This window comes from Gopherus evgoodei, chromosome 9 (assembly GCF_007399415.2).
Source record: "Gopherus evgoodei ecotype Sinaloan lineage chromosome 9, rGopEvg1_v1.p, whole genome shotgun sequence".
Classification (NCBI taxonomy): Eukaryota; Metazoa; Chordata; order Testudines; family Testudinidae; genus Gopherus; species Gopherus evgoodei.
This window is the reverse complement of record NC_044330.1, coordinates 89,776,767-89,901,991: the sequence shown is the minus strand read 5'-3', so window position 1 is coordinate 89,901,991 and position 125,225 is coordinate 89,776,767. Positions and strand designations below refer to the sequence as shown.

The window sequence follows — 125,225 nt, the reverse complement described above, 5'->3', positions numbered from 1 at the left end:
TGCCTCAGGTAGCAGAATCCTGACAACGCTAGAGGCCCTTGCCGGCGCTCCCCTGCCCGAGGGGCGCGCCAGAGGCCCTTGCCGGCGCTCCCCTGCCCAAGGGGCGTGCCAGAGGCCCTTGCCGGCGCTCCCCTGCCCAAGGGGCGTGCCAGAGGCCCTTGCCGGCGCTCCCCTGCCCGAGGGGCGCGCCAGAGGCTCTTGCCGGCGCTCCCCTGCCCGAGGGGTGCGCCAGAGGCTCTTGCCGGCGCTCCCCTGCCCGAGGGGCGCGCCAGAGGCCCTTGCCGGCGCTCCCCTGCCCGAGGGGCGCGCCAGAGGCCCTTGCCGGCGCTCCCCTGCCCGAGGGGTGCGCCAGAGGCTCTTGCCGGCGCTCCCCTGCCCGAGGGGCGCGCCAGAGGCCCTTGCCGGCGCTCCCCTGCCCGAGGGGCGCGCCAGAGGCCCTTGCCGGCGCTCCTTTCCCCACTAATTCCCTAGTGACAGACAGCGTGGCTCAGGCCGGCCAGTGAGGCAGTAGCTCCCCACCGTCCCCTAGCGGCTCGGTGGGCCAACTGACACAGTCACAGTTACCCAAGATGGGGAGAAGGCCCCTGTGTTGCAGAGATTCTGGAGTACTTTATTCCTTTCTAGTTATCCAGTTAGGAAAGGGGGATATCAACATTCTAGAAAGCAGGTGGTTCATGATCCAGTCTTTCATGAGCAGATTTTGTGCTTAATTAACAAATTAATTTTACAACAGATAGTTTGCCTGTGGGATGATTAAATTAGCAACCATTTTCAAAATGAGAGGGGTGCAATATAATAGAGATGAGACATTTCCAGAATGAAATGTCAGCCTTCGCTATCATTTCCATTTCCTAAAGAGATGATGAGTCAAGCTTGTTAGGCAAAGATTATGCACTGTAGTCATTTGGTCAGCAGTCATGGTTCATCTCACCAGGCTCGCTCCAAAATGCTGCATGGACATACCCATAGAGGCCCTGATTGAGATGGATGCCCCCTGGTGCTCGATGTTCCACAAACACACAGTAGGAAATACCATTCTATTTAAATAAACACGACGGACAAAGGGTGAGAGAAAGGAACTGTTATTCACATTTTACAGATGGGGATTTGAGGAATAGAGAGGATAAGTGACTTGCCCAAGGTCGCAAAGGGAATCTGCGGCAGAGCTGAGAATTGTACCCAGATCTCCTGAGTAGAGCTGGCCAAAACAGAATTTCCAGTTCACTGAAAAACTCAACATTTCCAAATCTAGTTTCACTCCAAGTCACGACGCCCCTGGAGGGGCTGCTCCAGAATGACACACCCTGAAAACCCAAGGTCCCCAACAGCCCATCAAGAAACCAGATCATTGACAAAAGTTCATCTAACCTGAGATATTTCCACAAAACACCTTTTTTGACAAATCAGCATTTTCTAACAAAACTTTATTTTTCAGGAAAATTCCTAACTAGCTCTACTCCTCAGTCCCAGACTGGTGTCTCATCCACAACACAACTCTTCCTCTCTCAGTGCAAATGTCCCCCAGTCTGGGCACCTGGTGTGTCACAAACCAGCCTTGCAAGATAGTTCAGAGTCCTTGCTCACTCTTCCTTTAGCTTCTCTGATTAGACTGTCAACACTGCTGCCAATTAGAGAGAACAGGTTATTTTTTCTTCTACATAATGCAAATAGCTTCACACTAGAAACTGGACTGAGATAAGCAAATACTTTTTCCACAGAGCACTGAAGTGCCATCAGACAGTAACAACCTGGACTGGATCTGCACCTATGAACTAGGTATAAGGGTATGCGACAGAATTAGAGCGGATATGCAAAAAAGTTATGACAACTATAGAAGCTGCTATGTAGGAATCTAAGAATATATGGACTTAGAGAATATGTATAACTAATTGTTACTCCCACTTGGATTTGCCAGCTCCTGGAGCTCCGGACTAAGTCTCTAGGGGCCTTATCAGGAGGGCTACATTTAAGATGTCCCAAGGCCTCTGACTCTATTTCCTAGCATGCTTAGAATCAGAGCTGGGGACAGAAAGAATTAGAAATCTCCACTGAAGTCAACAGGGAGGCTTCTGCTTGAGGTGATCTGGACGAGCAGTCCTTTGCACCAGTGACAAGGCAGGGCTGCAGAAGTCCCAGGGAAGATACAACCTGACTTTACACAAAAACAAGAGAGTTTAGTTTCAGTTGTCTGGACGTTGGAACAGGGACAGCTTAGCTCAGGGAGTCCTACCTAACTCCCGTGCCCCCTGAAGGAAGTTCTTGCACTGTTCTGAGACTCTGGTACATGGATCAGGCAGTTCCAGCATGTCAGTGGCCAGCATCCAGAGAGAGAGAGATCCAACCCTGCACCAGCTACCATGAGCCAGATGAAACCCAAGAGGATTCCAGACCAGGAGAACCAGTGAGCTGGCTGGAGTCAGGAGAGGACCCTGCCCCACTTTGGGATCAAGAAGTAAGATGGCTTTTATTTAACTTGGTCAATGCCACTGCACTGTAACACTTCATCTCAGGACATGCAACCTCAGCTGTACCATCCACCTTGGGAAGGTGCCTGGGTGGGAGTTGGGGTTTGTGAGTGTGAGAACGTTAGGAGATGGGGAATTGGCTTATTTATAAATGTTTATTAACCATTAATTAACCTTTACCCTTTCCTTCCCCAGATCCTATTTTCCTGTTCATAAGAAAGTCATCCCCCTCTAGTATGCTGTTATGTGTGGTGCATCATTCCTTTGATGGGGTTTGTCTTATTACCGTATTGTCCCCCATGTACTGGACTTCATACTCTTTGCCAGCTAGTAGTAGGAGTAGTATTTGATTTTTCTCAAGAGACAGCATCCTCGGGTATATGGCACATGAGGAGTCATCTTGGGGGGAGGCACATGGCATCAAGAAAAAAACCCAAGACCTGGACTACATGAGGAGAGGGGCAAAGATCCTCCAAACAGTGGGCTACAAACAAGTAAAAAGTGTCTTCATTCATCCAAAGGAGGGTCACTTGTCAGCAGCTGCCTAGAGAGTGTAGAAGGCTCTGTAGGGCTCTGTTGGGCTTTTCCAGTTCCAGGGAATAGTAAGCCTTAGAGAAGAGCTAGATATGTGTAGAGTCTGGTTTATTGTTTTTAAGATGTTTCCTCTCAAATGCTTTTATTCTAAATAAATGCTTTGCATGAAGGAGGCTGTTTGGTCACTGATTGCCACTATCATTGTCTGTGGGAGAACCAAACTGCAGAGTCCGGATGTAAGTCAGACCTGCTGAGGTGATCACAGGTGATACTCAGGGGACTGCAACCCTGCAGCACATCTGAGAGTCAGAGAACCATGTTATTCCATCCTGAGAGAGGAGGTGATGGCCTGAGATCTATAGTGAGTAGGAAGGGAGTAGGAGATCAGAGAGAGTAGGAAGGGTCAGAAGTGCAGTTCATCTGGTAACTGTGACCGGATCTTTTTCTAGTTATTAGTCACAATGCTGTGACAAGGGAATCTCAAAACTCAAATGGGTCAGAGTTTGATTAAGATCTATTTAGGTACATATACAGCACTCATTACTATAGTATCTAAGGGCCTGATCTTACAAACAGTTACCACTAAGCCCAGGGACTATTCATGAGTGAAATCATTATGTTTGGTAATAAATATTTGAAGGATTGGGTTCAAGGAGACCAAACTGTCAGGTTAAACTATTCGAGGAGGAGGAGGAGGAGGAGTACTGAAGACCTTATTTTATCTAAACCAGTTTGCTCCATCAGATCTCTAACATAATAAACTGTGTGGAAAACTGGGAGCATTCCATGTTTTTCTGGGATGGGTGGCAGTCCTGGCTAGGCAAAATAGTGGGTTGCGGCCTAGACAGTACTTTTTGATGGACAAGTATTATATTTAACCCCAGTCTTAGCTTCCCTCCCTTTGCAATACACATCCTTGTCCCAGCCTCCACTATCCTGGTATGCACAATTATCTCTTCATACTTCTCCCCAGGAGACTGAGCCCTGAGAATTTCATCCAGTCCTTTGGTAGTTGAGCTGCCAGCTCTGCAGTGCTTATTGGGACAGTCACATGGTCTTTCACTCATGCTCAAGGTTTCCTTTTGGCTCCTAGGACCAGTCTCTGTGTTTTTGTCTGCTGCACAGAGACCTAGTAATGCGCAGTTACAATTCCCTGGCCAACCAACAACTCAGCTCTTCGTATTTGAGTTCTGTGTATTACTTTTGACTTCTTGTTATATGGTGGTACTGCCACAAAACACAGCATTCAAAAATTTTAAAGGTGCTGATCTGATTTCAGACACAGGTATCAGCCAAATCAAATCACTCTCCCACATAACTTAGTATTAGGTTTGCCAATTTTCAGCACAGTGGCTTAAGATATTCCCCTTTTTATACCCTGTTCAACCCACTGACTTTAGTGTTGTTACAAAGGTCTGAATAGGGCCATATTTGTCTTTTAGGACCACAATTTTAGAGATGCCTTGGCCTGGCCTTGCACAGCTTTGCATTTGCAAATAATTCTAGGTGAAGTTTTGCAAGTGTAACTGACTGCAACCACAAATAATATCCCTATGTCAAACTATTTGATTTTGCGCACAGACAGGTATCAAGATGGTTAAATGGATAATCACATTTGCAATTATTTACTGATGCAAAATAGAAGGTCAATTTTCAAACTTTGGTCTTTGCTGTCCTAAAACTTGAGGGTGCCAGTGTGGATAAACTGAAAAGTCCAACCTTCTGGACATTCTTCAGCCTTTATTCACGCTGCTGCTAATACATGTGACTGACCACCAGTCAATTGTTATGCAGTGTTAACCAGCAGTCTTCTCTTCCTCAGCAGGCTCTTCCAACAGAGACACCAGCTTTAACTGTTTGTCTTCTGACACACCAGTGCATTATGATATTGCAGCACACCACCATCAAGTTGCAACACAATGTCAAAAAAAAAAAAAGGTTGCATTGACCATGAAAGATGCTTTAAGGCACTTCAGGGTACTGAGAGCCGAACATACAAGACACAAGGTCATGCTTTTGCTAAAGCAGGGATGATTGGCGCAGGAATTTTTCCTCACATGTTTCCGCACAGATAGTTACTTTAATGACTTTCTTTAGCTCTTTCAGGCAGGGTATTGCGTTTCTGGTCATACAGCTTATCCTCTTTTTATAATGAATTATAAAAAATACCTCCACCATTTTTCCTTGTGTGGCTAGTGAAGTGAGTCACATCTCAGACAGCACTGAACCTAATGTGCTGTGAGAAGCACAAGCAGAATAATAAAGAGCATCATTAATTGTCAGTGAATTTGAAAATGATTTCAATAACCACTGCCAATAAAGCATGAAGTGTCTCAAAAAGCAACAGTTCAGCTTTCAGAATATAAATACGTGTGAACTTCGAGACTGGCATGTCAAGCAAAGCTGGGGCAGCTTTCCTTTGGATGTAATTATTTATATGTGAATCTTATGTCACTGTAGCACAATTAAAGAATAGAACAATCTCAACCTTAAGATAAACAACGAAGGAAATATATATCGTCCTTATTTGCATAAAAATAGCTTACAAACATATAGGAAATCGTTGCTGGTAAAAAACTATAGTTATATCACAGATTACACATCATAAACTGGTAATAGTTTTTGCACAATGTGTAGGTAACCTGTGGCACTCATGGTAACTAGATATTAAATATATTTGTTTCAAAAATATATGAGCAATTTATATGACTAAGACTAGACTATGTAGCGATCCTAGCTACAATAAAATTACAAGGAGTATAAATCCTTCTGCTACAGCACACCTGATGGAAAATTTAAATTCCCTTTTGAAGAACTACAATATACTGTAGCACAGTTGGGTGTATTATGGGGTTTCACATCTTCTGAAGCACCTGGCATTGGTCTTTGTCAGGATAAAGGGCTACAGTGGCCATTAATCTCTTTCAGTTCCTGTATTATTTCTTGGATATGTGATAGGAGATATGTGATAACCTACTATTATTTTTAACTATGGGCCTAGGTAACTCCATTCCCTACTCAATTAGGTGAAAAGTGTAAAACATGGAAGATCAAATTAAACCAAAATGCCACTATCAAATTCCTCAAGTTGCCCTTTTCTAAGGGAGAGCACAAGCATTGAAATAATGGGCTTTACTGTTACTTACACAGTACCTTAAAGTAAAGTGAGCAATTGATGAGACTCTCATCCCAGGCAGGAGGGCATGAATAATTTGGGAGGTTACACAGCATCACTCTTACACATGTGATTCCTTGTGAAAATGAAGCCTGTGTATATCCTTTTCAGAGATGTGCTCTGTTGGTGACTTTGTCAAGTAAGTGCTCAACAGTTTTCTGTTACTCTTGATGCTATCCCACACAGACAGAAGCCCACGGGAGAAAGAAATATGGAGATTCATTCTGAAGAATACTGCCTAAGCCTTGATTAACTGCATGCTGCATACTGTAGTTGGGGTGTGAGATGGGGATTGACAGGGTGTCACATATTACAGACATTCTTTATGTGGACATAAAAATACACAATGATAGAAATTATCAGACTTTTACACATCTTATTATCACAAGACTACTTCCTTTTCCAAAAGTACATGAAGGGTTATGCCCAGTGCCTCAATGATAGGATACAATGTAGCCTATACACTCTTGTACTGCATGAAAAGACTGATAAGAGGTAGCTCTCAAAACAAAATCAGTATCAGACCAGAAGTATACTGCACTTTTGCTCATCCACCTTAACTAGTGGAAGCCCTGTTTCTTAAAACCAGACTGTTCAAACCACTTGTAAATGTGTTGTGGTGAACAATCTTGCCTGGGCAGGGAGCGGCAATACATTTTTTCTTTTTCTAACTTCTGTGACTCTGGGTTTGTCTATAAAGTATGTACCTCTGCATCCCATTCACTGATGGGTGGACACACAACCAGGTATTGGGAGAAAGATGCCTAGGCAGCTGTGTGACCTCAAAAAGCACTTCCTTGTGGGGGAATTCTGCACCAAAAAAAGGAAAAATTCTGTGCCAAAAAAATTAAAAATTCTGCAAATTGTATTGGTCAAAATAACACTATATAATCATGCCAGTTTCAATTATTTTGGTAATTTTATATCAAAATACCTGTCTGCACATATGTTTGTAACAATACAGATACACAACATTTCCCCCAGGAGTAGAGAGTTAAAGAAGCCCCTATGACTACTCAATTCCTGTTTCTTTGCCCTCTCCCTCAAAGAGCCCAGCTAGGGGGCCAGACACACCCCCAACCTAGTCATGGCCCCCCCAGCCCAGAAACTTGCACCTTCTAATCCCCCAGAGGGTAGCTGCAGGGTCCCCGCAGGCCAGAAACTCACCCCCTCCACCAAAGCCCAGCCACAGCCCAGACACTCTCACCCCCCTCTCAATCAGAAGGCAGCTGCGGCCCCCTCCCTTGGCCCAGACATTGACACTTGCTACCCCCTAGAGGCCAGATACGCTCCCCTGCCAGCCCAGGCATTCATGCTCTCTACCCCCTAGAGCCCAGGGATCCAGAGGGATAAACAGCCTGATGCTGGGTCCTGAGCTTGCACAGAGTTTCTTGTGCACCACCGACTCCTTCCTTTAGGGCTTGCTGGGAACCCTCCAGTTCCCTCCTGCCCCGCCTCACCCCGCCTCTTCCCCTGGCCTTGTCTTCTATTTGCAAGCTGGGCTCTGCCACATCCAGTGGCCCCTAGTGGTGGCCAACATCTCTGCAGCCCATTTCTGTGCAGGGGAAAGGAAATTCTGCACACCTAACGTTCATTTCTGCAAAATTCTGCATTGTGCAGTGGTGCAGAATTCCCCCAGGAGTAAGCACAGAGGCAGGGTCCATAAGCACACAGCTCTCTCCTGTGGTACATTTTAACAAATCTGCTCTGATTAATTGCCAGTTAGATGTTGAATCAATTGCTGGCCATAAAATCCTACATAGGGAGAACAGAGCTGTGAGTGATTAACTGACATTAAGGAGCTTTGGGAAGTTGTAGGCCACCACTAAGGGTTTGTCTATAATATAAAGTTTTACTATTTTGAACACGATTGTAAACAGTCAAGTTATCTAACATGATGCTAACCATAACTTAGCAGTCAATGATTATATCCACTAATCGTGATGTCAACCCTAGCAAAAAGGACATATTAACACTTTCTTTACAACAGGGCCTCTGCTGAGGCAGTGTAAGTCTCTCCATTTCACCAGTGGGATGTTACCCAATTTAATGGCCTGTGCCCAACTGACCACCCTGCAAGGTGGGTGTAGGTCACCTGTGGCATGCTGGCTTAGTCTCAAGTCATTTTGATAAGCCTTGGAATAAACTGCCCTGTAATGGGGGAGTAAGAGCTTAGCTTTCCAATCATAGGATTTATGGGGAATATTTCATGGCAGTGTCTCAGTGACTATCTTTTAATAAGGGTTCAGGTCTCTGTATTTTCATTCCTTTTGGTCATAAGCTTTTAAATACTTGCTGTGAGTGACCTCTCCCTGTAGAAAGGTTGAGATCCCACCTTCCTGATGTACATTGGTTGGGGGCCCTGGCACTTTCTGAGCAAAGAGACCACTCTCTATTGAGGGAGTGCAGGTCTCTCCATTTCACCAGTGTGGGAGGTTGCCCAATTTAATGCCCTCTGCACACTGACCACCCTGAAAGGAAGGTTTGGGTCACCTTTGGCCTGCTTACTTAGGCTCACGTCACTTCGACTCTCTTGTAAAGAATCGCCTTGTAAGAGGGAGTAAGGTCTTAGATTTTCCAATTATAGGAGTTGTGGGGAAGTGGTCATGCTAGTGGCTGAGTGATCACCCTCTAAGAAAGGTTTTGGTCCCTTTTTACTACCTCTCTAGACATAGTCTTTCAAATGCTGTGTTTGAGTGACTTTTCCCTGTAAAAACGGTCGAAGTCCTGTGTCTGTGTCTTAAAGCTTCTATATGCAGGGGAGGGTGACCACCTTATAATCAGGGTTTCTGTTCTTTTTCCTCTAACTCACAGACTCCTTGACCCCCTTTGTTGTGTTTCAGAGTGTCCCTGCTTAGGCACTTTTGAAAATGCTACTAGATGTCTTTATCTTCGTGTGCCTAAACACCTTTGAAAATCTGGCTGTTAGAGCTTGAAGTTGCCAAAAATAGAGTGAAGAGAATCTCCAAACTTAAATCTCTGTCGCAATGAAATGTTTAAAGTACACACAGTTGTATAGGGCCTACAACGTTTTCTACTCCACTGTAACAAGGGACAAGGCAGGCAGTAAGAAAGGGTGAACAAGTTAACTGGTGAGCCATACTCTGAGAATTCTATTAAACCATTGATCAACCTTATCAATGATTCTGTTATATAGACAAGTGAGTAAGAGAGGAGCCTTATTGGTTGCCTTGTTCCACAGCAACCAGAGGGAAAGGACCAAAAAAAAAAAAAAGCCTGTCTAATGAAAAAGGAGAAAACTGGGCTGGAAATATATAAACTGTTAAACATAGATCATAGAAACAGTAGGATAAATTCTCTTCCCTCATTTACACCCACACAGAGGTTACACTGGTGAGGCTGTTTTCTAAATCTGTATCACGGTGATATGTCACACAATGTGAAGGATGCTCATCTGAGTAGCAGCTTGGGTCAGCGCTGGATGTCAAAAGTTACTCAGATTAGTCTAGAAAGTAAAATGCTACTATTATTCACAGGCCACGTCTTACAGTTATACTCTGGCAAACTCTCATTGAAATCTGTTGGCTAAATCCTGACATCCTCACTCAGGCAAAAGCCAGCTGAAGCCAATGGGCTAAATCCTGGATGGCCACTCTCGTTTTCTGCTCAAATAAGACTCCCATTGGCCCAAATCCTGACATGGTTAAGTTTTTGCCCAGTCCAAGTTCCAGATGATGTCAATTAAAGTTTTTCTTAAGTAAGGATTGAGTAAAAACTGAGAAAGGACCTCAGGATTTGGCCCAACTAGCATTTTTTCTGACGGAGTCTTGTCTAAATCTATTTGTTTTACTGCAAAAGGAAAGCATGGTCAGTGTGTAGGGCTTTGTAGAATTGTTCATTCCACACATGAAAATGGGCTCTGAGTGAATGGGTACCTTTGGAAAAAACTAAGGGATAACGGTGGAGTCCTGGCTCAGCAAAACAGAATCTAATGTCCAAGGCTGTGTGTGAGCTCTTGCTAAGCATGTAAGAGCTGTCAGACTTTCCTACACAGCCACTTCCTGTAATCCATTGTGAAAATGCAATTCTGTTTGCTATTAAGGTGATCACCATAAATCGGTTGCAAGGTCATTTCAAACGACAGAACACAATATGCTTCAATCATCAATGTCTAGGTGCAATTCTGAAATATAACATTCATTATAAAAGAAACTCAGCCTCAGCACTCTGTGCATTCTATAGTAGGAGATCTAAAGTCTGTTCATAGAACTATTAGCCACTTACTAGATAGCAGAACTTGCTTCAAGAATCTCTAGGCACTGTGATCTTAATATTCAGGTCATGTATGATGCCAGGTACAGAATCAGTGATGTGGTTCCCTAGGATCACACTCAAACACACATGCAAACAGCCAAGCAGAAGACATTGACCACACAGAGGTGGGACGGCTGTTTCAAAGGCATGGCTTGTTTTAGAGATGCTATAAAGGAGTAACAGAATATTCCAGAATATCAAATTCCTGAGTCACCCTTAAACTTGCCACGTGGGGTTTATTTGCATATGATAAAATCAGCTGTTTGCATTAAGTGAGGCAGAGCACCCATTCTAAAAGCTGAGTAAAGTACCTACAAGGATAGAGGGGTTAATTTATCCTAGTCTGTTCACACGGGGACCGATTCAAAGCCCACTGAAGTCAGTGGAGATGCACCCATTGAATTCAGTGGGCTATGGAGCAGGCCTATGATGACTAGTAACAATTAAAAAGAATTGTTCTTTAATTGCCACAGCCTGATCCTACATCCCTTACACAGTAAGTGGTTCCAATTAAGTCAAGAGTGGTACCCAAAGAGTAAAGCTTACAGGCTGCCCCTTCAGTGTTAGGCAAATTGATTCTTGTATCTATAGCTTTAAAGTGTTTTGGGTTCCTTAGGGATAAGGAATGCAGTGCATACAATGTCAAAACTCTATAGCTGAGAATGAAGGATTTGAGCATTAGCGCCAATTCAGCTCTCGCAGGTATCAATGGGCATCAATGTCTGCTGGGTATCTTTTCTGATGTGGTTTATTTTGCATTGCACATGTTCTCAGCCACTGAGCATTCTTAAGGAATACAGAATAGGTGCTGTTGAAAAGTACAGGATAGACAGTCCTGGAGTCCTATTGATCCATAGAATTGGTACTATCTGGATATCAGCATGGCCTGCTTCTTCATCCCTGATCTTGATTACAGCACCTCTAGAACAGAGATGGTAGTCCAGACACCATGGCCCATACATTCTTCGGCATGTCTGTTAAGAGTGCCAATTGGTAAACACTAGCACCAGGACTGAGATCACCAACTCTTTCATACAGACCACCTAACATTGGTCAGAAGGCACTGGGTTTTGAACACTACAAACCATTAAAACCCATTAATGCAAAGAAGCCTGCTGAGATGGTTTCTGATTCTAAACTTGCCCAGGAGAAGAAAAACATATCGAAGCTTCCCATCTACACACTGATTCTTTGAACAAAAATGAAATAACCAAGAAACAAATGCTAGCAGGTTATATTCTTCTATAGTTTTGAGCCATAACAATATATAACAGGACACAACCTTCCTGTACCTCTGTGCATTGTGTATTTGAGATGGGGGATGGGAAAGATATTACTAAGTGACCAAACAGTGAACTTCATGAAGGAAAAACCTAAGTTCAATATACAAGAACCATGTGGAAAATTTTTATGTATAGAGCTTTTATTTACTAATATTAAAAAACTGTCTTCATTCACGCAGTAGCTAAGCAAAAAAGGAACTTTAGTTGATAACATGCTATAAATAAAAACAGAGAGCTCAGTGTTCTTTTGATAAACAAATTCAGTCCTTCTATCAGCTGTTTGTTCATTCACTTCATGGAATGTTGAATTCCCAGGCAGTTTGCTCCTGGGGACAAAAAGGAAATGTATTTTCTGTAGAGAAGGCGGGGGGGGGGGGGTATGGAGGGGAGGACGACGACACGGAAGCTGGATATTAGAAGGCAAGCATGGTAGTTAAGCACACAAGACAGTGATAATTTATTCCTTGTTCCACCAAAAGAGAATGGTAATTAATTGGCACCACTGGCAAGCCAAGTGTGTTTTATGCTGTTGGTGATCCAAAGACATGGGGGGAAGGACATATGACTCTTTGATATCAGACATGGGCTTGAACCAAAGCCAAGATCCAAGTACCCTTGGACTTCAGTACAGACGCAAATCTACCCTTTCTGACCATCCCTTATTTCTGATTCATTGGTCCCTTTAAGTCCTTGGAATCTTGGCAATCATCTAGTTTGACATAGGCATAGAACTTCCCCAAAAAAGCTCTAGAAATTAATCTTAGAAAAACATTCTGTCTTGATTTAAAAATTGGCAATGATGGAGAAACCACCACAACCTTTGGTTAACTGTTCCAATGGTTAATTACCTTCACTGTCAAAAAATGTATGCCTTATTTCTAGTCTGAATGTGTCTAACTTCAACTCTTAGCCATTGGCTAATGTTATACCTTTCTCTACTAGAGTAAGAGCCCATTATTAAATATTTGTTCCACATGTAAGTACGTCTACACTGATCAAGTCACTCCTTTATCTTTGTGATACTCAAGGTGCTCAATTTATTTAGCTTGTCACTATAAGGCATATTTTCTAGTCCTTTAATCATTCTCATGGCACTTCTCTATACCCTCTCCAATTTATCAACACCCTTCTTGAATTGTGGGCACCAGAAATGCAGACAGTATTCCTGCAATGATCACACCAATGTCATATAAAGAGGTAAAATAACCTTTCTACACCTATTCAACATTCCTGTTCATGTATCCAAGCCCTTTTGATCGCAGTGTTGCACTGGGAGCTCATACTCAGCCGATTATCGGCTGTGAACCCCAAATGTTTTTCACAGTCCGTGCTTCCCAGAGCCAAATGCCCCATCCTGTAAGTTTTACCCTACATTCTTTGTTCCTAGATTACATGCTGACATTTAGCTGGATTAAAACATACTCTGTTTGCTTGCGCCCAATTTACAGACCTGTCCTCTTCAAAATTTACCACTCTCCCTAGTTTGGGTGTCTTATGCAAAGTTTAACAGGTGGTGATTTTCTGTTTTCTTCCCAGTCATTGATAAACATGTTAAATAACATAGGTCCAGGGGCCCCAAACCTGAGGGAATCCCCTAGAAACACAACCATTTGATGATGATTCCCCATTTACAGTTACATTAAGACCTCTCTGTTAGCCATCTTTTAATCCATTTAATATGTTCCATGTTAATTGTATATTCTTCTAGTTTTTTTTAACCAAAATTTTGTTTCAAACGCCTTACAAAAGTCCATGTACTTTACCTCAACACTATTACCTTTATCAACCAAACTTGTAATCTCAAGAAAAAAAGATCTTGAGTTAGTTTGATAGGATCTATTTTCTGTAAACCCATGTGGATTGGCATTAATTATATTATTCCCCTTTAATTCTTTATTTAATCAAGTCCCCAAGCAGCCGCTCCATTATCTTGCCTGGGATTAATGTCAGACTGACAGGCCTATAATTGTCTGGGTCACTCCATTTACCCTTTTTAAATATTGGCACATTAGCTTTCTGCCAGCCTTCTGGAACTTCCCAATGTTCTGAGACTTATTGAAATGAATCCCCTGTTCTGCAGTTCTAAGTGCCCCCAGATTCGGGGTGTTAAATCTGGAATTGGGGCCCAAAGCCCACCTCTAATTAACTCCCGTTTGTGATAATCAATTTTCTATTGCATCTGAGCTGAGTGATTTACATTCCCATAATGCCTTTCATCCAACAGATTGAAGTGCTTCACAGGCAGATTTATATGGGGCAAACCCTCTCCCACCCTTTGTGCACATGAAGAGCCATAGCTGCAGAAAAATAGGGTTCCACTACACAGAATATAGGTAGCGCACACTGCCAGCATAGTACGGCGTAGCCCCACAGGGCTTCCTGACCCTAAATGGCAGAGGTGTAAGGGACCGGATAGTGGAGGTAGAGAAGGAGGAGCAAGAGGCAGGACAGATGAATTCATGAGTAAGAGGGTCTTTTTGCAATTGGAATGAAGCAGCCGCTTCTGGAGAGCAGACAAAGGAAGAGAAAGAAACAACACCTCTTTTAGATCCCCCTAAAGAGAATGAAACTGGTGGTGAAACTGGTGTTGATCCATCTTGCTAAATTAACTCACCAAGTGGATTAATACAATCAAGGGTTTGCCACTAATACAATTTGTGGTGTTGAACAAAACTGAGCTCACCTCACACCAAGCAGGGTTCCACCTGGCATCAAAACTTCCATGCCCACAAATAACTTTAGTCAGAAGTAGGATTTTCCCCAGGCTGTACACATCTATTCCACCCAGAAAAGGCTAAGTGAGCAACAGCAAGCCCAGACTAACAGAATGTAGGATACTGGACTAGAGGGATAACACGTCTGATCCATTCTTAAGTCAATTCCTGTCTCTGATTGTGGCCAGTATCAGATGCTCTTGAGGCCAATGCAAGAAACTCCACAGTAGACAGATGCAGAATAATCTGTCCCTGTGAGGGTCTCATCCTAATCCCCACTAGTCAGAAATTGGTTTAAGGTGAAATATGATTTTTTACATCCCTTCCAGCCTCAGCTCATCTGTGGGATGTAAGTATCATCATCCCCATTTTACAGATGAGTAAACCGAGACACAAAGAGATTAAGTGATTTGCCCAAGATTATGAGACTAATCAGTGGCAGGGCCATATTAGGACTCTTGAGTCTGTCATTGCTTTTATCCCTCCTGCTCTACTTACAACATGCTCCTTCCAGATGGGGTTAAATGGAGTTCATCCACCCCTAGCTGAATGTGTTGGCGTCTGAAATGTGAACATATGGCTAGTAGTGAAGAGTTCTCGCCTGCTGCATGTTTTGCAAGTGAGGACAGGGGAAAGTTTTTTATGCTTTAGAAAAAAATAATCCTAAAGAAACAAATGTAATGTAAGTGGATATTTTTGTCTTAAAGTAATTTCCCCCTCAATATATTTTCTTGTAATTACTATTTAATGATTGTAAAGGAGGAAACAGTTCCCTCTGATTATAGGCAGCAAGGGGTCCCCTCTGAATATAGGCAGCAAAGCCATCTGTTAAATCTGTCACGTTATTAACATGACTCAGTTTAAGAGAGGGATTAAACTACTTTACAGCTAGCATTTCTCTTGGACCATATCTGTATTCACCACGCATTCAACTTTGATTAGCTTGCAATCACTTGTTTGGAAAATAATTACTGAGCTACAAGATCTACAAGTGTTTTAAGAGATCCTAAAAACTAAACCCTAAAGGGTCCTTGCCAGGAAGCCAGTTAGTGAGCTCCTGAGTCTATTAACTTTGGGCTGAAAAAAAAAGTCATCACCTCTTGGACCTGAACACACTCAAACTTTAGGAAAGCTCTGATCTGGATTTAAACTCTGCAGATCAAGCCCACCTTTAATTAGCTTTACTGTTTCAGTGATTTAATACGTCCTTACCATTTTACCATGGGATCATTGAACATAAAGTACTAGGCAGTGCCCTGCAATTCTGATTATGTTCTACGTACGTGTCTGCATTTGAGACAACCGCTTCTCAGGAATTCAACCATGACGTAAGGCCCAATTCTATAAACTGTTCCTTGTGGACAGAAATCTGCATGGAGCATCGGCAGATTAAATGGGGATCTGTGCAGGCTCAAGGATCTAACTCCCCAGGCCTGTAGGGACTTTTTTTTTTTCAATGTAGGAGAGGGTATCTGAAGAGTGACTCAATTGGTCTGTCTAAGGAGCAGCATTACCAGACACTAAAGAGAGCTCTAACCAGTATGCCACAGCCAGAAGGTTGCTGGCCATGATGTGGGGATACAAGGGGCTGGCTGGAGGAATAAAAGCAAGGAACAAACTGGGGAATCTTGCAGACTCCACCCTGAATAGGGAGGACTTCCAGGGAAATGAGTAGACCACAATAGCAGAAATCTACCCAGAGATTCACGTTTAAATGCTGATCTTGGTGCTATGGCCTGAGCTGAATCTCCTCTCAGATACAGCCCTGACGTGGAAGTGTAAATATTAGAAAATTCTATTAATCATCCAAACACCGCACTGCCAGACACTGCACTGTCCAGATGGATTATTTGTCCGTCACACAGGGAAACAAGCTATTCTCTTGAAACCCAGTTCATTATCTTGTTGCTAAAAAAGAATGAGCAGTCAATATTCAACTTACACTGTCAATCTTGTTAAGATCGTCTGGAAAGCAGAACAGTTAGACCATAAGACAAGCCTGAATAATGATTTGTTTTAAATTAGTGCCCATTTCAAGTGACTCAAATGAAGAGGGCCATCGCCAAGCTAACACATATCAGGTGTGTATCCTAGCAATAATCAAGCCCCAAACAGACCAGAGAAGCATCCAAAAGATGCTTTGGTCTAGGGCTTATGCTAAAGTCTAAGAACAGATGCCATTGAGAGATTTGCCATACTTTAAAGGAAAAGGTCAAAGTTCAAAATTAAGAGTCAGGGAGCCTGGGATCTATTCCTAGCTCAACCACTGAGTCCCTATGTGATCCTGGAGAAGTAACCTATTTTTCAAAGGTGAAGACATCAGTGGGAGCTCTGTGCGCTCAGCACCTCTGAAAACGGGTCATTAGTCCCTCTGTTTCCTCATCTGCAAAGTGCAGGGAATATTATTAACCCACTTTACAGGATGCTGTAACGTAAGACTTTATTCATGGAGTGGTCAGAAGTGATATCCGACAGACATTAGCACTCTCGATCTTCCACCACGCTTGGGAGAGCAAGTGCAGTGCCAGTGTGGTTTGAATGCCTGTGCACCATGGGTAGCATTTTGGTGTGCAGACATGTGGTGTGTTATGGTGTCACAATGCTAAAATTCTCTAATACAGACAGGGCCAAGTTCATTTCATTCACAAGCTGTAATGATGCATGCAGTCCATCTTCCTGCAAGGAGCTACAGTGAGGATTGTGAAACCCTGCAGATAAATCTAAGAAATCTGCCCCACAATCCACGGTTTGCTGGTTCATGTGTGGACCAGGAGAAGTTGACAGACAGTGCTAATCATTCCTGCTCTCTCCTCTTGAAATCCAGAGGTAAGAGGTGAGCACCATGCTATGCAATCCCTTAATAAGGATGTTAACACCATCCCTGTAATTTAAAATATCCCCTTTTCGTGAGCTCATTTATCATAGTGAAACTCCAGGATGCTCTGAATATAAATTCTATGCATGACAATTTAATACTTAAAATATTAAAGCAAATTATAAATGGTCCCAAAATTTAGCAGCATTAACTCAAACAGAATATCCAGTGTCTCTGGTAGACAGTAATCAATTATATATAAATGGGGTGTGTGTGTTTTGGGAGACTGTGAGAGGGATGGGGTAGGTAGGGAGCAAACTCGGAACAAAAGCAAACATTCAAAACAGCCTGAAGCCTTTTAAAAATGTCAATTATTTGCATTCCTAACACATGAGCAAATGCAATCACAGTTTACTGGATGAAAGGAGATTGCTTTGGGAGATCACAAAAGGGGAATAGAATTCTGCCTTGGAGTAAAAAGTGGGCATAATTCCCCTGGAACATCTATCTAGTGTTTTACATCCATAGCTGTCAAACTGTTTTACAAAGGTTAGTAAGTATCAATACCCCCTACTCCATTTTACATAGATGGAAACGGAGGCAGAGAGGTCACCCAGCAGTCAACTGGAAGATCCTGTAAGAGCTCAGGTCAGTTCCCAGTCTAGAGCCTTATTCAGTGGTCAATGCTGCCTCTCCACTGAAGTCAGTTTTAGCAATGCCTGCTTCTACAGCATTGACTTTGAACCTGAGAACCCAAACGACACATGAACACTCCAAAGTTCAAGAAGTATGGTCTCCAATCCTTATGTCTGTCATAGAAAGCGAGTGTAGCAGCTGTGGGTTATTGTGTTCAGGAGTGCAAGATGTTTGATTTGTTTTAAAATGGACTTTTTTATTATAGTGCTGGGAGAGTATCTCAAATAAAATAATGATGGCTACCCCCAGAATGTGGATGGAAATTTTGCCAAAGCACTCACTACAAAATCGGTTGCAGCCAACTGGAGGGATGGAAGGTATGTTATGTCATTTTAAATTCCCTCCCTACCTGCTCTTTACTTTAAGATAAAGAGTGTTCCTTTGTAGACCTCTGCCACAGCCCTTCCCTTTGTAATGTTCTAGGTTGCGCATTTGTCACCATTGTCTGCAACTGGCTGAAATGCCAGTCTTCCTCAGGTGTGTGTCACAGGCCACCTAAAAGAGAACTTTTCTTTACTTCACATGCTACAAGCAGCATTGCAGGATTTCTCTCTCATCTTAAAATCATGAGACTCTATATGGCAAGCATGCACAGAATGAGAATGACCACAGAGTCTTAGCTGGCCAGGGATCTGTTAAAACTTTTAGTGTGTGTCTATATTATATAGAACACAAAACCTATGTCAAAAGACCATTAAGATTGTGAAGTCAAGCACTCAAAAGTTAGGCAATGCCAGAATTAGACTTGTTTGCGCGACTGTTATTTTGCTCCCTTGGGCATATGCGTTAGAGTCAGCTTTTATTACATGATCTCAGTAACCCCTGACTTATTCAATGCACAGAATGGATGACACTCAATTAAATGACCAGCTATTCAATATTGTTTTCTCATTATTTAATTATGAGACTGTAGGCTCTCTTTATTGCACACTATAAACACTTGGCACTGAAGACAGAATTATTAATTTTCACATGAGCTTCTCTATGGTGCTTAACACTACAGTATCCAAGTGTTTCGCCAACATTAAATAATTTATCTTTACAACACCCCTCTGTGGTCAGGAAGTGGTATTATCCCCATGTTACAGATGGGAAGGTAAAGCATAGACAGGTAAGGTAAAAAGTTTGCACTAATTTTGGGTACCCTGGTTGAGACACCTAGGACAGGGGTTCTCAAACTGGGGGTCGGGACCCCTCAGGGGGTCGCAAGGTTATTACATGGGGGGGGTTGCGAGCTGTCAACCTCCACCCCAAATCCCGCTTTGCCTCCAGCATTTATAATGGTGTTAAATATATTAAAAAGTGTTTTTAATTTATAAGAGGGTGGGTCGGACTCAGAGGCTTGCTATGTGAAAGGAGTCACCAATAAAAACATTTGTGAGCCACTGACCTAGGATCTGATTTTTCAGAGTATTTAGCATTATATAACACTTCATAGGTTCTCACTACTAGTTGCAAGTGAAGTCCACGGCAGCTAATGCTCAGCATTTCTGCAAATCAGACCCCAAATTTCAAGTTAGGCACCCAGAAAATGAGAACACATCAGCTGTGAAAAGTCTGGTTTAAGTGACTTGCCTATCATCAGAAAGGAAGTCTGCAGAAGAGCCAGGAATAGAATCCATTTCTCTACGGCAGCATTCAACCAATTTAACCATGACACCCACTCTTCTTCTGCCTGCAGTCCCCTGCCTCATTCACTTCACACCTTCCATCTTTGGCCAAAAATGAGGCAGGGATTCTACAGGCCACAGTCACAAGAACACAGAACAAGCTTCAGACATTTCTCCAGCTCAAAAAAATCACAGGTCATCCAAACCACCCTCAGTTAGGACTTAATCTCAATCCCTACCCACTAGTATTTCACATGGTTGCAACTGAGAGTATGTAAGTGCCCCAAATTCTAAGATTCTGTTGATCGCAAGAAACAATTGTTAGCAACAGAGATACACACACTCACAATCCACCAGCACACACTCTCCACAACACAGAAAACCCACAGATACCTAGTGATCACAGGAGGTTCCTTTAATTTGAGGGCTTCAATTGCTTTTGAACAAAACAGCTTTGAAATACTTGGACAGCAGATGAGTATGAGAGGAAGGACCGGAAGGGCAAGTGCTCTTTCTTCATTAAGTGCAGCTGCATTGAAAGCAGTAGTTAAAGATCCAAAGCACAGCATGTTTCACCTTGTTCATAGGATAAATTAGTTCAGATGGTAGAAGATCCCACACAGGAACATTCTGTACATACCTACTAACCAGCATACTAAAACTTTGATTTAATAAAGAGCAAACGAAGATTACAAGACTGGAGTGGGACCGTGGTGAACGCATGAAGTGACTGGTTTACCCACGAAGCAGTTTAATTGCACATCTGTTTTTATAGTTAAGTATTATAGTTGAAAGAAGTAAGAGCCTAACCAGACCCTCAAGCCTTTGCCCCAAAATTCAGAATAGCCGTTTGAAAAATGGCTGTGACTGGGCACATCTCTATTTCTCCAAGAGGATTTGAACATTCTTTTTATTTTTAATGTACAATTTTATTATTGGTCTGCTCAACAAAAGTACAAAAGAAGGAAGCCTTACATGCTACTCAGAGATTAAGAGGTCACTCAGCCATCTGAGCAATTTCCCAGCTGTGGCTGATAAATGCAGCACTGTCTAGAATTCATCTGTCTTTATTACACCCTGCCACAGTGGTAAATGAGAAATATAGGATAGTCTGTCCAGCAACCACTGGTGCTGTCCTGCAAGGGGACAGATGATTTACTGCAACGTCAACAAAGAGAAAATAAGCCAAGCTGGGAAGAGTAGATATACGGATAGGGAGAGAAGGCATTTCATTTCAGCGGTGCTCACCAGCACTGTTTGAGTCAGGGGTGTCTCAGCATTTCAATTATACACTCTCATTTTCCCAGGGCTGTAAAAGTTTCATTCCTGGCTAAAACTAGGCCCACACACTTTCTAAGAGGATGTCTGATCAGGATTTTGAAAGTTTACAGATAGTTTATATATGACAATTTTTAAGAAAACAGTACAAATCAACTTAATAAATTACATATATTCTTTCTCCCCCAGATTCAGTTTCTTACACTTCTTACTTCAGGCTTATCAAGGAGCTCAGTGTCCATGATACAGGGGTGTGGATGCAACACTGGACAGCCTGGATAATAATGCAATCAAGCAAATAGGAAACTAAATTAAAATAATAGTAATTCTATCTGGCTTGTCTTTCAGAGGGTGTGGCCTGCAGAGAAAGTGTACAAGAATTTTAGCTTTTCAGAGGGCTACGTTTTTCATTGTCAGCGCTGGAGACTGAAACCTCCAGAAGAATGGGTATAACATGGGCAGCAAATATTTCCCCATACTGCCCTGCCAGTATGCCTCTGGGACCACTTGTAGGGGTGAGTGAGTAGGGCAGTCCCTATTGCCCCTTCAGCCCTCAGCCGCTCAGCTCAGACTGCCAACATGGGCGCCACTAGTGGGCACTTGCTTTTTTGAAGTGAGCAAGCATCCAGTAGGAACTAGTCTGAAGATGCAAAGCTAAATTTTCAATACATTCTTAAAGGGAAATGACTCACTGAGGCATGGACATAGGGAATGTAAGAAAATCTCTCCCCCACCCCCAATTAACATCGTTAGCACAAAACATTATTTTTAAAGTGAGGCAGACAAGAGCTTCTATTTCCCCCTGGTTTATTCACTGTTTATTCCCTACCATACCTCTTCACTTTCTTGCTGAGAGGTAGCATGTGGCCCCTTCTGCTAGGCCTCCTGTGACCCAAAGCAGCCCATGTGCATAGGAGAGAAGTGCTACTTTATCACAGCCTTACCTTTTCTTGCCAAACTACCTCCCACCTGCATGGGTTTGTCCCAGACTGATCCTTACCAAGATGCTGGAACCATTTGTATACTGAGCCCTGGTCTACACTGTGGGGAGTGGTGGTTGACCTAAGATACGTCAGCTTCAGCTACACTATTTGCATAGCTGAAGTCGGCATATCTTAGGTCAACTTACCTGGCCATGAGGACAAAGGCCAGTCGACTGCTGCTACTCCCCCGTCGACTCTGCTTCTGCCTCTTGCGAGCTGGAGTTCCGGAGTTGATGGGGAGCTCGTTCAGGGATTGATTTATCTGCGTTTAGATGAGATGTGATAAATCGATCCCCAACAGATCAATCTCTACCCGCTGATCCGGTGGGTAGTGAAGACCTGCCCTTCAGGTGCTGAGAACCAATGAACCAAACTGTAAACCCTGAATATAATGGAAACCACTTCAAGCCAGGGGAGCAGCAGCACCCTAGTTCCAGCACCTATGATCCTTACCCCTACTATAAGCAGAGGAAACAGCCCCTCCCAGTAAAGTCCTTCTCTCTGCAGTGTGGAGGAGTGAGATGGTTTTCCAGTGCAAGCTTTCACAACTTGTGTGTCACTATCCCCCCAGGGGTGATGAAAGTCAATGGCGGGGGATGTTGCAAAGCACTGAAATTTTTATTACAATCAAATCTCACTCCCCTACTCCCTGCACACCCTTACCCTTCAAGCTCAAGTATGCTGTGTGAACCTTTTGAAACACAAACACACACACAAATTGGATAGGCTCATTGTTATCACAGATGCATTTTTACATGTACAGTAAACATAAGGAGTTGAAAAGACTTGACCTTGAACAAGAGGCCACCACTCTGAAAAGGGTTGAGAAACACTGGCCTGCTGGCTAGAGCAGTGAACTGAGATTCCTGGTTCTTGTCCTGACTCACTGCGATCTTGGGTAATAAATCACTTAAAACTTTCGGTGCTTCCATTTCCACATTCATCAAATGGTGAAAAGACTTACCTACCTCACAGAGGGTCTGTGGAGCTTAATTTGTGTTTGTAAAATGCTTTGAGCTCCTCAGAGGAAAGGTGCTATGTAAGTGCTAACTATGGCGTTACATCATAGCTTTGCCTCTGTTCTCACAGAAAACAGCCAATAGAAAGTCACTAGATATCAAGCATAGAAATCACATTTCTCATTCCATTCCACAGTACGGTGAAGCCAGGGATGCTTAGGTACCATTACAATGTTCACATCTTGTAAATGACACTGATTCTAGAGACAAAAGGAATCATTAGAAGAACTTCAAAAAGATCTCACAAAACTAAGTGACTGGGCAACAAAATGGCAAATGAAATTTAATGTGGACAAATGTAAAGTAATGCACATTGGAAAAAATAACCCCAACTATACATACAATATGATGGGGGCTAATTTAGCTACAACGAACAGGAAAAAGATCTTGGCGTCATCGTGAATAGTTCTCTGAAGATGTCCACGCAGTGCGCAGAGGTGGTCAAAAAAGCAAACAGGATGTTAGGAATCATTGAAAAGGGGATAGAGAATAAGACTGAATATATTACTGCCCTTATATAAATCCATGGTACGCCCACATCTCGAATACTGTGTACAGATGTGGTCTCACCTCAAAAAAGAGATTCTAGCACTAGAAAAGGTTCAGAAAAGGGCAACTAAAATGATTAGGGGTTTAGAGAGGGTCCCATATGAGGAAAGATTAAAGAGGCTAGGCCTCTTCAGCTTGGAAAAGAGAAGACTAAGGGGGGATATGATAGAGGTATATAAAATCATGAGTGATGTGGAGAAAGTGGATAAGGAAAAGTTATTTACTTATTCCCATAATACAAGAACTAGGGGTCACCAAATGAAATTAATAGGTAGCAGGTTTAAAACAAACAAAAGGAAGTTCTTCACATAGTGCATAGTCAACTCGTGGAACTCCTTACCTGAGGAGGTTGTGAAGGCTGGGACTATAACAATGTTTAAAAGGGAACTGGATAAATTCATGGTGGCTAAGTCCATAAATGGCTATTAGCCAGGAAGGGTAAAGAATGGTGTCCCTAGCCTCTGCTCATCAGAGGATGGAGATGGATGGTAGGAGAGAGATCACTTGATCATTGCCTGTTAGCTTCACTCCCTCTGGGGCACCTGGCATTGGCCACTGTCGGTAGACAGATACTGAGCTAGATGGACCTTTGGTCTGACCCGGTACGGCCGTTCTTATGTTCGTAGATTACTCCTCAAGAAGGCAGAGGAGATTTTTTTTCTAGCAAAAACACCTTTGGGCATTAAATAAAAACTTGTGCACTCTCCAAAGAAACTAAGTTAACCAATCTCTCCTCTACGGTTAAGCCTTACTTCATATCTGGCAGCATGGTCAAATGGCAGGACTGGTTTACAGCCCCTGGGCGCTAAAGGGTTAAAGAAAGGCTTGCACAAACTTTGCTCACAGTGCAGCTTGCAGCCTCGTTGCTCTTGGTCTCTCCTCCCTCTCTCCCTATTGAGGAGAGGGAGCAGTACTGCTGGAGAGCTACCTTTCCTTCTCCAATCTCACACCTGCCAGCAGCAGCTGAAGGAGGAAACTGTCTGGCTAAGGCTGTTTTCATTCAAACGTCCAGGCACATGACTAGAAGACTCCTCGCACCCTCTCTGTGCTGAATGAAGAAAGAATATCAGCATTTATGCTGTTAAATCAGTCTGTCAGCTGGCATCTCGAGAGCTGGAATAAGAGTCACCCCTGCCTATCACGCAGCAAAACATTTACTTCAAGAGCAGAGAAGGAGAAAGTGCACTTTGCATGCTTGTTCGAAAGAAGATATTCTAGCTCCAGCAGTAAGACAGCAAATATTTCTTCCAAAGACCTAGCTAGTGGGGGGAGATGTTCCTAGACAAATTCTCAGCAAGTCCAAGGTCTGAACCAGATGCTCGAATGATTAGCCCCACCAATCCTGCTTGCTAAGAAAGGTAATTATGCTTTTTAAATTCTCTATTATTTTCCTACATGGTGTCACAGCTGATGTTTAAGCACATTAGTTTATGCTTTGGTGTCAAAACAAAAGTATACCATCTGCCAACGAAAGAAGAGACTCCTGCCCCCAAATTCCCACTGGGGAAAATGCAAGAAACGGATTGAAATGGCATTTCACTGCTTTTTTGTGCTTCTTTGGCTTTTTTTTTTTTTAAGTGTAACTTATAAAGCACAGTTTGCTCTGTACCAGGGTCTTTCTGCTTCTGCCAGCCAGGCAAATGAGGATTGAACTACTATCTTAGGAAAGTCCACGGTGGTGATTTCAAACTGTGCCTCTTACTGTAATAATTGAATTGTTCAATCCTGTTCTCATCTCTCTGTGGTAGTTTTAGTACTGGATGGAACAGCAAAAACAGCTCACAACAGTTGTCCTGAGTTTCAATGATCCTTTGCTACCTATTAAAACTTAAACTGACAGTGAAAAGAAAGTAAAGGAATGGATGCATCTAACTAAGATAAGAGCATTTATTGCATTTGTCTAGCTATGCATTGGCTTTATCCTAGCCGTACTTACTGCCTTGCAGGGTTTGAACATCATTATTTCTCTTCCTTTGCTAGATAATCAAGCCATGGGGTGGGTTAGGACTGGGTCATTAAAAACAAATGAAATCCTGAGCATGTTGAGACCCCTCAGCTCCTATGGGCTCCACTGGGAGGTGAATGAGTTCAGCACCTTGGCTCTCTGTATGTCTGTTATGTATGATGAGGGAAAGTACTCTGATATTAGTTTGTTTTAAGCCTCCATTTCCATTACTGATTTTTTTTAGTAAACTACATAACTTGTTTGATTTAAATAATTTCTCAAAAATCATTACAAAATTGTTATGACAGAATTATCTGTTTGGAATCAAAGGACCTTATCCACTAATATCAATGGGGAACTGAGGGCATGAGCAGCTCTCAGGATTGGACCATACTTTCCAAGTAGGTCAGAACCTGTTCTGAATTAACAAATATTGATCAACATTTTAGATCTTAGGGGATTTGGATTCTACTTCTGATGCACTGCACTTTAATAAATATCTGTTAGTCTGATGATTAATTTGGAGACTCCCAAGGCAGGGCAGGGAAGGTCTTTGCCTACTCAGTTCTGAATCAAACAACCTGCTTTGGAAATTGGCTTTGTGCAGCATCTTTGCACATCAGATTTGCTTACCTGCTGTTACACAACCCAGCCTCCATGGCTAGGTAGCAGGATGAAACGGCTATAGAAAATACCTTGAAATTCTGTTCCTGAGCCTTTTCTGCTAACAGAGTCTTTGTAAAACTAAAGCAAGTGTCCAAAGAGATCTGCACATTGAAATACCTGCCAGTCATTTCAAATTCTTATATTTAGCAGTGAAATGCTCTTTGGCTGACCTTGGTAACTGAATTCTTTCTGGAAAAGATATAGGTAATTTCCCAACTTTCAACAGTCCAAATGAAGCTGAAGCCTCCTGATGTTACCTTCTATATTAATCAGACAAAAAGTAATAAAAATCCATGCTAAATCTCCACTTAATCTCTTACTTTTATTAATTCAAACTCTTGGCTTGGAATTAATTATTGCCCTTGAACTCCTAATGTGCTTAGCATTATACAGTCTAATTTTCAGAAGCAGGTAAAGCCATTAGCCACTCCGGTCCTTAGGGAGAGAAGCAGACTTCAGTTTTCTCTACCAGCTGAGACAGCTGCAGACATGGGGTAAGGACAATGTTCTGTGCTTTACTCATAGCATGTCAGACTACACATTGATTTCACTTCGGCAGCGGCGGAGAAATCATATAGTATTAAAGTAGGTGTAATTAAACAAGCTCCTTCCTTATCTTGTGTTTCCTACTAGCTACAGTGAGTCTGTTCTTTACGGAGAAAATTCATGCTTTACTCAGGCAAAGTGTGGGAATTGTGGGAATGAAATTTACTGCCCCCACCCACTCAGAGCCATATTCCACGGCTGTAGCACAGCCTCATTCCTTGAGTCCTCTGCTGCAGCCTGTGTGCTGAAATAGCAGTGGCAGCCCCCACTATCACCACCCCAATGTCACTTAGGGTGGTAAGATGCTAGCATCCTTGAGAGTATTGACTCTTGGCCCCGCCCCTGCTCTGCATGCTGGCCTATGTGGGGATAGCACTGAGACCCTGTGGCACATAGGGGAGCGGTTCCAGCAAGGGGCTCACATAGTCCAGGGTGCTTCTGCTGGCAGTCTCCACCAATGTGAGCTTTGCCCCATACTTGATAGGAATTCATTTGTACTATCACCTCCCAAAAGTCTCCTCTCTTTCTGTTTTTCATATGAAGGATAAATAGGCACGTCTCAGATTAAGAATGGAAAAGTATTGAGTTTTTGAATAATGTCTGAGCGGTGTTACTAACCACTTTGTTTTAGAGAAAGGCACCCATATTATATTTTACATATATATTTGAGGCAGCCAAAACAATTAGAAACGTGGGCCTCACAAGCCTTTATATAGTATTTTATACATATACAGGATAATGAAAACATTTCCAAAGTCATCAGTGATTTTGGCTGCCTCAAATTTTGGGTGTTCAATCTGAGACAACATAAAGCAGTCTGATATTCAGGAAGTGCTGAGCACCAGCCCTCTGGGAGTCAAGCCCCTTTAGGGCATCATTTTGGACTCTAAAAACCAGGCACCCAATATCACTAGCTACTTTTGAAAATCTAGGCCTTGTTCTTTACATTCTGGTTTTCCAGGAGTGTTGAAGTATTTAAAAAACATGGAATGGGCCAGATTTATCTCTGGTGCAACTGTACTAATTCTAGGGGAATTGCATCAGCAGCAGCTTTGCCCCAGTCTGCCTGGACAGGTTAATAAGTAATAAGAATGAAAGAAACTTCGAAAGAGAAAAAAGCCAGGAATCCAGTAAAATTCACTGACTTTTAAAGGGACTTTGGGTACGTCCAGACTACCCGCCAGATCGGAGGGTAGTGATCAATTTATCGGGGATCGATATATCGCATCTTGTCTAAACGCGATATAGCAATCCCCGAACATGCTCGCATCAACTACAGAACTCCACAAGAGCGAGCGATGGTAGAGGAGTTGACGGGGGAGCCGCAGCCGTTGATCCCGCGCCGTGAGGATGGGAGATAAGTCGAAATAAGATATGTCGACTTCAGCTATAGTATTCCCGTAGCTGAAGTTGCATATCTTACATCAACACCCCGCCCTAGTGTAGACCAGGCCTTTGTCTCTTAAGTCTTTTAGGTGCTTTTTGAAAATCCCACCTTTCATTCCTAGTGCTGTTCCTTCACATGCCAGTGCCACAGAAATGCAACTTGCTGGGGATGTTGCATGCTTAGACTCTAGGGATTTGCACTATTCAGCAGTAACCATCACTATGCTGCCTCCATCTGTAATCTGATCTACTGTGAAGCAGCATTCAATAGACAAAGAGAAATTGCACTGCATAAATATTAAAGTTAACAGTGATCTGAAACATTCTGCCCATTGCAAATAGCCCCAGAACAATCAAACTCCCAGGCGTGCTGCAAAAATGGCTTTATTCCATTTTTTCTTCCCCTGGATCATGGGGCCAATCGGGACTGGTTTAGGGCCAGTTAGGAACTGGCCCAGGGCCTGACATGGTCAGAGCATGCTGCTCAGAGTTCTGCCCCCTCCTGCCCCTACATCCCAAGGGGTGGAACAGAGCCAGATACCCAACTCAGGAATTACTTCAGGGGAATCCCCAGCTGACTGTTTAAGTCAGCAGTACAGCCCTGTTTGACCATTCTATCTTCCAACAGGATCTGGCCCTCTATTCCTTAGGTTATCTTTTTTCTGTTTTTAAACAGTTTGAAACAAAGGGGGATCCTAGCAAATGCTGGGAGTGGTGTGGAGACAGTGTGTTCAGCTAAGTAATAGTACTGACGGGACCCACAGTGAATTAGAGCAAGCCTTTTTCCCTCCAGAAAAGAATGTGGCACTGATTTGTCAGTAGAACTGGTTAAGAAAGAAAGAACGAAACAACTTTTCCCTCTGAAAATGTATTTATCTCAAAATTAAGATGTTTCACTTTGTTTTGTTTCAATAATGTTGAAATTAAGGCCACCAAGCGACTAAAAAATTAATCACGATTAATCACACTGTTAAACAATAGAATATCATTTATTTAAATATTTTTGGGTGTATTCTACATTTTAAAATATATTGATTTCAAGTACAACACAGAATACAAGGTCATGATAAAGAATGGTGGCCAAAGCATGAAGGGGCATATGAATGTTTAGCCTATCCGGCAGGTAAATACCTTGCAATGCAGGCTACAAAAGTGTCATGCTTGTTCTCACTTTTTGGTGACATTGTAAATAAGAAGAGGGCAGCATTATCTCCTGGAAATGTAAACAAACTTGTTCTTCTTCAGCCAATCACTAAAACAAAGCAGGACTGAATGGACTTGTAAGCTCTGAAGTTTTACATTTTTTTTTGTTACATAACAAAAACAAAACAATCTACATTTGTAAGTTACACTTTCACGACAAAGATTGCAGTACAGTACTTTATGAGGTGAATTGAAAAATTCTATTTCGTTTATCGTTTTTACAGTGCAAATATTTATAATCAAAACTTTGATTTCAATTACAACACAGAATACAATATATATGAAAATATAGAAAAACATCCAAAATGTTTAATAAATTTAAATTGGTATTCTATTAACAGTGTGATTAAAACTGCAATTAATGACAATTAATTTTTTGAATCACGATTAATTTTTTTGAGTTAATCACGTGTTAACTCTGATTAATCGACAGCCCTCGTTGAAATGTTTTCTTTCAACTTTGTTTCATTTAGACTTTTACATTTTAATATTTAATGTGTGCATATTAGATATTTTACATTGTGTTTCAGCATTAACCAAATGTTTTTACCTCATCAAAACAAAACATTTTGAGGTTTCCTAAGAGAAATATTTTTGGAATTTCTGTTGCATGAGAAATTTTTAAATTGTTACAATTTGGAATGAGATCAGGTTTTGAAATGTCAGAATTTCCCATGGGATGGAAATCCCTTTTCTGACCAGCTTTGCTTGTGGGAGGTAAGTGGGCATTTGAACACAGGACGCAGCCCACATTGGCAGAGCTTCAGCAATCTTCTTCACAGTCCTCGTAGGACACTCTGTGCCAGCAGTATCAGACTTCTCAAGTTCTAGCTGAGATGAGACATGCAGAGCTTTATGTGAAGGAAGGCAGTGGGGTTCATCTCTTTTCCTCCATTAGTTTTAATGGCCCACATCTGTATAATCAGTGAGTGTTTCCCGAACCCACAAACAGGGCCGGCTCCAGGCACCAGTGTAGGAAGCAGGTGGTTGGGGCGGTCAATTCAAAGGGGCGACACTCCGACTGGTATCAGGGTGGCATGTCCGGGTCTTCGGCAGCAGTTCCCTCATTCCCTCCCTTCCTCTTTGAGCTGCCGCCGAAGTGCCGCCGCTAATCTTTTTTTTGGTAAGCAGAAAAGCTGGAGCCGGCCCTGCCCACAAAGCACAGAATACTAGAATAGGACACAAAAGTGAATTATGCAGGGTAACAGTTCCCTTCCTCTAAAGGTTTCAAGAGCCTTTGTGAACACATAATGCTCTTCTGTATTGCCAAATGGCTCACAGGACCACGTCAGCGAATTCATTTAATACCCCTGGAAATGCAATGCTCTAATAGCAATCAGATCAGATATCAGTTTCATATTATCCTTTATCTGTCAGGTTGATATGATGAGAGTACAGCACAAACTGGGTTTAATAATTCTTTTTGTTCTCTCTTTCCCTTTTAGAAAGGAAGAGTTTTTAACTGATCCTAATGACAGAATCAGTTCAATGTGGAAAGTGGAAAAGACCCTGTTTTTTTCAAACTCTCCTTCATCTAATCACTGACACCCATAACTCTGGAGAATGGAGATCATCAACCATATTAGCAAGAGATAAAACAAGCTTGCCAGATCAACCAGGTATAAATCATCTGCAACGTGATAGGTTGACAGAAAATTCACTTCCTTTGTTCAAAAATGAAAGCCTGTATAGAGCTAAGCCTGGCAGCAACTCAGATCTGTCAGTTCCAGAAGAGGACTAAAGAGATTTGGGCAAATTAAAACTCTGACAGCATAAGAAGTTATAACAACAAAAAACAATCTCTAACAGGGGCATGTAAGAAACGACTTCCAAAGGCTCCTGTAGAGCAGTTTGCTTAACCAAGAGGGGTGAAGGTCTTACAACCAACACAACTGTGCTTTCTCTACAGAACTCTGGTCAGAATCCACTTTCAGATATGAATTCCCTTTCTAGATTTTCTTCATGAAATGGGAGAAGGAAGGCAACATTTTAACGGTGAATAGAGAAAATGGACAAAACCTGAGTGCCAGCGATGACCGAGATTTATTTTAAATACCGTGGAAATCTTACTGGCCGTGTCCACTTGCCAACCCTGTCAACAGAAGTAAACACAACAGCAGATAAATATGCCAACCTGTACATGTATGTTGGCTTGTTCCTAACGCTCCTGGCCATCCTTCTCATACTACTCTTCACCATGCTCTTACGCTTGAAGCACGTGATCTCCCCAATCACCACCTCTCCAGAAAACACAGAAAATGTTCAACAGTTTACAGATGTAGAAATGCACAGCAGGATTCCTAGCATTCAATGAGACGGAAGCAAAAGGAAGGAGGAAGGAGTTGCATGGTTCACAAAGCACCTTTTGTTTGGCCTTTGTGGGAAGGAGAACCCCCACCTGCCCACTTTGCTCTGCAATGTACTGCACCTGTATCAAACAAACATTTTCAGCATCTAGGGCAGATGACTCATTTGTGAATTGACAGTCATAAGATATCCAGTAGGCTTAGGACACTCCTGCCCCCTGAAGACTTCAAACAACATGTGTTGAGAAGTGTGGTTTCTAGGAGAATATAGAGCACATGTCCTAAATAAAATCTAGACCACAGAAGCCTCGTTGCTCTCAGGAGAGACTCAGCTCCTCCTGAAAAGGCTTAATGCAAATGATAAAAGCTACTATAATGACATTCAAAAACCCAAAAACTTACAAGAATATATTCTGAAAGATGTATTTGCTGAGTTATCTTCCCCTCTCTTGCTAGAGGAGATTCCTTGCCTGATGAGAGACTTGAACTCAAAGTTAATTTGTGGCACAGGCTCAAAGAACCCACAGGGCACATATGAAAAATGAATAGTGGTGTGAAAGTCCCCAGACATCCATCCCATTCAAGAAGGAAAATCTTAAACGGTGGTTTTTTCCCCACTTGGAATAGCACATTTGCAAAATGCAGTTTTGGAAATAGACAAGTGTTCCTGCTATAAGGCCAATGTACGTCATATACTGGGGCTACTACTTTCAGACATTAAGAATCAAACAAACAGTGAATAGTGCATTCCAATTATCAGAAGGAGGCAGTTCATTCAGAATGAAAGAAAATAAAAGGTAAAGGTATTTGCATGAAACAAGGGGCGTGAGTCATATTCAGAAGAGACACTGCCTCTAGGTCCCTGCCCTTCCTTTGCAGAAATTGCATTCCTTAAAACTAGGTTCATTTCTTTCAGCTTTCCCAATGTTACTCAGTAATTAAAATACTATTTAATGTTACTGAATTCAGTGGACATTGCTAACAGTGATAAGGTTGTCCTGAATTTGGAACTGTCTCTCATCTCCATGTAGTTTTCCTGCAGAAACACGCCAAAACTCCCAATACTTTTCTTGCAAGGATACGGGGACAGGGGAGAAGGGGAAGGGAAGAGAATGCCAAGATCTGGCACTGCAATAATAAATCAGCATGCACAGCTCTGTACTCTGGAGCTCTCCTAAATGACCAACTAGTGTGCTTACAAAATTAAAGGAAAATATGAGCACGGAAATCGGAGAGCAAGATTCGAACTGATCAACTGGAACAGTAAGAAAAAAATATCTAAAATTATGTAACAATATGCTGGGAACGTCCTTCTAACATCTCTCTATATAAACATATAATAGTCCATGTAAAAAAATAAAGACTTTCTTCACATGGATCAGAAAGATGGCAATCAAATATAGCATCTCACTTCTGTTGGGCCACTATCTCTTGTAACAACACTTTTTAGACAGGGATAATTTTAAACTCATATGTACTGGGCAGGGGCTTCCCCGTGGATTTTAACTAGCACATCTTACCTCCTCTGCTCCTATCTAAATCTAGCCTTGTGATAAAGCTCCCTTGTGCTTTCCACTTTATATACAATTATTTGCCAACTCTCCTCTCTCCAAGGGCCTGGAAAGTGAAAACTCCCCACACACAAACAGTGCTAAAATTAGCAATGGCACTGACTCTACAGACCTGTAACAACAATAAGAATTTGTTCTTGCAATGCTTCAGGAATTGTGGTTTCTTTATCCTTATGGGTAGGTTGTTCGGTGGGTTGTTTTTGACTAGGAGTCTGGCTTCTTTATCTCTCTACGGGGAAGAACAAGATGCTAAAACCACACTGGTCATGAATGGTCCACAGCAAGGATTAGCATTATTGTCACTGCTGTTTTGACTGGAAGACTGTTCAAAGACTCTTTCTCCATATAGAATAGCACCTTTGGTACTCAATGTACTCCACGAGATGTAGGCTCAACATGGAAAATGATTAATGCAGTAATTATGTAAGCAAACACAACATCCAATATATTTCAGCAATATCTCCCACACAGCCTTCGACATTAGACTGTATTTGCCTGGAAGATAAATGTAGACCCGGTCACAGGTTATCCTGTACTCTTGTGCCATGGGATCATCATTTGAGCATCTACTAGACCAGTGGCTTTCAAACTTTTTTTCTGGCGATGCGGTTGAAGAAAATTGTTGATGCCAGTGAGTGGTTCAGGATGTGGGAGAGGACTCTGGGCTGGGGCAGGGGGTTGGGAGGAGAGCTTCAGGGCTCTGGGCTGGGGCCAGAGATGAGGGGTCTGGGGTGCAGGAAGGGGCTCTGGGTTGCAGGGAGCCTTAGGGCTGGGGCAGGGGCTTAGGGTGTGAGCTTACCTCCTGTGGCTCTTGGTCAGTGGCACAGCTGGAATGCAGAGGCAGGCTTCTTGCCTGTCCTGGCACCACAGACCTCGCTGTGCCCTAGAAGCAGCTAGCAGGTCCAGCTCCTAGGTGAAGTGTGAAAAATCGGGATGAGGTGGGGAGTAATAGGAGCCTATATAAGAAAAAGACCCAAAAATCAGGACTGTCCCTATAAAAAATTGGGACATCTGGTCACCCTAGTGGAGGTGCACAAGCAGTTCTGTGTGCCTCTCGTGCACAGCCAATGGACCCCCCAAGCTCCCATTGGCCATCTGGTGCTCAGGGCAGGGGCAGTGTGCAGAGTCCCATGGCCCCCCTACCTACGAGCCGGACCTGCTGCTGGCCACTTCCGGGGCGCAGCACAGTGTCAGAACACGTAGGGACTACTAATTTTTACTGGCTGGCCAACAGGGTCTCTGGGTGCTGAGCAAGGAGACCCAGTGCCTTGCATTCTGCGACCCAGTACTGGGTCATGACCTGAACTTTGAAAACCACTGTACTAGACAGGACCTTGGCTTAACAGTTCATCTGAGGGATGGTACCTCTAAGAATGCAGCACTCTCCCTGTTGTGATGCTCTATCAACACTGCTTAGGAGTTCAGATTCTACTTGTTCTAGGATTGAAACCTAAATCCTGCTAAGACAGATTGCTACTAACTGAGCCATGCTGTCATGTATGTTAAGGATATAAAAATAGGTTTACTTGATACAGTTTCATTCGTTCAGCAGCAAAAGCACAGAATACTGGCTAAAGTATGTATTTACTCCAATGCAATCTTAAGTCCCACTGCCATCTTTTTCAGGACCCTTTAAAAGTGTACAAGAGCTGTAGGATTCTGACCATTCCTTAACACATGTGGCAATGAAGAGTCTCTAAGAAATAATAATCTTCTATCACAACCACCCAGAGAAGAAAAAGTTTTGCTCCCAAAAAACAGAGAGCTGCAGATATACCTATTTAATGAAGATACTTTAATAAAAAGAAAAATGACACACAAATTAATTTTGGGCCCAATCCTAATAGCAATTAATTCAGTGGCAGACTGAGGCCCTTAATTTTCTGTTAAAATATGTTAACTCATAAAAGTACTCATTCAAATATTGATTTAATAAATATATTGTAAATGAAAGGTTGATCCATTTATATTTAATCATATATTATATTTGGGTAGATAATATATTTCTATACAATACTGCCCAGGAAAGGCAGCCAGAGCTACCAACATATAGCACCATTTTTTCCTTCTGATGTTGTGTGTCTCCATTTCAGACAGCAAGCAGCTGTTCAGCTCAGTATGCCCTGGTATGCTCCCTCAACAGGCTATTTACACAAGACCTATATATATTTTTGTTAGAAAACACATATTCACACTGTATGCGCTGCTTGTCTTTTTCAAGGCTAGCAAATTTTAAAGTCTGCATTTCTCAAAGAAACAAATAAAATACATGTTCTCCATTTGTAGTCTTTTTGTTCCTATTTGTAATTTTCAGGAGGCTGGGCCTTCTCGGGAAAGGGATTGCAGGCTGGAATTTGCCTTTGTGGGTCTATTCGAGATGGCTAGATTCAGTAGGCTTTGGTATTGGTTTGGTTATGTTGAATGACAACTGCAATTGACATGCATCCGACGAAGTGGGTATTCACCCACAAAAGCTCATGCTCCAATACGTTGGTTGTCAATAAGGTGCCACAGGACTTTTTGTGACTGCAATTTAAGCAATGAGTTGCTGGATCTGTAATGTTGTGGTCTCATTTTATCACCTTTTCCCTCCACAGGCTTTGTTTGTTTGCTTCCCACTTGTCCATCTGCTAAAAATTATTTTTATAAAACCGTAGAGAAATACTATAAATCAATTCTGAATCAGCTGGCTGCTTTATACTATCACCATAATGTGCACAGGGCCAGCAGCTCATAGTAGGGCTCACGTGGAGGAGTCATATACTCCTCCAGTGATCCCACTGATTTCAACTGAATCATTAGGACTGCTGGAGAACCACAGAAGTAAGGTACTACTAGATGAGATTAAATGTAAGGCCGGCTGTGCACCCATGCAGGAGAATAAGGGAATGTAAGGAGCCTCCATATTCTGTGTGGGCTACTTGCATTGCCAGAGCCTTTGCAGATCACTTCCACCCTAGAGCAAAGGATCAGGCTTGACTGACTGAGTCCGAATTTGGTTCCGACCCTTCTCCTGGTAGAGGGCAACTACACATTGCTCCTTCCTTAGGCTGGATTGTAAAGTTACAGTCCAGCCCTGTTCGAATCTGATAACCTTACTCAAACTCACAATCATCAGGAAACAGAAGCCATCACAACTGCCCTTAATAGTCCTCAAAAATTCTCTCATCATATTTAGCCTAAAGGTTGCCAAGAATCCTTCCCCCACCCCGCACACAAATTGGACATAACTGGACATCTACGTTTTTATGGGATTTATTCTTCTCTCATCCCATATGTATAACTCCTATCAACATTACTGATAACACTGCATTAATAGGTTCAAGAGTAGCAGCGTGTTAGTCTGTATCCGCAAAAAGAACAAGAGTACTTGTGGCACCTTAGAGACTAACATTTATTTCAGCATGAGCTTTCGTGAGCTACAGCTCACTTCTTCAGATGTACAGAATGGAACACACAGACAGGAGATATTTATACATACAGAGAACATGAAAAGATGGAAGTATGCATACCAACAGGAATGCATACTTCCATCTTTTCACGTTCTCTGTATGTATAGATTCATAGTTTCATAGACTCTAGGACTGGAAGGGACCTCGAGAGGTCATCGAGTCCAGTTCCTTGCCCTCATGGCAGGACTAAATACTGTCTAGACCATCCCTGAGAGACATTTATCTTACCTATTCTTAAATATCTCCAGAGATGGAGATTCCACAACCTCCCTAGGCAATTTATTCCAGTGTTTAACTACCCTGACAGTTAGGAACTTTTTCCTAATGTCCAGCCTAAATCTCCCTTGCTGCAGTTTAAGCCCATTGCTCCTTGTTCTATCATTAGAGGCAACGGTGAACAAGTTTTCTCCCTCCTCCTGATGACACCCTTTTAGATACCTGAAAACTGCTATCATGTCCCCTCTCAGTCTTCTCTTTTCCAAACTAAATAAACCTAATTCTTTCAGCCTTCCTTCATAGGTCATGTTCTCAAGACCTTTAATCATTCTTGTTGCTCTTCTCTGGACCCTTTCCAATTTCTCCACATCTTTCTTGAAATGCGGTGCCCAGAACTGGACACAATACTCCAGTTGAGGCCTAACCAGCGCAGAGTAGAGCGGAAGAATGACTTCTCGTGTCTTGTTTACAACACATCTGTTAATGCATCCCAGAATCACATTTGCTTTTTTTGCAACAGTATCACACTGTTGACTCATATTTAGCTTGTGGTCCACTATGACCCCTAGATCTCTTTCTGCCATACTCCTTCCTATACAGTCTCTTCCCATTCTGTATGTGTGAAACTGATTGTTCCTTCCTAAGTGGAGCACTTTGCATTTATCTTTATTGAACTTCATCCTATTTACCTTAGACCATTTCTCCAATTTGTCCAGATCATTTTGAATTTTGACCCTGTCCTCCAAAGCAGTTGCAATCCCTCCCAGTTTCGTATCGTCTGCAAACTTAATAAGCGTACTTTCTATGCCAACATCTAAGTCGTTGATGAAGATATTGAACAGAGCCGGTCCCAAAACAGACCCCTGCGGAACCCCACTTGTTATACCTTTCCAGCAGGATTGGGAGCCATTAATAACTACTCTCCGAGTACGGTTATCCAGCCAGTTATGCACCTATCTTATAGTAACCCCATCTAAATTGTATTTGCCTAGTTTATCGATAAGGATATCATGCGAGACCCTATCAAATGCCTTACTAAAGTCTAGGTATACCACATCCACCGCTTCTCCCTTATCCACAAGACTTGTTATCCTATCAAAGAAAGCTATCAGATTGGTTTGACATGATTTGTTCTTTACAAATCCATGCTGGCTATTCCCTATCACCTTACCACCTTCCAAGTGTTTGCAGATGATTTCTTTAATTACTTGCTCCATTATCTTCCCTGGCACAGAAGTTAAATTAACTGGTCTGTAGTTTCCTGAGTTGTTTTTATTTCCCTTTTTATAGATGGGCACTATATTTGCCCTTTTCCAGTCTTCTGGAATCTCTCCCGTCTCCCATGACTTTCCAAAGGTAATAGCTAGAGGCTCAGATACCTCCTCTATTAACTCCTTGAGTATTCTAGGATGCATTTAATCAGGCTTGGTGACTTGCAGGCATCTAACCTTTCTAAGTGATTTTTAAGTTGCTCTTTTTTTATTTTATCTTCTGAACCTACCCCCTTCCCATAAGCATTCACTATGTTAGACATTCCTTCAGACTTCTCAGTGAAGACTGAAAGAAGTAATTAAGCACCTCTGCCATTTCCAAGTTTCCTGTTACTGTTTCTCCCTCCTCTCTGAGCAGTGGGTCTACCTTGTCCTTGGTCTTCCTCTTGCTTCTAATGTATTGATAAAAAGTCTTCATTTCCCTTTATTCCCAGAGCTAGTTTGAGCTCATTTTGTGCCTTTGCCTTTCTAATCTTGCCCCTGCATTCCTGTGTTGTTTGCCTATATTCATTCTTCATAATCTGACCTAGTTTCCATTTATTATATGACTCCTTTTTATTTTGTAGGTCATGCAAGATCTTGTGGTTAAGCCAAAGTGGTCTTTTGCCACATTTTCTATCTTTCCTAACCATCGGAATAGCTTGCTTTTGGGCCCTTAATAATGTCCCTTTGAAAAACTGCCAAGTCTCCTCAGTTGTTTTTCCCCTCAGTCTTGATTCCCATGCGACCTTACCTATCAGCTCTCTCAGCTTACCAAAATCCGCCTTCCTGAAATCCATTGTCTCTATTTTGCTGTACTCCCTTCTACCCTTCCTTAGAATTGCAATCTCTATGATTTCATGATCACTTTCACCCATGATCACTTTCACTATCTCCTGTCTGTGTGTTCCATTCTGTGCATCTGAAGAAGTGAGCTGTAGCTCACGAAAGCTCATGCTGAAATAAATTTGTTAGTCTCTAAGGTGCCACAAATACTCTTGTTCTTACTGCATTAATAAACCCTTGAGTGGGGAATAGGGCAGGAACGGTTTACAGTATATGCTTTTAAACAAACAGACATCTTCCCATCATCACAGGGCTCCTGAGGTGAATTTAACTTTGCAACAGCAAAGTTCAGCAAAGGGTAACCATCAGACTCCAGGAAAGGAAAGCTTTCTTTTTTAGATGGGAGAAGGCCAAAAACACGCTCTTCCCAACTCTGGTTGAGAAAAGCAAATGGTATGAAATTTCCCGTTACCTTAGTTGCCTTAATCAAGGATGAAGACTTTGCTTTGCACTTGGGTCTTGTCTTCATGAGGAAAAAGAGAGTGTTCTTTCCTGGTGTTAGCTAACATATGGTAAAATCTGAGATCATCCACCCTGAAGGCTGGCTCTCATCATGATAAACATGACTGTAAATTCTAATATAGACAGAACACACATGCTTGTTCATAATCATGTTTAATCCGGTGTCCTGCAAAAAATGTGTGTCTGTCTACAGTCATGTTTCACCACAAAATAAATGTATGTTAAAATGGCAAAAGATTCAAATACAAACATACCTTCAGGGCTAAAAATTCTGATTCACAATCTGTCCAACCATCTTCTCTTAACTTTCATGGTGGGGATCTCTGATGGGAAAAAATCCCCAAGTTATGGTGGCTGCTTGATACTTTTAACATACTTGGAAAGGATTGTAAAAATGACACATAAAAAGCATTCAAGTGTATTCTTATACATATTGATAAATACACAAGAGATGCTGAGAAAGGATTTAGGACTTCTTCCTCTATAAGAATCATGCAAAGCTAGGGGATCTCCGATATCAGTTTTCAGCTGCTATTTATCTAACTGTGAAGATCTGGGTATGAACTTAATATTTTACAGCAGCATTCATTCACGACACAAACATTACACATGCACTGGTGCTGTTTCACAGTCGTGGCTTTAAAGCATTGAGCATAAAGTTTAGACTCTATGAGGGGCTGTATGTCCTTCATCAACCTCAGATCTGTAGAGACAATGAAGGTCCAAAAGGGATATGAGAAGTTTACAGATATTAAAGTTCACCTGGGTGCTTTTAAAAAAAAATTACCATTTGCCTAGGCTTCAAAATGAACAAGCAAAGAGCGGGATGAAAAGTTAACTCATAGTTTAACTAGGTTCTCCTCCCCTCTCCCTGGATTGCTTTATATGCAGATTTCCCCTAGTCCTTTCACAACAAAGGAAGATTAAGTCCATCTTCCAAGGCAGTTAACGTTCTGCATGAACAATAAGATTAAACTTGTTTTTGGCAGAGTGATTTTTATGGAAGGTGTTCTGGCATTTTCTTAGATGTAGGCAGGAGAACTCATTCATTATAGATTATATTTAGCTAATAGCGGAGGTGGGTCAGTGACAATCAGGAAGGCATCTGTTCAATTCAGACACAATTTATAAATAATACCTATATGGACATCAATGTAAATTTAGTTTTTATGTAAATTTATAACTGGAGAGGGGGAAAAAGATTAATCACGTGGTACTAGCCATCACATGGATAAGACGTCAGGAATAGTCTTTGTTACTTTCTCCAATGATTTTATTGTTTGCAAGCTATAAGTATCTTTCACTTATTCTAGGGTGGTCATTTTAAAATTATTTCTCCAATAAAGTCCAGAATGACTTTGTACTCCTAGCAGCCAACCAGCTGACACTCACTCTTTTACAGACACAGGGATCTATCCAGAGGACCCATTTAATGCTTTGGTATTATTGGACTTAAGTAATATAACAGTTTTTAATAGGCTACAAACTTACCAAGACTAACAGTCATATTTTTAGATTGCAAACTATTAATGGAAAATAAATAACTAGGACATAACCTGGTTTCAATTTCAGGTCTCATTTTCTCAGTGTCTGCCCTAGCAACTGCAAGCACTACAGAGGCAGTGAACCCAACCCAGGGAAATGTAGTGTCCCTCTGACTAACCTAGAGAGAGGCACTGATGGCCCCTACAGGAAGCCCAATCCATTTCTAAACCAGAGGAAGGTGACAATTTACTTCAGGGATAAATTAGAATAAGGACTCATGACTAGAATAAGGACTCATGAGAAATAAACGTTATATGAACTTCATAATTCCAGTCATTCTTTCAGTCAATTTTCTGCATCAGCAAGTCAAACCCACCCAGGCATACAGCCTCTGTTCTCTCTCTGCTCTGCACTCAGGCTCAAAGTCTGTGGAGCACTAATGTGGCCACATATGGTTCGAGAAAGGTTATCTCCCTCACAGCCATGTTAGACCCTACGCATTTGATCCAAATCACTGGCCCATTCACTGTAACATATTTTAAACTTGGCATTTGAATGAAAAAATGATACCTGAAGTCCTTGAACTAACTCAAGTCTCATCTTGAGTCCCTCTTCACTGCAGAGTTAACCTGGGCTCTTATTCAGGTGTTGCCCCTCATTCTCCTGCCCCCAAACACACATAGAAGAACCACATCCAGGATTTTGGTGATGCTTTAAACCCAAGCTGACTGGCTTGTCTGTGGCCATAGGCTAAAGCCTAAGGGTCACCACACGTACTTGGCAGCAAGAACACAGGTTAGATTACTTGAGAGCCAAAAGTCCTCCAATGCCTTCCCACAATTCCCCCTAGGTGCCCAGAGAGACAGGCAAGTTCTTCCACAATTCACTGGGAAAGAATCATAGGGCTGCTTAACTTACTGCAGCACTAAGAACCATGAGATATGCCCCCAGAAGTCTTAGCAAGACACATGAGTGGAGCACCAGTGAGGACACAGTAACTGTAGTGCCACTTTGCAGTGTGGCTGCTTAGACCCAGGCTAGGCAAACATGGGTGCCAATCAAGCAAATAAGACACACCTATAGTTAAGACATACTATAGTTTCTAATCCCTTAGCACAGTGGTCCCCAATGCGGTGCTCGCTGGGTCATTAATGTGCACCCACTTAGTGCCCAGCGGGGGAAGAGAAGCCACGGCCCCATGCCTGACGAGGACAGAGAACTCAGGCTGCGGGGGCAGTGTTCTCTGTTCCCGGCAGGTACAGGGCCCACCTAGTTCTCAGCAGGGTAGAGAAGCTGCGGCCCAGTGCCTGCCGGGGACAGAGAACTCCGGGGCTGCAGGCAGCGGGTGTTCTCGGTCCCAGGCCGGTGTAAGGCCCACCTAGTGCCCAGCAGGGGAGAGAAGCCAGGGCCCCACATCTGCTGAGGACAGAGTATTCCAGGGCAGCGGGCGCCAGTATTCTCTGTCCTCGTGACTTCTCTCTTGATTCATATATTATGTTATATTAATTATGATGTTTTTCATATTATTTAATGTACAAATACAAAATAAGCCTTGAAAAAAATTGTTGGCGCCCACCACACTCTTCTGAAAACATGAATGTGCTACTGGCCACAAAAAGGTTTGGGACCACTGCCTTAGCAACTTTAATTCAAAGTAATTCAAGTTGATTGCAAAACAAAACAAAAAAACAAAACAATGTTCTGTCAACATACCTCTGGTTTGTCTGATGTTGAAGCACATTTAAAAGCACAGAAGGCTCCCATTTGGGTCATTGATGGATTGCTGCTGTACAGAGACTGGCAGCCAGGGGAATTCCCCCGCCACCCCAACAGGCAACAAGAATGAAACTAGCATGAGTTTCACAGATTTTTTTCACCCTACTGCAGCTTTGAAAAGTTCTGAGCAGCCCTAGATGCACTGAACCTGCTAGTCTGTGAACTCATGAAGACAACACATCATTGGGTTTCACTTGGCTCATGTTGGAAAGGTTATTTCCACAACCATGCAAAAGAAAATAACCTTTGTTTTTGCTGTTGCTGCTAAATACATAGACATGAAAAGGAAGAAAATGAGAGTTCTAAGCATGCCTTGTTTTCATTGATGTACTATTGTAGCATGTACGTAATTTCAAAACTCTTTGCAGTTCTACAGTAGAACTGCAAACACTAAAATGACAGCTGGCAGATAAGCACAGCAGAGACAGACTCTCCACACACAGATTTGCAACTAGAAGAGCCATAATCGGAGAAAGAGGCTGGCCAGGATCAGAATGCCAAGACTGCTTTGCCTTTGTTTCACTTCTGCTGGTAACTCCATGAAGTTACAGCCTCATTCAACATTTCCCCACCTTACTACCTGCCTCTGGACCCAGAATGAAGTTATTTGCAGCAAAACAATCAGAAAACCATGTATATGTAGCGTACTGGCTAAGTGTGTGGTTACTATGTCAAAGCAATTGTTAAAAATAAATAAATAAATAAAAATTGCAAGGTGGGATTTTTGGTGACTTTTATCTGGGTTAGAGTTCATGAACCAACCTCAAAATATAAACCCATTTCTGAAAATTCAATTTTCATTGAAAATTTTGAAAAAAAATAGATTCATTCTTGTGGTGTTTGAAAAGTCTTTTCACTCAATTCTGAAACAAGCTACCTAAGGGAGAGTTCATGTGTTAGGCCGAGGGCATGGAGACAAATCCTTGAGCTCTATTACCACACTGGCTACTGTTCAACATCATTGCCCCTTTTTTTCCAGTTGGGGAAACGGAAGCTCTCAGATGTGACTTGCCCAAGATCACCCACCAAGGAACAGCCAGCATTGTGATACGCACGCATTGACAACCAAACCTTCTAGGTCAGAGTGTGGATTCTACACTTGTGTAGAAGAAACATCAGGTAAAAGAGAGAGACTAGTAATACGTAGTGTGGTGGTTGCACAAACAAGGTGCATCTCTGTGGACATTTGTGTTCAAAGATGTGCAACATCTAGCTTCCTCCTGTAGCCTATGTGCTTTACTAACTCAACGCAGACTGCTGGCAAGACATGCATGACAGGTCATAGGAATGATTCATCGTAGAGCACAAGATATACACATGTAACCTAAGACGACAAACCTAGAGCCTAGATGTCCTTTTCCTCTGTCAGAAAGAAAGAAAGAAAACCTTTATATAAACATACAAATGCATGTGTGTACGTATGTAGAGAGAGACTGTCTTGAATACTTCTCCCCCTGCAATTATGTTGACATATCATTGCTCCGTCATCAATCGCTTACATAGAAAAGTTAATACCAGGAAGATATTTAATATAATTTTGGCTTCTTTGAATGTGATTTAAAGATGAAAGGAGGAGGAACCAGGCCCATGGGATCATTCAGCATTCCATGGGCCATCATCACATGCTCACGGACGAATCTGAGAGCCACTTTCATAAGGGGACTTTTCAGTTACTGGGTTTGTCTATTTCTTTTTTTGAAGGGTAAAGGGATGGGCAAAAAAAATTGCTTACTTTTTGTAGCCTCATGCATAGGTGTGTACTAGTTCTTTTACCTTCTCCTCCCCCATCCACCAAGAAAAGATAAACCCAGCAAACAACATCCCCATCTACTTGGATCATTGGGAGCTACTGTCCAACTCCCAGGAGATTCCATACATTGTCACTGTGGTGATTATAATTTGTATTATCATAGCGGCAAATGTCCACTTCTGTGGAAGTCAGAGTGGCTTGCTAATCTAAAATGAGTTGTGTGTTTATTTACACTGGCCTGTTCCTGGAGTAAGTCAGGTGTCATTTCAGCTAGTCATTATCTTTTCTTAAAAAAAAAATCTGTAAATAAATACAACATGCAGTACACCTCCTGGGAAGGCTGTTTATTCTCTCTCTTTAGTAAGTCTGGAAGATCCTTCACTCAGTGTTTGTGAGTAAGCGAGGCCTTTCTCAGGAGTGAAGAGTTATAATTAGCTTTCACCAGAGAGGTAGATATGGGAATACAGGTTTCAGGAAATTTTCACATGAACAGTGTCTCTTTAATAAGTGCTGAAACGCAAAAGAGAACACTGTATTGACTACACTAGTGTCTAGCAATGTGTTTAAATAAAGTGATTTCATTCTTAAGTGATCATTACCCTGTTCTTTAGGAGTACTCTAATCTTTCTTTTCTATAACCACCTTCTGCTGAGTTGAGTTTGGAAAGACTTGCAGCTGTATTCCTTACTGGTTTATTTTCTTTTCAGTCACTGCAGTCTTTCGACTAATCTTCAGCAGAGATTTGAAATGTAACTGTCATTTTCAATCTCCTCAACAGCACCAATCAAGTCTGTGCTGGATATTGGAGAGAAGAAGAGGTCTGAAGCACAAGATTGGCAGTTGGGAAAAATGGGTTCTCTTCCCATCTTGGTCACAGACTTACAATGTCATCTTTCTCCCCATCTGTAAAAGGTGTAGGGGAGGAGATACTATCTCCCAGTGGTGGTTTGAGGCTTACATCATTTTTTTTTTTATAGCCTCTGTTGGAAGACATATTATAGATGTGGAGAGAAAAATGTTCAATGTAAACAGTCTACAATGCAGACGTGCTCCTGGGAATGGAGAAAGAAAAGAGGCAAACAAACAAAACCTCATAGACCCTGCAGAGACTGTTGATTTCAAAAGGGGAAGTATTGATTTCATTCTAAGCTTTGCTTCCCCTAGCCTGGCTTCACCAAACCAGATTTAAGCATGTCTGCTTTTCAGGTGAAAGAACATAAATTCTGCCCTTAGGTGGCTCTCGATGATATCACAGTGTGCGCTGTACAAGCCCCAGAGCAAAGAATGTGGCCTGTGGAGTTGTGGCTAAGAATACGTTCAGTGTATGCCCTTGTTTGCCTTCATAGTTGCCTGTCTAAAGTTAACAGCCAGTCGATTTTTATTTTACTGTTTGCCAGCACTGCATACTAAGTGCATTTAATATTGCTGAAAGCTGCTAAATTGGCAGCAGTGGGAACTGAAGTCCTTTCTACACAGAACAAGTTCAGTAAGGGCTTCTCCCTTACTGCCGCACCCCGATGCTGAGACACTTCTGTGGTCAGAGCAATTCAGTGCCCAGGAACATCCTGTCTTAGCACGTGTTGCCAGTCCCAACTGAGAGGCAAAGTATTACTGACTGTGATGTGGTTTTATGATGTGAATATATTTACAGCAGTACAGCTATTCCCTTCAGAACGGGGAATAACTATTCTAGTCTAAATCAGCTTTATACCAGCATAACTGCAGCCATATTAGGGCTTTTATCTGCGTTTTTTTACCAAAAGTTATATAAAGTCATACCTCTAGCCAAAATAGTTACATCAGTTAAAAATTTAAGTTATACTAGTATAACTGCATCTATGATAGAGCTTTTACCAACACAGCTATGTCAGGGGAAAAAATAAATCATACCCTAACTGCCATAGCTATGCTGATAAAACTGTAGACCAGGCCTTAAACTTAATAAAAGTCCATATTGAGGCTGAGAAGGAGGTCTAATAAGTTATCTGATATTCTCTTTTGTCTCCTATGATTGCAGTTTCTCCCTCTCACGCCAGAGCATTTTAATGTAGTGAGCGGATGGCATACACTTTCTTTGGCTGGCTAATGTATGAAGAAATGCAGTATAATTGGAGTTGTTTAAGAGTTTAAGGATTTCGATTCGGAATTAGTTCTTTACAGAATGAGAGATTTTTCCACTGTGGGATTCATACCATAATTAGACAAAATGATGGACTAAGCCCCAGTGGAAAGAATACACTTAATTGGTGTTCATTTGTACTAGATAAACCCACAGAGACAACTCTCTGGTTCTTTTTATCACAGCCGCTTTGAAGCGCAGTGTTCAGCTTGAAATCAGTATATCATTGTTCCTTAAGTATCTACCAGTCTCCTTAAGACCTGATCCCCCTAACTACATTTTTAGACTAATGATTTAACAGGAAGTAAGTAATCTTTTCTTTTACCAAGAAAAATAAGATGTCCTGAAGAAAATACAATCCTGTCAATGGCCATCCTCAGAAGCACCGTAGTGCACTAGGACCACCATTGGTCTGTTCCAATATTCCTGTGTTCCTCTGTGTCCTAAAGCTAACATCCCTGGGGAAACTTTTCACATGCTCCAAATCCTATTTGTCTGTGTGATCTAATCAAAGCAGACTATGCAGGAGTATGCTCCAATATACACAATATGGAATCAAGCCAAAAGCCAGCTGAGTATAGTTGTTGACAAAGACCACCCCTATTTAATCTAAGCAAATGCTATGTGTGGTCATGTTGTACTGAAAGAAGATAACATACATTACCAATATTGAAACTTATTTATTGCATCTGGCATATTATCAAGAATGACTTATGGAGGAATTAACCTTCAACACCTATAATCCAAGCCTAAATAAAGTAGAATTTAGTTTAAGATGAAAAATTTGTCTCAGAAATCTTTGCAATCATGCTGTTAGTGTCCTAGATATCTGGAAACAACAAGTAACCCGGTAACATTAACCTTGACCACAATGTATTTGTATAGAAAAAACACAACAATATTGTTTGTATATGCAGTTCTTGCAGCTAATTAGCACCTGAGGGCAGGTTGTGTATAAACAGAAAACAATAAGGGACCAAAATATATCCCTAGCCGAACTCTGAACACTATGAGCTGTAGCACCAGGCTACTTTTATATGCAGGACTTGTATATGCATCTTCATCAACCTCCCACCTTTTAAATAAAAGGAAGATTCAGATAAAGAGAATCAGAAGTGGAACAATTTATGCATCATGACAGAGCCATGAGATTTAGTGCCCTAGAGAAATAAAGAAATGTAACACCGTCTGCGCTATTAGGCAATTTTCTTGTGATTTTACATACAAATAATTTCTTTGACATCAAAAAAGTCACGATTAAAAAAAAAAAAGGAACTTACTAGTAACTGTGCCAACAGTGTCTTCATCAGAACTCCTCTTCAGCAGGCACTTACAGATGTATCCTGTGTATGATGCCTCTCTCTTACCACATACAGCACTTATAGGGAATCAGCAACTGACCAGGGGACTAGTAATTGGACATGGATCATTTCAGAGAATCGGCAGCATCAATTTCAGATCTGGCTGATAGTGATCTAAAGTTGTTAGAATCTGATCGTTGTTCAGTGGTCTGTGTGATGGTGATCTGTGTGATGGCGATCTCAGACCAGTTCCTAGAGGACAAATGTGTATTTCCCAAAGCCAATGTAGTGCCATTGTCTCTGCAAAGTAGCCAAGGTCTGATAACACCACAGGGAATGGAGAATCTGGTCACTCCTAGTGGTAGTCCCTCTGGAGTACAGCTGAGGCACACTCCCATTTCTACTCCTGCTGCCCAGGCTGTACCTTTGCATAGATTAAACACCTAAGTCTATCCACATCTGTCAATCCATTACAGACTGCAACTCACTTAAAAATCAAATAAACCAGTAACTAAGCTTCAGTTGGTGGCAATTTCCCTTTACTTTGCATGACCGTACAATTTTTCCACAGCTGATCAGTATTTTAAATATGGTACTGTGACAAGAACAATGGTTTCCACGCTGAAAGCGAGAAGTGAAGTTACTTTAGTTGGAAGTGTAGGTAAATTGGCAGCCATGCTGGTTTTAAGCTGAGACAAACAGGACAACTGTGAGTTCAGAAATGTTCACTCTAGGGAAAGAGTAATGAAAAATAAATAGTCTTGTTTTGACATTAGCACATCTAGCAGTAATCACTCTCCCAAATATAACAGACTTCTGTTTTAGATCTAAACTGGTTAAGCTACACCCTGTCGGAATTTGACCCTATCTGTCTGAGTGAATTCTAGCAAGACTGATTATTAGACAGATGACTGTCTGGAATTGCAACACATTTGCTGATTTCTAATTGAGAGAGAACACCATATTTGTAAAGTACACACAGAGCTTTCCAAATTCATTACATGTATAAATGGACTTCTCTGGATTATTTCTCCTTCCCCTTCCAAAAACAAACTGCCTACAGCTCAAAACTTCATAATTCCCTATTTCTGTGAAATTTATGTTGCCTTATCCACCATCTGGTTTGCCTCCACATAACTGATATTTTTGACATTGCTGGTGATGAAAATTATTAAAATTTAAAGAAACAAGAAGTGAGTGGAAATATTTTTTAGCACAGATTCTGTTTGGATCAGAATCTCTAAACATATTTAAAAAAAAAAAAAAAAAAAGAGCGCTGACACAGACTCAATAGTTCAAAGATCCTCAGTTTGAGATGCCAGAGTGAGGCTCATACAGAAGTACCAAAAAATCACCATTTTCTATTGCTGTTAGACTGCCTTTGTGGAAGAGTTAGTGGTTACAGGGCAGACCCCATCTAGACAGATAAATACATCACAAAGCTGTCATTGCTATTGGCACCCTTGGTGGCAACTTCATAGGCCCAGGAATGAATGGACAGGCACACCAAGCTCTTCTCTCATCTCAGCGAGGAAAAGGCAGTGATGGGGGAGATGGTGCCACCAATACCTGTGCAGTACTTGTTCTGTAGATAAAATGAACTTAAATTCCTCAGTGTCATGAGACTGGGACTTTTCATAAGAATTATATTTACTAAAAGAAAAAGTATTAGGTTCAAGCCAATTTAAAAATTAAAAGAAGAGGACAAGCAAAGTTCAAAATAATTAATGTCCACCTTAGATGTCACGTAGAAGAGGAGGTGTACATCCATCAGGCAGTTTTTGCTGTCATCAGACAAGCTTTCAGTCTGAATATAGCACAATTCTCAAAGTCTCTGCAGATCCCAGGTCGCTATATCTGTCTGTAACTTTCCTGAGCGCCTCCCAGTGGCTGGGTGTGGCATGGCAGTCCTTTTCTCATCCCCTGGTGCCTCTTGCAGCAGCAGGCTGTTGAACTTGGTTGGCAGGTCTTCAGTGACTCAGTCCTCTACCCTGGTTACAGTTAAAATGAACCCCTTCCAAGATAGCAGAGTCCAACAAAAACTGTCTATCTGTCCTCACCAGGGTCTTCAGCCCAGACTCTGGACCCTTAAAATTCAGCCCTTTGCTCAGGCTTCTAAAGGAGCCTTGTCCCCTGCTCAGAGGTTACACCACGTTGCTGTTGGGGGAACCCAGCCCCATGCACTATTCCAGGTTCCAACACCCGCCACATATCACTCACTTCAATTAGTTGCTGCTGTTTCATAGACTCAGACTTTAAGGTCAGAAGGGACCATTATGATTATCTAGTCTGACAAACTGGCTCCTTTATCTTCACCCCTGACTTTAAGGTTAAAGTTCTCAGGTACTCTATCCCCCAACTTAAGCAAATGCAGACAGTCAAGCTTCTGTGGCCAGAGAGAAGCCCTTTTCCTTGCCCCTTTGGTCCCAGCCCAGAACTGCCCTGCTAAAACCATGCAGCTCCTTTTATCTGAGCCTGCTAGGCTGCTGATTGACTGCTTCCATGACACCTCCCTAGCTGGCCTGGACGACCCACCTTTGCTGGGGCAGGATGTATAGGACCACAGAGCCTCCTGTAGGGAGCCACAAAGGCCAGGTACAACCCATCACACTGTCCATCCACTATGAAATGAGTGCAATACACATTCAGATTCTCTCTACATTTTGTTTTTACAATGAGCTTAGAAACAAATTGACGACAGCTAATGAAAGGGACTGAAAAGAGTAAAAATTAGTCCATTTGATGCCTTTTGAGCCTGGTGTAATGTTTGTTTGAATGTGCGGCACTGCCCTCTATTGGTTACACAATGTATCATACTTATTCAGTGCTTTGCTGCTTTTTCAGTTTCCTCCTCAGGCCTTTAGTGGTGCTTTTAGTTAACTAGATGCTTAAGCTATTCCCACATTGCATGTGCATTATATAGTCAACAGTGGTGATGTCTATACATCTCTATAGGTAGGGTTCTATTGAAAGGAGGAACAGAATATATTAGATGTACAGCAAGTCTTTGTACTGTGAAAATGCACATATACCACCTCAGGATCTGATTACACTTATACTAACACAGCTGCCTTTGGAGAATAAAGCACAGAGATTTCAGAGAATGTGATTTGCCTGGATGAAAATTAATTTAAAATAAAATAGGTATATCCAAAGGATTGTGTGAAAATCTGAACTGGTATTGGACTCAAATAGTGGATTGCTGCTGATGTATTTTCTGGTAGCTGGGATACAAGAATATCATTTCACAGACAGCAAGAAACAGTGCCAAAGTGTCACCAGCTGAGGTTCCCTAGAGGATATGCAAAAGACTGGTTGCCAGGAAACACCAGCCATATTGAACCTTCACAGCCAGGATAGCTCTCCTTATGTTACAGACTCCCTTTCAGTCCTTTGCAGAGGCCTGTATTTTGACCATTATCCAAACCATTTTGTTTCCTTTTCAATTTTCTGCATGTCTCTTACACTGACTGTAAGTTATTGTTTTCTCTTGGTTTATCTGAGGCCCATTTTCCATTTCTGTAATACAGCATTTTTATCTACATGTTTGAGAGGAAACTAAGCATCATGTATATGCAACAAACCAGATCCTCAGCTGGTATAAATCAGCATAGCTCCATCACAGTCAGTGGAGTTACACCAATATACATTAGTTGAGGATCTGACCAAGTACAGGCTAAATACCAACTTCTGTTCACGTGACCAAGTCAGAATAAAGGGGAATACCCCAATCCATTGGCAGGGCACAGAGCACCAGCACGGCTGTGCCGTACTATGGATTATACTTCAGCGCATGGGCTCAGCCCCAGGCATTCCAAAGTCATGAGACAGGCCTCAGGAAAAAAAAAAATCACTAAATTGATTTTAAAATCATTTCTTTTTATTTGCTTGTCTCAGAGCTTTCAGGGGCACTCAGTCACATTTTCAAGCTTTTCTCTGCAGCCATAAGGGCTAGGAACCAACTTTAAAACAAAAAATGGATTCTCACATGAATCCAGGAGCTGGGGATATAACAGACACCAAATATTCCAAGACTCACAGTAAAAGTCATGAGTTGGCAACACTGCAGACTATAGTAGTGGTCACACTATCTAAATCCCCTCCTTATGTGGAGGATTAATCTAATCAATGCACTCTCTCTCTGCCACTGCCCAGTTCCCTCATGCACCTGCTCCCATCCTCTTCCCCCCCCGCACAGCATTCCCACTGCTTTTGGGGCCCCGTACAAGAAGGAAAGGATTTGAACCTGTTTTCTGATGTAAAGCTCTCCATAGAAATGTACCCACTTACTTTTAATTTGTAATATGTTTACAGTTAGCTAAGTATGCAGGTTTCCCCCCCATTTCAATGTCTTTCCTGCATGCAATATTTCATACGTAGCCTATTAAATGCACTCAAGAGTAGTAAGGGCTCCCTGGTGATAGGCCATCAATCTTGGATGTTTAGATTACATAAATTGAGGACAGATTATCTTTGACAGGCTGGTGATGTAAGGTCAGGTCTTGCAAGGTGCTGAATACACGCAACTCACATAGAAAATGAAGATGATTAGCATCAGAAAAGAATCAGGCCCATTTCATATAGGAAGAACTCTGCTGTGCTTTCCTAACTTTGAAACATGTTTTGATAACAGAGCTTTGGTTAACAACCACAATGGAACAAAAGTTATGTACATTTGGGACCAAAGTTAGTTCAAAACTCATAACACATATGGGGTTTACCAAGAGGTCAACCTCCTAGTTTTTTCTTTAGCAATGTGTAATATTTATTCTTACTTAACATGGCATACTCCTTAGAAGTCCTAGGGGAGTCACAATTCAAGCCAAATAGAGAACACCAAAAGGTATCATTCAGAAGGTTTTAGAATACAGCATAAAATATCGGGAGGAGCATACTCCACAGCTTTTTGGGACACGGACACACAAATGGCCAAAGCAATCTTTGACAATAAGGAAGGAGGGCTGTATTTATTTCCACAGCACTAACAGCACGTACGCCAAACCTCAGCACTACCAGTCATCTGAATAATAGACAGTCTGAGACTAGTGAAAACTCTCAATTTTTCTGAATATGCTGTCATAACATTTTTCCCAGATCTGGACCTTAGCATCCAAAATATGGGTGTTAGCATGAAAAACCTCCAAGCTTAGTTACCAGCTTGGACCTGGTACCGCTGCCACCAGCTAAGAATTATACAGTGCCTACTTCACTGTGGTCTCCCCAAAACCTTCCCTGGGGGACCCCCAGACTCAGATGCCTTGAGTCTTACTACAAAGGGAAATAATCCTCTCCCCTTGTTTCCTTGTTACTTCCTCCCAGGCTCCCCTCCCTGGATGACCGTAGGAGATTCCCTGCTTCCAGTCCTGGAAACACAAGTACCGAGAGATCTAATCTCTCCCCCTCACCCAGAGGGTATGCAAAGTCAGGCTTAGTAAATCTAACACAAAGAGATTTTCCCCTTCACTTCTTCCTCCCACCAATTCCCTGGTGAGCTGCAGACTCAATTCCCTGGAGTCCCCACTAAAGAAAAACTCCAACAGGTCTTAAAAAGAAAGCTTTATATAAAAAGAAAGAAAAAAGGACATTAAAAATAGGCTCTGTATCAACTTGACAATATACAGGGTCAATTGCTTAAAAGAAAAATGAATAAACAGCCTGATCCAAAAAGAATACAATTTAACACATTCCAGCAACTACACACATGTAAATACAAAAGAAAACAATATAAACCTATTGTCTTACTATCCTTGTACTTACAACTTGGAAACAGAAGATTAGAAAGCCAGGAGATAGAAAAATCACTCTCAGAGCCGAGAGGGCACAGACACAAGACAAAGAACTCACACTCAAAACTTCCCTCCACCCAGATTTGAAAAAGTCTTGTTTCCTGATTGGTCCTCTGGTCAGGTGTTTCAGGTTACTGTTGTTACCCCTTTACAGGTAAAAGAACATTAACCCTTAGCTATCTGTTTATGACATATGCATTTTAAGCTATGGATATGAAGTTTGAGGAGGCAACTAACAAGACTGAGTATCAGTATTTTGCTTTTGCTTACTAATATATTGGAATGGCTTCGTGTCTGTACCTTTATTTTATAAAAGACTTTCCCCTACCTACCTTTACATGATATTTCACAACTATTAGAATATTCTATTGAAAGGTTGGTTTTGTTTTGTTTTGTTTTTTTAAATATCACCTATGTATTCTGAAAAAGATTTAGAGACTTACTGACTTGGATGCAGAATCTCATCTCAATCACACCTGTGTAAATCCAGAGTATTAACATTCAACCTAAACTCTGGCTTCCCCACATCCACACCAATATTGTATCATATCATAGTATCTACTAAATTCAAATACAACCTTCCCAAATATCCATTGATCAGTATAGTCTGCTTTATTTAAGTTAAACAATTTGCAGTTTGGCTTGTGCTAAATTAAAGCAATAGGGCGTTAATTATCATTGCCAATGAACCATCAAGATGACAAATAGTTGTATAATCAGATTCATTAAATCTTTTGTGCATCTTCCTAAAAAACACTAGTTGTTGTGTGTGACCTTATCATATTAACTAACACAGGAAATAAATAAGATTAGTGCTTATTTTTGATCGTTCTTTCTCACATGTACAACTGTATATTGCACTAGGCTTAAGATAGTGTATTTGTGATTTAGTTTCTGTGGTCGATAAAGGATTATTCTGTGCTACAATGGTTGAGACTTGTATGTATGCACTAGATATAGGGTTTTTATTTGAATAAAAAAAATAAAAAAAAAAACCACTACCCAAGAATAATTTTGACCCCCAACAAGGGAAAGGTGCCAAAGACTTCATGAAATCCATTAGGTCTTTACTGATTTTATGTGGAAAGCACTTTGATACTACAATGATGGGCGGCAGTAAAAAACCCTAAGGTAGACAGGATTCCTCCTGCCCTGCAGGAAGTAAGAGTCATAGCTAGAGGAACTTGGGATATTCAGTGGAAATCATCCATTCCTACAGGCAGGAAAACTCTTAACAGAAGCAATTTTAAAGCGCCAGGATTCTCATCCTGCAAAAGCTTATGCATATGACTAGCCCCACTGTACTCAGTTTTCAGATCATATTGCTCCTCTCAGCAGTAGAATTGGCATGTAAACAGGATAAAAATAATCACTTTAAAACTATGATGAAAATTATTTATAGTTTTCTCCATAAACATTCTTGCTTAATACACTAAAAGACCTGAGCCCAATCCTGCTATCCTTGCTCATGTAAGTAGTCCCATTGACTTCAATGGCATTTGACACATGAATAAATGTTACAAGCTCAATCCATATAAAAGTAAGATATTGAAAACATCCACTTTTGTTTGAGAAAACAAAAATTTTACCACATTCTCAGATGCTAGCCGTACTCTGTTAGCATTCCATGTGCTAACTCATGCTTATCTACAGTGACTAATGCATCATCAGCACAGGTTGCACTGGAACAGAGGACGTAGAGTGAGATGTTTGCATCATGGGCGCTGTTCTTCAAAGCCCTACAAAACAAAATGAAGACACTGTAAAACTTTTTGAAAACATTCACATGTTCTGCTCATGATAATATTCCTGATTTTCAGGAAGGTTTTAATTAGGAAACTGCTTAGCACATATGGAAATCTAATACTCTGTACAGTACTGTATACACATTTAAATCTGACCATTTTGATATTGTTACAAGTTAACTCCTAAAAGGACTATAATTTGAAAGACAGAGGGGAAAAATATTTTTCTTCTGTTTATCAATGTTTTCTTTGTGCTTTGACAGCACTTTGTGTACGGACCATTGCACCTCCTCTACTAACACAATGACCTCGCTCTTGCCACAGGAAGACAGTACCAGATTTGCACTGTCCCATAAACAGGGCTTCTGATTTTCGGTTTTTATGAACACCAATAAAACACCCCCCACTTAAAAAAAATAAACTGGAGTTTATCCAATTAACACCAGCAATGGTTACTTGTACCTAAAGCTTGTCTATACAGAGCAGTAATGCAGACTACAAGGGAGTAATTTCTAAAGCATATACTATAGTAGAAGCAAATATAATAGAAGCCCAACCCATATACAATGTGTAAGATGGTCCTCTCAGAGCACCCCCTTGTGGTACAACATGGCCCTGCAGATACTGGCTTTAGCTTCATCTGGGTCCCTTGTAAAAAGTTACTCAGACAAGAATACTGTAAACTAAGATTTCTGCTTTGTAAGGTTTTATTTATTAAGTCTCTAACAGCAAATCAAACCACTCCTCCAGTCCAGTCCTTGTTCCCAGGATCCTATAGCCCTCCTCCTAGGATCTGCTGCACTGTTTACCCACATAGGTTTTTCCCTTCTTAAGTCAGAAGTACCACAGCTCTCCTTTTGGGCTCTGTACTTATCATTCAGGCCAGCTGCAGCCTTTTCACAACTCCATCAATGCTAACCCCTTTCAACTCTATAGAGCAAAACAGGCCTCATCTCCCTTTCTGGAAGCTTCCCTTTTATTACCAGGCCTGAATTAATTTACTCAAATGACCTCCCAGTCATAGAGTACTCTAATTTCCTGCACCTGGAGAGGCAGACAAGTCACAGGTGGGAAAAGGGCCTGTCAGGCTGTCACCTTGTGACAATGCAAAAGGCAGTTGCACACAAGTTTGCCTGCTGTTTTGTACTGCGGGTCACTTTATAAGAAAAAGTCTGTCACACAGACTCATCTCCTACCCCAACACCTCTCTAATCCCATCTCTTGGTTCTCATAGGATTGTATTCTATGAGGCCATCAGGAGGCATGTTTTTCCATGGGCTTTGCAAGAGGATGGTTAAAAAGCAGAGGCAAAGCTGAAACTGAAGGCAGGAGAGTGCTTCAACAGAAAAGCAGATGGGTAACTCTAACCATGTCTGGTGATGATAATCACAAACTTTCCAAGAGGCCCTTTTAAACATCAGCCAGGGACAGAGGGGTGAGAGCAGAAAAACACTTTTACAATTATTTTTCCTTTTAAAATTACAATGTGCAATTTAAAGAGTATGTTTTAAAAATACTCAATTTCCCTTTGATTTCTTAATCCTCACACCTTCCCCCTCCCCACCCCTCGGCAAGCATACATAGGTAAGTAGAAGTAATCCCATTTTACAGGGGAAGACACAGAAAAGGTAAATGGTTTGCCGAAGGTGCAATAGCCTATCAGTGACAGAGGCAAGCTTAAAACTCAGGAGCACAATGGATCCTAGCCTGGTGCTCAATCCAAAAGGCAATGCTTGCTGTTTCATTGCTGTTAATTTTTAAGCTCTTTGCAGGGTTACATGTCAAGGTAACATGCATTCTTGGCTTGCCTGAAAGGTTTGCCTTTTGTAACTTGAAGCATTTAAAATCTTTTATTTCTCCTTTGTGCACAGGAGAACAACCTTTTTTTAGGTCAACAAAGGGTCACCAGACACTAGTTTCCAGGAGAACATGCATAATTTCTGGGATTTATTTTTAATTAATGCTCTCCATCTGCAAGGCCACATACAGAGCCAGAGTTATTTATGTGTACAGGAATCTAAATAAAATATAAACCCAAGAATTGAAACCACATTTGTCTCTTTTCCTTCCGTCTCCCATACCATGCTGTTTTGGTATTGGTGAAAAGTTTTGCTTTATTTGACCTTCAGGTAGTGGATGAGGCCCCAGAGGGGCAATAATGGCTGTTGGGTGGGAGGGAAAAGGCGGGGCCAGAAAGACTCAGAGGTCAGCTAAGGGGGCTGTTGCCAACTCTTATGGTTTTAGTGCAAGTCTCACAATATTTGATATTTTTCTTAAAGCCCCAGCTACTGGAAAAAGACATTGCAAAAGGATCTCAGCTTTCATTTTAAAATAAAGTACACCACTACCCCAATATAACGCAGTCGTGGAGAGCCAAAAATCCCTATCATGTTACAAGTGAAACGCAGTTATATCGGGGTAGCGGTGGCAGGCCGTGGGGAGCCCCAGGTCCTTTAAATTGCTGGTGGAGCCCCACTGCTGCAGCCCTGGGGTAAGAGTGGCAGGGCTCCAGCAGTGATTTAAAGGGCCCAGGGCTCCCCACAGCAGCCTTGGGCCCTTTAAATCACCGGTGAGCACTGCTGCCGCAGCCCTGGGGTAGCAGCAGCAGGGCTCTAGCAGTAATTTAAGAGCTCTGGGCTCTGGCTACTGCGGGTAGTCCAGGCCCTTTAAATCGCCAGCCCAGCTCCGCTGCCGTAGCCCCAGAGTAGCGGCAGCAGGGCTCTGTTGGTAACTTAAAGGGTCCGGGGCTCCCCACAGCAGCCAGAGCCCCGGACTCTTTAAAGCACTGCCGGAGTCCCGCTGCTACCGCACTATATGCGAACCCTTGTTATATTGGGTCATGGTGTAGCGGTGTAATTTCATTTTTTGCAGAGAAGAGCTTGAAAAAGTGGCTCAAGAACACCTTGAAGGCTCAAAAATCATTACAAAAAGAAAACAAAAGTGTATGATTTTTAAAAAAAAAACACATGATTTTTAAGCCAATATCATGATTTTTGGGAGCTTGACTCATGATTTTTTAACAGGGTTGGCCATATTGTAAATGCCTTAGGACAAATATAAAGGGCTGAAGTTGTGGGTTCACTCAAAGGGTACCAGAAGAGGACAGCTAGCAGAAACCTCTGGACAAGACTCACTGCTCTGAGAAGGTGTCAAGGAAGACAGTGAATGCTACTCAAGGAAAACTATGGTCATTCTGCTTATTTTCTTATCTGGACTTAACTTCCTAATTTTACTTTCTTATCTCTAATAAAACTACACTTCTAATATGCATTAACTTACTCTTCTAGATACTCCGGATTCTCTTCATACACAACCGGTCTCAGAAACTGCTCCATTAAGAACCTTTTATGGTGTTGGTTTGTTCCTGTGGGCTCTTACAACTGTCACTGCACCAAACTCTTTCATCCACTGACAGAGAAGGGAGGAATTCACCTGGTTTTGAGGAGCCTGAGAAATCAATGTTCACCAGAATGTATCTATTAAAATCAGATCCTTTCATACATATACATGCAAATATAATATTACTATTATTTTAGTATACAGTTCCCCCCCAACTTCTGATTGGATGGTGGAGGAGAATGACATCTGAACAAACTATGTGTTTGGTTAGCATTTTCCTTTAGAAACATTGTAACAGTGAGGTAGTTTAGCTCCTCTCCAGAAAATAGATGGTTTGCTCTGAAGAGAGACAACTGGAGACAGGTGTCAGATGGGACCTTAGGAGTTCAAAACAGGGAAGGAAATTAAAAGAAACAAAGTAGTCAAGAAGCAGATGGTAGACAAGTTCCAGTGGGAGCAGGAGCAATAGAATTAAAGGGTGTCTATACTTCGAGGCGGAGGTGTGATTCCCAGCTTGAGGAGACATATTTGTGCTAGCTCTCATCGAGCTAGTCCACTAAAAAGGTGTAATTATGGCAGCATGAAGGGCTAACCACACACAGTACATGTCTGTCAGAGAAACCAGGTACGTACTTGTGGTGGCTAGCCCATCCCGCCACTCATGGTGCCATGGCTACATTCTGTTTTTAGCATGCTAGTTCACTGACAGCTAGCACATGTCTCCTTAAGCTAGGAATCACACCCCAGCTCAACATGTAGACACACTCAAATGTGAGCAGCCACACAGCGAAGTCATACATACCTGAGCTAACGTGTCCTCACTGGTGCTGCACTCACCCATGGGGTCATTAGCAGTTTGGGGGACATATCCCATGGTTCTTGGTACTGCAATAAGATGAGCTGCTCTTCCCAGTAAATTGTGGAAAAACTTGTCTGTCCTTCTAGGCAATGGGGGGGTATGAAGTATAGTATTCTGGGAAGGCATTCGAGGTCTATCAGCACTTGGTGATTTAGCCTAGTTCTGCACTATAAAACTGGGAGGTTACCAGCCCAAGTAAAAGTGGCACCTGAGCTCTAACACCCAGCTAAACTGGGTTTAAAGCATCACTAAACACAGGTCAGAGGGTTTTGAATGGATATGGGGAGGGGGACTTGAGGGTGAGATTATGGGCAACAGCTGATTAGGAGCCTGAGTTAACTCTGCAGGGACAACAAAAGTTGCAAAAATGAACTATGTTTTAACCCTGTCAAAGGAGTAGGTTTTACAGTTATTTATGCCAGATGTCGCAGCAGTAGGTGCTGCAGTAACACCTACAAATAAATCACGATTATCTGAAGGCTAATTATCCAAATTTGAGTTGTCTGGACTTTGTTTCTGTCTCCCATTTCTGCACATGAAATTAATCAGAAACACTGATTTTGTGAAATTTTTGGATGTTTGCTAAAATCTTTGAAAATTAATGGTTACATGGATAAATGTAAAAACCATATATAAGAGTGTAGTTGGCCCCTTAAAGCAAATAGGAAGAGATAAGTCTTTGCCTAGGTCTTCACTAACCACAGTTTTGTTTGGGATTGATTGGGTATTCCCCATTTCTGGTCTTTCCAGGGTGCTTTGTTCAATTGATATTGAGGGCATGGGAGCATGGCACAGAAGAAATATCTGCTATTTGTCTAAGCCAGTGGTTCTTAACCTTTACTGCAGTCTGCACCCCTTTAGTTCTCAAAATACATTCTTGCACCCCTTATCAAAAATTGTTGAAGTAGGTTAGTTCTTTAAACCTAGATATATTTTTTGTTTGTATATTACAGTAATCATTAAAAAAAATGTTTAATGTTAATAAATACATAGGTCTGATGAAACAAAGTAGTTGTATTTACCTGTCTGTGCTTAATTCGTGTTTTTGATGATCTACCTTCTAAAAAAATCTGGCATGTCTCACACTCCCAGAAAGGGCATCTCACACCCCCAGGGGGTGCGTGCGCCCCTGGTTAAGAACCACTGACTTAAACTATGTAGAGTATGTTTAGATGCCACAGTTGGTCGGGAACTCTTGTGATAAAAATAATTAACAATTAAAATAGCAAATTAGGGGTAAATTTAGATCATTGCATGCAATCTCCTTGTCCCTTCTCCAGTCCCCAGCCTAGCTCCTGTCTCCTGGGAAAAGCATATCTAGCTATTCTCCCCATTGCTGGTTAAAACACCACCCAATAGCAACTCTGTGCTTAGCAGTAAGGGAACAGCTGGCTCTGAGGGCAGGCTGAGTATTGCTTTGGTTACATTTATTTCAGGTTTACACGTGCTGGGCAGGGGCCATGTGGGTAACGTGTGTGAGAGACCATGACCAGTTGTCACGAGGGGTCGCTGGGGAAGCTGGCTCGGGGCTTGCCCGCTGTGGGACTCGCCGCCTGCAGGTCCCTTGCTCGGGTCAGGCCCGGCTTTGCTGAACCGAGGGCGCCCCCTCGCGGCCGCTCGCAGCCCGGCTTTCCGGGAGAGACGCCGCTTGGCCACCCCCGGCCCGGCTCAGGGGAAGCGGCCGGCCATGAAATCGGCCTTTGTCACTGTGGGCACGACCAGCTTCGAGGAGCTGATCGCCGCGGTGACCGCCCCGGAGACTCTCCAGGTGAGGCCGAGGCGCCGGGGCCTAGTGCGACCCGGGGCCTGCCGCGGCTCCCCGCCTCTCCCCCGGCTCGCGCCGCAGGCCCCTGGCCGCGGGGGCGGCTGCTGGGCCCCGGGGCTGGCTCCCGCTCTGAGGCTACGTCCCCCTCACCCGGTTCGGCTCGGCTCGGCGCGGGACAGGTGCGCGCGAGGAGAGAAGCGGTGCTGGCCCGCGGCCCGGCCCAGCCCCCTCGTCCCCGGGGCGCTGTAACCTCCCCTCCCCCCGTCTCGCTGTAGGTCTTGCGGAGCCTCGGCTACGGCAGGCTGGTCCTGCAGGTTGGCAGAGCGGCGGCGGCCCCGGCCCCGTTCCGCACGGCGGCGTTTACACTGGACGTGTTCCGGTTCAAGGAGTCGCTGGCCGAGGACCTTGAGAACGCGGATCTGGTGATCAGCCACGCGGGTAACGCGGCTTCGGGTGGGGGGGCAGGTGCCCGGAGTCGGGGGTGAGCTCTGCTCTTTGCTGCCTGCTCTGCGCCCCAGCAGGGCCGCCCTGGCGCGCCGAAGTGCTGCGTTTGCCCTAGGGCGAGGGTCAGGAAAACTGGCATAGCCCTGAGGGGCCACTGACAAGTTTTAGAGCTTTTACCTCTGCCCCTGTGAGGATGTGGGGATTGTCTGTAATAGTTTCATGACACCAGTGCCTGCCTTGGTGTCCCCCATATGCTGCATTGTTACCCAATGGGTGGAAAAGGACAATTTGCTCTCAGGGCAGGCTAACGGGCATCGGTATGAATATCACCTAGCTGTCTGAGCTTCAGGGGGGCATTGGAAAAGGACTGGCAGAGGCTGACCCCATGTCAGTGGAGAATTTGAGAAGATAGTGGCAAATCCAGTCGCCAGGATAGTGACAACTAGCAGCCAGTGACCCAGAAGGAGAGAGATTTCCCCACCTCTGCAGGGTAGCTCAGCAACATACCAGCTCAGGGACAAAGGATGGGAAAGCTGTGAGGTGGGGGGGCATAAGAATTGATGGCTGAAAGGAGACATCTCTTATTTGGGAGCTGATTTGGGAGCAGTTGGATTATATCTGCAAGTGCTTGGTGAGGTGCATTAATTCCCAAAGAATGGACAAGGCCCCACCAGGAGTGTTGCTCAGTTCGACTTACAGAACAGAGCTCACAGCGTGAAATGGGAGTGCTGGAGCCCCAGCGGTTGAGTCTAAGGAGGTGGTGAGGCCACAAGGCCCACCCTGTGCAGGAAGAGTGAGACACCTTGAGGGACTGGCATGCTGAAGGTGTTCCTCCTAGAAAGTTTAGCAAAGCTAGAGGCACAGCACCAATTCTAGGGATGTGTGACAGTCTCCCAGTTTAAATTTTGTACAATTTTAGTTAAAACTCCCATTCAGACCAAATGTCAGTGGAATCATACAGCATAATGGGAGTATGGCCTGAGTAAATACTTCAGGGTTAATTGTTTTTTACTGCAAGAGTGTAAGGTGAAACTTGATGCATATGTGCAAATACTGTTCATGTTACTGATTTCTTCTATAGGTGCAGGCACTTGTTTGGAAACACTGGAAAAAGGAAAACCACTCTTGGTGGTTGTAAATGAAAAGCTGATGAACAATCATCAGCTAGAATTAGCCAGGCAACTATACAGAGATGGACACCTCTTCTACTGCACTTGTAGGTATGGCACATATTTTCGTATCATTTGTGCCTCCTTCTAAGGGTACAGCCAACCATTCTCATTTTGTTCCCTTAGAAGAAATTGACAGCAGCCATCCTGACTGAACTAGTATTATTAGTAGTAGTGTTAAGGTAGCGCATAGGAGCCCTAGTCATGGCCCAGGACCCCATTGTGCTAGGCATAGTTTTCAGAGTTTTCTTTTACAGTATCACTTACAACACATAGATTTATTGGGGGGTGGGAGGAATCTCTTCTCTGCAACTGTACATCAAAGGCAAAAATCAGTAACTCTTCCTCAAATGGACAGTGACTAGATTGAGCATAGCTCCCTCCAGAGCTGGTCTACCACTGCTACATATTTTTTGCCAGGGTAGATTACTACTAGAGTTATTCTTGTTGCTACTTCCACCAAACCATTGAAAATCTGGTTCCAAGGTTATCATTTTTTAGAGCACTACTGATTCTGATTAAATGACACACACTCTAAACAGAGCAAAAGTGGAGGAGTTTGAGTGGTAATTATTCAAACTGTTCAGAAAAAAAAACAAAAAACAAATCCAAACCTCTGAAGTTGATAGAAAGCAGCACTGGCCAATAGCTCTAAGGGTATGGCTACACTTGCAGCTGTACAGTGCTGGGAGTTAAACCTGTCTTCATACAGCTGAGTAGGGAAAGCGCTGCAGTCTGTCCACACTGACAGCTACCAGCGCACTGTCGTGGACACATTTGCAGCATCTGCAGCGGCATTGGGAGCGGTGCATTATGGGCAGCTATCCCAGTGTTCAAGTAGCTGCAACATGCTTTTAATAGGGTGGGGTGGAGTGTGGCAGGGAGTGTGGGGGAGAGAGAGTGGATTTTTGGAGCCAACACTGTGTCAGCAGCTGCCTTGCAAGTTCTGACCTCCTCCCCCACCCCTTTCTCACTCACTGAAAGCAAACAGCAACTGTTTTTTCCCCTCACAGACCAGATAAGCAGCCCCACCGAAATGGACCCCTCCCACCCGCCGTGCTGCTTCTCTCCTCAAGCCCCCTCCCTCCCCCTTTCTTCAAGCAAACACTAGCTGTGGGCGTTCCAAAGGGAACCCCTCTGCCTCTGCCCATTCACAGCAAACACTTGCTGTGTTTGTTTTTTTGATAACCAGCTCCCGGAGTTCACAACAAAACAAAGAGAGGCATCACAACAAAACAAAGAGAGTAATCTTTACTTAAAAGGATTATGGGAAGCTTCCAGAGGTCAGTCACAGTGTACTAAGATTATTCCCTGTTTACACTGGCACTCCACTGCTGCAGCAGCAGTGCTATACTCTTTATTCCTCTCGTGGAGGTGGAGTACAAGCAGCGCTGTAGCCACAGAGATACAGCATTGTATGTGCCTTGCCAGTGTGGACGGGGAGTGAGTTACAGCGCTATAAAGCCACCAACAGTGCTGTAACTCTCAAGTGTAGCCAAGGCCTAAGTAACATACCATGTAAAGTAAATTTAATAAAAGGCCCTGTCTCTTCAGAGGCTTCTGTTTGAACTTATTTAGGTCTTCATGTTAAATACAGCCTTAAAACAACATGAGAAGTTTGGGTTGATCAACCACTATCCTACCCAGAGGGAGAGTTGTTGAATAACCATTTAGATCTGACACAAGCTCTCTTGTCTTGCACACTGATTGCTCCTGTTGTCAGCTTAATTCTAACACCTGGTCAAGACTATATGGCTGTCTGTAGTCGGGAGATCTTAGGAAGGGAAAAACAGGATACAGATTGGATAATGTGAAATGCATTCACAAGTGTCTTTAATTTTAAGTAATCTTATTACTTATATAGTTCATGGTACTATTAATGAATAAAATAAGATTAAGTCCCTCCTTCAAGGATCTTAAATTTAATATAAACACAGATAACACAGTGAATATTATTGTCCTTCATAAGTGAAAATCATTCAGGAAAAACTGAGAAGGGAGAATGGGAAGGCTTTAGGGTACATATTATATGTTTTATGATTCATGTTTGGGAACTTTGGGTTATGGTAATTTCTTATGTTTTGGTAAATTTAAAACTACTATCATGAGACATAAATAACTAAGTGAAAATATTTAGTGGAAGAAGAATTTTGAGAAGGGATCTGAAGGGCAGACAAAAAAGGGAGTGTACGGTGGCTTTTGACCTGTGACAGCATATAATCCACTCTGAATCTCACTCCACTTTGAAAGGAAAATCTCCTGGGAGAATTCTGCAACAAAAAAATCCAAAATTCTGCTTATTTTATTTGTCAATGCAATATAATCACACCAGTTTCATTTCTTTTGGTAATTTATTTAAACTACCATACAGGAAAAAAAAATCACAATAACTGTTCAGCATTTCCTAAACACATGAAAGGTAAATTACAACTACTTGGTAAGCAAGACCCTGCATTCCAGTTATAATCCTGGATTTTCATTTACATTACTTTTATTTTGGTGTTTGGTGTTCTGTAAAGTAGACTGCCACTTTAAATTGCTCAGACTTTCACACATGAGTCATACAGTTTTGCTAATCATTGTCCTGCATTTATTTTAAATGGATAAGTAAAGTAGATCCTGAGCCATAATCTAACCCCATTGTGCCTCTCTGGCATAGGAAAAAAAGTGAGAAAGCCCATAGACCTTCCTAGCTGAGGATTGTTACTGTCATTTATGATAAGGCTCCTTTACACCACTCGAACAAGGTAAACGAGCCTTAATTGACTAAGACAGTGGAGACATTAGCAGCCTGCCTGTTTTGTTGTTACATTTCTGCTCTGCCCAGAGATAGAGCTTGCTTCACACTGCCCTATGCCAGTCCAAGCCCAGGATACAGCAATAGCGATAAGAGGGACAGAGTGAGTCTCTCTCACTCATTTGTGTGCAGGCAGGCACCCTGCCCCACCACCTTACTCTCTCTCCACAGGGGCGCACGCACACACACGCATATCCAGCCTCCCTCCCCCCCATGATGATCTGCTCTCTGCTGCTGGCTGCTCCCAGCAGATGCGCCCTGGCTGCTGCAGAAGGGGCATGTGTTCGCCACAGATTTCTTGGCTCCTCCATTTTTCTGCGGGAAAGTCAAGTAATCTGCGGAAGGTAAGAATTCTGCGCCCCCCCGCACGGTGCAGAATTCCCCCAGGAGTAGTCATGCTGAAATAGTATGAGTTTCATGATGCTAATGCTCTTTCCACTGTGGTGTGTCTTTTCCCTCTAATGTGTGTTCTTGTTCCTAATCTAATGCAAAAGGGACTCATGCATGCATGTTTTAAGGCAGGATTAGAAAAATAGTGAAAAACAAAATACCCCCATGTGAAGTATTTAATCCTTTGTTTTTGCTTTGTTTTTATAGCACCCTTTTGGAGTCATTGAAGTCAATCGATATGTCAACACTGAAACCCTTTCCTCCTGGACAGCCAGAAAAATTTGCTGCGTTCTTGGACAGAGTTATTGGATTTGAATAACTAATCCAGAAAAATGAAAATGTTAGTATGTGATCAAATTCTTCTAATGTCACTTCCTTAATAGGAAAAGCCACTTATTCGAACCAACACTTTTTGTATCAACTGAACATAAGTATGCCTGTTCAATTTCAATTGACATTAAATATTTTCTCATTTAATGCCAATTTAAAATCTACTGGCATCATGCTTCAAGTAACACAGTGTCAGTAGAGGTATAGGGTTAATTTTTGTTTGACAACTCTATCTAAAGGACTTATCTAGCAAGAGCCAAAGAGAGCTAGAAACTAAAGACCCACAACTTGACTCTTGCAGACAAGGTCCAGATGGCAAATCCAGCTAACAGACAAAAAGTTGTTTTCTTGCAATTTTCAGTCTCAACTGTGTGTAAGATCTTAAAGAGAAAGAGAGAAATCCTAAATGAGTAGCACAATGGTTCAAACTACAATAAAAAATAGCAGTGGATGGGGGGGGCGAAAGAAGGGGGTAGCGGAGGCACTTCTGTGCTGGGTTGTTCATTCACATCATCAGAACACATCAATTACAGGCGAGTTACTGATCAGGAAAGCACAAAACATTGCAATGAAAATGGGACTTGAAAATTTTGAACCAGTCAATAGGTGGCTTTGCTGGCAGAAAGTATGAACTAACATTGCATTTAAATGGAGCCATGGTGAGAGAGATACTGGTATCTGAATTCAAGCACTGGACAACAGATGTCCTGCCCTCAATTTTGGCCAAATTCTCTTTGGAGGACATTTATGGCTGATTTACTTTACAGCAATCCCAGAGGAAATTCTGGCCTTTAAAAATTCATAATTAGCAGCAAAATAGCAAAAGAAAGAGTCACTGTTCTTGTGTGTGCAAGCCAAACTGGGAAAGATAAAATGAAAATTCTTGTGATTGAAAAAATGAAAATGCCATGTTGTTTTCCTGGTGTCCCCTCCCTGTCTACGATCTATAAAGCAAACAGGAATACATGAGTGATTATCATCAGATTCACTGAATGGTTTATGAACATTGACAAAGAGATGGGGGGAAAGAAAGGAAAAATTGCAATGATTCTCAATTCAGCCCACCCTATTTACAAATGTGAAACTGAACTTTCTGCTGTCCGGTACAATTTCTCTACACCAGACCACGACTGAAGGGGTAATTCACAATTTAAAGCTCCATTATAGAAAAATCATGGTGCATAAAATCTTCGTGCAAACTGATGGTGGCACAGCAAATGTGAGAAAGTTCACAAAAGATCTTGGTGTTTTGGATGGTGTTTATGTTGCATAGTAGCAGGCTGGAGGTAGCAACTTTGACAGTTGTAACTGACAAATTTGGTTTCGCAGCTGACATCAAAGAAATCACATTCTTATCTTGGAAGACTTCAGCTGAACTTGGTGAGACTTATGTCCTTGGCTGATTTACATGAATACTCTAAAACAGATGCTGACCTTGAATGCTTAAGTAAAATGACATAATTAAGATCTTTGTAAATCAGTTTTGGAGCCTACTGAAGTGAACAAAACTGGGGAGGAAGATGCAGTCCTAAACCAACCAAATAAGCTGTTTTTAAAACAAGCTTTTGGTTGTAGTGAAGTGAATAAAACTATTACTAAATCCATTCTACAGTTTGATAAAGCCCCAATCTCTGTCAGGTACTAACAGGATCATCAGATCCTATCTACAAGGCCAAATAATGTTTTAACCATATTGGGAATTAATGTGAAACCGGGTCCTCCACCACAGCAGCTTCTTTTGTAATATAGCCTGATCCACACTTGGAACAGACCAGTTACACTTATGTTGATACATAGCTGTTATCAAAGTTCTAACCACTTCTCCCAGATCACTGCGGTGTGGTTGGGTTTTGTTTTATACTAACAGTCAGACGCGGTGGTACACTGCTAAAAAGTTAGTCTTTGACAAAATTCACTAGCACAATTTTCAGGGGGAAAAAAATCCCTGTCCACACTGACTGACACCCTGCTAGTTACACCCATATCAACAACCACATTTTAGTGTGGTTCTGATCACTTTAAGTAGGATAAAAGCCAACCTAAGGCTAAATTAATGTGCTCTTCTTCTAAATGTTCTTTAAATGTGTTTGTATGTGAAAGCTGACAGTGATGCGGTTCCAAATGTCACAGAATATGTGAACACAAACAATTGAAACAAATTAATTTTATTTCATTAATGCCTATTGAGCTAGGCAGCATACGTACTTAATATAAAGACAGTCCCTCCTCCTAAACGTTTATAATTTGTTTTGATATTTTCTCCCATAGTTAGTTTGGACATGCAACAAATATGTGAAAGGGACAGAGTAGAACAGAAGCTTTGTTTGGAGTATTAAAGAGCTGAAAACAGGAAAATTGGCTAAGCTTAATAATTTCCTAAAAAAAAGTATGAACACACACTCTGCAACAGATTTCAGAATTCATTTCAATTATGTGCCTTCCACTGACATCTTTATGTCAACAACTGTTTTTTTTTACATGTCATAGCATCAAAAAAGCAAAGCAAGGAATCTGATGTATTTATTCACAAAAATGTATAGTAAAGTATGGTTTGTATTAGGGCTGTCAAGCATTTAAAAAAATGGCGATTAATTGCATTGTTAACAATAAAATACCATTTATTTTAAATATTTTTGGATGTTTACTACATTTTCAAATATATTAAATTACAATACAGAATACAAAGTGTGCAGTGCTCACTTATATTTATTTTTATGACAATTTTTTTTACAGTGCAAATATTTGTATTTTTCAGTTCATGTCATATGAGTACTGTAGTGCAATCTCTTTATTGTGAAAGTTGAACTTACAAATGTAGAATTATATACCAAAAAAACTGCATTCAGAAATAAAACAATGTAAAACTTTAGAGCTTACAAGTCTACTCAGTCCTACTTCTTGGTCAGCCAATCACACAAATAAGGTTGGTTACAATTTGCAGGAGATAATGCTGCCTGCTTCTTGTGTACAATGTCACCTGAAAGTGAGAACAGGCATTCGCATGGCACTGTTGTAGCAGGTGTTGCAAAAGATTTACATGCCAGATGTGATAAAGAGTCACATGTCCCTTCATGCTTCAACCACCATTCCAGAATACATGCTTCCCTGCTGATGATGGGTTCTGCTTGATAACAAGCCAAAGCAGTGCAGGCTGATACATATTCATTTTCATCATCTGAGTCAGATGCCGCTAGCAGAAGGTTGATTTTCTTTTTTGGTGGTTTGGTTCTGTAGTTTCCACATCACAGTGTTGCTCTTTTAAGACTTCTAAAAGCATGCTCCACACCTCATCCGCTCAGATTTTGGCTGGCACTTCAGATTCTTAAATCTTGGGTCAAGTGCTATAACTATTTTTCGAAATCTCACATCGGTACCTTCTTTGCGTTTTGTCAAACCTGCTATGAAAGTATTCTTAAAACGTACATGTGCTGGGTCATCATCTGAGACTGCTATGACATGATATGTATGCAAAGTGTGGGTGAAACAAAGCAGGAGACATACAATTCTACCCCCAAGGAGTACAGTTACAAATTTAATTAACACATTTTTTTAATGAGAATCATCAGCATGGAAGCATGTCCTCTGTAATAGTGGCTGAAGCATGAAGGGGCATATGAATGTTTAACATATCTGTCATGTAAATACCTTGCAACCCCGACTACAAAAGTGCAATGCAAATGCCTGTTCTCACTTTCAGGTGACATTGTAAATAAGAAGCAGGCAACAGTATCTCCCATCAATGTAAACAAACTTGTTTGTCTTAGCCATTGGCCAAATAAGAAGTAGGAGGTAAACTGAAAAATATCTTTTCTTTATAATTTTTACAGTGCATATATTTGTAATAAAAAATAATATAAAGTGAACACTGTGCACTTTGTATTCTGTGTTGTAATTGAAACCAATATTGAAAATGTAGAAAAACATCCAAAAATATTTGATCATGTCAATTGGTATTCTGTTGTTATAAGTGCGATTAATTTTTTTAATTGTGATTAATTTTTTTAGTTAATCATGTGAGTTAACTGATTCATTGATAGCCCTAGTTTGTATGTGTTATGTTTGTGGTATGGGTATTAATAAACATTCACACAACAAACAACTTATTCTTGGTTAAATACACTTTTGTTTGGCAGAATTTTGGAAAATACAGACTGTTCAGTCAGAGGTTCTTACAATAGTGTAGACTGGTCCAGGGTAGGTGAATAGGTTCTGTTGTAAACCATGTTAGCAAACACATTTTAAAATAACACAATATAAAACACGACTTTTCACCTCATGTAGACAGGGCAAGGTCTGCTTACATGTGTTAGGTGGTCATGGTCAATCCTAGCCCTGGTCTACACTACGAGGTTAGGTCAAATTTTGCTGCTTTAGGTCGATTTTATAAGCAATGCATCTACACAACCAACTCTGTTCCGTCGACCTAAAGGGCTCTTAAAATCGACTGCTGTATTCCTTCCCGGCGAGGGGAGTAGCACTAAAATTGACCGTGCTGGGTCGAATTTGGGGTAGTGCAGACACAATTCAATGGTATTGGCCTCCGGGAGCTATCCCAGAGTGCTCCAATGTGACCACCTCTGGATGGCACTTTCAACTCCAATGCACTAGCCAGGTACACAGGAAAAACCCCAGGAATTTTTGAATTTCATTTCCTCTTTGGTCAGCATGGCGAGCTCAGCAGCACAGGTGACCATGCAGTCCCGGAATCGCAAACAAGCTCCAGCATGGACCGAATGGGAGATACAGGATCTGATTTCTGTATGGGAAAAATAATCTGTGCAGGCTAAACACCGATCAAAAAGAAGAAATGCTAATATATATGCCAAAATTGCATAGGGCATGGTGGAGAGAGGCTACAACAGGGACACACAGCAGTGCCACGTGAAAGTTAAGGAGCTCAGGCAAGCCTACCAAAAGACATTTATTGAGGGGGGACTACCACTACCCCACCCCGTCCATGGACACCTGCAAGAGGGGAGTCTCATGCAACAGGGAGGAGGATGCGCAGCAGGCAAGTGGAGAATCAATTCTCCCTGGCAGCCAGGACCTTTTCATCACCCTGGAGCCAATACCCTCCCAAAGGCTTTCCCAGACCCTGAAGCTGGAGAAGGCACCTCTGGTGAATGCACATTTGTAACTACACTACAGAGTTTAAAAGCAATTGTGTTTAATGTTTGATTTGCCCTGAAGACTTGGGATGCATTCGCGGCCCGTACAGCTACTGGAAAAGTCTGTTAACATGTCTGGGGGGATGGAGCGGGAATCCTTCAGGGACATCTCCATGAAGCTCTCCTGGAGGTACTCTGAAAGCGATATCATTCATGGTCATCTGGTTGAAATAAGGGAATTTTCGTAAGGGAACAGTAAAAGGACCCCATTCATGCTGGGCAGTTTGTGCTTGGCTAAAAGGGATCATACCAGAGAATAGCCATGCGGTGGGGTGGGGCTGAGGGGTGTGCTGCACATCCACCCGAAAACCGCAGCCCCTCCTTTTAAATGGCAAACCCAACCGGCATTTTTTGCTGTGGGAAAGGAGGATGCTGCAGTTTCAAACCATTCCTACATGTTATGAAGGCAGAAGAATCCAACCCCACGTACCCTTTGGCTTACCATGGCTACCTGGAAACCAAATTCTGTTGCCCAGCCTTGTGTGATGTGTCAGCATACTGGCAGGCACGCAATACAAAAGGCAAAATGCGATCTTGTACCTAACGCACATGTGCTGTCTGCTGTGAATTGCTTGATTCACTGTGAAAGAATCTCCCTTTTGTTCTCAGAAATGTATCATCTTAAATTTTACTCTCCCTTTTTATCCCCCCACAGGTGCAAATGTCTCTGCGCTCCCCGTATCATCTCCATCCCAGAGGTTATCGCAGATTGGAAGGTGATAAAAATGCACTCACGATGACGTGTTTTCTGAGCTCATGCAGTCCTCCCACACTGATAGGGCACAGCTAAATGCGTGGAGGCATACAGTGACAGAGGCCAGGAAAGCATACAGTGAGCACGATGAGAAGAGGCAGGAGGTGATGCTGAGGCTAATGGGGGAGCAAATGGACATGCTCAGGTGTCTGGGGGAGCTGCTGGAAAGGCAACAAGAGCACAGACCGCCACTGCATCCACTGTAAAACCACCTGCCCTCCTCACCAAGTTCCATAGCCTCCTCACCCAGAAGCCCAAGAACGTGAGGTTGGGGGGAGGCTTTGGGCACCCAGTCACTCCACTCCAGAGGCTGGCTCAAGCAACAGAAGGCTGTCATTCAAACAGCTTTGACTTGTAGTGTGGCTACAGTAAGCAATGTGGCCTTGTCCTTCCCTCCTCCCCTACCCCACCCGGGCTACCTTGTCAGTTATCTCACTTTTAATAAAGAAAGGATGCATGGTTTCAAAACAGTAGTGACTGTATTTCCTTTGCCAGCTGTGATCGAAGCAGGGAGGGTGGGTGGGTTACAGGGGATTAAAATCAACAAAGGGGGCGGGTTTGCACCAAGGAGGAACACACACAACTATCACTCCGTAGTCTGGCCAGTCATGAAACTGGTTTTCAAAGCCTCTCTGATGTGCAGCTTGCCAAGCTGTGCTCTTCTAATCGCCCTGGTGTCCGGCTGCTCAAAATTGGCCACCAGGCGATTTGCCTCAACCTACCACCCCACCATACACATCTTCCCCCTTACTCTCACAGATATTATGGAGCGCACAGCAAGCAGCAATAGCAATGGGAATATTGGTTACGCTGAGGTCTAACCCAGTCAGTAAACAGTGCCAGTGAGCCTTTAAACGTCCAAAGGCACATTCTACCACCATTCTGCACTTGCTCAGTCTATAGTTCAACTGCTCCTTACTACTGTCCAGGCTGCCAATGTATAGCTTCATGCGCCATGGGAACAAGGGGTAGGCTGGGTCTCCAAGGATAACTATTGGCATTTCAATATCCCCAACAGTAATTTTCTGGTCTGAGAAGTAAGTCCCTTCTTGCAGCTGTTCAAACAGCCTGGAGTTCCTAAAGATATGAGCGTCATGCACCTTTCCCGACCATCCCACATTGATGTCAGTGAAACATCCCTTGTGATCCGCTAGTGCTTTCAGCACCATTGAGAAGTACCCCTTGCAGTTTATGTACTGGTTGGCAAGGAGGTCTGGTGCCAAGATAGGGGTATGAGTTCCATCTATCACCCACCACAGTTAGGGAACCCCATTGCAGCAGCCATCCCCTATGACCTGCACATTTCCCAGAGTTACTACCTTTGCTAGCAAAAGGTTACTGATTGCCTTGGCTACTTGGATTACAGCAACCCCCACAGCAGAGTGCCCACTCGAGATTGATTCCCAACTGACTGGTAGCAGCCAGGCATTGCAAGCTTCCAGAGGGCTATCTCCACTTGCTTCTCAACTGTCAGGGAAGCTCTCATCTTGGTATTCCTGCATGTCAGGGTGGGGGAAAGCAACTCACAAAGTTCCAGGAAAGTGGCCTTACGCGTGTGAAAGTTTCAGAGCCACTGGGAATCATCCCATACCTGCAAAACTATGCAATCCCACCAGCCTGTGCTTGTTTGCCAGGCCCAGAATCAGTGTTCCACTGTATCAACCTGCCCTACTGCTGCCATGATATCCCAATTGCCACATCCTGTGCTTTCAGGAACGTCTGTGTCTATGTCCTCCTCACAATCATCCTCATGCTGGTGGTTCCTAGCCAGGTTCTGCACATAATGCAGGATAATGCATGAGAAGTTTACTATGCTCACAACAGCAGCGGTGAGCTGAGTGGGCTCCAGGTTTGCCCTGCTATGGCGTCTGCGTGGGTAACCCAGGAAAAAAGGCACAAAATGATTGTCTGCCATTGCTTTCACAGAGGGAGGGGGAGAGACTTGATGACATGTACCCCAAAACACCCGTGACAATGTTTTTGCCCCATCGGGCATTGGGAGCTTAACCCAGAATTCCAATGGGCAGCAGAAACTGCAGGGACTGTCAGCTACCCACAGCGCCCAGCTCTGTGAGTCGATGCTAGCCATGGTATTGAGGAAGCACTCTGCCAACTTAATGCACTTACTGGTGACATACACAATCAACTGTATAAAATCGCTTTCTAAAGATCGACTTCTATAAAATCGTCCAAATTTCATAGCATAGACATACCCTTAAACTCCTGTTTTTCTACTCCAGACATAGCCTAAATGTTTTCTAGACTCCAGGTTTGATGTATTTAGACAGCTGCAAGTCCATGTCAGAGTTCATGCAGGTTGAAATGTAAAAGTGCCAATAATTCCACCAAACTGAGAACAGAAAGTACACCCATATCAAACAAATAAAACATTGTTCTGAGAGTCTCAGTATAATGTTTACATAGGGACACATATACACAAAGCACCAGTGAAATGCAGCATCCTCTAAGGTGGGAGTGTGGTAACCAACTAGTGTGGTAACCAACTAGTATACCACACAGTGCACAACAGGCGAGGATGGAAATTTTAGTCCAAGCACATTGGGAAAGATCACTGCTACTTCAAGAAGTGTAATTGGTTATTTAATGTTTATGGAGAGAAAACGGGACTTTGTTTAAAAAAAAGGTTTAATTTAAAATAAGCTATATTTTAAAATAATTTTAACCAGGGCTAAACAAGTTTTGTTAAACTCTTGGTCTCATATCCACAGACAGCAACGTTGTTAGATGTAATCAAACCCAGCACTAAAAGAAGCTATCACTTGAACTAAGGCAGGCTGCCTCTAGTCTAGGGACTTGGCTTCCCTGGAGAGTTAACCTGAATTATAACTGGAGTGTTGCCCTCAGATCAAATCCCATCCACACACAAAAACTATCAACTCAAGTATGGTAGTTCTTTTAATCTGATTTGGCTGGCCAGTCAATGGAGCTCAAGTGAACACAACTCAGCTGGCAATTCAATCACTACAATCTGAATGTTATTTCACAGTGTGGCTGCTCTCATTTGAGTTAGGCTAATTTGAGGCTTTAACTGCAGTGGAAACAAGGGTTAGAAATGAATAGACTGTACAGTCACTGTGGCCAGCCAGTAGGGGTGGACACATAAAATAGGCTATCTTATTACTAGAGCTAGGTGGGAAACGGTTTTCTTATCTCATGAAAGTTTTAAAGATTTTGAAATTTATCCTGTCACAAATTTTGACAAATCATAAATCTCATATTTTTATGAACTGAACCTGAATTGGGTTTTTTTGGATTAGGTAAAATGAAACGTTTCCTTTTGATAATTCCAAAACTTTTAATTTCAACCTTTTTTAACCTTTCTTTTTGGAGATTATAAATGAACAGAAATGTTCAAAAAAAAAAAGTTGTTTCAAACCAAAAATGAAACTTTTTGTTTAGAAAATGTTGAAGCAGAACCTTTTGACAATTTCAAACCATTTTTTAAAAAAATTCAATTTGGGAAATTTGTCAAAGCCAACCCTTTCCCACAGTTTCAGTTTTGACAAATTAGCATTTTCCAGTGCAAAAAAAATATTTAGCTGGAAAACTCAGACCAGCTCTGCTTACTACTTAATTGTTCAAATGTCACAAAAAAGAAAAATACTGTTTGTATATCATTCTAATATACTGTATCATATATTCTCCTCCTTGCTCTGACCTGAGCTTTAGATTGGGATGGAGACGGAAAAGATTTGAGATAATTCATTAACACTTTATAAAAAATGAAGTTATTTGCTTTACATTGTTTTTAGTATCTACTCCCCAAAAATTGTTCCGGTCTTTAACTGTTCGGACACTATTCATATTTCATCCTGGATCATCTAAAACTTGTAACCTTCTGATTTCCTATTATATGAATCTCTGTACAAGTTGTCGTTTCTCTTCTATTGATCAGACACTCCAGTCATTTCTAAGCACTAGTGTTTTCATGTCCAGGTCATGGCATTTTCATCATTTTTAGTTAAGGAACAGTCTTTGATAAGTTTTTACAGTACTAATTAACGTTTTTCATTTTTTAGGCAAAAGGACTGGTTTGCTTTCTCATTGTAGTATTCTAGTAATCTTTTTGTACTGTTTTCTACTAACCCATCAGGGGCCTTTACATTTGGGGGGATCCATATAGCCTGTAGGATCTGGAAGTGCATTTAGTTTGCCAGGTCAAATCCAGCCCAAATCAATAGTAAACAAAAGTTTCAAAGAAGGTTATTTACTTTAATTTAAAGAAAAACAAAACTGGCAAATAAAAGCATGCCCATCCAGGCTCTTGGTGGCCTTAACAACAACTAAAAGCACAATTCAAAAATAATTACAAAGAAAATAACCAAATCAAAGTTCCATCCTGCAAGTTGGAGGATGCCTCCATGGAGCAGCTGGCAAAATTAGCCCATAACAGCCATCAGTCAGCAAAACTATTAAATTTCCTACTCTACCCTTTCTCTTCAAATTAATCTCACTCCTCCTCAGATGTCTTCTCTGACAGGCTTTGCAATATACCTATTGCAAAGGAGTTTTTAGTCCACAACAGGAAGAGGGGCCCTCATAGAACATATTAAAAATCCCCATTCAAATTGGTAGTATCAACATGGAGACCAAGGATAGAATAGGCATGCACACTAATGTTCTTCCACCTGGTGAAGGTACATTGTTCATGTGGTGTAGGGCTTGCACTTCACTGCCCATGCAGTATTTGTTCTGCAAATAAATAGAACTCTTCAGCACTCTCACCATAGGCATTTACAGGAGCATGGAAAAAGAGAGTAGGAATGACAAAAATGCCAGCAAGAGGGCTTTTAGAGGGTTTCCTCCCAAAAGGTAGGGGAGAGGGATTTGCAATATCACCCATCAATTACACAATACTCCTCTGCCATTATTTTGTCCTGTAAATGTCAAGCAGATACTTAAAAAATGGGGCAGGTTCAATTGTAAGAGTTGCAAGCCTTGACAATAGCCACATAGAATATTTTGTTTCTACTACTAAATAACCAACTAATTGTGCAATTGGTATTAAATGTCACTCCTTTAAATACTGTTTTGCCTAAAATAAGTTCTGTTTTTTTTTAAGTTCTGTGTGTAGGTGTTTGATGTCATTACATCCCCTATTAACACCTGAGAAACACAAACGACAGCTGTCTTCATAATCAAACAATTTGTATTCCAATGCTGCACTGTAACCAGTTTATCTGGTGTCCAATGGCACAACAGTGCATTTTTCTAATCCCCAAACATTTTCCTCAAGATTTTCACTTCCTAACTTGGGAAAGAAAACACAGTTGGGTTAATATTTACCACTTTAGGCCCAAATCCTGCAATACCTAGTTCACAGAGTCCCTATGAAACTACTTAACAGTTTTGGCTGAGTAGGGACTGAAGGATTTAACCCCTAATTTGTCACATGCCATTTACAGTCATATACTGGCACATCAGAAAAAAAGCTCTAAATAATCAATATGAACTCAGCCTAACAAGAAATCCCTTCTCTTCCTGGGGTAGGATGAAGAACTAGACAGTATCTGTTGTCAGCATTTTATTGATCTTTCAGTCAAAGAACAATCCATTTTAAGAAAAAAAACAAAACAAAACAGATACACACATGGACCCTGAACCTGCATATGAGTAATTTTACATGGGAACAGTCCAAGGGTTTGCAAGACTGTGGCCTACAAATATAAACAAGAAAGACAACGTATTACCAATTTACACTACATCTAAAGGAGTCTAGTAAAACAGATAAATTTTCATGTTCTCCTCTCTGATGCCTCATTGGTTAATTGTCACTAGCTGTGTATTAGGCACCTGTTTTTGAAAAGGAGAGCAGCCTCTGCACCTGCCAAGAAACCACCCAAATCTGAAGGGGGGCACAGAAAGAGCAATATAACCTACGAAAGACAAACCAGAGCAACTAATAGTGGAATTCCCAGGAAATAAAGTTGTTCTATGTATTTAAACTTTATTACATTTTAATGCATTCCAACAGACAAGTTAGACCACATATGCAAAGCAGTCCTACATTATCTTCTATCATAGGCATATCATAAAATAATACTTCGCATGTAAGCTAAACAGCATGCAAGTTAACCCTAATAACAGTCCCTCCCTGGAGCAGAACCAGCTACAAGGAAACACGTGTAGGGAAACACAGGCCCATGCCTCCAGAATCAACTGCGATTCTTTCTGCAGCTTTGGATTCTAAGCCTGCGCTTGGGGGCTAGTTCGGTTTTTAAACACTTGGGATTGTTGTCCATCCCTTAGGATGGTATGTGTGTCACAGTCACATAGTGAGGAGAACTGAGCAGCACCCAGGCCCGGACGCCTGTTCTGTAACTTTTGACACTTTGCTCCTAAGAGAAGCGCCACGGGGCTTCAGACACCGCCTGATTCCCAGGCCCGCTGCCCCTAGGGCCGGCTCGCTTCGCTATATGAGGCACGAGACCAGGGCCGATCACCAAAACGGCCGCAGGAGCATGGGCAGCCCGGGCTCATTGACTGCAGCTGGGCTCCCAGCTAGCGACGCCACGCGCAGCCCCCTGCGCCCCGGGGACTGCTGCGCTCAGCAGCGCCGCCGCGCTCCCCCTCCCAACTCAGCGCATCCCCGCCCCAGCGCCGCCTGCCCTCCAGCCTCCCCAGCGAGCCCCTCCTCCTTCCCCGAGCCCCGCGGCCCCAAAGCCCCCAGGGCCACAATGCAGCTGTCCTCCCAGCAGCCTGGTGCCTGCGCCTAGTCCTCAGGCTGGACCCGGGGGCTCGTGCTTCCCAGAAGTAGGAGTTACCCCTTCGCCCCAACGCGCCCCCGCTCGGAAGATGCAGAAGGGCTGGAAGAAATACTTCGGCCAGAAATCCCTCAGCGAGGTCACCATGGATGAGTATCTGGCCAGCCTGGGGCTGTACCGCAAGCTCACAGCCAAAGACGCCTCTTGTCTTTTTCGGGCCATTTCCGAGCAGGTAAAAGGAGTTTCATGCCCACCCCCGCCTCCCCGGGGGGTGAAGGTGGGGGGCTCCAGGCGCTGCTCCGCATGGCTCCTTGAGGGCTGGGCTTGTTCCCCTCATAGGCCTGGCCTGGGTGGTGCTTTAATACAACTTATGCCTTTGGGGGGATAACTTCACCTCTCCTTTCCTCCAGTTTTCCCATCCCTTCTCTCCTAGAAAGAGCCAGATGAACTTGTAAGTGGGGTTCCACTTGTGTTCTTTTGGGAGTGGAGGGTGGATGGGGTTGGTTGAGGTAAGGGGGGAGAGATAGCTCAGTGGTTTGAGAATTGGCCTGTTAAACCCAGACTTGTGAGTTCAATCCTTGAGGGGGCCATTTAGGGATTTGGGGCAAAAATCTGCCTGGGGATTTGTCCTGCTTTGAGTAGGGTGTTGGACTAGATGACCTCCTGAGGTCCCTTCCAACCCTGATATTCTATGATTCTAAGGCATCATTTGCCAAAGTTGTATTTTTGGCTTTGAAATAATCTTCATCTTTCTCTCCATTCCCAAAGATGGAGCAGCAGGAGTTAGATAAAAGTTTCTAGTTCTGCTCTGTCCCTTACACAACTGTGGGTTAGTTCTAGGTTTGCAAAATGAGCTGTGGCTGGGGTCTAGTTTACCTTTTATCCCAGCTGCCAAAGGTTGGGTTAAAGATTCTCATTTGAACTAATATTCTACCAGTGGTTACCTAATTAACAATCATTTATTTTCCTTTAGCATCTTCAAATTCTTCCACTCAAAAATGTATGGGCAAATACCATAAGGCACAGATATGTAGCCAAAAAGGATCATGCTGTATATTGAGGTTCTATTTATAAGTAGCTTGTAAAAGGTTTTATTAAATGACTATAATCACTTTCTATACACTTAGTCCAAGGGTCTAAAGGTTGATTACAACTATCATCTAATGGTGTGCTTATAATTACCTATAGTATGTGGTGTTCAGGTCTGTAACGTGCTTATAATATAGTCACCTTGTAATGTAAACCAGGGGTTCTCAACCTTTTTTCTTCCAGAGCCATCCCCCTGCCCCGATATAAAAACTTTGTGGCCCACCTGTGCCACAACAACTGATTTTCTGCATATAGAAGCCAGGGCTGGTGTTAGGGGGCAGCAAGCAGGGCAATTGCCTGGAGCTCCATGCCACAGAGTCCCTGCAAAGCTAAGTTGCTCAGGCTTTGGCTTCCGCCCCAGGCAGCAAGCCTCCAGCTTTCTGCCCTGGGCCCCAGTGATTCTAATGCTGGCTGTGCTTGGAGGACCCCCCTGAAACCTGCCCATGACTCCCTAGGGGGCCCTGGACTGCTGGTTAAGAACCACTGATGTAAAACTATATGTAAAGGGAGCCTTAGAGTAAAGTGTAACTTAAAAATTAGCTGCAAACTTTTCATGTCAGTGCTTTTTAACACTTTTTTTGTTTGTTTGTTTTCTAGCTGTTTGCTTGTCAAATCCATCATATGGAAGTCAGGAAGGCTTGTGTTTCGTTTATGAGGGAAAACCAACATAACTTTGAATCTGTAAGTAGACTTGTGTATTTATGATATGCAAAGTTTTATGTGTACGCTTAGTAAATAATGGGTGTGTTTATATGTAAACATATTATTTATATAGATCTGTGCCCTGAAAACCTACATTTCACTGTACTTTGTTTTTTGTTTTTAGTTTCTAAGTTTTGACCAAGCACAGGTTGAAACTAGTACTAAGCAAGATGAGAAGTTGAGGGTAAAATGCTTTCTCATTTGCCTTACTCTGTATACTGTCCATTAGCTTCTAGTCAACTTTAGATTTGTTTCTAACCCTTGGAAATATATTTATATGGCACAACATTCTTATTTGTAAAAGGTAATATACATTTATTCTAAACATCTGATCTCTCATCTTAAGTAACTGTGATTACAGTACTGTATAAACATTAATAAGCTATCTTTGTGAAACTGAAACTTCTTGTCTGTGAAACTATACAATTTGAAGTAAAACCTGCATCTCTAAGGACAGTGGAATGCTGCATGGCTCTTTCTTTAACTGTGGTGTTATACGTGCTTTAATGTCACTGTACACTTTCAGTGGATGACTTCAACTGTAGAAGCCTGCTGTTTTCACCCAGTGAAGACTCTACTTTAACTGAAGTGATAGAGGTCTGTGGTTTTCATTCAGAAGATCACAAATTCAATCCCTGCCGGCAACTGCAGTGTCTTTATATACCTAGCCTCAAGTTTGTTACAATACTGCTGAATATTAGGAAATGTACTTGTTGCTGATGATGATGTACCATGTTGCTGACAACCACTGATCCAGGTAAACTTACCAGTATAGACAGGTCCTGTGACTGCTTTGAAACAACTTGGTTCTGGAAGAGCATTCTGAATACTCTACTCTACTGGCTGTTTGAACTCTAATTCACGAATGGCTTTCCCTGCATCCGAAGGGAACAATTTTAAATGCTATCTATTTTGTGGATAAAACAATAAACTAGCTTCTTTTAGTATTATAATACAGCCTTTCACATCAAGTGATATTTAAGTGCTTTGTACACACCCCCACTTAAATGCAGCTACCACTGGGGTGGAGGGAGACATCCAACTGACTCAAACATGTTGCATAATAGTGAGATAAGAGACTTTTTTGGTGACCAGCACTTGCACAAATTACTACTCACAATTATTGCTGTGATGTTTTAACTTCCATACAGAGCAGCCAAGATCTTTACTATCTCTCTCTCTTATTGGGTAAGGCAAACAAGGTGGCATTTAATGTATTGGCCTCAGGAGGAAGGGCTGGGGTGAGCAATGCTAGTATTTTTGCACACATGTATTTTAGGATATCTACCTTTTCCAACCTTAAGCTATCCCTTTTCAACTAGAGGAGTAGATATAAAATTTGATAATAGCTAAAATTGTTACCTTGCAATTTAAAAACAAACGTGCTTGAAAAGTCACTTCTGCAATGCACAGAATGGCAGCAGGTGGGGTAAACTGTTAAAATTAAACTATTTTCAGACCAAAGCATTAGACCCAGATAGAACCAAATTGTACATCTAGTTGTTCATGTGCATGATGTCTCGACCTTCCAGACCTTATATATGATACGACATTCCCATGTGCTTCCTTAATATGTTTGAGGAAACACTGCTATAATTCTGACTTTGTGAGGGGGGGTTTCCATTTGATCTAGTTCGTATAGATAAAATAGCTTTTCAGCAAGAAGTTACCTCCGTTACTAAGCACATACATATGCAATTGTTCCTAAATGTAGGGAAAAGGGAGAAATCATTCATGATCAGGAAGGCTACTTGTCTTACGAACTTGAAGGCTGTTGTGCTAAGACCACTGCTTTAAAGTTGACCGATATGGTTTCATTGTTTCTTTGTAGTCCTCCCGTCCCCAACTGTCTGTCTCAATCTGTTGTCTTATACTTAAATTGTAAGCTCCTTGGAGCAGGGACTATCTGTTTGTACATCACTTAGCACAATGTAGTCCTGATCCATTACTTGGTTCCTAGGCACTACGGTAATACACATAAGAGAGAAATTTTCAGTTTTCCTCTAAACTCTTTAAATACGAAGAGCAAATTCTGACTCTTAATGTTTCCAGCAGATTTAGTAACGATATGCAGCTGATTAAATCAATTATATCTTCTTTTTAAGTATGTGGAAGGATCATTTGAAAAATATCTGGAACGGCTGGGAGATCCAAAGGTAAGGCTAGATTCATATTCCTGAGGCTGAGCCCAAAAAAGCTCATGATTGTTTGCTGGAATGTGGGTTTGAATGTTATTTCTCTTCTTCCTGCTAACTTTTACCTCAGTCCTGCTGTCAGATCCACATAGGTGGACTCTTGCACCTGAACTGAGCCCTGTTGATTTCAATAGGATGCTGTGTGAGTGCAGTAGGACTCTGGATCTGATGGCGGGGACCTTAGTTCTTGCTTGTGGGCAAAAAAGGGGCATTTTCAAACCACAACAATGTAATTTAATGTAACTTAACCTGAGGGAATCAAACTTTGGTCCTATCAGCTTGGACCTTTAAAAGACTGTTACAAAACTGGGTGCATAATCATAGCAAATGTTTGACAAATTTTGCTTTGTTTTTCCAGATTTTGGGGGAAAACCGGCATTCTTTCTTAAACTTATTGTTTCTTTGAAGATTTTTAACTAGTGAACATGAGCAGGAAACAAGAGTATCTAAAGCAAATTTAGTATTTTTATCAAAGAAATATTTTGAAACTGCTACCGATCTAGCTAGTAGAGTGTAGCTGCAACTCTGCCCAGGATTATTGGCCAAAAATTGAATACTTAATTGTCCCATGTCAGTGATATTCTCTTCAGGAACCCTCATGTTTTTACAAATTTCCAGATGTAGAAGGAATCAAAATTTTTGCAAAAGATGGAACTGAAGTATTTGAGGAGTATATAATCACTTCACATTGATATTCTCTCTCTCTCAGTGGGTTTTCTTCAGTGCCCACCTAAGTATTTTTAAGGCAGTTTCTGAGGGGTTTTACAGTTAGCACTAACTTTTAAAGATTGAGGAGTAAACCCTTCTCCTTGTCCCTATAAAACAGTTATTGCAGAGGACAGTATATTTAGATGTACTCCTTTTATAGAGCTTGGTTTGAGACTTTTAGAGCTTTGAAGATAGGGGCTAAGAATTTTACCCAGTAGTTAGAGCTGCTCAGAAAATGCTTTTTAAAAAAAATCACGAAAAATGTTGACTAGCTCTAGTAATGGTATAGTGAGAGCCAGTATAGAGTTCCAAGTACTGCAGTGCAGGGTCAGTGGTCAGCTCCATTACAGATTTGATGAAGAACAGTTATTTTTGTACCTGCTAACATGATATCAAAATATTTTTATACACTTAGGAAAGTGCTGGCCAATTGGAGATAAGCGCTCTATCACTAATCTATAAGTAAGTTCTTCCTTTCTTTTTTTTAAATTGTGCTGTGAATGGCTGAGGCTGCTAGCTGTGAGGCCCAGAATCTCTTGATTCATAGATTTTTTTTTTTTAAGGCTAGAAGGGACCATTATGATCTAGTTTTGATGCCAGCTTGGCTTAGGAGTGACTGCCATTCAATGTTTATTACATGAATGGGTGGCTGCAAACCAGTTCCAGGTAAGGAGGATCCCACATCCTGAAACGTACTGAATTGGCATCATTGTTAAGTCTCACAAGAGGGCAAAGACCTGGTGGCCATGGAGATTGAGCTAACCCTGACTATTGGAGGGTTTCATTGCTGCTGCCCAGGCAATACTACCCTCTGATAATTCACAGAGCCTTCAGTCTGCACTGAAATCTTTACTTAAAAAAAAAAAAAAAAAGTTTACAGTGAGAGACTTACTGATGGGAAGTGATGTGGAGTTGTGTGCACTGGAAACATCTAATGCTAGCTATGTAAGTTAACTGCCAACACACAAGTAAAACTGTGCTCACTATATGAGGTGTCCTTGAAAATTCAGGAAGTGGGAAGTGCTGTGCAGAGTGTAAGCCTAGAAATGCATTTAAAATAAATTATGATTTCACTTGACATTTGAATCTACTGCAAGCACTGTTTTGCTTTAAAATATATATATATATATATATATATATATATATATATATATATATATATATACTGCCACTTCTGAACAAACAGTTTAGGAGCCTAATGGCAGAGACTCTAAAACACTTTGCATCCTGTTCCAGTCCAAAATGAACAGTTAGACTTCTACAACATTCTAATGGCAGCCTGTACTAAGATTTTAACCCTTTTGGAACTACTTCATTTAGAGTTAATTGCTTCACTATCAGAGCAATCTGTCTTGAGGTCGGAAATACCTGACCTCATAAGATCTTTATTATCTGGAACCAGACACTGTAGGTTTTACCAAATATTTATTTCTTATTTCAAGTAGATGGTTCCATTTTGTAAATTTAGTTATTGCTTAAATTTTATATTGACATTCACTTGTTAGGAAAAATATTCTGCTTCCATTTTCTGTTAACCAACAGTGGATTCTCCAGACTATTCTCTTCAAACGTCTTCATAACAAGTATTTGCATTAAACGCGTGCTCTTTCAATTCTCTTGTTGCCTAGTCGAGACTTTATTCTGTACCGGTACCCTGGAAAGCCACCTACCTATGCTACAAACAATGGCTTTGAAGACAAGGTAAGGAGATGTGAGCGAATTTTCTGCCCTCCCACTCCTAGATAACTCTAATTTCACTCGGTTCTAATGAGCTTGTCTCTTCAGTTTTGCTCTTGTAACTCCAGTGAAGTCTGCACATTTTGCACACTTAAAAAAACAAAAACAATGCTAATTTCAACAAGGCTAATGCTCCACAAATGAATTATTTCATTCATTCACAGCTGAATACTCTCATTTGCACAATAGTTAATCTTTTGCTAGACTAAGTTCCTGTTGGCTGCAGGAGTTATAATATTAGAGCCCAGGACTCTTCCCATTTGATCAACTTTAGCTTTTCTGGAGTGAGGGTTCTTGAATACAGTCCTCTGTGGCTATTTTTTAATCTCACTAGCTAGAATGAGACACTTGGATTGAGTTGCTTATGAACAAAGGGAAAGTGGCAAGATTAGACAAATATATGAGTGAAGAAAGGGCACTCTTCTCCCACCCCCAAAAGAGAGCAGACAAGATTTTGGGGTTTTTTGGGGTGTATTTTTTCCCTCCTGAATATAAATTAATTAGCTTGATTTTTGTGGGTGGTGCATTATTAGTACAGCAGTAGATAGTCTAAACCTACTTGAGGTTTTGACACAATTAAAGGGTGTAGGGAAAGTTCTGTATTTAGTTAGCTTTTCCTTGTGAAATAGCTTTTCCTGTAGTTTGATACTGGTGGGCCAATAAGTTTTTGCAGTTTGGAGATTCTAAATGTAAGAGTGATTGATTGATTGGCATTTAACTTCTAGACCATTAGTTGTTCATAAGGTAGCTGACTCACAGTAAAGTCTCTCATAGTTGACCTTCAACAGTTCATGAGATGACTAAACAGTGTTCATGTGGGTAATAGGCAAACTTATTTGTACACTTGTTACAATCCCTTTTATAGGGATCAGCTCTGTTTCTAACACTGTATTTATACTAAGCATACCCATTGTTTGGACAGTGAATTAAAGCACTAGCCTAAGAATAAGTAAAGAATTTGTAGTCGTGCGCTAGAACATCAAATAGAAAATGTTTTTGGTTTTCTTTCATTTCTTCCTCAAAGCTTTTTGGTTTTATTTTTTTTTCCCCAAGATCTTGCTGTGTTGTTCCAGTAACGGCCATTACGACTCTGTGTATACAAAACAATTTCAGGCAGATGCTGCTGTTTGCCAGGGTAAATTAACTCACACTATTTTTAATAGAGTATGTGAAGTACCATATATACTTGTTCATAAGCTGAATTTTTTTAGTAAAAAAGGGAAGCACTAGGGAAGGGGGTCGGTTTATGAATGGGATAGAGAGGGAGAGGTGGGACACAGCCCCGCCCCACCTCCCCAACAGAGGGAGCAAGGAGAGGCAGCAGAGACAGAAGGGAAGAGGCTGGGCCAGAGTCTCTCTGCTTTTGGCCACACTGTTCTCCCCCCAGCCTCCAAAGCAGTTGCAGCTCTGGGGCTGGCAGCTGCAGCTGCCCCACTCGGCCTGGCCTGTGGGAGCAGCCTGTGGCTAGGCCAGAGACATCCTCCCCAGATAAGATGGGAAGGGATGGGATGGGGAGAGTGTGGGGGTCCATTTCCCCACCAGTTGCTGTCCCAGCCCATCAAGGTAAGCACCTGGTGCGCCACGACACTTTGTTTACTTAGGTTTACCTCTGTGCCTGCGGACAATCAAGGTAAACAAACCATCTCAGCCCGCCAGTGTCGTATCCTGATGGCCTGGGAGCCAAAGTTTGCTGGCCCCTGAATTATAGGGTCGGCTTATGAAGGGGTTATAAAAATTTTCCATTTTTACTTATCCATCTTTGGGAGGGGGTGTCAACTTATAAACAAACCGGCTTATGATGGAGTATATACGTACTTATCAACAACGTTCTTTCTCGAGAGGAGGGGGTGCTGAAGGGAGAAGAAAGTGGAAAGTTCATTAACCATTATTAATGGAGTTTAGTGTAATTGGTATGTTGTGAAAGTCCACAAAGTGCACATCCGCTAGTCTAAGGTCATCTGTCTGGCACCAAGTCATTGGGTTCTGTGTGCTTTGTTTGTTTGCCCAGCTGTCTTGTACGAGATCCTGTACAAAGATGTGTTTGGCATGGATGAGGAGGAATTGAGAACTGCAGTTGAGATGTTTCGAAGTGGGGCCAAAAAGAACAGAAACAGTGTCTCTGTTGGAAGTGAGGATGCAAACTTTGATTGCCTTCCCGAGAAAGCGTCCAAAACTTCATCAGAAAGGAGGTATTAGATTAAAAACAAAATATCCTGTGAAGGGTACCTGATCACTTAAAGGTGTTGGAGGGACTAGTTCTACTAGTTGTGTTCTGAGCTGCCACATGGAACATCTGCGTCCATTTTCAAATGTCATTGTACTGAGCCAGAGTGTAAGCACATTGTGGAAAAAGCAGCTTGCTTTCCCTGGGACTGGGAAGTGAGGTGGTTGAGCAGCAACCTTTCCCACTGGCTATAGTCAGATGGCACCTTCTTGCTGAACAAATAATGAGTAATCAGAATCATTGGCTTACTTTAGCGAGAAACTATTATACTTTAATTCCTTTAATGCCCATAAGTGGAACAACTGAAGGAGTCTTGAAGTTTGCAGAATGGAACTGAGTTGACCCTTCCTTAAACATAAAACAATGTTAGCTGCCACTGCATGGAAGACCTGAACTGAAGTGACTGGGGGAGAGATCATTTCATTTACAGTCAGGAAAAGGTTTAGCGTGTTTTGAGTGCTGCATGTGCGAAACTTCATATTTGTTGTACTACATTATAATAGTCTTTAAGTTCTGGCTTGTATCTTATCACTTGATGGCACCATGGTTCTTCTATTAAGTCATTCAACCAGTTTGATCTTGTTGATTTCAGTGCTGGCCAGAAATCTTGCACTGTATTTTGTAATCCTATTTTTAAATTGCTTAGAGTGGAAGACTGGGATGGCAATGATACTGACAACCCACCTGAAGATAAACTCAAACAAGGCACTGAAGAGGCAAAGGTTTGGCAATTAAGGGAGAATCCTTTTAATTCTTTCTCATTAGTGTTCATGATACTGTAATTAAGGTTGAATCAGCCCTTCCTATTCGAAATGCTGCTTTTGGGGATTTACACCTGTTTTGTTTTTGTTTTTTTTTAATTTCCTCCATCTTACATGTGCATGTTTAGTTTTTAACCCTGGTGTTCTTTATCTCTTCTTTTAAATTTAATTGTTGAGCTTTTTATATGATAAAAGGCTCTATTTCTGAGACTCTTGTTCTTCAGCTAGCTTTTAAAAAAAAAAAAAACCCAACAAATTTAAAAAACAGTATTTGGCAAACAAGCCCTCATCTGGACTCTTACCTAGAAACCTTCTAATTTTCTTATTTAATCTAATTTTATTTTAGGCACATGAATAGTGCTGTTGTTCAATTTTACCAGGCCTGGCTCAAAACACTGCTCTAACTAACATTCAAGGAGGTGTGTAAGAGCATGGCTACACCTGCAGCTGTAGAGCGCTTTAAGTTAAACCAGCCTTCGTACAGCGCAGTAGGGAAAGCACTGCAGTCTGTCCACAGTGACAGCTGACAGCGCACTGGCATGGCCACATTAGCAGCTCTTGCAACAGCCACAGAGAGAGCAGTGCATTGTGGTAGCTATCCCAGCATGCAAGTGGCTGCAACATGCTTTTCAAATGGGGGGAGAGGTGGAGTGTGACTGGGAGTGTGTGTGTGTGGTGTATATGGGGGGGAGAGTGGGTTTTTTGGGGGCTGAGAGCATGTCAGCATGCTGTCTTGTAAATTCAGACAGCAGCAGACCTCTTTTGCCCCCGCCCCTCTCTCTCTCTCTCACACACCATTCCACAGTAATGTTTGCTTTGTCTCAGAGCAGATAAGCAGCAGGCTGTCAAATGGAGCTTTCAAAGGGCATATCCAAAACAATGACAAGAGTGGCCACTTGACTTAAGGGGATTGTGGCATGTTTCCAGAGGCAGATCAGAGTGCAGTAATGCAACACCTCATTCACACTGATGCTGGGGCACTCCTGTGGGGGCGCATCAAATGTTATTCTGCTCGCCAAGGTGGAGTACCAGGAGTGCTCTAGCCGTGGAGTCAGAGTGCTCTACATGCCTTGCCAATGTGGATGCATAGTGAGCTAGTGTGCCCGGGGCTCCTTTAATGTGCTGTAACTCGCAAGTGTAGCCAAGCCGTGTGTGTGTGTGTGTTACACACACTCATTGACTTTGATTTGGAGTTGTGTGGTCAGCAGCTTCTGAAAGTCAGCCCTCACTAGTTTTTTCCTTCCCTATTTTTACCTAGTAACTAAAAACTTTCTATCCTAAAATCAAGCAGATCAATATAGAGTCTGTGGTCAGCTTCTTCAACGTGATTTTTATTTATCTGCTTTGTCTTCAAGCGTCAGAATCCATAGTACCTAAAGACTTGTTCATATTCTTCTTAGATTCTGAACTTGAAACAAACTAATTACATGTCATAGTGGAACTGAAAGAGGCAGGGAAGACAGTGTATATGCTTGTTTAAAATAATTAGAACCTCTGCAAGGAAAGAAAAGTGTGCCATATATTTACAACACTTTCAATTGTAGTCCATTTTAACTCTGTTTTTAGCCTCCAGAAAATCCGTCAAAGATGCCTTTTCCCTATAAAGTACTAAAAGCCCTGGACCCTGAGATCTATCGAAATGTAGAGTTTGATGTTTGGTTGGACAGCAGAAAAGGTACCTTAAAAAAACCATTTGTATATTCTGTGAATTCCTGGCCAACAGTAAGTTTTATTGAGGCTCAATGAGGTTACTTGTAAATCAGTCTGTAAAATATGTTGGACCTGCACAGGGGCTTGGGCAAATAGACACGTACCGGAAATGTAAGGGCATTGTCTAATCCAGCAAACATATCTGTGCAGCATACATCCTGTTACCAGCCAGAACTTCTTATTCTCATCTCTAAGCAACCAGCAGAGTACTTCCAATCCTATATGACGTCTGTCCATGCTCCTGAAATCTGTTCTGTTGAGGAAAATATATTGGTTCTGGACTAGAAAATGTGTGATTTCAGGAAAGCTAAGTGCAATAGCAGAGCATCGTCTTATAATGCTATTTTCAGATAGTGTTCAAATGTAAAATTGGGGGCCTAATTTTTTTAATTTATGGTAGCAGTGTCTGCACAAAGGCTCGTATTCCATAAATGCGTTTTGGGTTCAGAGTAACAGTAAAGGATGAGGGTCACTTAGCGGTTAGTGTGCACTCTGAACTGCCAAATCAGACAATTGGTCCCTTCCTCCCCAACTGTCCAGGGGCTTGAGCACTAGGGAAATGTTACTCACCCCACATCTCATCTTGCATGCCAAAGAACCCCAAATTGTGAGTACAACAGTGGGTTCACTTCACTCTTCACTGAAATTCAGTTCAGTCCTTTCTGGGACTAAACAGAGCAGCCAGTTCCCAGTGTGCAGCAGCGCTGTACAGAAGTTTAGGAGTGATAAGGGAAGAATAACTTTTTTTTCAGAGTTTTCCTGTCAGGGAGATTTAAGTACATTACAATTATCCAGATATATCCCGCCTTGCAAAATGATCACAGTTGGTCAGCATTTGGTGTTTTCATCTCTTCCATCAACACAGCAGCCCCTAATTCCTGGCTGGGCTTTTGACTCTCAGTATAGCTACGCTGAATGCCCCTTTTGGTGACGTATAGAATATGTATATACCTCTAGCACGGGTATTAGTAGTGTAGACAGTGAGGTGCTGCTTAGGCAAGTAGAGTGAAGACATGCCTGAACCCTGTGTGTATGTACCCTGCATGGATCTCTACTTGCACACGCAGTGCCTCTCCTGTCTACAATGGTGCCCCTGCCCCCCCCCCCCAACTGCTGGAGCCTTTTTCTGCTGCAAGAGCCTGCCAGAGCCTTTTCTCACAGCAAGGAAAGGCTCTGGCAGGAAGAGGGAGACTCTAGCAGTTCCCTACTGCCTCCCCCCTGCCAGAGCCTTTCACTGATGCATGTAGCTACACACCGGTGTGGATGCAGCCTGCTTTTCCCTGTGATGTGTAACTACACATAGCCTCAGTGCTAACTCAGAAGAAAGGGACATTCTTTATTTATAGAAATTTTGGGCCAGATAGGATTGCTGCACACTGGTCCCAGAAGGGACTGAATTTCAGTGAGGAGCAAAGTGATCCTGTTGCAAATGAATTTTGTAAAGTGCTTTGGGATTCTTTGGCATGCAAGCCAATCTGGGAGGCACAATTTTTTCCTCCAAAGCCCATCTGCTCTCAGTCATATGGGAGTTGTCACTGTTTAGTGGCATCCCAAGTTGTGGGGAGAGTGCAACATTTCCCTAGTGCTCAAGCCTTGGAAGGGACTACTGGTCTCATTTGGTAGTTCAGAGTGCTCACATAATGTCCAGGAAAATACAGGAGATAATTCACTCGTTTCAGCCTATAATACTTGGTTCCCTTGAGTGCAATTCTGGGTAATAAGTAAAAAATGAAGAACAGTACCTAGTTTAAACTTTCACTTGGATCTCTTGTAGAACTTCAAAAAACTGATTACATGGTGTTTGCTGGGAGACAATACTATTTAGGAGACAAATGTCAGGTTAGTACTCGAAGCAGATTCAGTAATGGTAAATTATTAAAGTTGCCTTAAATAAGTTTTATGACTTAATATACATCTGAACTCAGGTTCTTCAGAGACTTCTCTTTTTATAGCGATTAAATATGATGAGGTCATCTGAAATTACTTTTTTTTTAAATTATAACTTTCTGTAAATTCCAAACGAACACTAGATAGTCCATGGGAAGGGTGCCTGAAAGCTGACCATGAACCAGTGCTATAAATCCTGAAAGTAGAGGAGTTTAAGACTGAACTCTTGAAATACACAGATGCCACAGTGACGGGCACTGTACGCAAACCTCAGCAGAACAGTGATGAAAGATGGACAAATTTCTTTTTGTTCTGTGTTTTGCAGTGCCTAGTGCAATGGGTCCTGTTTAGTTTAGTTGTTGAATCGTACAAGGCAGTTTTGGTTCTGATCTGTCCCCTCCCTGCCTTTCTTCCATCCATGAGGGTTTCTCTTATTCTTTTTCTCATTGTTTGTATCTGTTCCTGCAGTGTGTCTCCCTGTGCTGTCCACTCTTCTGTCTCTGTTTTGAGTAGAGCAGGGAGTGCTGGGTTGAGGTATTCCAAGACTCTCAAGCTAACTCAGTGATCTGTGAGCAGCATGAAAACAGCTCTTATGTTACCAGCTGTTGGGGGGGAACCAGAGCACCATTAACGTGTGACCATTTGTGTTTACCTACTCCCCCTTTATTTCCTCCTCAGGTTCGTCTGGAGCCTGGGGGTAAGTACTACAATGCTCATATCCAGGAAGTTGGACATGATGGCAACATGGTGACCGTGTTCATTGAGGAGCTGGCAGAAAAGTAAGCAATCTAGAGACAGCCTTAGAGCTGTGTCTCATTTGCTGAAATCCTCCTTTTTGTTGAGTCTGCACATACACACCTCTCCCCCAACAGATGTTTAAATTGTGGCTGTCAGAATGTTTTGAAACTCTGGGTTCAGTTTCTTTTCAGAATATAAAATATAAAAACCAGACCCAGTTCCTTACCAGTTTAACAGCTTGGCAGTAGCTACCATTTCGCCAGTAGCAGATGGCAGGAGTAACACCTCTTGGGTTTTCACTGAAAACATTCCAGGTATAATCTACCTACCATGTGGATAGAAAACAGAAGCGTTTCCTGCTGGTTGGGCTGAGTTCATGGTGAACAATGAGTCTACACAACTGGCTTCTAGAACTTTTTAGGAGTGGGACTTGCATCGCAGCTAAATAACGGGTTGCTTTTAGTCCTTGAAGTTTTGTTCTGACAATTCTCCTTGCCCCTCCTCCTTAATTTTGGGAGTTTTGTGAATGACATAAGATAAGTCACACATCAACCAAAAATGCCACTTGTTGGCACATCCCAAATTTACCTCTGATAACAATACAGATTGATTATCTTTAAGATAAAAAAACGCAACTCTGGTGCTGTATGCCTGTTATAAGTAACAGGTATTGCAGCATGCCCTTGAGTTAATCAGTGTACAGGAGTTAGACTGGATTAAAGATGAATTAAAAACAATCCTGAGAGTAGCTGGCTAGTCTCTGAAAACCAAGATAATGCTGGGATCAAAAAATTTTTTTAAAAAGGGAAGAGAGAGATTGACTCGTGTACAAATTTTACAATAGTATGCATGTTACCAGTGCTGTTACAGGGATGATTCTGCCTCTGACACTGGGTCTGTCCCTAAAGGATGAATTTGCCATTGATGCAAGTTACATACCTATAGCAGGGGGCGTCTTGTTTCACCCTCATCTGTCTTTGAAAAATCTCAGAGTAAGATTACTATACGCATGGATTGGAATGATAAAAAGCCATACACTGCTACTTCAATATAACACAACCTGATATAACACTAATTTGGATATAATGCGGTAAAGCAGTGCTCCGGGGGGGGGCGCTGCTCACTCTGATGGATCAAAGCAAGTTCGATATAACGCTTTTTCACCTATTTAAACTGTCCCCTGGGTTTGGCTAACACAGCTGTACATACACTTCTAAACTGTCTGTCTTTTTTATATTCTTTTTTAAAGAAGAATCTGTTCAATAAGATCTGATCACACTTGATGGCAATCATATTTTTCTCTAATGTGGCACTGTCAGGGTTCCTTCTTCACTCTGAACTACAGATGTGGGGACTCGCATGAAAGATCTCCTTAGCGTATTTTTACCAGCTTAGGTTAAAAACTTTCCCAAGGCACAAATTCCACCTTGCTTTGAACAGTATGCTGCCACCACCAAGTGATTTTAGACAAAGAATCAGGGAAAGGACCACTTGAAGTCCTATTCCCCCCCCCCCCCCCGCAAAAAAAAGCATTCCCCCAAACCCTGCACCCCCTGTTTCCTGGGGAAGGCTTGAGAATAATATCCTCACCAATTGCTACAGGTGAACACAGACCCAAACCCTTGGATCTTAAGAACAATGAAAAATCAATCAGGTTCTTAAAAAGCATTTTAATTAGAGAAAAGGTAAAAGAATCACCTCTGTAAAATCAGGACGGTAAGTACCTTACAGAATAACAAAAGACTCAAACACAGAGGATTTCCCCTCTGGGCAAAACTTTAAAGTTACAAAAACAGGGATAAACCTCCTTCTTAGCACAGGGAAAATTCACAAGCTAAAACAAAAGGTAATTTAACAAATTTCTTTGCTATTACTTACTATTTTTGCAAGACTAGATGCTTAGTTCAGATATGGCTTAAGGAGATATGTTTTCCCTTCCCTGTTTCCTTGTTGACTCCAGGAGACAAACAGACGAACCTTCCCCTGCAGATTTGAAAGTATCTTCTCCCCTTATTGGTCCTCTTGGTCAGGTGCCACCCAGGTTATCTAAGCTTTTTAACCCTTTACAGGGTAAAGAGGGATTTTATGCTACCCTTAGTTGTATGTTTATAAAAGACACTGACTTGCATTAGCATGAATTCCTGTGGCACTACTTACATTAGTATTTTTCATGTAGGCATATTGTTCCATTGGCAAACTTAAAACCAGTGACACAAGTGACACCTGTCCCTGCATGGAATGTGGTTCCCAATCGAAAAGGAGGAAACTATCAGAAAATAGCAGGCGGCTATGTTTCAGAAATAGGTTTGTACACGGTTTCAATAAGAATCTTTCCTGTTTGTTGTTTGTTGTTGTTTTGTTAGGGGAATGAAGGAGGTTTGTAGCAGTCTTCAGATATTGGATATGATTGAATTCATTTGGTAATATAAAACTCACTTTAAGGGGGAATGATTGAGGAAAACTCATCTTTGGAGAGGGGATGAATGGAGGTAGTTGAACTTCTGATGAGTATTTTGCTGAGGCACTTACAAATAGCAAAACCATTGAGAATGTGTGTTAAAGTTAGTATTTAAAACTTCCAAGAGGCTGTAAAGCGCTTCACAGACAATGTAGAAATGTCAGGTCCCGTCACCAAAGAGATTATCTAATTTGTTATAAGAATGATGGTAACAGCAGAGTGGGCATGAAATGAGCAGGGGCAGGGCTACAGTGATACAGTTCCATAGTAAAGCAGTGTAGATTTGTGTGCTTCTTGATTTAATAAAGGGTTTTATAATTGTGATTCCCATAGGGAACGAGTCAAAGTAAGGTCTTCAGGGAGGGGTTGGAATGATGAGAGTACTGGCTTGGCCTAGCCAAAACTGGGAGGCCATCCTGTGCATAGGAAGCTTATTAAACATTCTGCTCATCTACCTCTAAAGGCTTAAATTAGTATTTTAATAAGCTCACACACTTGGTTGCACTTTTATGGGTGGATGAGTGGTTTTTTTTTCCCCTATATTCCATATCCAAATATTAACTTACAGAATTTTTCATATGGAATTGTCTAGCACTACTTTATCATCTGAATGTACCTCTGGAGTTTGACTTCTTTCTCTATTTAAGATAGTCATGTAGATCCGTATGGATGTTTAACAGACCTAACTCGTCTTTTCCACTCTCGCCCCACCCTTATTTTTTTCTGTGCTGCTTTGAAATTGCAGAAATGGATATGAAATCACGGAAGAGATTGTTTAAGAAAGTCCGGGGGAAGGAAGTTTACATGACAGTGGCTTATAGTAGGGGTCAGCCAGTTCTTCCACCCCGTCTACAGCACAATGTTCCTTCAGGTCGCTCTTCTCCAATTAATTGCTCTCAAAGTTGTGGGAATATGGCATCCTATGATCACTACCGTCCTCAGAATTCTCCTCAGAGGCATGGCAGGGGATATGGAATGCCCAGGTATGAAGCCTTGGAACCCTGACAAAGACTAGTATTCATTTCCTGTTAGGTCTCCCACAGTTCTGGCCCTAGCTAATCTTCAAGTATTATTTAATAGATGACCCTACAGGTGAGTTTCATCTGAAAGAATCTGTAGGCACTTCTTGGTAACTGGATTTTTTGTGTGTGTGTGTTCTGTTTTTGTACTCCTTTAATCTTAGGGGATCTGCCCGATTTATAAACAGGAACAACATGATTAGCCCTCAAATAGCATTCTATCCTGGTCCAGGGAAGAGATGTTATCAGAGCTATGACAATTTCTCCTATAGGTCCCGGTAAGTGAGTATAAATTTCTTTACAAAACATTGTACTACAAATAAGGGGAAAATAAGCTTTCAAAATGGCATGATACTGAACAGTGGGTAAAAAGCACTTCTGCCAATGTATGTAAAGGCATTTCAAAAAGGTATAATTAAAATTTAATAATGGAAATATGCTTAAACCCCTGTCTGTGTCTTGACTTTTTTCTCTAAAGTTCATATAGCCGTAGTCGTCGTCAAATGCAGTGTGTCAATAAGGAATGTCAGTACGGATTTGTACCAGAGACAGGGGAGGAGCCTCAGGGTTTGGAAGAAACTATAACTTTCTATGAGATTGAAGAAGGAGATGAGGCCGCTTTTCCTGCTTTACCAGTAAGTCATGAGCTAGAAGTTCATTTAGAAATGTTTGCCAAAATGAAAAGGAAGTCCTGTACAAATGTACAGTGTTGGGGTGGGTAGCTCATATTTCCTGCAGTAGGCTTTTCAGACTTGGATGTGCAGCTTTGAAAGATGTGGAAGGGAGCTCTCCTCTTGTTTGCCATGTTCTACTTAGAATCTCTTAGTTAAATAAACGATGAAAACTGTAAAGAGAGATGATAGAGATTCAACGCTTACGAATTTCCTACAACTTTCTACAGAAAGTCTTGCCACTCACCTGTTGCATCAACATCTGCATTTATGTGTGGTATTACGTGGCAAATGGCTGTAATGTTGGAGAACAACACACTAACACTCAGAAGCTACTTTCTTCTGCAAAAGAAAATAGCAACAACCTCCAAACTGACTTTTTCCTGAACTCCTCCTCTTTGCACAAGTTTCTATAAAATGAAACTTACGACAGTATGTGAATCCCTTTGTAAGCACAAAGCGACAGAGTCCTGTGGCACCTTACAGACTAACAGATATATTGGAGCACGAGCTTTTGTGGGTGAGTGCCCAATTTGTCAGATGCATGTAAGCGCAGTTATTGCCCATACTAAGACCAATCCAAAATGAAAAGCCTTTTTTTTTTTTTTTTTAATTCTGCAAGTAAAATGGAATAATTGAGCATCCAGTCACATTGTGAAGCCTAGCCCTTTTGGTGTCTGCTCTTTAAAAATAATCCTTTTTATCAGTCTACTTGCTTTTCCAAATCCTGTTGTAGGTTTAAACTAAACCAAACGGAGTGTGCTAAAAAGTCAGTCAGTATTTAACTGTATGGGCTGGAGTTGAGGCATAAAACTGCTTAAATGTTGACAACTGTGAATTCAGCTGTCCTGTCTTCCAGAATTTTTTTGCCACGGCCATTTTGATGTAATGAATTTCATGAACATAGATTTGGGGTATAATTGGTATCTTCAGTGTTTAAATTCCAGAAGAGAAGGAAAAAACTCAAGACTGTGTTTCAGCAGCCATGCTTTAGTCCGCCTTCTGTTCTGGGCTCAACTTATGACATTTGCTCAGCGTTCTTGGAAGACAACATTTGTTAGCAACTTAGACACATTATTCTACAACTTCCTTTTCAGACTCAGAATCAGTAGCGTTTAGCAGGAGTGTGTGCATCCCATTTTCCCATCCTTCCCGTATGTTTGCCTGTAGCTATTAGTGGATTATTTCTCATGTTCAGCCATCTAGTTTGTATTACTTTTTCTTTCATATTTATTTTCTCTTCACTTGACGTACTTAATGGCAGGGCTGCAGCACTTCAGTGTAGATGCTGTCAGTGTAGGTGGTCCGTCTCCCCGAGAGGCGGCAGCTAAGTCGATGGAAGAATTCGGTGGGGAGCAGAGGGGGGAGGTCACCTTAACTATGCTGCTCGGAGGGTGTGGATTTTTCACACCCCAGCATGAAACAGTTAAGCTGACTTAATTTTCTAGTGTAGACCAGGCCCAAATTTACACAGCTGTCTGGTAAAACAGGGAGCTTAGAGATCAGAGGGACATGCTCCTCACTGGACAGAGAGGAAGCGGAAGGCCCTAACTTCAGACACTCCCAGCAGACCTGTTTCTGTGTCTCTCACCAGAAATGCCACACGCTCCCGCTCCTCTCTCTCAAGAGTCCTTTTAGTTAGTTAGGGTACGTCTGCACTACAGGATTACTCCGATTTCTATAGAAACTGTTTTTTTAAAACAGATTGTATAAAGCGAGTGCACACGACCACACTGAGCACATTAATTCGGCGGTGTGCGTCCATGTACTGAGGCTAGCGTCGATTTTTGGAGCGTTGTACTGTGGGTAGCTATCCCATAGTTCCCGCAGTCTCCCCCGCCCACTGGAATTCTGGGTTGAGATCCGAATGCATGATGGGGCCAAAACAGTGTAGCGGGTGATTCTGGGTAAATGTCGTCACTCAATCCTTCCTCCGTGAAAGCAACAGCAGACAATCCATTTTGCGCCCTTTTTCCCTGGATTACCCTGGCAGACGCCATAGCACAGCAACCATGGAGCCTGTTTAGCCTTATGTCGCTGTGTCCCCGTATGTGTACTGGATGCTGCTGACAGATGCGGTACTGCAGTGCTACACAGCAGCATTCATTTGCCTTTGCAAGGTAGCAGAGACAGTTACCAGCCCTATATCACCATCTGCAATTGAAAATTGGTGATGACGGTTATCAATCCTTCCATACCGTCTGCTGCTGTCATGGGTGCTCCTGGCTGGCCTCGCTGAGGTTGGCCAGGGGCGCATGGACAAAAATGGGAATGACTCCCCAGGTCATTTATGTTTTGTCTAAAAATAGTGTCCTGCCTAGAATATGGGGCAAGTCTAGAGAACCAGAGAGCACAGCCGCTCTGGGTCAGAGCCCCAGATATCCTGCAGAAATGATGAGCTGCATGCCATTCTAGGGGGTGCCCCTGCAACAACCCGACCCATTGCTTCCCTTCTCTCATACCCCTCCTGGGCTACTGTGGCAGTGTCCCCGCATTTGTGATATGAAGTAATAAAGAATGCAGGAATAAGAAACACCTGACTTTTTAGTGAGAGAAAATGAGGGGGAGGCAGTCTCCTACTGCTATTATAGTCCAGGCAGTACAGAATCTTCATTAGACCTGAAGGGGGGGAGGGGAGTGAGGAGCTGAGCCCCCAGTTGCTATGATGACGGTTTTCAATCCTTTTGCACTGTCTGCCGGGAACGACCAGGAGTCATTCCCATTTTTGCCCAGGCGCCCCCGGCCAACCTCACCAAGGCCAGCCAGGAGCACTCACGGGATGTTGACAGTTTCCAGGCCTTTTGTACCATCTACCATCAGGAAAGGAAGGGGAGGGGATGCTGCTGTTCAGCACCGCGTCTACCAGCAGCATGCAGTAGACATACGGTGACGTTGAAAAAAGGCGAGAAACGATTTGTTTCCCTTTTCTTTCACGGGGGGAGGGGAGTAGGGAGGTAAATTTAACTGCATATACCCTGAACCACCTGGGACAATGCTTTTGACCCTTCAGGCATTGGGAGCTCAGCCAGGAATGCAAATGCTTTTTCGAGATTGCAGGGACTGGGGGATAGCTGGAGTCCTCAGTCCCCGCCCCTCCCCCATGAGCATCCATTTGATTCTTTGGCTTTCCGTTACGCTTGTCACGCAGCACTGTGGTGAGTCCCTGCTGTGGCCTCTGTCTGTCTGGAGATTTTTTCCAAATCCTTTGGCATTTCGACTTCATGAATGGAGCTCTGATAGAACAGATTTGTCTCCCCATAAAGCAATCAGATCCAGTATCTCTCGTACAGTCCGTGCTGATCAGCGCTCCACGCTGGGCAAACAGGAAATGAAATTCAAAAGTTCGCAGGGCTTTTTCTGTCTACCTGGCCAGTGCATCCGACTGCAGATTGCTGTCTAGAGCAGTCACAATGGTGCAGTGTGGGAGAGCTCCTGGAGGCCAATACCGTCCAGTTGCAGCCATGCTAACCCTAATCCAAAATGGCAATACCGATTTGAGTGCTACTCCCCTCATAGGAGGAGTACAGAAATTGGTTTAAAGAGCCCTTTATATCGATATAAAGGGCTTCGTTGTGTGGATGGGTGCAGGGTTAATTCAGTTTAACACTGCTAAATTCGGTATAAACGCGTAGTGAAGACCAGGCCTTACTGACCCTTGGATCTCTAGGCTCCAAGCCTTGGCAAAACAGTGGTGTAACTTGGGTTGGAACCTGGAAGTATGCCATAGTCTTGGAATTGTCCCCTAAGTGTGTGTTTTATCTAGAGCCATGGTGTTGCTTTTCTGCCTCTTTTTTTTTTTTTTTTTTTTTTTCCCCCCCCCCAACAGTCCCCTATTGAGTTTAGACAGGACGTTCATAAGATGTGAAAGTCTAATTGCCCTATATGTGGTAACTTTATCTCACTGACCATGTCACATATAGTATTACATTGCAGCTCCATGTCTGCCACAGGAAGCTAAAGCCCAATTGCCACTGGAAAGCTGCTGACTCTCTTGTTTACTGTGCAGTAGTAATATTTGCAGATTCAGTGTAATGAAAAACAGCTTCTGCCCAAGCCAGCGTTAATATAATATGTAAATCTCGAATTCACCAAAACTTTTTCTGTGAGCAGTGTGGCACAGTTCTAGGCTCTTGTTTTGAGTCTCAGGCTAGTGCCCAAACCACTGACCATCATTCCTCTGATCAGTAACCAGGCAGTATTTTAAGGGGTATGTCATTACATTGTGAGCTCCGAGTCACAAAGTGAATGACTTGCTATAAAGGCAGCACTGGCTTTGGGTCCTGCTACATTTCAGCTGGGAGAAAAGGGAGCAGGTTCTGTAACCACCAGGAGGATTTCAGGGTGGGGTTTCTCAGATCTTGTTAATGGCGAGTGACACAAATACACACTAGTTTCAACTAAGTTTTTAACACTGAATTGAAGTTCATGTGAATTTAAACTGGAATAGCAGAGTTTATGTTAATCTAATACAGCTCTGAGGTGAGAGTGAAACAACTTGTATTATGATCCAGCCTGGAGACCCCAATTAGAGATCAAGGCCATTTATACTAGGCATTATATAAGCACAGAGGGAGAAGTTCATGTATGTATATTACGAGAGACACCTGGTGGATACAACACAGAGGGAGCACAAGGTACCAATGAGGTCATTGTATGCGTAATAAGTAGTGTTTACAGCAAAATTGTTTTGCCAGATCTGGTTTCAGGATGATGAGAGAGCCTGCCCTATGGCGAATTCACTTTGTTCTAATAAAACACATTTTATCTTGTTTCCTAGAGTCAGGGTAGCCCTGCCCCAATAGTCCCAGCCCCTGCAGGATTCTGGGTAGCTAGAAGAGGCCCAAGCCCCATTCCACCCAGCAAACAGACTCTGAATTCCTCAGAGGAGGAAGTTGATGAACCAAGTGACAATGGTAAGTTCTAAATAATCAAACACACACTTGTGTTCTGATTAATCCAGAGTCTCCATTTTTGTGTATTCCTGTTCAATGTTTGTTTGTTTGTGCAACCTGCGAAAGCAGATTCCTTTAGCTCTGCTGCTGATCAATGTTGCCTTACAGTGATGTTCATTGAGTACGCAGATGCCTTCCATTTTTCTCTTGGGAAGTCCAGCTTTAGGGCAAACATCTGTTTCAAGTACTTTGAGGTGTTGCACATGTTCATGCTTCTGTTTTTTATTGCGTGGCAAAAGTGTTAAATGAAATGGATTAATAGTTTGCCAGACTAGTGCTGATGTGACTCTGCAGGTTTGTAGCAAGACAACTCATTGCTTGAAACATATAACATAGATTCCATTTGGTGAAAGTTACTGCGGCCTTTGGTGAAATGGAATAAACTAGTATTTTTATTTTCTTCTGACATTCCTCACAAAGTAATACATCTAGTTATACTTGGATTTAGTTTGTATTTCATTAGTATACTTTTAACAGTAGCCTTGGGTATTAGCATCTACCTTACTGACAAAAAGGAGCATGTCCAAGACACCTTAATCTTTCTAAAAGTGCCAATGGCTCCTTTTTTCATCTATCATGGAAGCCAGGAAGGGCACCCAGTTTAATATCTCTTGATTAAAAATGATTAGTATTAGAGAGTGTACCAGTATAGTTGGTTTCTCATTTTCCTGTTACTTAATCCTCCCTTAAATGCATTGCCTATTACAGTGTATAAGGAGTAAAAGGTGGATTTTTCAGATACTTCATTGTAGGTTTCCTATTTATACATAAAACATTTTATAAGTAGTGACTAGAGGATGGTAGGAATATAGTGTTACAGATAACTATTGTTTAAAGGATTTTGCATTTAAAATCATTGTGGGAATGTAACTCCTTCTGGAGGGGAGTGTGGGGAACTGTCCTGTACAGACTTGTAACACTTGTGGCTTTTTTCTCCATGTGTTCTTTACTTAACTATCTTAACCTTAACTCCTGTTACACAGTGGTGTATTAAGTCAAGCTATAAACTTAGCAGTATTTTTTCAAATGAATGTAAACAAGGGCCAAATTCTTAGATACATCTAGCTACACTTCGTTCTGCACATCTAGATTCAAATTGGGGTCCTTGGGGACTATAGATGATGTTTGACTTTGGACTACTTCGTTTATGTCACTTGAGCTGTGAAAGAGCTGACCACGCAATGGTAGATGTTTGTAGGAAAAAAAGGAAACGGTGCAGTGTTGGTGTATCCCATTCTAATATCCTTTTTCTTAAGATGGCTCAATTCACCTTTGCTGGTGTCTGAAATGTAATTCTGATCTTTTCAGTGTTAGCTTCATTTCAGAAAAAAAAATTATCCATTTCCTCTTTTCTAGGGGAATTCAATGAAGAATATATGTACACCCCTTCAGGTCAGTAAGAATTGGACTCTCCCATATTACACACAGTGAATGTAAAACAATAGTTTATGATCTCAAGTTTTTGAAGGATTAGATTTAATGCTCCTGTTTCAATTAATTTTGCCCATGCCCTCCAGATCCAGACTGTGAAACTCCAACAGTATTTAGTTCAGCAGAGACTACAGCAAACTTGGTAAGCTTTAGTCACTGTTTGGATTAGGCTTCCTAGAAACACATAACATCCTTCAAAGAAATTGGCCCTGGAAGCAAGCTTAGTGTAGATGCTCAGGGGTGGTTTTTAGGAGGAAGGAATAATAGTTCCATTTATACTTCACATTTCTCCAACTCCCCCTTCCTTCCCCCTCCCCCTTCAGCTAGATAGTGAATGCTTGTCTCTGAAAGGGATCCTGTTGAAATAAGACCTCATTACAGTATCATTGTAAAGTTGGTCTTAAACGCTGTGCACTGATTTAATCAAGTATTTGCACATCCTGGTGGTGGCTTTTACAGTTTGAATTTTATTTGTAGAGTTCTGCTCCATGTCTGTCCTCACACTTTTTTTTTTGTGAGGAGAAAGGAGGTAGAAAATCTGCTTTTTTGTAAAGCCCTGATTCTTCCCCTCTTAGTTCTGTTTTTGTATACTAGTCTTCAAGTCCCACTCCAGTGTATGCTAGCCTTCAGAGACAGTACTGGACCAGAGCTTGCCTTTGACATCAATCAGTTTGTTAATAGGCTTGGAGAGGCTACTGTTTAGTGAAACAAGGTGTTTTCTCTTCTCTACCCCACATCCCTGCAACTTGCTGGTCCACAGATCAGGTAATCAAGTGCAGTTATGGAAGACTACTAATTGTGAACTGGCCTAACTCCAGTTAATTTAGGGTTGTTGTGTTTTTTATTTATTTTATTCTAAAGCAAACTGCAGGATCTTTGAGTATAGTTTAGAAAATTAAAGAATAAAACTAGAAGACTTGGGTTTCTGGCACACACCCCTCCCCCAGCTCCTTTTCCCCGCAAATCTTGTAGCTTTGTGGCTTCTCTCTATTTTAAACACACGGTTTTGCTTTGAAATCTCTTCAGGATGGAGGGACAGGCTCTGTCTCGCCTCAAGATGGAGTTGCTTCATACAACTATTCCCAGAAGGTAAGCTCAATCATGGACCATTAAATCACATGTGACAATGAAAAGTTGAAAAATGAATGAAGGAGAACAAAAATGAACTCTTCTGCTATAAAGAGGTGGTCTGCCTACCTGTGTTTACAGGGTGGGGGACAAATCTTACTTGCTTTATGATGTAAGTAGTCCCGTTGACTTTGATAGTCCTACTTAAGTCAGCGAGGAAGCAGGATGTGGCCTTAACTGCATGAAACTTAGACATCTCTCTCTCACTCTCACACACACACACTCTGTTGCTGGAATACTTTTTAAAAAAAATCTCACAGCACTGTAGCTTTGTACTTGATTTAAACACTAGAAGTGAAGTGGTATTGGTAATTGCTCAATTGTTTCATGAATTCCTTCAAAATATATGTGAACTCTCAATATAGCATCCCTGTGTAGTGGATATATTGCACTTGTTCATTTAATATTGTAAGCCCTCTCGTGGATATGGAGTTTTTTTTGTTTAGCATTTTATGATGTAAAATGCCATGTAGAATCCTAGCACAATATAAATATTTATATAATTTAAATAAAAAAACGAGGGGAGGAGGGGTTCTTGATAGCAGACATTCACTTTTCCATATTCTCTAGTATTTTTGGCCTGACTCCTTTATGCTCCCCTGAGTATCTCACCCTAAACATATATGAAACTACCAGACCCAGGTACAAGTAACTCCTCACTTAAAGTCGTCCCAGTTTTGTTGTTAAGTTGCTGATCAATTAGGGAACATGCTTGTTTAAAGTTGTGCAATGCTCTCTTCTAACATTGTTTGGCAGCTGCCTGCTTTGTCTACTGCTTGCAGGAAGAGCAGCCTCTTGTAGCTAGCTGGTGAGGGCTTGGAACCAGAGTGACCAGCAGCCCCCTATCAGCTCCCTGCTCTGCTAAGTTCCCTGTGCAGCAGCTGCCTGCCGTTCAGCTGTCCCCCTCCCTCTACTGTCATGTGCTGCTCCTGCCCTCTGCCTTGGAGCTGCTTCTGGAAACTCTTGCTTGCTGGGGTGGGGTGGGGAGGGAAGGAAGAGGGGGGCCTAATGTCAGAGTGCCCGCCCCCCACACCCTGTCTTCCATAGAGCAGGGCTCAGGACAGAGGGAACTTGCAGCAGCTGCCTCTCAGTAAGCTGATCTCATTAACAAGGCAGTGTACTTAAGGGAAATACGCATATCTCCCTCCATTCCTGCTGCCTTGCAGAGTGAGTGAGTTAACCCTTGAGGGCTCAGCGAATTGCTAGTTCATCATTTAGCAATAAGAGAAGTATCCCATCCTCTGACTCCTCCATCTCAACCAAGCTTCAAAATCATCATCATGGTGTACCAGTATTAAATTTTGTTTAAAACATTGTGTGTGTGTGTGTGTGTGTGTGTGTGTGTGTGTGTGTGTGTGTGTGTGTGTGTGTGTGTGTGTGTGTGTGTGTGTGAAGAATTAATGTAAATGAGGAGGTTAGGTTCCAGGGACATTTTTCTCACCAGACGTATCTATATATATCTGGTGAGAAAAATTTCCCTGGAACCTAACCTAACCTCATTTACATTAATTCTTATGGGGAAATTGGATTTGCTTAATATCGTTTTGCTTTAAGTTACATTTTTTCAGGAACGTAACTACAACGTTAAGTGAGGTGTTACTGTAGTATTTCAAAGACATGCCTGGGGTTTTTTTAAATCAAAGTTGGCAGTGTATTGAAAACTCTCCTGGCTCTTTTGCAGGTGATGGTGAATTCTGCAGTGATCTCAACCTCCTCTTGTGTTAGTAATGCTCCAGCAACAGTCTTTTCCTCCAGCACGGCAGCAGCCACTCAAGCCAATGTTACCACATCCATTCCCCCACAGACTGCAGTGCAGCCCATCTTGGTATCCCCTTCTTATGCTGGAAGGCCAGGTAGAGTGTTGGATACAAAACCATAAATTTCAAGTTCTACTTCTGTTCTTTCTCAGGGTATGTCTACACTATGGGATTATTCCGATTTTGCATAAACTGGTTTTATAAAACAGATTGTATTAAGTCGAGTGCACGCAGCCACACTAAGCACATTAATTCGGCGGTGTGCATCCATGGTCCGAGGCTAGCGTTGATTTCCGGAGTGTTGCACTGTGGATAGCTATTCCGTAGCTATCCCATAGTTCCCGCAGTCTCTCCCGCCCCTTAGAATTCTGGGTTGAGAGCCCAGTGGCTGATGGGGCAAAAATCATTGTCGCGGGTGGTTCCGGGTAAATGTCGTCAGTCATTCCTTCCTCTGAGAAAGCAACGGCAGACAATCATTTCGCGCCTTTTTTCCCTGGATTGCCCTGGCAGACACCATAGCACGGCAACCATGGAGCCCGTTCAGTTTTTTTTTATACTCCAATACTCCAGCGCTACATAGCAGCATTCATTTGCTTTTGCATGATAGCAGAGACGGTTACCAGTCGTTCTGTACCGTCTGCTGCCGGTGTAAATTGGCAATGAGATGACGGTTATCTGTCTTTCTGTACTGTCTGCTGCTATCATGGGTGCCCCGGCTGAGATCGGCCGGGGGCGCAAACGCAAAACTAGGAATGATTCCCCGAGTCAATCCCTCCTTTATGGTTTCTAAAAATAGTCCTGCCTATAATATGGGGCAAATGTACTAGAGAAGCAGTGTATCGGAGAGCACAGCTGCTCCATGTCAGATCCCGCAGAAATGATGAACTACATGCCATTCACGAGGGATGCCCCTGCAACAACCCCACCCGTTGCTTCCCTCTTCCCCCAACCTTCCTTGGCTACCGTGGCAGTGTCCCCCCATTTGTTTCATGAAGTTATAAAGAATGCAGGGAGAAGAAACAGTGACTTGTTAGTGAGATAAAATGAGGGGGAGGCAGCCTTCCGGTGCTATGACAGTCCAGGCAGGACATTAAGCCGTGCGGAGGAGAGGAGCCCAGCATCCCGCTGCTATGATAGTCCAGGCAGTACAGAATCTTTTCTTTACACAGAAAAGGGAGGGGGCTGATGGAGCTCAGCCCCCAGTTGCTATGATGAGGATGGTTACCAGCCATTCTGTCCCATCTACTGGGAATGACCAGGAATCATTCCTATTTTTACCCAGGCGCCCCTAACCAACCTCACCTAAGGCAAGCCAGGAGCACTCACGGGCTGATGGTGACGACGGATAGCAGTCATATTATACCGTCTGCCACCAGGGAGGGGAGAGGAGCGGATACTGCTCTTCACTGCTGCAGCATCGCATCTACCAGCAGCATTCAGTAGACACAGGGTGACATTGAAAGAAGTCAAGAAACTATTTCTTTCCCTTTTCTTTCACGTGGGGCTGGGGAGTACATTGATGAGCTATTCCCTGAACCACGCTGGACAATGTGTTTGAACCTACAGGCATTGGGAGCTCAGCCAAGAATGCAAATACTTTTCGGAGACTGCTGGGAACTGTGGGATAGCTGGAGTCCTCAGTACCCCCTCCTTTGCTCCATGAGCATCCATTTGAATCTCTGGCTTCCCGTTAGCTTGTCATGCAGCACTGTGTAGCCTGTAGGTTTTTTTTTTGTTGTTGTTGTTTTTTTTTGTTTTTTTTTCCAAACGCTTTGGCATTTCATCTTCTGTAACGGAGCTCTGATAGAACAGATTTGTTTCCCCATACAGCGATCAGATCCAGTATCTTCCGTATGGTCCATACTGGAGCTCTTTTTGGATTTGGGACTGCATTGCCACCCGTGCTGATCAGAGCGCCATGCTGGGCAAACAGGAAATGAAAATCAAAATTTCGCCGGGCTTTTCCTGTTTACCTGGCCACTGCATCCAAGTTCAGATTACTGTCCAGAGTGGTCACAGTGGTGCACTGTGGGATACCGCCCGGAGGCCAATACCGTTGATTTGCGGCCACACTAACCCTAATCCGATATGGTAATATCAGTTTTAGCGCTACTCCTCTCGTCGGGGAGGAGTACAGAAATCCATTTAAAGAGCCCTTTATATCGATGTAAAGGGCCTCGTAGTGTGGACGAGTGCAGGGTTAAATCGGTTTAACGCTGCTAAAATCGGTTTAAATGCATAGTGTAGACCAGGCCTGACTTCTCCCCTCTCGCCACCCAGAGTACACATTGAGTTCTTTGAGGTATTTCCATAGAATGTGGTTCACTTCGCTATGAATCTTTATTACCCTCACTGCTGACTTTCCTCATATGGATCACATTTTGGAGGGAACACTGACAAGCAAGGTTTTACATCTTCTTGAAGTCCCCCTTCAGCAGGAAAAAATATAGATGGTTCCCTAACTTGCATAGGAACTGCACCCATCTAGTCTGGTATCCTGTCTTGGACAGTAGATGGTTCCAGATGTGGGTTAATCTGCCCCCAGCATCAAGTCCCATCCTTGTCTCTATTAGAGATTGGCTTCAGCCCTGAAGCACGAAGTTTAATATTGTTGCCTTTTAGCACAAGTGTTTAGCCAATATGCAAGGCCTTGCTGAGTTACTGCTGTAAGGAGTTGAAGTTGGTGACATGGGTCAGTTATTTCTTCGGTGCAATCTCTTATTTACAAAGAATGTACGCATTGTCCTTTTTCCCTGAATACAGTAGGAACAAAGCTGACACTTTGCATGCTCACAATTTCCAAACCTACCTTGCCAGCCAAGCAGCTCTGTCTCTGCTTCCCACAACTGCATCTCTGGATTCCTGCTCACTTCTCATTTTTCTGCCTCATACACATAGCTGCAACAAGTTAATTTCTCGGTCACTATATTTGGAATCAATCCCTGGGGAAATCCCTCAGCCTACATGAGTTAGCTACTCATTGGGCTAGTACCTCGTGGTGGCTTCCATTGTCTCCAGCTACCTAACTCCATAAAGGAGCTTTAATTGCTTTTTCCATTTAGCCTGAATGAAGGCTGGCTGGCATACCCATCAGCATTAACGTGGTCTCTGATTGCCTTGTAGATCAAGCAAATGCTTGATAGCAGCCATCAGCAACTTCCAATGTAACAATATCCTATCCAAAGCTTTTATCATCATCATCATTCTGGATATTTTGATATCTATGTAAATGTCTAATCCCTCTTTGAACCTGGCTACTTCTTTGCCTCGGTGACTTTCTCTAGCAGTGAGTTCCACAGCCTGACTATACATTGTGTGACGACCTATTTCGTTTTTGTCTGTTTTAAATGTCACCTTTACCTTTTTGTCGCTCCCCTCCCCCTTAATTTATGAGACCAGGACAACAGAAGTTCCTTAGCTACATTCTTTAGATCATTATTTTATATAGAGTGCATTCATTGTATCCACTCTGTCACCTACTTTCTGTGATAAACAAGCAGAATCTTTTCAGTCTCTTCATATGAGAGTTTTTCCATGCTCTCAAATTTCTGTATTCTCTAATTTCATTCACCTTCCATGGATTCTAACTTTTGCTCTAGTCTCATTCCTTTTCCCCTCTCCATACTAACCATCACAATTCATACTCTTTTTTTTTTGTTTGTTTGTTTTTGTGTGTGGTTTTTTACATTATGGTTGTTACTTTGTGATCACTGCATGCTTGCAGTTATGATTAACATTGCATTGTGTGGGTTAGCCACTTGGTGGTGTTACAAATAAACGTATGCAAACAAATATACTTTTTGTTTCAAGGGGCATGGGCCACTTGGAATCTAGTCAGTTTAAAAAAGCATATACAGTAGTTTCAACTACTACCCCTACCCTGAACCTTGTAGTCATTTTTTGTGAGTTTCATAGTCACGCTTCCCTAACTCTTTAAAAAACGATTGCTTATTCCATCCTTTGTGGCTGTGGGGAAACTAACTAACTACAGTAACTGACTGTGCAGGGGAAGAAGTGACGCTGACTATACACAAAGGCTCACATCCTTAAAGGTATTTAGGCACCTAACTTCCATTAGGAAGCTTTCAAATGCACAAAATAAACTGCAGAAATTTTTTTTTATTAAGTTGTTTGAGTTAGTCATGTCTCTTGTCTTGACTGTAATAAGAGTAGGTAATACATTTCAACAGGGCTGCCCAGAGGATTCAGGGGACCTGGGGTCTTTGGGGGTGGGGGCCCTGCTTCGATGGTAATTTGGTGGCGGGGGGTCCTTCCACTCCGGGACCCGCTGCCGAAGTGCCCCGAAGACCCGCAGTGGGGCCCCCAGCCACCGAATTGCTGCCAAAGACCCGGCACTTCGGTGGGTCCCGCTTCAGTGGTAATTTGGCAGCGGGGGGTTCTTCCACCCCGGAGCGGAAGGACCGCCTGCTACCGAAGACCCAGAGCGGAAGAAACTGCTCCAGAGTCCCTGAGAAACTCTCGTGAGGGCCCCTGCAGGGCCCAGGGCCTGGGGCAAATTGCCCCACTTGCTCCCTGCCCCCCTCATCCCCCAGGTGGCCCTGCATTTCAAACCAAAGTGAATTTAACTACGCAAATCATAAGACAAAAGGGAGATTTAAAAAAATCCCAAAGACGTTTTTAATTTGTCCAGAAGGAATGCTAAATCCTTACAACAAAAGCTGATAACTATACATTTAGGGCATGATGGCAGTTTGTACAAAATGCACTGGCTAGTAGCTCACTTGTTTTAAAACTATTGAAAATCTGACTTGAGACTGTGAATTTATTTTATTTTATTTTTTTACATAATAGTGATTCCATCAGTGCCATACCCATATCATGCAGCTCCCCCTCCACCTCCCCCTGTCAGCGAGGTGGGAGATAGTGGCAGCATTCCTCCGCCTTACTCCTGCGATCCCAGCGGCAGTGATCTACCTAGAGGTAAGAGGGATGCATTCTCTAGCACTGTGCTCTTTTCCTTGCATCAGCTGGCGCTCTCCTGATTTAGAAACCGCTGCTGTAGGATATACAGTCTCTTTTTATGCACAAGATCACTTTTTTTTTTTTTTTTTTAATTTAAGTGCAGTCCAGGATCTACCCCACCCCGTCCTGAGCCCTGACCCGCTCACTCCATTCTCCTTCTCCCCCACCACTCTCCGGTTGCTCGCTCTCTCTCCCATCCTAACTCACTTTCACTGGGCTGGGGCAGGAGATTGGGGTTTGGGAGGAGGTGCGAGTTTTGGGCTGGGGCTGAGGGGGTTGGAGTGTGGGAGGGACTCCAGAGTGGGCCTGGGGCATGGGGTTGGGGTGCAGGAGGCGGTTTGGGGTGCTGGCTCTGGGTGGGGGCTCAGGGCTGGGGGCCGGGGTGGCGGTCAGGGTGCTGGTTCCAGTAGAGGCCTGGGGGTTGGGATATGGGCTCCCGCCAGGCAGTACTTTCCTCAGGCAATGCCTGGTTACCAGCACAGTGGGCTAAGTAAGGCATGCTTCCTGCCTGCCCCAGACCCACGCTGCTCTTGGAAGGGGCCAATGTGCCCCAGTGAACCCTGGGGGGTGGGGGGCATGTGGCTCCGCGCACTGCTTCTCTATGTAGGCACCACCACCACAGCTCCCATTGACCACAGTTCCTCATTCCTGGTCAAGGGAGCTGTGGGGGCAGTCCTTGCAGGGAAGAGCAGTGTGTAGACACTCCTGTCCTCTCACTCCCCCCCCCCCAGGGCTGCAGGGGCATGCAGCTGGGGTAGGCAGGGAACCTGCCGTAGTGGCAGTGCTACCAGAGATCACGATCAACTGGGAGAGTTTCCAGGATCAACCAGTTGGTGACCGCTGTCCTACAACAAGCTTAACAGAGAATACCTGTAGTGAGGAAACACAGCTCAGTACAAATGATGCAGGGGAGATGGGAATATTAAGGTTGTTTATGGGGTTGGGATATGCTTAATTTCACAATTTGGAAAGAAGCTTGTGAAGAGGTCTCAGGAGCGTGTTATGGAAGATTCAGCAAAGTAATTAACTTGTGGAGAAATAATGGGAAGCCCACAGTTGTTTCAGCTGAGAGAGTCTTTCTGTTGTGATTTTTGTTCTTGTTCCACATAAGAAGCCAGTGAAGAATAAATTACTGTCAAAATTATGGCAGGAACAATTAAAGAACAATATAGGGGAAATTCTGGCCTCATCAGTGTGACTTTTGCCATTGTCTTTAGTGGAGCCCAGATTTCAACCTATGGCTTTATCAACTGGAGTATATGCTTCCCAGTATGCAGCATGTTCATGTTCCTGTCCCTGTCCCTGATTATACTGATGTCTTTTTTTTTTTTTTTATATCTGAAACTCTCTACCGGTAGTAAACATGAAGAGAACATAAAGTTTGGCATCAGCCTTCAAGTTTTAGGCAGCGGTCTGCATTTTCTGGCTTCATCTCTTAAGTGGTAATGGCACAGCAGACTGATGTAAATCTGTCTTGAATTTCCATTAACTATGTGAGATCACATTATACTGAGCAGTTTGGTAAATGACATACAAAATACTCTTTATGTTTGGAGTTAGTACCTAATAAATATCTCTCTCTATGCCTCTCAGAACAAAGTCAGAGATACATAATTCAAGAGAGCTTTGCTTGCTAATCCAATGAATGGCCTGCCCTCAATCTCTGACATTGGCAAAATGCCTCACAGTCCTATTACCCAAGGTGTGAGAGCAACGGCAAGTTGTTCAGCATACATGGAAATCCTCTGGATGTCCATCTGTGCTATATACAGTATACCATGTGGAGCTACAGTTGGAGGCTAATGAAGCTGATGATGATGAGCTGAGACACAATGTGTCTTGTCAAAGAATTCTTTGACCATCGGAGTATATAGGCTGGGCAGTTTGTTTAAACTCCTCCCTCTTCTCTTACTCTTTTACATGATCCTTCCATAACTTTCTGCCTTGTCTTGATTTGGTCTGCACAGAGATTAAGCCTTCAGAGGAAGGGACTAGAGAAGAAAAATCTGTCAATCAAACTGTCTATCTTTTTGATAAAGACCAGCTGGTATAAAGAACATAGGCTGGAGCAAGCTAGAGCTCTGTCTAAAATGCAGGCACATGGGAGAAGAGTGTGACTTGAATTATGGCTACAGCTGTAAGTATGCTGGTACTGCAGCATGTTCAATAGCTACAGCTATTTCTGCCTTCTCTGACTGGCAGTGAGCACGGAGGGGAGGCTATTTTTGGCAGTAATGAAGCCAGGCTAGCGGTGAGCCAGGGTGTTCTCTAAAGAGCAACAGTGTGAGTTAGCTAGCAGCTTTGGGGGGGGGGGTGTTTTTTTTTTTTTTTTAATTCTAATAGAAAATTTCTGCTCATGGGTTGGTGTCCTCCATTTTTTCTGCTAGATTTTTAATAAATACACTGGGAGCCTGGGATATGTTACATCTATGGCTACCTTGGTAACATTCCTCTGATACAGGCAAGGACAATAGTATAGGCTTATACCACTGAACAAGTTCAACAGCGTCCAATTCTATCTCTGCTTCCATTGAGGTTTTGGTAGGGAAAGCCATGGTGCTGCACCCAGATCTATCTTTGCATTGTATTGAACAATCTAATGTTGTTCAGGTCACACAGCTTCTTGTGTCTGCAGCTTCTTCCAGCTGTCCTTGAATTTTGAGTACTTTACATCAGAAATTCTGCCACTTTGGTCTCTACTAGAGAGACTGCCCTCTGTGAAAACTGAGAGCTGAAGGTGAACTGGCAGGAAACGTGGCTTTCATATTACTTATCTCAACATATTGCTGTCTAGGGAAGCAACTTAATTTTTTAGGTTGTTTTCCCAATCTGGCAGCCGCTTTTGACAGTGAAACAGGAGTCTGCTTTAGGCAATTGTCAAGAGTCGCTCTTTCATCTTGAGAGAGGTGTTAATATAATGTTCTCCTGGTTCTTGCATTCAGGCCCCATTCTAGTGCACTGGAACCTTCAGGCCACTTGACCATATAATATACTTTTTTTCTGAGCTGTCCTTTGCAGCAGTTTGCCAAGTGTTGAGCAGTCATGCTGCCACATTTTGCAATGTTCATGTTCTACAGTCTGGAGTGGCTGCCTCTTGGACAGGTGCCCTCTGAGGTCCTGTTTTCACTTCTTACAGTCTTGAATTTCAACTTTTCGTTTGCTTTGTCCTTTTGCAGTACATTGCAGAATCCAGCCCATGCTTGTTGTGTCCTTTAACTCCCATTGAAGAAAAAAGGAATTGAGAGTTAAGGGTTTTCAGCACCTTCTAGAATCAAGTGTTAAGTGTGCAGAAGAGAATCTGGAGCAGATATGAGCTGAAGGCCTTTTTCCATAGAGGGCCAGCAGTTCTGTATTTACCTCTCAGTTAAACCACTCCACAGAATTCTTTGAGCTTCCTTTGGAGAAAGGCTCCGGACTCTTTATTTTCTTTTAAATAGTGTCTAGTATGGATTTTAGGGGGAAGACTAGCAGTGAGTCCTATGTAGTATTAATGTTAAGTATTTGTGGTAAGTGGGCATGTTGCCTTAGTTTATAATGGTTATGAAGCTTTCATTAAGGCATCCATAGGCCTGTGAGCAGGGGGTGTCACAAATATTATATCGGTGCAGCAGTGCCTTTTATAGTTAAGCTTGTGTCACAGCTTCTGTTTATAGGTCAAGCTTTCTAAGTTCTCCAAAGTGGACATGCTTAGTTGGAGTCACTTGAATTTTGGTATGGCCCTGGAGGGTGCAGGGCAGCGTAGGGGACCCAAATTTGAAGCCATTGGAGCCAGGGGTTCCAGAGAGACGTCTTCCCAAAATAGTCATTTTAAAACAGTTTCTACGTGGGGTGTGTTTTGATTATTTATTTGCACAGGGCTGGAGATCAAACTATTAATATGACGTTAGTGAAAATGGTTTCAATCTTTCACTCAGTATAGTGCATGGCACCCACTAAATCTTTGGATAACCCAAACTGAGAGCAGTGTTTAAGAGAACATCTATTTTTTTCTTTTTAAATTTACACTATGCATGAACCAATAGAGAAAAATGGCTAGAGTGTTTCCATTCTTGCCATCATTTTATATGCTCTAAAGCTTGACTCTCTTGTAAGTACCTTAAAATTTGAATAGCTAATTGGATTGCCTTGAAATTCGGTGTGCCTCTATGGCAGTAGCATTCCCGATTCAAATTTGGGGTCATTGAACCCAGGCATTCCCAAAGAACAGATTTCTTCTGCTGTCTTGCATTGAGTGTTCTTACTGAATCAGACCTGATGTCTGTTCAACTTACCCTTCAATTAACTAAGGAAAAGTTAATTACAAGCACCCACCAAAGACAGAGTTCTGAACTGAGTGACCGGAGGTTGCTACAGTTTAAGTTGTGGGTGGCAACTTGAGTTTAAGGGGAATATAATCAAAGGATTTTGGGGAGTGGGGTGGAAATTTGACATGTGAATTCTTCCTGTGAATTGTGAAAGTTTCTAGGTGGATTGTGGTTTTTCAGGGTGTTTTTTTGTGTGTAGACTTAGATCAAACTGTTGATGTGATGTGGGTCAGAATGGTCTCAGCCCATCAACTTTTACCCAGGATAGTGTATGGCAGCCACTGAGTCTTTGGGAGGCCCAAACTGTGAACAGCATTTAGGAACATGTTCACTTCACCTGCATAAACGTGCAGCCTGGAAGGATTATAGCGCATATGCACCAACGGTAAGGGGGTTTCTAAGCAGCCACTTTATGGTTTCCTGGGAAGTTTGAGGGAATATGCAGATACCATTGCCCTTGCTGAGCACCCTGTCACTGATGTTTCTAGTCAGAACCTTTCTACACCTGTGCAATAAAGATTTAATAACTCATGTTGCTTGCTACAGGTTGTCTGTTATATTACAGCGTGTTTTTATTTTGAGGAGGTTTACTGTGAACACAGCAAAATAGCTTCTAGTCTAACCAAAGTTGTTCTTGTTGGGAACAATAGAGCTAGACAGGATTTTGTGTGGTCGGGGTGGAGAATGGGACGAGGGAAAGGGCTTACAGCTGCAATATGCATGGGTGATAGGCAGCTCTTTGGTTTTGAGAACATCATCTGTATTTTACTAGCCCTGGGGTGTATGGAGAGGTGGCTAATTTATTTTTGAGGCAGATGAATGTGGTGTTTCCAAAGACATGTCATGTGGAAGTTTGGAACTGACGGCCCTAGTACTTTAATTGCTGAGGGAAAAGAAATGCATGTAGTGCCAAGATTGCCAGCTTACGAATTCTGGATGGTTCCTGGATCACGAGGATGCAGGAGAGTGAAGAGTACCCCTTGAAGTGGGGCTTGCTGACTACAGGCTGCTTTGCCTTGGTATGCAAATTGTGGGGCGTGATACAGACACTACCTAAATGACGATTAACTCTTGTCTATAATATCTTGTTCTCAAAAAAAAACAAACAAAAAACACCCTAGGAAATTCAGTGGCAAAAAACGATGTTAATGAAGAGTTAATATTGGTTGACGTGTCATCCATTTGCAGAACATTAAATTGAGCAAAACTCAAATGTTGGAAAACCAGGAAAGGTGCAGTTAAGGTGGCTCTTGTAACCTTAACTCTTCCCTCTTTCAGCAGTGCCCCAATACATCCTGCTAACCTTTACTCTGCCAACCCCACAGTTGCTGAAATGAACAAACTCCTCATTTCCCTTTACAGCTTATTCAGTCTCATCCACGGAATTCCATCTAGCACTATTAAAGGACAAAACAGAAAAAATCTGGTTTTGCTCTATTTATTTTTGTTTAAAGCTTGACTGAACAGATGTGCATGTGACAAATGTTCCTCTTGGTGTGGTTTGGTAGTCAGTGGCCCAAGCCAGGCCCATGTGTTCTTTAATGGCTGTTTCATACATGCACATCTCTTTCTGAACTTTCAGAATCTGTTCTGGGTTCCCCTCCCTCCAGAGTTAATTCAGAATGCTTGCATACACACCCTCTTCCTGCATGCACCATTATATGTCAAGATCTGGTTATTTTGTGAGTCCTGTGTTTGAGACAGTTTCTCCCTCCCTGCATTAGCATTCCAGACAGATCAGAGCCTCTCAGACTGTACTAGTAAAATTCTTATCCAGAAAACTCTTTCTTCAGGTCTTGAAAGATGACACTAAATTCTTGGTGACTATTACTGTCTTGTATTTATATATGAAGCTCACTAGCCTCACTGCTTCTCTGTTTGGCAGGTGTCACACTGTGGCTATATTTCAATGATTATTCTGGTTTCTATACACTTAAAGCACAGTAAACAAAAATAGGCTGCCTTCTGCATTTGCTGCTATTCCAGTGTTCCAGGGACATCACTATCTTCAGTGTTAGCCTGTCATTTCATTCTTCTAGTGTCTTGTGTTCTATTATCTTCACTATGTAATGGCTGCTCCGTTCAGCGCTTAGGATTGATGCTTATCTTGCATACATTTGCATAATAATTGAAAAGCAGATTTTTAATTTACCCCAAATGTAAATGAGTCTGCTGCTAGATACTATAGAGAAAGCATTATGTTGCTAATTATTATGTTGAGTAATATGTTGCTCTTTCAGCATACTTTAATTCTTCAGTAGCGTTATGGTTAACATTGTCACAGCCAAAGCAGTGTCACTAGGATGGCCCTCAGGGCATAAACTCATTGCCTGCAAGGATCAGAAAGAATTCATGCATATGTAGAACAGATAACTGGATAGATTATGGTCTGTTTTGAAATGTCCAATAATAAGGGGTGACCATAGTGGTGTTGGTGGAATTGATGATAGAATGGAAAGAAAGATGGTTGTTTTAATTCTTTCTTTTTAAAAAACTAAATATCAATAAAATGAAATCCCAAAGTACAAAATTAAGTGGAGATTTTTAGCCCCATGGTCCTGCCCAAACAGATTTCCACTAATTTCTGAAAATGTGGGAGGTGTAAAACTTTTTTTCAGTTCACTTTTTGAGATTGGGAACAGAAAAAGTGGTTGACATTTTCTTAAAATAATCAGTAAGGTAATCAAGATATTCACACACGTTTTTAGTGAGTCCATGTGGAGCTTTGCCTCCCTTTCCTCTTTGCCTATTTTCCTGGATTGTGTGTGAAGCACAGAGAAATAGCCTCCTGACTGCTGCAAATCACAATAAACCAAGTGCTATGCAAGTTGGCATGCAGTGAAGAACACTGCAGATCTGAGCTGGTAATACTCTCCTGTTCACACAAAGCATCTGTCCGTTTCAGATAAATGCTACTGCTTTTTTCTTTGCCATATTGCTGTAGACGGCTGAGAGACTAGAAGGAATTTTCACTTAACTTTAATGCAGGCTGCTAATCTGGAACTAAAGTTACCCATTTCTTTCTCTAACTCTGTGAAATATAGTCAGTGAGATCAGCCAAGGATCTCATGTTTTACTGTGGCTCCCACCCATTTCCAAAACTGCACTGTAGAATGAAAAACTGTGTATTCCTGCCAGAATTGCAAATTTGAATATTCTAGACCATTTCACATTTTGGGAAGAAGAGGTATGTTTCTGAGTTCACAAAGAATAATTGGATTTTTGAACAGTTTTAAAGGTCATCCTCACTTTTGGGATTACTCCTTCGTGTACCATATAATTGCCCAGGACTATATTATTGCTTCCCTGGGAATGAAGCAAATAAATTGGAAAATGGAAGTTGGAAGGGTACAGAAAACTGGATGCATTCTTTCCTTCCAGGGTAGGAGTGTCAGTGTCTGTGTAGAGAGATAGGTGGCATGCTTTTTTTTTTTTTTTTTTAATTGCCTAGAGCTGGAAGACGTGGGGGAATCCTAATTCCAACTCCACAAATCTTGGTACTGTGTGGAATGCTGCCCCACCATGCTCCTTGCAGGTCCCCACTTCCCTTAGCAGCACATATATCTTGGTAGCCCTGCAAATCTTGGTGTTTCAGAGTAACAACTGCAGAGCAGGAATTAATAATGGGTAGAGATAGTATTCAGTTTTGGCTGTTGTTGGGGGGCCTAGTCATACATGCCATAACCGTATGCATTTTTGTATGTGTAGAGTGGCTGCAGATGAATTGCTGCTGGTTTCTGATAAGGCAGCTTGCAATGAACTCCTTCCTCCTCTGCATACTTCCAGACTAGCATTATGCAGTTGTCTTTTCATAGTGAAAATGGAGGGAGCACAGGCCCTTGGAGAAGATGCTTATCAATCAAATCAGTTTGGGAACGTAGTATTTTTAGTGACCTTTTAGTTGTTTGCACTACATAGAATGCAAAATTTAATTTCATTGTGGCACATCTTGTGAAGCACTTTTCCCCATATAAGGTCACTTTCTGTTTTAAATCCATCTGTGGTGGTAAAAACTTATCGGTAAATAACTATTGGCAACAAACCTAACCAATCTGTAATTTAGTATCTGCTAATAATATCAGAGAATGGCTACATCTTTCCATACCTTTTTACTGTGATCAGATATATGATAAATTCTGGATTTCAGCTTTGGTCGTTATGATTTATCCATGTTTTTAACAGATTTTCCTCTGGATATTGTAAAAGTTTACACAGCTATCATAAAATAATCTTATAAATGAGTAAGTGGAATACTAGGTTTTTCTATCTCGGTGTGCATGGTTACGCATTCATATTTTGTATGCATAATAAGGAACTTTCACCTCTGCTCCTAGAAAGACAAGGTAGGTGAGGTAACGTATTTTTATTGGACCAACTTCTGTTGGTGAGAGAAGATTTCAAGTTTACGCAGAGCTTCTCTTCAGGTCAGGTCAACACACTCACCTCTGCTGACATTTCATAAGACTCTTGTGTTTAGACACAAGATTCTGTTTTACAGAAGTAAAGTAGCCTACAGCAGAACCCCACTTATCCAATCTAATTGGGACCAGGGCCAGATTGGATAATCAAAAATCCAGATAAGCCAGAGAATGGGAAAGTACAAAGCTGTATCGCCATCCATTGGCCACAGCAGACATTGCTCCCTTCTGGACCTGTGTGTGCTGGTTGTCCTGTTAACACTGATGGCAGGTCTACACTATATGGGATTAAATCAACCTAAGTTATGCAACTCCAGCTACATGAATGGAGTTGACAAAGCTTAAGTCAACTTACTGCGGTGTCTACACCGAGCTAGGTCGATGAGTTTCTCCCATTGACTTACCTTATGCTTCTCGTTCTGGTGGAGTACCGGAGTAGACGGGAGAGTGATCCACAGTCAATTTAGCAGGTCTTCACTAAACCACTAAATCTGCGCCCCCCCCCCCCCAGTGGATCAATCACCACACCGTCAATCCACGGTAAGTGTAGACATACCCTGAGAGCCAGGTAATGGAGGGTCAAATAAATGGAATTCTATTGTATGTGTATACCAGCTCTTCTTACAATTGCCCCCCTTGCCCAAAGAAACAAATTGGTTAATATGGAAAAGCATGAATTGTTAATTTAAATTACAAAGCTGTAGGAAGTTGCTTCCAACATAAGTTTTAGGTCCACATTTTCAAAAATGACTGTTTCAGGCCTTAATTTTTGATTGTCCAATTTGACAAACTTCATTAGGCTTTGATTTTCAGAAAGTGTTTCAATACTGAACCTCTGAAAATCAGGCCCTATTGAGTGCCCAAAATAGCCAGTCACTTCTGGAAAGCTAGGCCATAGTAATTTATCCTTCACTGTATCATTTATTTTAAGGTTTGTAATGAGAGTTGATGGATTATAGGCATTCTGTGAAGAGCATCATTGAGCAAACAATTTATAGCAATACATTAATTTTAGGTTTGGCTTATTAATGTTACTTGTTAATGTATTGTGAATGTTTAATCCAGTTTTTATTGTGTAAACAATCTAAGCAGTTTAGCACATGTGCTAACTTCAAGAATATCACCTTTGAAAGTAACTGAGTCAGATTCTGAATTATGTATTCTAAAAATACATTCAGAAAAAGTAATGCTGTCCAATTGAACAACTTTTTTATTCATTTACGTAGTTTTAACAAAACCACAAACAGATGACTGTTTCTGGGTGGTTTTTGTCCACAGTCCTCAATTATAGTATATTTTCTAATTTCAGATACAAAGGTATTGCAGTATTATTTTAATTTGGGATTGCAGGTAAGTGCTTGTCAGATATGGTATGGTAAACTGCTTGTACAATATCACCTGTCTTGACATATGCAATGATGTGTCTGAAAAGGGCTTTTAAGTGTTCTGAATTTGCTTCCTGCGCTCTTGGCTATAGTACCTGCATGTGTTCATGGAAGAGACTAAACTTACAGTGCAGGAAGTTTGAGTTGTAAATTGTGAAGCTCATAAAGAGCATCTACATGTAGTGAGATTCATATTGGTGGCTTTGTGAAGATGGGAAGAACAATACTTTACCCATCCATTTATATGGAAAGGGTAGGTAAAACATAGAGAAGTTTTAAGGTTAAGAGCCTGATCAAGTGCCTGTTGAAATCAGTGGAAAAATTCTTCTGAACCCCATGTGTCTTGCTCAAGACAATGGAGGAAGTCGGCAGGAACAGAATCCAGGTGCCAGATTTTGATCTCTGCTACAACAATTAAGTCCATGGTAATGCCTCGCTCCCAGCTGATGCTCAAACAGACATGTGATCTACTTGACTTTAGAGTTATTAATAATCGGGGGTGAAACTTGAGCATTACTCTCCAGGTATGGGTCCCCAGTGCTCAGGATTCCTACTGACTCTATGCCCTTACCCCCCACCCTGTGATGGTAGAGGGTTCTTGCCACCTGTCAGGATAAGGACCTTACTGAATGCAATAAGACATTCTACATTATAGAAATTACTAATAAATAGAGACTAAATTACTGGCAATACCTTTTCTGTATTTATTAGTATGTGGCACACCAAAAAAGGTGGTATGAGATTCTAGCGCTCAGCAGGCGATAACTCCAGAACTAGAATTGCATCTGCCCTCTCATTCTGATGGAATAGATAATACTGATATGTTGCGGACTAAGACCCATGCCAGACTCTTCTGCAATAGAAATTCCTCAAAATGCTTTCTCTTCCTGTATGTTCAAATGTGTAGAGGGAACATTTTTAATTCTTCGGGAGAATATAATACAGTTGAGAAAAGTGCTGGTTGGGGGGAGGGTTGTTTTGGTGACTTTCTGGCAGTCTGCAAAATATAATCTGTGTACATTAAGTGCTACTGAGGTTGGGGGGAGGAAAGTGCGTACAGACCATAAAACTTCTCTCCTTACTTTGAATTTCCTAAGTATTACCATCAGAGCTATTGGCATTCCATGGTATACATGCAACAGGTACCACCGCCATCACCTGTAGAAGCTTACTCAGCATATACTGAGCCTGCCCCCATGGTGGATCAGTCAGTACCTCAGCTGTACACTGATGGGAGGAATGATGTCCGGCAAGTTCCCCTGGAAACAGCAAATGGTTAGTATTTTAGGCTGACCTTTTGAGAATGTGAGCCTTTAAGTAGAAATGAGCATCTTATTGTTGATTTACCAATTGACACAACGTAATTGATTGATATGATCCTTTTTCCCTGCTTTGTCAACTGAAATTACAGACCAGTGTGACTAAATTGTAGCTCACTGGAGTAGTGTAATGGGCCTGTTTACATTTCCCATTACTACTGGAATTGATGAAATCTTGTGTGTGTGTAGGGAGGGTTAAAATAGAGTTCTGATGTAAAATGAGGACAGTGTCTGATCTGTCTAATATCAGAGAGGTAGCCGTGTTAGTCTGGATCTGTAAAAGCAGCAAAGAATCCTGTGGTACCTTATAGACTAACAGACGTTTTGGAGCATGAGCTGATGATGCATCTGATGAAATGGGTATTCACCCACGAAAGCTCATGCTCCAAAACGTCTGTTAGTCTATAAGGTGCCACAGGATTCTTTGCTCATCTGTCTAAGTGGGTGACAGGAGATATTGTCTTGTTCATTATCTATAGCCAGGAATAGATGCTGGGGGGAAAAAATCAAAATTGACTATGTGAACCCTGCTCCTTTATAGATTATCTTAGGGATAGGTGTCTGCTGTTTCTAATATATTACTTAAGTTTATGATTTAGAATTGCTGATACTCAGGGCTCGGTAACACTATCAGGAAACAAAAATAATAATTTTGGCTCTATGAGCTGCTTTTCTAGAAAGGACTTTTTTTTCCAAAGCTGTGCGGGAGGTTGAGTGTTTAAAAAGTTGTGCATGATTACTCCTTTCTTTTTTTTGCTGACCCACAGCAAATGAATAGAAGATGTTAAAGGTCAGATGTCTGGCCTCATTAAAAGTCTCTGATATTGTGCTAATTGAGTAAAAATAGTAGAAACTGGCATATCTTTGTCATAGAGCTTGCCAAAACTATTAATTGATCGATGACCATTACACAGGCTTGCAGTTTTGCTGCAATTATAACCTATTCTATTAAGTTTCTTTATCCCATATCCATCACCATGGTATCTAGTCAGAGGTTACAAAGAGAGGCATTCTTTCATTTTGTTTTTTAAATCCCCTACTGTCCTGCTGACCCCCCCCACCCCCGAGAAGTTCAAAACAGGAGCTGCCCTTCCTCTGAGCCTCAACAAAAAGAAATACGATCAATAGGCAATGAATACGTAAACAGACCTGGGACACATCTGCGAATGAGCAGATTGCCTTCCAGCCTTATTCAAGAGCTGAGATGGTCTCCTTCTCAGTGTACACATCATATGGGCATAAATTGTTGTTTGTCTAGATAAGTTCTGTGTCAGTGTCATAAAATTGTTTCAATTGTAATGAAGAACTGCATAAAAATGGCTAGAATGTTAAAATATATGTCACCTATGTGTTTTTTCAGGTACTTTCCAAAATGTAGAGCCTCCACCTCCATCCCATGGAACAGTATATTATCCAGTAGTGACAGATCCCTATGGACCGCCACCATTACCTGGGTTTGACTCTTGCATCTCTTTAGTACCTGCCTATCATTATGTTAGCCCTTGGCATCCCGCAAATCCATCGTATGGTAACTCTTCACGACTTCATAATACTGTAAATCCCGGACAGTTGCATCAAGTCAGCTATGTTACCTCACCTAATCCTGTATCACATTATGTACCTCAAAGTATGTAAGGCCGAGTGATGTAAACTCACTTCTTGCACTAAAGTGTTTTCTTGTTTTCTCTGTTAGTATTGTTTCAGTAGTGAATTTTGTAGTGGCTGGTAAGCTGTTTTGTGCGTTTCATTTACATGTTTCGTTTTTGGTTTCTATTAATGGTAAAACTCTGTTTAAAACTTGAGTATTGTTTTAGTAGAGTATATTGGAAAGTAAAACTATTGTATAGCAAAGAACCCGAAGCTTATATTCAACCGTACATAATATACAACAATGCAATTTGTCTTTCATGTCAGTATATATAAATTATCACTTACCTTCATCAAGAAGTACAATGTATGGAGGAGTTACTCTTGCACAAGAGAATGATGTATCTTACATATTTTACCACTTTGCTTGTAATGGTAACCTACTTCATTACTTAAGCAGGAGAAAGGTTGGGTCCCAGTCCATTTTGAGGAAAGTAGTCTGCTTTCCTCAGTTCTGAACAAAACCTATCAGCCAGGTGTGTTCTCCAATAGTAACTACTTATTTGTAATAGTTGCTCTTTCTCTGTTTAGTTTTGTTCAGTATAGTGTTGAAGTGTTAGAAGGTGGGAGGGTGCTTGGCATTGGCCTGCTCTGCTGTATACGGTTGTATTTGTGAGAGAGCCTTGGTTCATGAAAGTCACCCGTGCACAAATGGTGGTGGTAGAAGTGGTGTTTTGACTTGCACTAAATAAACAAAAAAGCATCTAACCTTTGCAAATGAGTCTTCTTTTCTGACCAAAAATCCCTTCTTAATGTCCCTGTGAAGTAAATTGAGGCTTGTGTTAAGAAATCCGCATAGGTTTTTTTTATGGGATATATTCCCCAAAATTCCCGCTTTGGATCAGTAGTGAAATGAGGATAACAACATCAAGGAGAAACTTGTTCTACTGCCAAAAAGCCAGTATAATACGAAACGACTTCTGTTGCTTTTCAGATCGTAGTCCAGTGAGGCATTGCTGTACAAACAGATACTTTTTTCCTTGTCATACTCATTGAAGACTGTTGTATGCATGTGACACACGTGCTCTCTTACACTTAGGTCCCTGGGTGATGCT

General features: G+C 42.1%; 2 protein-coding genes and 1 long non-coding RNA gene across 3 annotated transcripts; 2 read left to right on the top strand and 1 right to left on the bottom strand.

Moving 5' to 3' along the window:
* Window positions 1-24,348: 24,348 nt before the first annotated feature.
* On the top strand, window positions 24,349-33,658 carry SERTM2 (serine rich and transmembrane domain containing 2). Its single transcript, XM_030576640.1, has 2 exons — window positions 24,349-24,754; window positions 30,588-33,658. The coding sequence occupies exon 2, from the start codon at window positions 31,175-31,177 to the stop codon at window positions 31,454-31,456; it is 282 nt and encodes a 93-aa protein (XP_030432500.1). The 5' UTR covers window positions 24,349-24,754; window positions 30,588-31,174; the 3' UTR covers window positions 31,457-33,658.
* Window positions 33,659-54,058: 20,400 nt separating this feature from the next.
* LOC115657437 lies at window positions 54,059-60,349 on the bottom strand. The gene is made up of 3 exons (XR_004001974.1): window positions 59,349-60,349; window positions 58,487-58,654; window positions 54,059-55,201 (listed from the first exon to the last, which is right to left on the bottom strand). It is a non-coding gene; the product is annotated as an uncharacterized LOC115657437 (long non-coding RNA).
* Window positions 60,350-60,466: 117 nt separating this feature from the next.
* ALG13 (ALG13 UDP-N-acetylglucosaminyltransferase subunit) lies at window positions 60,467-124,259 on the top strand. Its single transcript, XM_030574228.1, has 33 exons — window positions 60,467-61,173; window positions 61,446-61,608; window positions 62,696-62,834; window positions 66,178-66,287; window positions 67,782-67,938; window positions 72,124-72,184; window positions 79,039-79,179; window positions 80,634-80,717; window positions 82,844-82,894; window positions 84,057-84,103; window positions 85,270-85,342; window positions 86,432-86,513; window positions 87,387-87,567; window positions 88,249-88,324; window positions 89,930-90,038; window positions 91,848-91,912; window positions 92,639-92,739; window positions 94,875-95,002; window positions 95,312-95,320; window positions 95,902-96,139; window positions 96,340-96,453; window positions 96,654-96,810; window positions 101,624-101,759; window positions 103,155-103,190; window positions 103,316-103,370; window positions 104,246-104,318; window positions 106,039-106,210; window positions 107,749-107,762; window positions 109,013-109,082; window positions 110,927-111,055; window positions 121,129-121,169; window positions 122,302-122,479; window positions 123,884-124,259. Exons 1-33 carry the CDS (start codon window positions 61,093-61,095, stop codon window positions 124,156-124,158), a joined length of 3,546 nt encoding a protein of 1,181 aa, XP_030430088.1. The 5' UTR covers window positions 60,467-61,092; the 3' UTR covers window positions 124,159-124,259.
* The last annotated feature ends 966 nt before the right edge of the window (window positions 124,260-125,225 follow it).

What these genes read in the sequence shown, in the direction of transcription:
- ALG13 (XM_030574228.1), top strand. Translation starts at nt 61,093, where the DNA reads ATGAAATCGGCCTTTGTCACTGTGGGCACGACCAGCTTCGAGGAGCTG. An exon ending in TTCGGGCCATTTCCGAGCAG is followed by an intron (nt 79,180 to 80,633) that starts GTAAAAGGAGTT and finishes TTTGTTTTCTAG; the next exon opens with CTGTTTGCTTGTCAAATCCA. An exon ending in AACGGCTGGGAGATCCAAAG is followed by an intron (nt 82,895 to 84,056) that starts GTAAGGCTAGAT and finishes TTATACACTTAG; the next exon opens with GAAAGTGCTGGCCAATTGGA.
- SERTM2 (XM_030576640.1), top strand. Translation starts at nt 31,175, where the DNA reads ATGACCGAGATTTATTTTAAATACCGTGGAAATCTTACTGGCCGTGTC.